The following is a 144,179-nucleotide window of genomic DNA, read 5'->3' on the forward strand; positions in this document are numbered from 1 at the left end:
ATGAAGTGTCTCATAGAGGGAAAAAATTGCAAATAAACAAGTCTGTACTATATTTGGACTCTTATAAGAGAGATAATTACCTGAAAATCATAAAATAATATCCAATGGATACTACTTTTTCTTGATTATGACAAAAGGTAAAGGCCAGGTAAAGGCCAAAAAATCTATGGTATAGTATAAACTGCAAATATTAATAAAATAAACCACAAAAATAGGACTGCTCCATGAGGATTTTCATATCTCTTAGTGTGTTCATTTGAACACAAAAATGGCTATTTGTATGTATAACATTTGCAGTCAGTACTGAACCAAAATTTCCAGACCTACAGTTTCATTGAAGTACTTGATTTACACTTTATGCATAGATGTAATACTGTATTTTTCTAAACTGGTAGCCAGTTAAACACTATTGAAAAAAAAAAAAAAGCTAGAACATCAAAAAAAGTTTCCACCTTCTAGGAAAAACAAGACTTGGGTCATTAGACTTTAATAGCTTTTAATGTCTTGGGACATTGAAACAATTACCAGTTGGAGAAGATGATTTAGCTAGCTGTGAAAGCTATTCAGGAGTGGCTAAATAGTTACAAATGTTTTTCAGATCTGGTCCGTGAGTTTAATGGCTGTCTCTGGACAGATGATCACCCTTGATATTGGAATTGCTCTGCATGGTATGAGGCTTGTCCCAGAAAAGCAAGCAGTATCTTTTGGTGCTCTTAACAAATGCAGAAATATTTAACATTGTGTCTTTGGATTTGGTCTGGGAGTTTAATGGCTGGCTGTCTCTGGACAGATGATCAGCCTTGATATTGGAATTGCTTTGCACAGTATGAGCCTTGTCAGAAAGGCAAGCAAGATCTGACACTCTCACCCAAATGCAGAAATGTTTAACAATGTGTCCGCCCATTTCCTCACATGGGCAGGTACTCAAAATATAGGGAAGCTCAGAAGCACAATTTCAATTACATTAATAAATGTGATTCTAAATCCTTGAAAGGCTAGTTTCAACTTGTGCCCTTGATGTATGACTATCTTGAAGTATATAATTACTCTGGTTCAGTAAAAATCTGACATCTGGTGTGTTTTTTGGAGGAAACATTCCTGAAAATTCTGAGCCTCTTTCCTGTTGTGGTTTCAACACACTACTTTGCCTCAAAGGTGAATGCAATAGCTTTCTATAAATTTCTCTTTGCCATAAAAGTCACGTATCTGTTACAAGTTATATATACTCTAACCCCTGCAACACTTTTTTAAAATTTATTTTCTGCATAACAGTATTCATTATTTTTGCACCACACCCAGTGCTCCACGCAATCCGTTCCCTCTCTAATACGCACCACCTGGTTCCCCAAACCTCCCACTCCCTGCCGCCACTTCAAAACCCTCAGATTGTTTTTCAGAGTCCATAGTCTCTCATGGTTCACCTCCCCTTCCAATTTACCCCAACTCCCTTCTCCTCTCTAACTCTCCATGTCCTCTATACTATTTGTTATGCTCCACAAATAAGTGAAACCATATGATAATTGACTCTCTCTGCTTGACTGATTTCACTCAGCATAATCTCTTCCAGTCCCGTCCATGTTGATACAAAAGTTGGGTATTTATCCTTTCTGATGGAGACATAATACTCCATAGTGTATATGGACCACATCTTCCATATCCATTCGTCCGTTGAAGGGCATCTTGGTTCTTTCCACAGTTTGGTGACCGTGGTCATTGCTGCTATAAACATTGGGGTACAGATGGCCCTTCTTTTCTTAAGGTAAATAAGAAGGTGCTAGAGATTAAAGGAGCCCTGGAAATCATCAAATATCCTACCCCATGGGGCCAGAAAAAGCTAATTCGTGGATCACGCCCCCAGGTGGCAGGCCACTGCAATGGCCCAGTCTACATTCCAAAGCTCAACATAAATCAGTTTGCACTTACAGGGAAACACCTGTTAATACTAAAGCACACTAGTCACCATCGACTAGTGCACCATTGACTAGTTTACTTCCCTCTAAGAAACAGTACCTTGCTAGCCTTATGGGGAAATTCCAACACCCTAGCCAGTGTTCTGTTTCTGCATTATCTCATCTAAACCTCCTATAGAATTTGCTCTTATCCAAAATCTTTCAAGAAGAGTGTGTTATTGCTGGTGAGACACTGGACTTTCCCCCCATCCCCACCTCCTACCCCCATCCCTGGGTTGTTTTCCCTTGGATAAAGGACCTCAAACTCATTAAGTTGTTTTGATTTTGTCATTTGATCGTTTTCTCAAGCAGAAAGGACCTGGAGACAGCTGGTGAAGATTTTGGAGCAGGCTTCTCCAGGCAGGGAATACACCCGGTAGCCCTGTTGGTTGGCTGCATATTGGGAGCCTCTCCTGTATCTCTGGTAAGCTTCTCTCTGATTTTGCGTTCTGAGTTCTTCTCATTTGTTTGTCCTTACCCTCCTGGGTGGGAAACCAGGGTGTGAGAGACCCTAGATTTCCACAGTGAGACCTAGGAGGCCACGCCACAGAGGAATTAAAACTATTAGGGTTTATTAGTACACCCATGTTGTGCCACATTGGAAAATTTAGTATGCGGAATAATAGACTTCTGGAGGTTACAAAATGTATTTATACATTTCCCCACGCACAGGATGCTGATATAAAAGAAATGGTTCGCAATTGCTTGCTTCTGAATTTTCAACCAGGAATTAATGCGGTCAAGCAGAGATTGAATGGCTCTCATGGATTTAATTAAGTTTTTTTTTTTTTAAAAGTTAACATCGGGGCGCCTGGGTGGCTCAGTGGTTTAAGCCGCTGCCTTCGGCTCAGGTGTCACCCATGATCTCAGGGTCCTGGGATCGAGTCCTGCATCCGGCTCTCTGCTTAGCAGGGAGCCTGCTTCCCTCTCTCTTTCTCTGCCTGCCTCTCTGTCTACTTGTAATCTCTCTCTGTCAAGTAAATAAATAAAATCTTTAAAAAAAAAAAGTTAACATCGAAAATACACTGGCATACAATGAGAATTTGATTTAGTTTATGTTAAAAGGACAATTTTTTCTTAGGTTGTTGATCTCCTCTTCATATGAAATTGCCAACAAATGTTTTTCTATAACTTTTTAGTACTGTGCCTGGACACCAGTAGCAAAATAAAGTACTGTGTTTTATGTTGGCTTTCTTGGGTCTTCAGTTACTTAGAAAAATCCAGACTTCTCAATATTAAAAGAGCGAAGTCCTGTTCCCAGCTACGTAACCTCCCGTATTTGTCTTTAAGGTCTCTTGTGACTTTGGTGACTTGAATCCCAAGAAAGTCAAAACAGTGTTTCATTAACTTGTACCCTCAGGCCCAACTTCCAGAAAATATACTAATTATATTCAAAGATGAAACTTAGGTTGTTGGGTCCATTATCAAAGGAACGAGACTGAGACAAAATTACGCAAAGCCTTATTCTATGCCAAGCATTAGAAGTCAGACTGACTGGCCAGGGCCGCCTCCGAAGGGAGCGACGCCCCTTCGTCTTACAGGCTAGTTTTTATAGGGCACAATCACAGACATCTACGTATGTGGCTTTGGCTGATTGGATGTCTCCTACCTGTGTGTTTTAGTAACGGTTACCTGGAACCGATACTAGTAAATGTTGAGGCATTTATTAAACAACAAAATGCCCTTGTTTTAGGTATGTGTTTTAGTAATAGTTACCTGGAACTGATATCAATAACTGTTGAGGCATTTATTAAACAACAAAATGTCTACCTAGGCAACATGGAGTCACTATGGCTAAGTAGGCCCAGGCAGGCCCTAGGGGTTTAACATGTTTTAATGTGGAATCAACCCCAACAAGGTCAAAGAAGAAAACAAAAAATATTTTGTTTTTGGAAAAGGTGTCTAAAGGTAAGAAAAAAAAAAAAATAACCAAGACCTGTCCCAGGCAGGTCTTGAGTCATTTGTGTGGGGCCTGGGGCAGCAGTAGTGTACCACCCTCTTCACATGAGGAGTAAGGATTTCTGGGGGCCATATTCAGACAGTGGAGGGACTGCCCCTCCCTTCAGTTTCTACACTGAGGATTAGTGTATTTAGTGTATTTAGGCTGATTCAGGGCACAGGGTAAACAGACCTGAAAGAAAACTAAGAGTACAAATACTCTTCCAGAGATAGCAGCACATTTGTGGAGTACCCCCATCTTCCTTGGGCCACACCTGACTTCTGGCCCCAGCAGAGAGTGTTGGGAGCAGAGGACTGGCCCCTTGGAGCTGCTGAGAAAGTGCTTCCCTCCCCCCTTTTGCTGCAAGTATTGCTGTAATGCCTAGATAGAAGCTTGAGGGTACAAGACTAAGTTTTCCCCCTTAAGGGCTAGTTGGTAGACCAACCAAAATTTTGAGGTATTTCTGTGATTCTTTATCAGGATTAAATCTTTTGGATTGAGTAAGCAGACCAGAGATACGTACTCTGAAACTGTTGAAAGTTGCAACAGGTTTGAGGAAATGGCTTTTTGGCACATAGAGATAGGGCTTTTGAAATTTAAACATGTAGATGTTATGTATATTTTTTCTTTTCTTTTTTTCTTTTTCTGTGTATTACAAGATAGTAAATGGCACATTCTAGTTCTGTCTTGTTAGGAAGTACAGATTAACCATTATCTCCAAATTTCCCATTCCAAAAGAAGTTATTAGTAATCTTGATAAAATAAAACACACAATAAGGTATTTTGGATTTGTTTGAGTGTGTTTGTGTGCCTTCTCTTGTAATGAGAAGTCTTTCTTCAAAATTCACTCCAAATCTCCACCTAATTCTCACTTAGCCCTGAAGTGGGAATATTTAAGAAGAGAACTTCAGCAAAAGTACTACGTGCATTGAGTTTGAAAAGAGAATGTAGTGTATTTTAGTGGTTCAGTTCTTGAATTTTAAGTTTTAATATTAAGATATGAACTGGGAGGGGCACGTGAGTGGCTCAGTGGGTTAAAGCCTCTGCCTTTGGCTCGGGTCGTGATTCCGGAGTCCTGGGATTGAGCCCCATTGGGGGCTCTCTGCTCAGTGGGGAGCCTGCTTTCCCCCCACACCCCTGCCTGCCTCTCTGCCTCTGTGTGATGTCTGTCAAGTAAGTAAATAAAATCCTTAAATAAACAAATAAAATATGAACTGGGAAATAAACAAGTTAAAAGTTCACCCCCCATCATTATGAATAGAAGTAAAATTTGGCAAAATATGATAGATGTATATTGTTATCACTGAATATTAAGTGTCACAAATGAGAAGGCAGGAGCATTCGGCCTGGTCTGAAGAAGTATTGACTGTTACCACTAGTGTAATATCTTTTTTTTAAGATTTTTTAATTTATTTGTTTGACAGATAGAGATCACAGGTAGGCAGAGAGAGAGAGAGAGAGAGAGAGGAGGAAGCAGGTTCCCTGCTGAGCAGACAGCCCGATGTGGGGCTCGATCCCAGGACCCTGGGACCATGACCTGAGCTGAAGGCAGAGGCTTTAACCCACTGAGCCACCCAGGCGCCCCCACTAGTGTGATTTCAAAGAGATCGGTCTTTTAGAAATGAAAGTCATTTGAACCCTAAATTGTTAAAAAACAACTTTTAAGTGTAGGAATCCTGGATGCCCATGTAGCATTCTATAATAACTTATTCACAAAAATCATACTTTACTAGAAACATATCAGATAATAAACAAGCTAATTAGCTCTTTGTTAGAGATACCTTTCATCATAAAGGAATTTGATGTCACCAATTTAAATCAGAGAAAACAAAGCACTTAAGTCATTAGAAGAATTAGATTTTTTTAAAAGATTTTATATATTTATTTGACAGGCAGAGATCACAAGTAGGCAGAGAGGCAGGCAGAGAGAGAGGGGGAAGCAGGCTCCCTGCTGAGCAGAGAGCCCAATGCGGGGCTTGATCCCAGGACCCTGAGATCATGACCTGAGCTAAAGGCAGAGGCCTCAACCCACTGAGCCACCCAGGCGCTCCAAGAAATAGAATCTTAATAGGAATTTGATTTTGATCTACAGTAGATAAGGGTAGCTTTAAAAGGGTGCTTTCAATGCCCACGAGAAGCCCCCGTGTCATCCACAGTACTTCCAAATGTGTAGTTTTCCAGCTTTGCACATTTAGAAATTGTCTCTGTATATTATTATCCCATTGTAATGTGTTTATAAGGCATCTTTCAAAGTTCTGTTTAAATATTTTCCATAAATACATTTTTTGGCTGAAGAAATAGATATTTATATTTTGGTTTCTTTCCCAGCAACTAAATGCCATTTTAAGACAAATTTACTTGAGACTCTGAAGCTCTCGTATCTTTTATTTCAATTTATCTGGCAGAACAGATTGCAGTCAGATTTCTTCCTTGGTAGCCTTATTTTAGCACTCAGATTCCTGGAAAATCTCAACTGTTACCTATGTTTTCAGTCAAAGACTTTATCCAAGGGAAGGTTTGACAAAAGGTGTCATCAGATGAGAAGATCCTTCTGTCCTTGAGATTGATTTCACCAAACATTCTAAGTATTGCCATCCTACCGTCTCATAAGGAGATTAAAATCAGTGTCTGCAAAGGAGACCTCATTATCTTTCCTCCAATGTAACAGCTACTTCCACCTTTACTCTTTATCCCTTATCCCAGTAAGAAATATCTTGAGGTCACCCAGGACTGTTTTTCTCCCTCACAGGTAACATCTCAGCAGCCCACATTTCTGTAGATTCTAATGTCTTCCCATGCATCATTCTTTTCCCCTTGAACACCGTAGGTGGATCATTATCTTTTGACCAGAATCCTGCTTTGTGTATGCCTGAAGCTAAGCATTGAGCATGAGTGGTGGAGAAACCACAAAAAAAGATCAGACTGGGTCCATAGTTAGTTCATGGTCATCAACTTTGGACCCCACAAGGTCTAGTAACCTCTGGCTACTGGTCAGTTGTGCTTCCGTGCATATATATCAACTATTTCCACCTCCAAATTTCAGATTGTCTTTGAGTGTTCAATTCACCACAGTGCCTGCCAACTCTTTATTTCTGACTTCATTACCTATTTAACAGAGAAAAGAGAGAGCATTTATTAATAGTTCTATCACTGTCATGGTACCAAACAAAAAAAAAACCCAGTATACATATTAATCTTTCCTAGAAAAACCTGTTCTTTTTCTCATCTATAACTAATATTTTTATTATCCCCCACCTTCTTGAAGCCCTTAAATGATCAATTTTCTGTTTCCTAAATACTGTTTTCCCATTACTTTTAAATTCACTTGAGGCTTTTCCAATTAAAAACAAACAAACAAAAAAACCCTCAATGTAAACTCTCATCCCTGTTCCACTAACCTCTTTGTTTCTTTTTTTTTTTCGTATTTTATTTATTTTTATTTAACTGACAGAGGTCACAAGTAGGCAGAGAGGCAGAGAGAGAGGAGGCAGGGTCCCTGCTGAGCAGAGAGCCCAAAGCAGGGCTCGATCCCAGGACCTTGGGACCATGATTTGAGACGAAGGCAGAGGCTTTAACCCACTGAGCCACCCAGGTGCCCCAACCTCTTTGTTTCTTTACAGAAGGATTATCCAAAATATATTTTGTATTTGCTATTTTCATTTCCTCATTTGATTCTTTCTTAATTGCCCTTAAATTTAGTGCTCTTGTTCTAGTCAGCAGTTTCGGAAACTGCTCTCGCCAGTGTTTATGATCTCCAGGATCCTCCCTGTTCCCCGCCTTTCAGCAGTATTTAACCCAATTCACTACTCCTTCACTTTTGCTTCACTTCCCAGAATTCTCTGGACTCCTGCCAGACTGAGTATCTCTCTGTCCCTCAAGCTCCTTGGGCCACCCTTACCTGGGTACAGTTTTGCTGAGCCTGGGAAAGAAAATCCACCTGTGGGGAAAACTGTCCAACAATCACAAGAGGGCTAACACCATGGTAAATTTATATGCTTGGTTTGGTGATAACAAAACTTAGAGTCTGTGATAAATCACACCCCAACTCCATAATCTACCAACTGGTTAATGTGTACACCATACATCAGATTATAACACTGGACGAGTCATACTCTACGCTTGTTAAGCTGTCACTGGCATTCACTCAACAAGTGTTTGTTCAACTTTGGGCCTAGGCGCATGTGCATTGGGTAGAATCTCTAGAAACAGACCCTGTGATTAAGAGGGAATCCTTCCAGGAAGGAAAGCTAGATACATATGAACCAATTTTGTGTCTGAGGGAATAACATGATGTCAGTTGTTCAAGACAATCTCAGGGGCAGTGTAAAACTACCAGTCATGGTATGAGCTGGAGTTTTCAGTCAAACTGCATCTTTTGAATTTATAGTCATCTGAACTTACAGTCTTCCTTACTTAGATCCCAGGATCTTGGAAGTTCTGTCTCATGTAGACACTGTCTAGAATAATAAAAGGGTCCAGACCCAGACTTTGAAATCAGACATCTGGATTTGAATCTTGACTCTTCCATGTGTTAACTTTGAGACCTTGACCAACTTTCGTCCTTGAGTTTTGATTCTTCCCCTGGGAAACTGACACATGTGGTGAGCTCACCTGAAGGCTTCAGAGGGGGTGTTTACTTGTGGTCATCTGGTTTTTTGAGGAAATCTGCTGACCTTCTCCAGCTCCTCTTAGTAGCTCCGTGTGTGTTCCACTGCCTGAAACAGCAGCAGCACACATATATTTTAATTATAGATGGATATATATTTACACTCACACTTAAATTATTTAGCAACCCTGAGTTTTCGGACATGGAAGTTTCCAAGACTGAGTAACTACTTAAAGATGCCACTAACCCTAATACAGTATAAATTATCAAATCTAAGCAGCTCATTTATGTAGTTGCAGAAGAGAATTTTTTGAAAAAAGAAATCAAGTTTTTATTCTGCTACAATTATAATTTCAAATTCTGCCCAAATTGCAAAAAAAAATCAACTTAATTACAGCCGTCCAAAACATGAGAAATAGTGAAGCAGACTCAATAAATTTCTGACTCTTTTATGAAATCTGTAACAATGTTATTAGGTTAAAATTTTACCAAAATTTTTCATTTACTGATATTTTTATAAGTGAGCAATTGAAAATAAAGCTCCTTGGGCTAATTCAATTCTTAAATTGGTTCAACTTTCTATAACAATAAAAGAATGAAAACACTTTACTTTAGAAAGTGAAAACAATGTAACTGACCTTTAGTTTTATGATTATTTAACCCAAGTAATGTGAAATTAAATCATCTTTGAAGAAAGCAGAAAATACATGTATTAAGAAGACACATTGTCATCTTTAATTTAAAATTAAGTATTCCTTTGACAACATCTCAGACAATAATTTCTATATAGAATTTTATAAATATGGCATTGGAACTACTGTCTTTTATATTCTTTGCTATGCTATGCTTCCCTAAAATTATGTTCTGAAAATTTTATTGACTACTAGAAGCATCTTTAATGAGATAAGCACAGTTTGAAAGAAAGTGTGCTTTCTTTTTCACATCTCATTATGTGATCGCCAACTAGAGCTCTGAAGGGCTGAGAACTTTAAGTCACACAAGGCCTAGCTCTGGGGGCAGAGAAAGAAAACTTTGTGTGCAAATAAGGATGCTGAGGGGAGCAAAATTACTTTACGTATTTTTTACAAAAACAAAAGTCCTTCCAGGACTTCTTTGCTCCAAAGGATGTGTAGTAGATTTCTGTTGTTACTGTAACTCCTATAAACTATAAACTACTATAAACACATAAAACTACTATAATCATAGTAGTTTACTACAAATGCAGTGGCTTAAAGCAACACATATTATTATTTACTGTTCTAGAAGTCAGGACTCCGAAAGAGGCTTCCTAGGGCTAAAACCAAGATATCATCTGAGTTCCTTATAATGCTCTAGAGGGAATCAGTTCTTTGGTCTTTCCCACTTTTCAGCTTTTAGAGGTCACCTGCACTTTTTAGCTATTAGCTACTTTTATTTTATTAATTAATTAATTAATCAATTTTCATTTATTTATTTATTTATTAAAAAGATTTTATTTATTTATTTGACAGAGAGAGATCACAGTAGACAGAGAGGCAGGCAGAGAGAGAGGGAAGCAGGCTCCCTGCTGAGCAGAGAGCCCCATGCGGGGCTCGATCCCAGGACCCCGAGATCATGACCTGAGCCAAAGGCAGCGGCTTAACCCACTGAGCCACCCAGGCGCCCCTATTTATTTATTTTTTAAAAGATTTTATTTATTTGTCAGAAAGAGAGAGAGAAAGCACAAAAGTAGGATTAGAGGAAGGCAGAGGTAGAGAGAGAGGCAGAGAGAGAGGCAGGCTCCCCGTCGAGCAAGGAGCCTGATGAGGGACTCGATCCCAGGGTCCCGGGATCATGACCTGAGCCAAAGGCAGTGGCTTAACCCACTGAGCCACCCAGGCATCCCGGCTACTTTTATTTTTTTTTAAATATTTTATTTATTTATTTGACAGATAAAGACACAGGGAGAGAGGGAACACAAGCAGGGAGACTGTGAGAGAGAGTCTGATGTGGGGCTCGATCTCAGGACCCTGGGATCATGACCTGAGCCTAAGGCAGATAATTCACGACTGAGCCACCTAGGTGTCCCTCGCTATTAGCTACTTTTACCATCTCATTTATAGCATCTTCCTGGAATAATCTAGGATAATTGTCCCATCTCAAGATCCTTATCATAATCACAGAGGAAAACTCCCATTTCCCTCTTAAATGAACGGGATGCAGTGATGAGGACATGGGCATCTTTGGTGGGCCATTACATCAGCCTACCACAGGTGCTAACTGAAATTTCAGTATCAGAAACACGTATGTGCAGATGTATGACAAAGACACGTTTGACGTCTAGAGTAACAGTAAGGAATGGTGGAAAATATGTGGGCTTTGATACCACTTATGGCAGGTTCAGACCCCAGAACTGTCATTTGCCAGCTGTAGAACCTGTGGCCAATGATTCATTGTCTCTCAAAGTCAGTTTTATCATTTCTGAATGGAGATATAAATAAAATGTAAATTGAATGGTTCTTATGAAAACCACACATATCATACCTAGGGTATTGTAAAGTACTCATTATTGATATTATTATACAGATTAATCACAGTCATTCATACTGTGAATTACAGTTCATTTATAAAATTTGACTTTAATTATAGTCTAAAATTACTGTTCGGCTACTGTCCTCCTCAGATCCATATTAGATACTGTTGTTGCTAGTTATTTAAGCACATCTGTACAACTTAAAATGAGAAAAGGTGTTTAGCATTTAAATATGGATATCAGGGGAAGGTCAGGGAAAATTATGACTTTTAGATATTTAGGCTAAACTTGACCTTATCAATAGGGCTTTAGTTTAGCATATAGCATGGGAAAAGCTGTTCCAAGGGGTGAGCAGAGTGAAAAATGGGCACAGACACATGAATGTACATGTGCATCATGTGCCCTTTCAGGTATATAGTCATAGATGAGAATGGTTTGGATTTTTGCTGATATTCAGAATATAAACTCAAGCAATTAGGAATTTCATTTTTTTAAAGGTTTTATTTATTTATTTGTCAGAGAGAGAGGGAGAGAGAGAGCACGAGCACAGGTAGAGAGAGGCAGAGGGAGAAGCAGGCTCCCTGCCGAGCAAGGAGACCGATGTGGGACTCGATCCCAGGACACTGGGATCATGACCTGAGCCGAAGGCAGCTGCTTAACCAACTGAGCCACCCAGGCGTCCCAGGAACTTCATTTTTGAATGAGAGCAGTGACTACAACATCCCATGCTATACCAGTTCACTTTTTACGTGAGCTCTAATTAAAATAGAGACATGTCAGAATGGCAAAAATTAACAAGTCAGGAAATGACCGATGCTGGTGAGGATGTGGAGAAAGGGGAAACCTCCTACACTGTTGGTGGGAATGCAAGCTGGTGCAACCACTCTGGAAAACAGCATGGAGCTTCCTCAAAATGTTGAAAATAGAACTACCCTATGACCCAGCAATTGCAGTACTGGGTATTTACCCTAAAGATACAAACACAGTGATCTGAAGGGGCACGTGCACCCGAATGTTTATAGCAGCAATGTTAACAATAGCCAAACTATGGAAAGAACCTAGATGTCCATCAACAGATGAATGGATAAAGAAGAGGTGGTATATATATATATTAATGGAATACTATGCAGCCATCAAAAGAAACAAAGTCTTGCCATTTGTGATGATGTGGATGGAACTAGAGGGTATTACGCTTAGCAAGATAAGTCAATCAGAGAAAGACAACTATCATATGATCTCCCTGATATGAGGAAGTGGAGATGCAGTGGAGATGGGGGGCTTTGGGGGTAGGAAAAGAATAAATGAAGCAAGATGGGATCGGGAGGGAGACAAACCATAAGTGACTCTTAATCTCACAAAACAAACTGAGGATTGCTGGGGGAGGGGGGTTGGGAGGAAGGGGATGGGGTTATGGACATTGGGGAGGGTATGTGCTATGGTGAGTGCTGCGAAGTGTGTAAACCTGGCAATTCACAGACTTGTATCCCTGGGGCTAATAATACGTTATATGTTTATAAAAAAATAAAAAAAAAATTTTAAATGGAGATGTGTTTTCAAGGAAGAGCCCAATTGCTTTGGGAATCTGTTTATTCCACTTTTGCTCAGAGCCCCATGTTTTTATTTCATAAATAGCCACTAAATGAGAAATTTAGTTGAACCATTTAGTGTGTTACCTGAAATAAAAACTACCCGCACTTCAAACGAGGAGAAAGAGAAGAAAAAAGAAGGAAGGGCAAAGGAGGCAGAGGAGGAGGCAGAGATGGAGAGGAAAAAGGAGTCGAGAAAACCAGGCGGCACGCTGGTATTCATTCATACTGTACTGGTCCAGCCACCTGTCCGCGGAGGGCTCTGCTCTGTCCCACAGTGTTCTCAGCATGGGAAGACTCAAATGAATGGGCTTAAGAGAGGGAAAACCAGTCTAGCTGGAGAAGGGGATTGCTGTTTGAAATGAAGAGAGAGCCGTGGGGACACAACAGAGACCGAGAGGCCTGCCACGCTGTTCAAGCTAGTCATTTAGCAGGATTGACGTTGAGGTGCCAGTTGGGGCCCTGGTGGGGCGGAAGGTGGGGTACACACATCAAAACAGCATAGGCCCTCAAACCTGTGCATAGACTTGGTCCTTTGAGAGCTCTGTCGTCCCCATCTCTCATTAGCTCCTTCCTAAAGACTTTCCTTTTTTGCCTCTCCAACCTCGTCCCACTGCTTTCATAACCCTCCTTCTTAGCCATTCGGCTTCCAGGGCCCCCGCCTTTACCTTCCCAGCTGTGCATCGGTCCAACCATTAGTCTTACACCCCCTGTGTCTGGGCTGCCCAGTACTGCCCGGGAAGGCTGCATGTTCCTGTGGACTTGTGCCGCTGTCTGAGAATCTCTGGTCTCCAGTGACAGCGAGTCCTAAAAAGGACGTCTGCTTTACACGTCACATCAGGCCATTCTCCAATCCCTTAGTCTGTAGCCCTTGCACAGGTTTTGCATGTGCTTTATTGCATATTAAGATCGCCTGCATTTTTAGCACACGTATACCTGCCGATAGCTCAGTTACACCACCACGGAGCAGCTGTTTGTTCCTGAACTCCGTGTAAATAAATAGTATCGTGTGTACTTTGAGTCTGACTTCTCTTGCATTTACTTAAGAATGGTAATGTTTTTTCATCCATGAATGTTTGGAAGAATTCATTAGTCCGGCATGCACCAGACTACTTGTGCCTGAAGCTTTCTTTCTGGGAAGGTTTTAAATTATGAATTCAATATCTGTAGTAGATGCAGGACTTTTTCGATTTCTTTTTCCGCTGTAAAATTGTTTTCCTCAACGAATGTATCCGTTTCATTTCTGTGTCCAAATCGGCAAAAGATTTGAGGTGGATTGCAGTTTTCCCAACACAGGTCAGTGTTGGTGTCTGGATACTCTTTTATTTAATTTCTTAAACAAGATGGTTATTTTGAAGACTTTGAGGGCTACCTTTAAAGTGTGTGTTCTGGATGGGTCTGTTTATATTTATTATCTTAACCTCTTGAGTGTTAGTCACTTTTTTCTTCCTTCCATGTCTAGATGATATTATTATTAGTATTACGATTACTATTATTACTACTACTATTATTATTATTATTATTTATTGAGTGCCTGTCATTTCAGAGAATATGTTAGAGAGGCTGTAGATCATGTGACCTTTACCTAAAGTTGGTTAAAAATTTTTTTCTGGTAGATAATTGACTTGCCATTGGTACATCTGATTTCCAAGACTGTTTTGAATGAGTCTATTTCTGTTTTATGGTCTTGCTAAAGACGGTCTCTTGCTTCTAGGGCATTATATTTCTTTTTCTCTTGATTGACTGTCTGGGGTATTTCCCAGAGTTTCTCCATTTTGATGAGGCTTGAACCCAGTGTCTCTTCTATTGTGTTTTGTTTGGATTTTTGGCATCAGTATCATACCACCGTAACTACTATAGTTCTATAACAACCCTTGTATATGATAGTGAAAGGATATATTTATTCTTTGTTTTCACTATTATCTGGGCTATTCTTGGCCTTTTAATTTTCTTCTACATTTTAGAATTCTACATTTAGAATAAACTTCCCCATACCCCCCCCAAAAAAACAAACTTCTGCTGGAATTTGTATTGTCACTACAGTGGATTGGCAGCCTAATTTGGAGAGAATTGTCTTCTTGAAAATCTTCCACTACATGGAAATGGTCTCTCTCTTTGTTTCTTTAGGTCTTTTCAAGTTTTTCTACATAAGTTTTACAGTTTTTCTGTAGTAATAGTAGGTAGATTCTATAAAGTTTATGCCTAGGTTTTTTTCTTTTGTTGTGTTTTAATGACTATACAGTACATCATCAGTTTTGGATGTAGTGTTCCATGAGTCATTGTCTGTGTGTAACACCCAGTGCTCCATGCAATCCATGCCCTCCTCACTGCCCGTCACCAGGCTCACCCATCCCCTCACGATCCTCTCCCCTCTAAAACCGTCAGTTTGTTCCCAGAGCTTATGCTTAATTTTTGATGGTTTTTAATGATAATGAATGAAAATTTTTTTTCAAAGTAACATTTTACAACTTCATGTGACTGATACCTAGAAATAAAATTGATATTTATATATTGATTATGGACTCAGCAGCTCCAAAATTGTGAATTCTAACAGTTTCTCTGTAGTACCCTTTTCTGTATTTTAATATATACATTTGTCCAGCTATGCATATTAGATTTTTCCCTTTTATTTTTGTTAAGCATAATTTTGACTTATTAATCTTATAGCCCTGGATAGATTCTCCAGTGCAGTGTTGAAAGTAAGACACCTTTTTCTCATTCTCAAGTCAGGAAAAAGCTTACAATATTTTCTCATTAATTAAGTTTATATCATATAGTTTTAGGGTTGTTTGTTTTTTTTGTCAAGATAACTACATGAGTGTAAGGAATTTCACTTCTATTCCTCATATGCTAATTTTTGTTTCATTTTTTCCTTATATATATTGAATTCTTTTAGAGGCTTTTTATTATTTATTGGTATGATTACATTATTTTTACTATTTAGCTTCTTAATATAGTGAATTACATTAATTATGGAAATACTAAACTTAGATACTTGAAACAAGCTTGGTCATGCTGTGTTAGATTTGTTTTGATAATACTTAATTTAAGATTTTGTATCTCTGTGAGAGATTGATATAAGATTATCCCATTAATGCACTTGTCATGCTTCAGTATCATGGTTACAGTAACTTAGTAAAAAAAAAAAAAAGGTGAAAAACTTCCCATCTCTGTATCTCTCTAAGATTAAAAGATTGTGCATAATACTGACATTGTGTTTCTGAAGTATAAGAGAAAAATATACAAAGGAAGTCATCCAGTTTTGGGGTTAAACCTGTTGGAGAGCAATTAATCAGAGATTCTGTTTATTTATTAGACAGAGAAATGTTTTGATTTCAGATTTTGTGTAATTTTTCATAACTTGTGTTACTCAAGGCATTCAACTCTTGAAGCTACATTTTCAAATTTATTGGCCTACAGTTGTTCATAATGTAGTCTATCTCTTCTGTATTGGAAAGATCTGTCCTGATGTTCCTTTTTCATTCCTCATAGTGTTTGTCTTTACCTTTTGACTTTTTATTTTGATCATTCTTGGTAGGGAATTACCAATTTTAGTAGCTTTTCAAAGAAGTAACATTGATTTTGTGGGGGTTTTTCTATATTACAAATTTTTACTTTTTTTAAAAAATATTTTTTAAATATTTATTTATTTACAGAGAGAGAGAGATCACAAGTAGGCAGAGAGGCAGGCAGAGAGAGAGAGAAGGAAACAGGCTCCCCGCTGAGCAGAGAGCCTGATGTGGGGCTCAATCCCAGGACCCTGGGATCATGACCTGAGCTGAAGGCAGAGGCTTTAACCCACTGAGCCACACAGGCACCCACAAATTTTTACTTTTATCTTTATTCTTTCTATGTTTTAACCATCACTGAGTATAGTTTTGTTTTCTACCTCCTTGAACTCTGTCCACCAATATGAACTACTGATACTCTTCTTTTCTAAAACATATATTTAGTACTATAAATTTTCCCATAAACATTGCTTTTAATATCTCCCACATATTTTGAATACTGTATTTTAATGAAATTGAACAAATGAATTTCCATTTTTAATGATTATTCAAATATATTTAGAAGTGCATTGCCTGATTTACAAATATAGGAATATTTTCTATTTATTTCTTAAACATTTTTAGCTGAAATATAGTATGATCAAAGATAGCTCTGTGTATTTTCAATTCTTTGAAGTATGTTAAAACTTACTTCATGGCCTACAATGTGTATTTTGCTGTTCTATGGTGAGTGTTCTACATATGTATCAAATACATCTTTATGAATTGGTATTTTACCTATGGTGTGTCTGGCTGGCTGAGTTGGTAGAGCATGTAGATTTTGATCTTGAGGTCATGAGTTCAAGCCCCACAGGGGGAGTAGAAATAAATTAAAAAAAAAATGTGATATTTTACCTGAATAGCCTATTGGTTACTATGACAAGTATATGAAAATCTGCTTCTATAAATATGGATTTGTTTATTTCTCTCTTCTTTAATGCCAATTTTACCTCTATGTATTTTGATGCTGCTGTTTGGTGACTGGAAATTAATAATTTTTATATCTTCCTGAGGACCTGGTATTTTTTAAATCATAAAAATATTTTTCCTTAAAATCTAACTGTGGTATTTTCTCTAGCACTTTTTGGTATTTATTTTCCCAACTACTAACATTACAATTTCTATTCACATTTAAGTGAGTCTCTCTCAAGAGATCTGTAGTTGTATTCTTAAATCCAATCCATTGATTTTTGAATTTTAATTGGCATATTATTCCCTTTACATGTAGCACAACTACTGATGTATATATGATTTGAATATATATATTTATTTGAATATGTATTTATTTTCAGGTCAAATTTATCCCATATTCTGTTCAAATTCACCTTCTTTCCTTCCTTCCTTCCTTAGTCACCACAGTGTAGTTGACATTGTGATGCAAGAAGGTAGTGCTCAGTGAAGAACTTCTTTGTTGTAAGGATCCTGGGACAGCTTTTGGCTGTTACTTCTTGGGATACGGTCTCAGCTGCAGAAACCTACCTCCCCCAGTTTCTTACCCGTCCACTGGAAGCCACACACAGTTACTGATGCTGTAGGACAACGGCTTGGCCGTCTCAGCTTCACTGGGACACGTCTGAAAGCCCATTCTAGCTCCAGAGTTCTCTGTATTTCAGAGTGTCCTTGAGCCTTAACTGAAGCTCAGGTCCTCTCTGTCCGCTCCTTCTGCCTCCCCCTTCATCCCACAGCTGCTGACCACAAGGGCACTTCTCAATGAATACTCTGCACACTAATGTGTATTTTATTATGTTCTCATGAGGTTGTGACAATACGAGTAGCTTTCACCTTTCAAATCACTCCATTTTTATTAACTTACCTAGACAATAGGAGAGCTTTTTTGAATATATGGTTAAATATAAATTGTAAATCAAAGATAGACATGGAGGTAAGCTCCCTGTATAGAAAGCCCTCTCAAAGATAAGCAAACAAACCATGAGTGTCTATGAATGTGGTGTGTGTGTGTGTGTGTGTGTTTGCATGCCATTACCATAGAGTAAATTGTGAGGTGAAGGATGGGAAAAGATTAGACAAGTATGTTTACAGTGCAAGAGACCTAGCTTAAACTGCATAGAGGAAACCAAGGGAAGCATTTGACAGGACCATTGTATGATAAGCATTGCATTTTTTTTCAATATTTTATTCATTTATTAGAGAGAGAGAGACAGACTGCATGCGAGAAGACAAGCTGAGAGGAGGGGCAGAGGGAGAAGGAGAAGCAGACCCCCACTGAGCAGGGAGCTTGATGCAGGGCTTGATCCTAGGATGCTGTGACCAACTGAGCCACTGACGCCCCCCAAGTGTTGTATTCTATTTTATGGAATGGATTGTGCTATCAGTTTGCAGGTTGGGGATATTGGAATAATCAAGGTGAGAAATGAAAAGACTATGGAACGTACCCATATATTTGAACACTATTTGCAACAAATTGCTATTAAGGTGGAGACTGTGCCCTGAAATGCTTGCCTTTTTAAAGGTAATGTGGAGGGGAAAGAGAAATTGAGTGTTCAATTCTTACCAAAGGAAAAAATACAAATTAGCCTTGGCTATCTCAGATTCTAGTTGGTTTGCTCTTAGGTTGACAGACTGAAAAAAAAAAAAAATTCTGTAAACAAGAAAGGTCTGGGTCAGAGAAAACTTATTTGAAATGTGGTAGTTTGTGTGTTGGCTCCCAGGAGACGCATAGGCAAAAAAATGAATGCAGGACTTGCCTGGCATAAATTATGCCTTTCCCCTGGGAAGTAGACAGTTGCTTATCTACAAACTCCATTTTCATAGAGAGCAGTTCATTTCTTGGCTCTCCTTAATATCTATTGTACTATGAAAGGCTTAGCACTGGACTTTAAACCCAAGAAGGTGACGTTTGATTTTGGGTTTACAGTGATTTCTTTTGTAAGCTACTTCAATACACTTTACTATTTCAGTGCCTTATATATTTAGGAGAGAATCCAGACACAAAACACCAAGGAATACACAAAGATTTTAAAGGGGCCCATTTCTGGCTCTTCAAAAGTACCATTAAATAACGAAGTCATTACTACTAAATAAAAGACAAATACGACATCTACTGATACGAATTGATTTCTTCAGTAAAATATCTAATGCACTGAAATATTCTGTTACTGTAATATTTTATTAGGTAAAACAAGACAACACAAGTAAAGTTGGAAGTTGAGAGAAGGGGGAGAAAGGAAAGACATAAGGAATCGTTGAATATAACAATAATGTAAATTGATAGAAATTTGAAATTATATTTTCTACCTTAGAACAGGGAGGAGAGGGGCTTATATTTTTTAAAATGAAATGAAAGTACATATGTCAAAAATTTTTTAAAGGTTTATTTGAATATTGTTTATACTTCACTCTCTTTTCCTTAACTTAGGACAGTGACCACTGACAGCTGAATAGGAAATTCAAGGTTTGAGATAACTCTGTGGAATATAAACTAGAAATAAGGTCTGTATACTTACAAATGTATTTGTAATATTCTTATGGCTCTTAGTTTAAATGTTGTAATTTTCCATACAACTCCACAGACCATACTAAATATCATTCTTTGATTCCTTAAAACCTTTACGTAGATGCCTCGTTAGCACAATCATTAGTGTGCCAGTCTCATAAACTTCATCAGTTTTCTGTTGTGGTAATTTTGTCCAGTGTGTGTTTGGATTTTTATCCGTGTCAAGTTTTTCTTACTCTGGAATGTTTCCAGATAGATATAATACAGAATTTATTAGCAAAGCTTCCTTGATATTTAATAAATTAATTTATTTATTTATGATGATTTATTTATTTATTTTAGAGAGCGAGAGAGAGATGATCAGGAGGGCTAGAGGGAGAGGGAGAGAAATTCTCAAGCAGACTCCTTGCTGAACATGGTGTGGGACATGGGGCTCTATTTCAGGACTCTGAGATCAGGACCTGAGCCAAAACCAAGAGTTAGACCCTTAACCAACTACACTACTCAGGCATCCCAAGTCTGCTTGCTTTTAATATACGTCCTCGACTATGCTTTGCTTTGTTAGCCTTCTATTTGAATGTGTAATTTATCTCATTCCTGTATCATTGAAACCTCCTGTAAAAGTATTTTAGTGGTGTCCTTGAAGGTTAAATCTTTGACCTGGGCTTGATTAAAACACAAAACATGCTGATCTAATTTTAGAAAATGCATGATAAATTATGATGGGAGACAGAATCCTAATTTAAACATAATTCCTCAAGCAAAAATGATGATTAACAACTAAAAGGTATAATTTAAGATGAGTAAGTATGAAGTCCCACATTCAGATTTTAAAAATAAAATTCAGGAGTTGGAATAAATCTGATAAATGTGAAAAACAAGACTTAGAAATTTTAGTTAACTGCAAGCTGGAAGTGTCCTCTGAATTCCTGTAGGGATTTGAGGGCTATTTCCATCTATTTCATCTGTATATCAACCACAATTCATTTAATGCCTTGCACAAGACAGGAACGGGTAAATGTAAGCACTTAGAAGAGAGAGAAGAAATCTGCATTCTTAACCTCTGGTGCTTGTGGTTTCACATTTTATTTTTTAGGATGTCAGTGTCTTCCTCTCTCAAGGGAAGAGCGGGTCTAAGTGATGGTTAACATTTCTTTTAGCTTTAATTTCCAATGTTGAATATGAACTTATATAACACACCTGTGCATAAGATGGTTGTGTACCAAAAGGAGATGGCATCATGCTGGGATTTTGCCTCTCATAAGGCATTGAAAACTTTTTGTATAGTAAAGGGATAAGATAGATCTCAGGAGCCAAAACATGAATTAGTGGAAAAATTTTAAAAATTGTGTTTTATTAACGCAAGTGTCATCTATAGCATTCATACAGTCTGACCATGTACCAGGGAAATTTTAGACTACAGGTTATGGTTTTGATGTCCTTTAAGATATTGACTTAGTTTTATGACTAACCTAGCAATTTTGTCTTATCTTTGTAATACAAAACTTATTTTTAGTGCTTTTGAAAACAACTTTATTCTTTTGTGTGCCTCATTAATGTGCTAAATAACACAGTGGTTTATGTTCATTTTATATTTTTATGAAACTCATGTAAAGTTTTGTAAAATTTATATGATGATGTTGACAGTTCAGCAAATACTTTAGTTTCATTTTCTAAGACTCTTATAAGGTCTTTTCAAAGCATTTTATTTTCTTTGATATGAATGCTTTACTTTTCCCAATCACATTTCAGAGGTTTATGTAAATTAAAATTCAATTACAATTACAGTAATAACTTAAACTGCATAATCAAGGTTGAGGTACGTATTTGACTACAGGAATAGAAATGCACTGGATAATAAGAGAATGCACAAATAGTATAGAAAAGTCTGTAGGTTGTGGCCATAGTTATTTTTCATAATAAGAATGATAGTGAAATCTTACAGTATTTGCTTTCTCTGACTAGGTCATTGTATACCTGAAAGTAAGATAACACTCTATGTTAACTACCCTGAAGTTAAATATTCCTATCATCTTTTTGTTTTCGTTTTTGTTTTTGTTTTAATTCAGTGAACTGACTGGTCATTGGTGTTTTGTTAGAAAGAGTAATGTTTTCCACCATAGTACTCATATAAGTAATAAGGTCTCCACATGCCTGATTTTCAGTCTTGAAGGAAAATGTTACATTAATTCATTTGCTCAAATAGGTTTATTTTAATGTGTCAAATTTTCCCACTGCTCCTGTTCTCTGTAGTTGCGTGTCCTATGAAGTTTATGCTTATATTTGTGTCTAGAGGGGTTGTTTATCTTCTACTGGGAGGGATGAAAAGCAAGTGGTGCAAAGTCCATTTAGCAACCTTTATGAGGATTGCTTATCACCCAGGAGCAGAAAGCATTCCTGGAGAAAAAGGGGTAAGGGAGCCAATTGTGTTTCAAAGGCAAAGCACTAGCAGGGGATAGTCAAGACCGGTTTTCCAGCAAAAGAAGGAAGAGCTTTTTGGTTTTTGTTGTTGTTGCTTGCTTGTTTGTTTTTAGAAAGAGCCTTTTGGATTTAAGATGAAGGTGGGAAGTGGCTTGAAACTAGAAAACAATACAGATAGCCCAGGTTGCACATGTTTGCTGCCAATATGTCTGGCGAATCTAGTCTTGGGAGGTTGCTACAGGTGCCAGCGGATGCAGTGTTCAACAGCGGTACTGTACCACAGCAGGAGAAACAGCAATGACAGCAGGATGATGAAGGATAGGAATGAGCTCCTCTTGGGAGGGAGAGTAATGGATGTGGACTTTGGAGTCCAGTTCCTAACGGTGTGGAGACGCTTTGATCATCAGTGGGACGTAGTGGCAGCAGGGGGAGGACCAATATGCTGGACTCCCTGCTAGTCTGGCCTAGGGAGTGCTTGAGCTCCTTTTAACTTACTTTAGGCAAATGAGGAATGTGACTGTATTTACATCCTGAATATGGTGTAGCTTTTCATATCCTAACATGTCATCCTAGGACAAAGCTCAAGCTAAAGAAATCAACAAAATTGATAAAAATTCAGGCATCTTTGAGCAAGGTATTGGACCTGATTTAATGGAGAAGAGACAATTATTAAGTGGTAGACCCAGTTCCTCTACAGGCAAATTATAGCACTGTTTTAACTGTGACAGAGCATCTCTAAAACTAGGTATGCTTAGGGCATAACATATAGCAAATAATCAGCCTATCGTGGGGGTTAGTGGCCAAGGAGAAATAAGATTAATTGAAATTCTTCTGTCTCAGTATATTTAAGAAATGAGGAAATGGCCGCTTAAATTCTTGACATATTCCATATTATATTTCTTTGCAAGGTTTTGCAAAACCCAGATGAGAAAATCGGTTTTCCAACTGTACTGATTTATGGCCCCCAGAAAGAGTGAGACGTGAATCATTTCCCTTTTTTTCACATTGGTTTAGGAATTTTAAACAATGCAACTGATTATAATAAAGGCATAACCTATATAATGCAGTGATTCTGTGTGTTCCAACTTCTAAATGCAAAATCTTGAAATATGGAGTCCTCACTTAGGATATCACCTTTGTATGGAAATGAATGCACTTAAGGGCTAAACAAACAGACCCTTTCTGTTTGTTTTTTTCCTTCCCATGCACTGCAGAAAGGAAATGAATACCAGCACAGTTAACATATTCTTTTCTTTTCTTTTTTTTTTTTTTTTAGATCTTATTTATTTATCTGACAGAGAGAGATCATATGTTGTCTTGTTCATCAGTTTTGCTGTATTTCCTAACGTATATCAAATGGCAAATAATTTGGGACACATTCTTAGGTACAATCTAAATATTCTTCTCATTAATAAAATTGGAAAGCCATCTGTACATAATGTGCGAGGCAAATTGAATCAACAGAGTAATTTTATTAGTGATTTAATTTACCTAGCACCAGTCTTTCTAGAAGCCTCTGGGTTTTTGTTTTTTTTTTTTTCCACCCTCTATTTCCAGGCTCTAACTCATTCCCTTTCACAATGTCACTCTATTAAAAGTTGTTGAAATAAACTATATTATATATTTTCTAACTGCACATTATCCAGCTAGGAAAATAAGTCTTTTTAATAGATAATGCCACCTTATTCATGTTTGTTGAAGTTTAATGGCAAAAGCAGCAGACCTTGAATGAATGCTGGTGTTCAGGGCATTTCCTTAAATTGGAGTCTTAAACTGACTGTAAGCTGGTCAGGGGAAGCACTGATACACAGAGTACCTAATAAGTATGTTGATAATCCATGCATTCTGTGGGAAGCGTTTTTTGTTTTGTTTTGTATTTTATATTTTGTCTTGTTTTTTAAAAGGAGAGATCTCTTTCATTGACCATGTAATATTGGTTATCCATCTTTCTCAGTTAAATATTATATATAGGGAATCTAGAAAAATGGTGGTAGAAAACATTGTCATGACTCAGTGAAATCCTTATATCATACTGTATCAAAAAATAATACATGATACTTTACAATAGCAAGAATATGACTCAAAGTAAGAACTTGGGACTTGATATTTTATCATCACTGGACAATCAACTAAACCTCAGTTGTACTATTACTATGTAATTCTGAAGCTCGTACCTTTAGTTTCCATGCATTTGGATTATCACTTCTTAATTCTGGGTCTCTTTTCACTGAGTATTCCCAGAAGCAAGCAAAATCTGGATAATTGCCCAAGTTCACAATATTTAAGAGATGAAATGAGGAGTTCAGTAAGCTAAATGATGACTCATTGTACATGAGCTCAAAGGGATATCCATACTCCTCCCAACTAATACAAATTAGGTTCAATGAATATTGCCATGTTGGAGACAAAAAAAAGTGAGGCCCAGAAATGTCATTTGAGTAATACAAGACCCCAGCACCACAGACGATTAGAGCTGGGATCCGACCATTCAGCTTGGCCACAGGACTCATGCTTTCACTATGGCAGCGAGCTTCCCAGAACAGAGAAAGGAGTTTCTAAACCATTCTTGAGGTAAATGGCAGAACTTACATATTTTCAGATATATAAAGACAGGCAGTTCATCCTCCATGCATTTTTCTCAAATAGTCATTTGGCCTTGTATTGTAACAAGATGACAAAGAGATGCAAACAGAAATTATGGGGAAAAAATTGTAGTCAGTTCCTCAAAATGCATTGAGTTAAATGCAAATAATTATTGATTCTACCAAAAAAATGTGTTTTCAAAGAAAATGATGCAGGAGAAAGTTGAAATCAGACATAATAATTGCAACCTAAGAACTTAAAATGTGTAAGTAACTGGAAAAAATTATTGATTTCAGAAAACACATAAACAAGGAATAGTGACATGGATCATCCACCCCCCCCCTTTTTTTTTAATAAACCCTTCCAGAATTGGGAAGGTAGAAGGTATGGATGGTGATAAGTCTACATGTAGCCATCCAAGGCTTTTTGTATCAGACAACACCAATACACTCTCTCTCTATAGTCAAAGTTTAAATTTCTTTTTTTTTAATTTTAAAGATTTTATTTATTTATTTGACAAACAGAGATCACAAGTAGGTAGAGAGGCAGGCAGAGAGAGAGGGGGAAGCAGGCTTCCTGCTGAGCAGAGAGCCCGATGCGGGGCTCGATCCCAGGACCCTGGGCTCATGACCTGAGCCAAAGGAAGAGGCTTTAACCCACTGAGCCACCCAGGCACCCCCAAAGTTTAAATTTCAAAGAAATGGTATATTGTTCTCTATTACCCAGGCTATTTTAGAGCAAAGCAAAAGGGAAGAGACATTTTTAATCATTTTATTAGGCCATTTTTTAAATTATACTAAAACTAGACAGACAAATGAAGAATAAATTTACGCACATCTCAATTATGAAAATACAATGCAAAAATACTAAGTGAACATATATCTATTAAAATGTTGCCTCCTATGCTAGGGGTATGTTATATCTGGTCTGAAGACTAAAGGCAAAGAAGCTCGATGTATTATAGCACCATGGCAAATGCTGGGTGCAGTATTAGTTACGTTTGTACGCGATTCTCAGTGATAAAGGCAATATACCTTTTTTAAAAAAGATTTTATTTATTTGAGAGAGAGAGAGAGAGAGAGAGAGAGAGAGGGAAAGCATGGAGAGCGGGTGAATGGGAGAAGAAGGCTTCCCACTGAACAGAGAGTCTGACATGGGCTTGATCCTAGGACACTTAGATCAAGACCTGAGCCAAAGGTAGACACAACTGGCTGAGCCACTCCTGTGCCCCGAGGTAATATACTTTTAAAAAATCAATTTTCAAGAACTATAACAAAGTCATAACTTTTACCTAGTAATTTCAAAAAAGACAAAGCAGAAATTGATAACATTTTAAGGGAATTGAATTCCATCATTCACCATCATAATTGTATTACACAATGCCTCTTAATACTAAATATATAAAGCAGACATAAATATTTGGTATTTGTATTGCCACTTTGAACTACACAATTGATATTTTTGATTACTGCACCCAACAGCTAGATAATATATATTTTAAAAATTGAGCAATCATCCACAAAATCAATTAAATACAAGTACCAGAATAACAGTAAATTTCACAGATCAAGTATCACTTTTGGTACCATCTTCAAACGAAATGTACTTAAGTCACTGTACAATAGGGAAGAGCCTTGGAAAACCAAAAACACATGATTCTATGATCTATGAATCAAATAAGAATAATGGAAATAATTAAGTGAAACTAAATAAACATTAAAGATATAATATCAAAAATTTTCTGAAATTGTCAGAACATAGAGAGAAATTTATGACCTTAATTGCTCATAATAACATAAAATAGAGGGTGAAAACTTGTGAGCTAAGCAGACAGGTTAAGAGATTAGAAAATGGGGTCGCCTGGGTGGCTCAGTGGGTTAAAGCCTCTGCCTTCAGCTCAGGTCATGATCCCAGGGTCCTGGGATCCAGCCCCACAACAGGCTCTCTGCTCAGCAGGGAGTCTGCTTCCCCCTCTCTCTCTGCCTGCCTCTCTGCCTACTTGTGATCTCTGTCAAATAAATAAATAAAATCTTTAAAAAAAAAAGGAAATTAGAAGGGAGGAGTCAAGATGGCGGAGAAGTAGCAGGCTGAGACTACTTCAGCTAGCAGATCAGCTAGAGAGCTTATCTAAAGATTATAAACACCTGCAAATCCATCAGCAGATCGAAGAGAAGAAGAACAGCAATTCTAGAAACAGAAAAACAACCACTTTCTGAAAGGTAGGACTGGCGAAGAAGTGAATCCAAAGCAATGGGAAGATAGACCCCGGGGGGAGGGGCCGGCTCCCGGCAAGTGGCAGAGCAATGGAGCACAAAATCAGGACTTTTAAAAGTCTGTTCTGCTGAGGGACATCGCTCCAAGGCTAAACTGGGGCAAAGCCCACGTGGGGTCAGCATGGCCTCAGGTCCCGCAGGGTCACAGAAGGTTCGGGGGTGTCTGAGTGTCGCAGAGCTTGCGGGTATTGGAACGGGAAAGCCGGCTACAGAGACAGAGCCGACAGTAAGCTCACAGCTCAGGGTTACCTTGAACCGGTCGCAGGCTCGGTGAGCTCCGAGCGCAGCAGGGGGTCAGGCCGACGGGAGTTACTGGCGCTATTCTCTGAGGGTGCACTGAGGAGTGGGGCCCTGGGCTCTCGGCTCCTCCGGGCCGGAGACCAGGGGGCCACCATTTGTATTCCCGTCCTCCAGAACTCTAAGGAAAGCGCTCAGGGAACAAAAGCTCCTGAAAGCAAAGCCTAGTGGATTACTCAGCCCGGCCCCTGGTAAGGGCAGTGCAATTCTGCCTGGGGCAAAGACACTTAGAATCACTACACCAGGCCCCTCCCCCAGAAGATCAACAAGAAATCCAGCCAAGACCAAGTTCACCTACCAAGGAGTGCAGTTTCAATACCAAGGAGAGAGCAGCAGAATTCCAGAGGAGTTGAAAACAAATCACGGAACTCATGGCTTTCTCCCTGTGATTTTTAGTCTTGCAGTTAATTTAATTTTTTTTCTTTTTCATTTTTTTTCTATTCTTCTGCTAAAATTTTTTTTAACTTTTACGCTTTTTCCTTTTTAATGTTTTTTAACTAGTTTATCTAATATATATATTTTTTCTTTTTTATACTTTTCTTTATTCGTTTTCTTTTTTTAATTATTATTATTTTTTCCTTTCTTTCCTTTTGAACCTCTTTTTATCCTCTTTCTCCCCCCTCACGAATTGGGATCTCTTCTGATTTGGTTAAAGCATATTTTCCTGGGTTTGTTGCCACCCTTTTAGTATTTTACTTGCTCCTTCATATACTTTTATCTGGACAAAATGACAAGGTGGAAAAATTCACCACAAAAAAAAGAACAAGAGGCAGTACCAAAGGCTAGGGACCTAATCAATACGGACATTGGTAATATGTCAGATCTAGAGTTCAGAATGACAATTCTCAAGGTTCTAGCCGGGCTCGAAAAAGGCATTGAAGATACTAGAGAAACCCTCTCCAGAGATATAAAAGCCCTTTCTGGAGAAATAAAAGAACTAAAATCTAACCAAGTTGAAATAAAAAAAGCTATTAATGAGGTGCAATAAAAAATGGAGGCTCTCACTGCTAGGATAAATGAGGCAGAAGAAGAATTAGTGATATAGAAGACCAAATGACAGAGAATAAAGAAGCTGACCAAAAGAGGGACAAACAGCTACTGGACCACGAGGGGAGAATTTGAGAAATAAGTGACACCATAAGATGAAACAACATTAGAATAATTGGGATTCCAGAAGAAGAAAAAAGAGAGAGGGGAACAGAAGGTATACTGGAGAGAATCATTGGGGAGAATTTCCCCAATATGGCAAAGGGAACGAGCATCAAAATTCAGGAGGTTCAGAGAACGCCCCTCAAAATCAATAAGAAAAGGTCCACACCACGTCACCTAATGGTAAAATATACAAGTCTTAGTGACAAAGAGAAAATCCTGAAAGCAGCCCGGGATAAGAAGTCTGTAACATACAATGGTAAAAATATTAGATTGGCAGCTGACTTATCCACAGAGACCTGGCAGGCCAGAAAGAGCTGGCATGATATTTTCAGAGCACTAAAAGAGAAAAACGTGCAGCCAAGAATACTATATCCAGCTAGGTTATCATTGAAAATAGAAGGAGAGATTAAAAGCTTCCAAGACAAACAAAAGCTGAAAGAATTTGCAAACACCAAACCAGCTCTACAGGAAATACTGAAAGGGGTCCTCTAAGCAAAGAAAGAGCCTACAAGTGGTAGATCAGAAAGGAACAGAGACAATAGACAGTAACAGTCACCTTACAGGCAATACAATGGCACTAAATTCATATCTCTTAATAGTTACCCTGAATGTTAATGGGCTAAATGCACCAATCAAAAGACACAGTCTATCAGAATGGATAAAAAAACAAAACCCATCTATATGTTGCCTCCAAGAAACTCATTTTAAGCCCGAAGACACCTCCAGATTTAAAGTGAGGGGGTGGAAAAGAATTTACCATACTAATGGACATCAGAAGAAAGCAGGAGTGGCAATCCTTATATCAGATCAATTAGATTTTAAGCCAAAGACTATAATAAGAGATGAGGAAGGACACTATACCATACTCAAAGGGTCTGTCCAACAAGAAGATCTAACAATTTTAAATATCTATGCCCCCAACGTGGGAGCAGCCAACTATATAAACCAATTAATAACAAAATCAAAGAAACACATCAACCATAATACAATAATAGTAGGGGACTTTAACACTCCCCTCACTGAAATGGACAGATCATCCAAGCAAAAGATCAACAAGGAAATAAAGGCCTTAAACGACACACTGGACCAGATGGACATCACAGATATATTCAGAACATTTCATCCCAAAGCAACAGAATACACATTCTTCTCTAGTGCACATGGAACATTCTCCAGAATAGATCACATCCTCGGTCCTAAATCAGGACTCAACTGGTATCAAAAGATTGGGATCATTCCCTGCATATTTTCAGACCACAATGCTGTGAAGCTAGAACTCAACCACAAGAGGAAGTTTGGAAAGAACCCAAATACATGGAGACTAAACAGCATCCTTCTAAAGAATGAATGGGTCAACCGGGAAATTAAAGAAGAATTGAAAAAAATCATGGAAACAAATGATAATGAAAACACAACGGTTCAAAAACTGTGGGACATAACAAAGGCAGTCCTGAGAGGAAAATATATAGAGGTACAAGCCTTTCTCAAGAAACAAGAAAGGTCTCAGGTACACAACCTAACCCTACACCTAAAGGAGCTGGAGAAAGAACAAGAAAGAAACCCTAAGCCCAGCAGGAGAAGAGAAATCATAAAGATCAGAGCAGAAATCAATGAAATAGAAACCAAAAAAACAATAGAACAAATCAATGAAACTAGGAGCTGGTTCTTTGAAAGAATTAATAAAATTGATAAACCCCTGGCCAGACTTATCAAAAAGAAAGAGAAGGGACCCAAATAAATAAAATCATGAATGAAAGAGGAGAGATCACAACTAACACCAACAAAATATAAACTATTATAAGAACATACTATGAGCAACTCTACACCAACAAATTTGACAATTTGGAAGAAATGGATGCATTCCTAGAAACGTATAAACTACCACAACTGTACCAGGAAGAAATAGAAAGCCTGAACAGACCCATAACCAGTAAGGAGATTGAAACAGTCATTAAAAATCTCCAAACAAACAAAAGCCCAGGGCCAGATGGCTTCCCGGGGAAATTCTACCAAACATTTAAAGAAGAATTAATTTCTATTCTCCTGAAACTGTTCCAAAAATAGAAATGGAAGGAAAACTTCCAAACTCATTTTATGAGGCCAGCATCACCTTGATCCCCAAACCAGACAAGGATCCCATCAAAAGAGAGAGCTATAGACCAATATCCTTGATGAAAACAGATGCGAAAATTCTCACCAAAATACTAGCCAATAGGATTCAACAGTACATTAAAAGGATTATTCACCACGACCAAGTGGGATTTATTCCAGGGCTGCAAGGTTGGTTCAACATCCGCAAATCAGTCAATGTGATACAACACATCAATAAAAGAAAGAACAAGAATCATATGATAATCTCAATAGATGCTGAAAAAGCATTTGACAAAGTACAGCATCCCTTCCTGATCAAAACTCTTCAAAGTGAAGGGATACAGGGCACATACCTCAATATTATCAAAGTCATTTAAGAAAAACCCACCGCAAATATCATTCCTGAAAGCTTTTCCACTAAGGTCAGGAACATGGCAGAGATGTCCATTATCACCACTGCTATTCAACATAGTATTAGAAGTCCTAGCCTCAGCAATCAAACAACAAAAGAAAATCAAAGGCATCCAAATTGGCAAAGAAGAAGTCAAACTATTACTCTTCACAGATGATATAATACTATATGTGGAAAACCCAAAAGACTCCACTCCCAAACTGCTAGAACTTGTACAGGAATTCAGTAAAGTGTCAGGATATAAAATCAATGCACAGAAATCAGTTGCTTTCTCTACACCAACCACAAGACAGAAGAAAGAGAAATTAAGGAGTCAATCCCATTTACAATTGCATCCCAAACCATAAGATACCTAGGAATAAACCTAACCAAAGAGGCACAGAATCTATACTCAGAAAACTATAAAGTACTCATGAAAGAAATTGAGGAAGACACAAAGAAATGGAAAAATGTTCCATGCTCCTGGATTGGAAGAATAAATATTGTGAAAATGTCTATTCTACCTAAAGCAATCTACACATTTAATGCAATCCCTAACAAAATCCCCTCCATTTTTTTTCGAAGTAATGGAACAAATAATCCTAAAATTTATATGGAACCAGAAAAGACCTCGAATAGCCAAAGGAATATTGAAAAAGAAAGCCAAAGTTGGTGGCAGAACAATTCCGGACTTCAAGATCTATTACAAAGCTGTCATCATCAAGACAGCATGGTACTGGCACAAAAACAGACACATAGATCAATGGAACAGAATAGAGAGCCCAGAAATAGACCCTCAATTCTATGGTCAACTAATCTTCGACAAAGCAGGAAAGAATATCCAATGGAAAAAAGAAAACCTCTTCAATAAATGGTGCTGGGAAAATTGGACAGTCACATGAAGAAAAATGAAATTGGACCATTTCCTTACACCACACACAAAAATAGACTCAAAATGGATGAAGGACCTCAATGTGAGAAAGGAATCCATCAAAATCCTTGAGGAGAACACAGGCAGCAACCTCTTCGACCTCAGCCGCAGCAACATCTTCCTAGGAACATCGCCAAAGGCAAGGGAAGCAAGGGCAAAAATGAACGATTGGGATTTCATCAAGATCAAAAGCTTTTGCACAGCAAAGGAAACAGTGAACAAAATCAAAAGACAACTGACAGAATGGGAGAAGATATTTGCAAACAACATATCAGATAAAGGACTAGTGTCCAAAATCTATAAAGAACTTAGCAAACTCAACACCCAAAAAACAAATAATCCAATCAAGAAATGGGCAGAGGACATGAACAGATGTTTCTGCAAAGAAGACATCCAGATGGCCAAAAGACACATGAAAAAGTGCTCCATATCACTCGGCATCAGGGAAATACAAATCAAAACCACAATGAGATATCACCTCACACCAGTCAGAATGGCTAAAATCAACAAGTCAGGAAATGACAGATGCTGGTGAGGATGTGGACAAAGGGGAACCCTCCTACACTGTTGGTGGGAATGCAAGCTGGTGCAACCACTCTGGAAAACAGCATGGAGGTTCCTCAAAATGTTGAAAATAGAACCGCCCTATGACCCAGCAATTGAACTACTGGGTATTTACCCTAAAGATACAAACATAGTGATCCAAAGGGGCACGTGCACCCGAATGTTTATAGCAGCAATGTCCACAATAGCCAAACTATGGAAAGAACCTAGATGTCCATCAACAGATGAATGGATAAAGAAGAGGTGGTATATATACACAATGGAACACTATGCAGCCAGCAAAAGAAATGAAATCTTGCCATTTGGGACAACATGGATGGAACTAGAGTGTATCATGCTTAGCGAAATAAGTCAAGCGGAGAAAGACAACTATCATATGATCTCCCTGATATGAGGAAGTGATGATGCAACATGGGGGCTTAAGTGGGTAGGAGAAGATTAAATGAAACAAGATGGGATTGGGAGGGAGACAAACCATAAGTGACTCTTAATCTCACAAAACAAACTGAGGGATTCTGGGGGAGAGGGTTTGGGAGAAGGGGGGTGGGGTTTTGGACATTGGGTAGGGTATGTGCTTTGGTGAGTGCTGTGAAGTTTGTAAACCTGGTGATTCACAGACCTGTACCCCTGGGGATAAAAATATATGTTTATAAAAAATAAAAAAATTAATAAAAAAAAAGGAAATTAGAAAATGAAGAATCCAATAAAGCCAAAGGCAGAGGAACAATAATCGATGAAAAATAAATCAAAGAAACATTACAGAGCCATAATAGTGCCAAAGCTTTAGTTCCTTTGAAAAGATTAATGAAAATTGCTAATTAATTTCAGGAATGATTATGAGCGACAGAGAGAGGAAGAAAGGAAGGAGGGAAAGAAAGAAGGAGGAAGGAAAAAGGGAAAGAAGGAAATAGATGGGAAAGAAAATGAGAAAGCAAATGTGGATGGCCCCAAGGGTAACAAAGTTCAAGTGTCTGACTCTTGTTGGTTTGGCTCAGGTCATGATCAAGGAGTCATGGGATCCCCCACCCCCGCCTTGAGCTCCACACTAAGCAGGGAGTCTGCTTCCCTCTCTCTCTTCCTCTCTGCCTCTCCCCATTGTGGTCTCTGTCTTTCTCTCTCTCTAAAAGGAAATAAGTAAATATAAAACAAAACAAAACAAATGTGGTAATGTGATAAAATGTTGCCATTTCAGGCATCAGGGTAAGGGATCCATGGGAATTTTTTTTTTGTAATGTGTTTACAGTTTTCTGTAAGTTGAGAATCATTTCAAAATAAAAAGTTACAATGTTATAAATTATTGCAAAGGATTACATTTTGTGATTTTTAACTTTCTTCTGCGTTTCTGTGCTTCAGAAGAATTTGTCAGTTGGAATTATCATACTGTATAAAAAATAATCTAAAGACAGGGATTTAAAATTAAATCACAAAATTTAAAGATCTGGCATCGAGAAAGGGCATTGGACCTGCAGCCTTATTCAGGAGCACACTAAGAAAATTTAAAATGCGAAGCACTGTTCAATGGCATTTTGTCAAATATTTTCAGTCATAAGATTTGTGTAATAATACATGAGTGGAAAGTGATTTATTTGCCTTACATGTATTTTAACATAAGCTGCACTGTTTAAGATCATCATGAAAGAAATTTTCTGACAATGTCAAGAATAATTAGGTCATATTGGACGGGTAACTCAAAGTCCTTTGTACTTTGCCAAATGTTGGCCGCCATCTACCTGACACCTCTCTGGGGAGAAAAAAAAAAAAATCCAGGAAATCATTAAGAACTTGATCATGGATGGTGGAAGTTTCAGTGTGATTCGAGCCATTGACTTATACTTTTTAGGACTAAGCTTTCTAGATTGATAGAATCTCTGTGAGTGTGTCAGAAGAATGAATCGATCAGTTGGAAGCTAAACTGTGCTAATAACCGGAAAGGTAACCCGTGTAGAACAATCAGGAAGGAAATAAGAATTCTTTCTGATGTGAGACTGAAGACATCCACAAAGGGGAACGCATGTCGTGAACACATGAGATGTGTACCTTGGTTACCTTGGGTCTCAGAGACTAAGGAATTTGAGGATAAAAAGACCTTCTTTTAAACTTGCACGCACTGAAAAATACAGTGGCATAGTTACTGCCTAACCCAAAATGAAGGATTTTTGCTTGATGATTGTGATTGTCGATATTTCTTAAAATGAGACCAGAAGAATATTACTGTTACTCTTTCTTTTACTATAATGCTCACTTTTAAATCAGCACTATGTTTTAATTTTTTATTTTATTTTTTAACAATATTCTTGGCAAATGGATTTAACCTGCATACATTGGATGTATTTGACTCAAATGAATAATCTGAAGGTCCCAAAGGATCCACTCACAGTAAATTTTCCTTTGTTTGAACACCTGCTTGCCCACATATTCACTCTTTTCTAATAAGTGAAGGCCTTCTTGGGGCACCTGGGTCAGTTAGGTGTGTGCCTTCGGCTCAGGTCATGATCTCAGTGTCCTGAGATCCATCCCCCCATCAGGCTCCCTGCGCAGTGGGGAACCTGCATCTCCCTCTCCCTCTGCCCCTCCTCCCCCTACTTATACTCCCTCTCTGTCAAATAAGTAAATAAAATCTTAAAAAGATAATAAAGTTGCTTTCACATAGTTAAAAATAAAAGTGAATGGCCTTCTTCAAGATACATTTATGTTGAGAAGAAGTCAGCTAAGCCATTTCAGCCTTTAACCTCTCTGTTCTGTTTCCAATGATGGATCAATAAAACAGTAAGCATATCAATTTGAAGAATGTTCTGCAAAAGACATGCAGCTCGATTGCTTAGGGAAAACCCTGCCTGAAGAGAGCTGCCAGAAGGGCTTATTTAGGCGGGTCATGCTCTGGGGACCCTGCGCGTGTAGACCCCAGCCGTGGGATCCAGGCAATATTCAGGCCACTAGGCACAAGCTGCTAGGATGAGAGCTGAGGCGCTGTCCTCCCTTGGCTGGTTTTTATGGTTCTAACCCGCCTGTGCGTCTTAGTGACTCCCAGCAGCACACATGTATTCCGATCCACAGCACGTGTCAGTCGAGGGCTGGGTTGGCTCTGCCCGGTGCATTTTTGGCTTCTGGGAGGCAAACTTCAGGAGCAGCACACGTGTGACTCGGGCCCCTGAGAGAGTTCTGGTCACAGGCACTGAGACAGGAGTGACCCGGTGAAGAGTAGCAGAAGCACGGAGCACATTTTACATATTTACAGTGCAGAACAAACCATGGGCTTGCTAGGTTGTAGCTCTCCCTTCAGAGTGAGGATTCAGTCATCTTCAACATTATGTTCTCACCATGGGCGTTGCTGAACTTGATCTGAGCCCTGAGGTCCTGGGAAGCAGCTACAATTCTGAAATCTCCTCCAACCCTGCGTTTTCCCTGCTAAGCCTCTTCCCCTCCTTTCTCACGACTCCGGTCAGACTCCTGGAGGACTGTCTTGTTGACCGGCCTCTGTGAAACCCAGGCTCCCTTCCTTTTCTTTCAAACCTTCTTCATTAATGAATGTTCCCTCTACTGCATTAGCCTGAGTGAAATCCCATCTGCCCTTTTTGTCTCTTAACACCACGAATGTTGATAAATGGCAGGACAGGCAGAAAATATTCCACATGGATTCTCCTTTGATCATCTTTCTCTAGGAGAGTATTTGTTTGGCTGAAACCAGTCTTCATAAATTTAGGTAAATGGAAATTAGAGACCTATCTAATGGCAGAGTTCCTCATTTTTCTGCTGTTTCCTGGAATTCATTGTTTCTGTGACCCTTGTGGATTTCTGCCGCCTCATTCTGACCCATCTCTCTGGCCTCATGTCTCATCAGGGCAAGAGACTCCGTGTTGCCTGATCACTGCTCACGTAAGCCTTTTTGAATGGCCCTGCTCTAGATTCGTTGTAATATTTGTATTTTCCCCAATCATAGAATGCATCAAATCTTTGCCTTCCTGAAAAGCAAAATCCCTATTGGTGTAAAAATGTAATACATATATATTAAGATTTTTATTATGGTTTGAATATAAGAGCTAACTCACACTTTCTACCTATTCCTGATCCTTTTGTGCTTGTGTCTTAATATTTCTTTTAAGTACCCTTCATGACAGTGTTGCTAATGGTAACCTCCTTTGTGTGAGAGCAAGATTTGTTCAGTCCTTAAGGACAACAGTTCTGACACAGTATTAAGTCTGACATGGTATCTGTGGGGGGAAAAAAGGTTTCTTAGCTTGTACGGCTTTTCTCGAACTCATAATTAATTGTTAGCTCACATTTCTTGTTACAAGCTTCCTCCCACGATCTGTACTCAGGCTATCACTAATTGCCTGGGGCACCTAACCAGAGCAGTGAGATATGGAGCAAAGGGGGTGTTCAAATGTCACTCAGAATGAAGGCTTTTGTCGGCATTTCTAGCCTCTCGCTGCCCTGCAGTACAACTTTCAAAATTATCTTCCAGATGATGAAAGTTGTTTGAGAGTTAGAACTGGGATTTTTCAGTGACACCAGATATGGATTAAGAAGGGAAACTGAGAGCCTGACTGACCTGCTCACGTGGCTGCCGGCAGAGGGAGGCCGGCTGGGTAGCAGAGCAGGCCAGTGGCTGGGCCTCTAGGTGGTTGAACTGCTGAAATGAGAATTACTTTGCTGTCACTGGCAGGTAAGCACTTTAGGTAAACAGACAAGGGTGATGATTAGGAATGTGGACTTAAAAGCCCTTGAAACCAGTGGTGAGGAGATGGAGTATCCTTCTGATGGCCACCAGGGCCAAAGGCAAAAATTAAGCCATGGGAAAGGATTGTGGATCTATGGCCACCTCGACAGAATGAACATAGGAGGTGACTGTCCTCATTATTTATGGGATAAAGATGATTCTGCAAATACCACTCATATGTTTTCTTTTCTTTTTTTTTTTAAATTAACTTATTTATTAGAGAGAGAGAGAGTGAATGAGTAGTGGGGAGGGATGGAGGGAGAGGGAGAAGCAGACTCCCTACTGAGCAGGGGGCCCAACATGGAACTCGATCCCAGGACCCTGAGATCATGACCTGATCTGAAGGCAGATACTTAACCCACTGAGCCACCCAGGCACCTCTTAGTCACGTGTTTTCCCAGGATTTCTACCTTCAGCATAAACAACAGCAATGATTTAGCCATCTTAGAGATAATTCTTAAGCTTTAAAAAATAATGCATTCATAATTACATATAAGAGTGTGTATATGATATTTAGGTGTGATTTAATGAATAATATAATGCTGGCCTCTGTACTTGCTAGCCAGCTTAAGAATTAAAAGTTAGAAGCATGTGTTCATCATCAGTCACATCCCCTTCTCTCCACCAGGAATTACATTTTTAAAAAAATTATGTTAGTATATTTTTTGGTTTTGGTTATGGTTTATCACATATGTATGTGCCCAAATAATACTCATTTTTCTGTCTTTATTGACATAGGATCAGGCTGTTACCTGACTTGTCTCTTCTTCCCCCCCCTTTTTTAAAAGATTTTATTTATTTATTTGATAGAGAGAGACACAGCGAGAGAGGGAACACAAGCAGGGTAAGCGGGAGAGGGAGAAGAAGACTTCCTACCTAGCAGGGAGCCTGATGTGGGGCTCGATCCCAGGACCCTGGGATCATGACCTGAGCCAAAGGCAGACGCTTAACGACTGAGCCACCCAGGTGTCCACTTCTTTACATATTATGTTTTGCAGTTGGGTCATGTTGATGTATCCAAGTGTGACTCCTTATCTTTCAGTCCTTTATGAAAACTCTTGATCTGTTACACTCAGGGAGAACTGTGTTGCTTTTAGCTTCGGGTTGTAACATGTCACTAATCTGAGCATTCTGGTAGGAGTCTCCAGATTCCCATTTAGAGGAGTTTTTCTAGACATTGGATTGCTGAGTCATAGTGTATGTGTGTCTTCAACTTTATGAGGCAATGCCAAATCGATTTCTAAAGTGTTGTAGCAGTATATAGTCACACCAGCGGAATGGAAGAGATGCCATGGCAACATTGTATTTAGATAGTAGCTGATAATCTAAAATCCCATTCTGTAGCTGCAAGTTTGGTGAGTGATATAGTAGAATCCCCTTATTTTATAAGTCATGAAATGTTGGCTTCATCCAGTCACACAGACAGTGTCTATCCCATATGGGAGTAGAAACTGTGAAATGGCCTTTCAATAAAAGCATTTGGATTACTACCTTTTTAATGCAGAAGCTGAGGTACCAAGGAACAGAGAGAATCAATCAAGAATAATTGAGTTTTTAATTGTACCTTTTGAGGAAGTCCTTATTTCTCCCAAGTATTATGAATAAAGGTGAGATTTCTTTATTGCATTAAAACTTACAGAAATACCTAAACAAAACAAGATTCTGTGTTAGGTCTTGAGAAAGTGAACTCTGATGCTTCAAAGAAGTCACAAAGTCAAGCTGAACAGTGCAAGTACTGACCAAAACTACAGGAACAGGTGAATCTGATTACATAGAGAACCTCTCTTATTAAACTTTCTACCCTCCAAATATTAGATCTGAGAAGTTAGTTTCCTAATATTTAGAATGCTGTGAGAAATTAAGAGTCCATATAAGCACATTGGCTCCCATGTTCCAATAAAGCAGCTTTTTTTTTTTACCATAGATTATCAATTATTCCTTAAATTGATATTCCTATGCCACATTGATCATTATTTATACTAGATATGCTTATATTGTATATATGTGTATATATATATATTTTTTTCTATACCATGTAATTTTTTTCTCCAGTCTCAGAATATAATTCCATAATGGGTTTCAGTTGTGATTGAAGTTTGTACAGAATTTGGTTTAAATTCACCTTAAATGATCCTAAGTCTTCTTGTGTCTAATTTATTCCAATCAAAGTTTAAGTTATTAGAAAAAAGAGAGGATTTGGACTTCTGAGAGATCAAAAAACATCACAAATGTTGGAGCACTTGCATTTGGTATCAAGAATATGTAGTAAAGGGGATGGGAGGAGTGTTTACATTGCGCTTACTATATTCCAGATTTTCTGTCAGCCACTTTTTTTTAAGGTTTTATTTATCTGTTTGACAGAGAGAGAGAGATCACAAGTAGGCAGAGAGAGAGGAGGAAGCAGGATCCTTGCTGAGCAGAGAGCCCGATGCAGGGCTTGATCCCTGGACCCCGAGATCATGACCTGAGCTGAAGGCAGAGGCTTAACCCACTGAGCCACCCAGGCACCCTTGTCAGCCACTGTTCATAAATTGTCTTACTGTGATAGTATTTTGGAGGGAATAATATTCTCATATTACATTATCCTGAAAGAGGTCAAATGATTTTATTGGCATTACAGATTTATCCCCAGTAGATGACCGAAGCTGCTCACTGGACAAGGCAGCTCTTTCTAGAAGCCAAACAAAGATCACCTGTCATTTTTGAAAATGCCCTGTGGTGTAAAATCAGAATTACTGGGTGTCTTTGTTTAGATTTATTGTTGCTGCTGTTGCTCTTGATTTTTTATTTATTTATTTATTTTTTTTTTTAGAAAGGGACTGGGCAAGGGATAGCAGAGAGAGAATCTTAACCAGGCTCCATGTCAGTGTGGGAGCTGACGTGGGGCTTGAGCTCAGGACCCTGACATCATGACCCGAGCTGAAATCAAGAGTCGGAGCTTAAAAGACTGAGCCACCCAGGTGCCCCGGTTGTTGCTGTTTTCTGTCTTTTGGATTTGGTGGTAAGCCATAGGGGAACATCGTTATCCCCCAATTATCTTATTCTATTCAGATTTGAAATATCTTTTCTTGTAGTATTTTTATAATTTCTATGTACATTATTGTTCTGTGGTTCAAGCTAACATGTTCAATATGGTTTGATTTTTATCATCATCATTTTTCCCATTTTGTAGAAAGTTTCAACAACCGAGTGTCTCTGCATCTATTTAATTGCAATTCAAACATCTTTTGGGTGTGATGTCAGGTATCGACCTCTGTCCTAAAGCAGAAGCTCAGTAGATGTATGGGTCCTGCCACTGCTCCAAAGTCATGAGGTGCCTCAGTCATCCAAACCTTCAAATTGGCTTCTGGTTTTCTCCTACCCCACAGCTCCTAAGATGTGTGTAATTCCCAACTCATGTCTCATGAAGTCCTTCCCTTCCCTCTTGTCCAAGTCTCCAACCTCTCCCCAGCAAGGGGGCTGGTAGGCTCTTCCATTTGTAGTAAGTTAAATGTAATCCTCTGCTTCCTACCATCCCTTCCCCAGACACTTGTACACACTGTGTGCAGAATCTCATTTTTATTTTTTTTTAAGATTTTATTTATTTATTGGTCAGAGAGAGAGAGAGAGATCACAAGTAGGCAGAGAGGCAGGCAGAGAGAGGGGGAAGCAGGATCCCCACTGAGCAGAGAACCCAATGCTGGGCTCAATCCCAGGATCCCGAGATCATGACCTGAGCCAAAGGCAGAGGCTCAACTTACTGAGCCACCCAGGCACCCTGGAATCTCATTTTTACAAGTTTCTCCAGAAGGTATATTTCAGTTTTCTTCTGCCTTGAAGGAAAGGCAGCAATTGTAGCCTGGAGGCATAGAGCGGAGACCATTGTTGTGGCTACATGGGTTCAAATTCCTGTTCTGTCTCTCATTATCTGGGATTTTGGGGAGAGTTTGTTTGCCTCCTCATGTTCCCTCATCCAGAGATAAAATTAGTACCTACCTCATTTTGCTTTGAGGATTAAATCAGTTCACTCATGGGACAATCTAGAGCAAATGAATATCAGTGAATTTTACTCTTCAATGGTAGATGTGCTGATATTCTAGACAGGGGAAGAAGGGTCATCTCTGTGCTGAGATGTTCTGACCATCCTTCTCTGACTCACCCTCTTCCTAATCTCTGAACACTGTTCAGTGTTCAAAGCCACCATTCCTCCACTTTTCCTCCATGTCAAAATCCTCTATAAAATCTTGAATCACCAATTTCTCCTGCACACTAACACCATAACAGCCCTCCAAGAGCTATGTACCTTGTCAAAATAGGCTTTGAATATTGTTTTTCACTAGTGATCTCTCTGTTTTCTTGATTTTTCTGGTTTTATATATATATATATATTTTTTTTTTTTTTTCAGGAAGTTTAGAGAGATCCTAGTAGGGCTAGGAAAAAAAGCATGTATGTTCATTCTAACATAATTAATGCTGGAAGGCCAAGCATTTACTCTTGTTAGTTTTAAGTTTTTACAAGTATATATTAAGTTGTAGTACATTGTTTTAATTTGCACTTCTAAGATTAGTAGGAGGTTGAATATTTCATATAATGCATATTAATGTATACATTTATATGAAGGAGAATATATGTTAGTATATTCTCGTATGAGTTATTTGTGCAGATGCATTGTCAGATTACCTTTTAGGGTTCTGACACTGTCATAAACCTGAATATATGAACAATCATATTATTTTAATTTTGTTCCCAATGCCTTGTTCCTGAATATGTGATTCACATTTGCAGAGCTGAGAATGGCCAGCTAAAAAAATATAATCTGCTATGCCTACATGAATAATGCAAATGAGTACAATTTCTAGTTTGCCCCCCTTTTTTTTTCTGATCTTCCACCTGAATTACTAAAATTTCAGTGTTCATGGATCGTGCCAGAAGTTCCTCTTGTTCTTAGTGCTGTTTTATATATTTTTCCACTCTATTTATCTATCCATTAATAAAATATCAATACTGCATTAATTCAGAATGGTTGTAATAGTTCTTACACAGATTAATTTACAGTAATGTGTTCATTATGGCAATGTATATATTTTTATTTGAACAAAGACATTAAAACTTTAAACTGAAGGAATGAATAATGCTGGATAGCTAAATAGGATCTCATGATGTTGGTGTAATATTTGTATGTGTGGTTGGACGACAGTATGTATGTCTTCTCTCTGGCTAAAACTACAGATCCTGGACTCAGATGATCTCACACATTCAATAATTGTTTCACACTGGGTGAAGTATATTTCTCCTCTGTGCTTCAGCTTTTTTATCTCTAAAATAGAGGAAACAGTAGTACCAACTGCATAGAATATTTATTGATATTATAATGAGCTAATGTTTCTAAAGCCTTCTGAAGAGGTCTTAGCAGAAAGTAAACACTATACAAGTAATACCTGTTCTTAATATCACTATTGCCTACTGATTTTTTAAAACTTTAAAGCCATTGAATTTTGCCCTTTAAACTGCAATTTTTCTACTTTTTTTTCTTTTCTTCTCTTCTCTCTCTCTCTCTCTTTTTTGGGCGGGGGCAGTAATAAAATGTTACTTATTGCTATTATTCTACGATTATTTTTTCCATTTTATTTTATTTTAATTTTTCAGTGTTCCAGAATTCATTGTTTATGGACCAAACCTAGTGCTCCATGTAATACATGCTCTCCTAAATACCCACCACCAAGCTAACACATCCCTTCTCCCCGCTCTTCTCGGAAACCCTCAGTTTGTTTCTCAGAGTCCACAGTCTCTCCTGGGTTGTCTCCCCCTCCAATTGTCCCCATCTCACTTCTCCTCTCCATTTCCCAGTGTCCTCTGTGTTATTCCTTATGTTCCACAAGTAAGTGAAACCATATGATGATTGACTCTCCCTGCTTGACTTATTTCACTCAGCAGAATCTCCTCCAGTCCCGTCCATGTTGATACAAAAGTTGGGTATTCATCCTTTCTGATGGAGGCACAATATTCCATTATATATATGGACCACATCTTCTTTATCCATTCATCCGTTGAAGGGCATCTTGGTTCTTTCCACAGTTTGGCGACTGTGGCCCTTGCTACTAGGAACATTGGGGTACAGATGGCCTTTCTTTTCACTACATCAGTATCTTTGGGGTAAATACACAGTAGTGCAATTGCAGGGTCATAGGGAAGCTCTATTTTTAATTTCTTACTGTTTTCCAAAGTGGCTGCACCAACTTGCACTCCCACCCACAGTGTAAGAGGGTTCCCCTTTCTCCACATCCTCTCCAGCACATGTTGTTTACTGTCTTGTTAATTTTGGCCATTCTAACTGGTGTAAGGTGGTATCTCAATGTGGTTTTGATTTGAATCTCCCCAGTGGCTAATGATGATGAACATCTTTTCATGTGTCTGTTAGCCATTTGTATGTCTTCTTTGGAGAAGTGTCTGTTCATGTCTTCTGCCCACTTTTTGACATGATTATCTGTTTTGTGTGTGTTGAGTTTTGTATGGAACCAGAAGAGACCCCAAATTGCTAAGGAAATGTTGAAAAAGAAACACAAAACTGGGGGCATCACATTGCCAGATTTCAAGCTTTACTACAAAGCTGTGATCACCAAGACAGCATGGTACTGGCACAAAAACAGACAGAGAGACCAGTGGAACAGAGTAGAGAGCCCAGATATGGACCCACAACTCTATGGTCAACTAATCTTTGACAAAGCAGGAAAAAATATACATTGGAAAAAAATCTCTTCAATAAATGGTGCTGGGAAAATTGGACAGCTATGTGTAGAAGAATGAAATTCGACCATTCTCTTACACCATACACAAAGATAAACTGGAAATGGATAAAAGACCTCAGTGTGAGGCAGGAATCCATCACAATCCTAGAGGAGAACATAGACAGTAACCTCTTGACATCAGCCACAGCAACTTCTTTCAAGACACATCTCTAAAGGCAAAGGAAACAAAAGTGAAAATGAACTTCATCAAGATCAAAAGCTTCTGCACAGCAAAGGAAACAGCCAAAAAAACAAAGAGGCAACCCACAGAATGGGAGAAGTTATTTGCAAATGGCAATTTTTCTATTTTCTAACTGCAGTTAGAATTCCAGGTATCAATATTTGAACACGTAGATGCTAAATAACTTCCAGTGGAGTTTGTCTTCAGCTTTCCCTCTTCCAAGTGATACTGAGACGATGATTAGAGATGTTTAAATGTGTATTAAGCATTGGAAACCAGAGAAAAGAGTGAAAACATACCAAGCATTTGAAGTGCTGGTTGTATTTGTTTTCCCTGTTAAAAGGGCTTTTTCAGTAAATATGAGATCTCAGTAACTGTGCCATCAGCAATGATTTATGGCAAATGAATTTTAGCTGAACCACCAAAGCCAGGGTTTGTATTTCCAAGAAGACAGATAAAAGGAGTGATGAAATTACATTCTAACAACATCTCTTCTCCTCTACAATAGCACAGCCCATGGAATGAAGCAACGAGTTCTTACTCATCCTCACGGACAAGAGAGAATGGGTTATTTTTATGTTCATTTGGCATTGAGGGAATAGTGTGTATAAGAAAGCAAGTTCTCTTTCTCTCTTGCAGTTTACTTTTCAGAAAACAAGAATACAATAACCATACACATGAATTTCAAAATACAGACAGGAAAAAAAAACTTTAAAAATTTAAAAAAAATGTGATAATGACTGGACAGTTTCTTTATACTGAAAGGTCAGAAACTCTCCTAAAAGATGTCCATTTAAACCAATGCCTGAAATATACTAGAGTCACATTTTACATTTGAAAATATGTTCTCCATGAAGTCAATTAGGAATAGTTTGGAGACTGCCTTTGTGAATCCCTGTGTTCTTTTCTTAGGGACAATAAATAAATAGATTTAGTTAAAAATCATTTGCTTTCAACTGTATTCATTGTGAGTCTGATCTATGTAAATAAGATAGATTTTTTTTTTTTCTCTCAAAGAGTAAATTCACACAATATACCAACCAAGGGGGGGGGAGGGGAGAAAGACCTGGAGCTCAATATTTTCTTGCCCCTTGTTTTGTCTTGGATTTTTTTCACCTAACCCTTTCTTTTATTCCTTATCCACTCATGTTAAGGGACCTAGGAGTACAGCAAGATACATTCTAAAGAGATTTTTTATCTAAAGAGATTTTTTTTTTAAAGATTTTATTTATTTTGACAGACAGAAATCACAGGTAGGCAGAGAGGCAGAGAGAGAGGAAAGGAAGCAGGCTCCCTGCTGAGCAGAGAGCCCGATGCGGGGCTCGATCCCCGGACCCCGGGATCATGACCTGAGCCATAGGCAGAGGCTTAACCCACTGAGCCACCCAGGTGCCCCTCTAAAGAGATTTTTAAATCAAAGCGGGAGTGAGATTAAAAGATAGACCTGTATGGTGATGGCTGCCAAACCTGACTGTGTATTCAAGTCACCTTGGACATTTTTATGAATTGTTGATGCCCATGCTGCAATTTGGCTGATTAAGTTAAAGTTTGGGGAGGGGTTAGGTTCCAGGCTCCAGGTTTCAGTGGTTTCTTAGGTGATTCTAGTATGCAACTAGCATCAACAGTCATTTTCTAGTCTAGAAGGTTCCATGCAAAAGTTTTAGTTTATATATTCTTAGTTTATATATTTAGTTTTAGTTTATATATTCTTAATTCCATTCCCTTTCTGTGTAGAACATCATAGTAGACTCTTATCAATACCACTGACAAGTGTATCTTGGGTATCTAGAAGATGCTTTTAAAAGACAAGCATATGGACACAATCCAAATGTCCATTAACTGTTAAATGGACAAACAAAGTATGTTATATCTATATAATGGAATGTTGTTTGACAATCAACAGAGTGATATGCTGATGTATGCTATACATACATGAACTTAGAACACATTGTGTTAAGAAGCCAATAGCCAAAAGTTACATATTGTATAAATTATATTTATACTAAATTTCCAGAAAAGGCAAATGTATAGAACAGATAGTAGATTGTGGTTGCCTGGGGCTGGATATGGGAAAGGGGGATGACTAGCAACAAGCATGAACAGTTGCTTTGGGTTAATGGACATGTTCTAAAAATGGATTTTATGATACTTGCACAACTCTATAAATTCACTAATGGTCATTGAATTGCACATCTCATTTAGCATACCTAAACTACACCTTGATAAAGCAGTTACAAAAAGAATCTCAATGGTTTTCTTTCATTTCCAGAGATCTTTACTTTATTACATTAATATGATTTTAAATAATATTTTTGGGGAAGTAAAGGGTGACTTTTTAATAAAAAGATAAATATTTTAGATAACAGAGATTTTTTATATTTTTAAAAAATATTTATTTATTTGACATACAGAGATCACAAGTAAGCAGAGAGGCAGGCAGAGAGAGAGGAGGAAGCAGGCTCCCTGCTGAGCAGAGAGCCTGATGCTGGGCTTGATCCCAGGACCCTGAGATCATGACCTGAGCCAAACGCAGAGGCCTAACCCACTGAGCCACTCAGGTGCCCCGTCTGTTTGAAATCAGTTTTTCTAACATTTTTATTTGTATTTGCTCATTTAAAAAATCTAAATGTAGAAGAATAAAAGTTGGAAAACAGGGATAACATTATCAGCAAGCAAGTTTGAAATTCTGTAATCATTATAAAATGCTATTGTCAACTGTGATGAAGAGGAGATAAGAATAAGGCATCTACTTTTTCAATTGTAATAATATGACTAAAATCCCATAATAAAGTACTATTTTTTCCATATATGTTAATTTTCCAATTTGGGGTTGTAAGTTGGGTATTCTAATTTTTCTAAAAAAATTATTTATTTATTTGACAGAGAGAGAGACCACAAGTAGACAGAGAGGCAGGCATAGAAAGGGGGATGCAGGCTCCCCGTTGAGCAGAGAGCCTGATGGGGGGCTCAATCCCAGGATCTCGAGATCATGACCCGAGCCGAAGGCAGAGACTTAACCCTCTGAGCCACCCAGGTGCCCTGGGTGTTCTAAATTTATATTAACATTATGGGATATGGATTCATGGGCTCAATATATTACTAATTATTCAAACACCAAAGAACAAAACTAGCTCTGGAAGACAGTAAGACAGTGTCTATGGAGTAGATGATTTTGTTGGTTTGTCATCCATTTAATCTGCCCTAGTTCCAGATATGTCGGCAAGACCTATCCAAGTTTTCCAGGTTACAGTTAGAGCTAATCTAGTTAACAATGAAAGCGAGCAAATAATATGCTTTCAAAGGGCAGAAATATAAGAGAATCTGTTGTAAAAATGTGATGTAACTATTGTGGTAAAATTAAAATAAAAATAGTTGCCCTGGTGTAAATCACTGTCCTGTAGGGTAATCTAGACAAGCTTCACCCTGAAAACCAGGGCTGTCTTGAATCCTTGGCTGAATTGAATTCAGAGCCGAGTAAGAAGCGGTAGACTTTGGCTAAAGAATAAAATGTGAGTTCTTTAACTTAGGGGATGATCAGAGATAAAGAAGCTAATCTTTGAGAGGGAAATTGTCAAATGTTACATGAAAGAAATTGCTACTGGCATGTCCTGGGGTTAACTTTTCTGGATCATATACATTTAAATGTCACTTAGAGCAAATATTTAACGATTAGGAAGTTGACAAAGACGTTTGTATGAGAGTTTGCACTCTGATCATTTCAGAGAGGACTGTTTACTTGGAAACTTAGGGCAATAATGAGTTTAAACAGTGCATTTAATATGCTGCTAGAGTAGGATTTTTGAGAAAAGCTATGATTTGTCTAATTATGGACCTCAAATACAGCATGATATAGTCCTTGTGTGAATGTTCTTCTTCTTCTTTGTATTTGAATTATCTAATTTAAGAATAGCTGTTAATAAAAAACTGTTTCTGCAAAGGTTTGTAATTCTTCTACTTCAGTAGTTAATTCGGGCTCTATTAACACTATTTTTACACATTATCCTGGCAGAAATCCCAGAAAAAAACTGTTGTTAATGCACATTTCATTTGGGTTATGTAGCTTAACGCTGTTCAATACTTCACTGAAAGAAAATCAGTGCTTGGCTTGTAGAGATACTCTGTACATAGCCTGCGTGCATCTCTGTGTGTTTGAGGGAAAGAATCTGTGTTTATATAAGTGTGTGTATGTGGGGGGAAGAAGGGGTTCAGTGTACGTTAGTGGCTAATCACATAGATACAAAGCCTGGGACTCTGACATCAGCATAAGTTAGTCAATGTCTTTCACCGAGTTTCCTCATCTGTAAAATGGGGACAAAATAGTACCTGTATTATGGGATTATTTTAAGTACTAAGGGAGGTAATATAAATAGATCACTCAGCATCGAACATGGTACATACAACCTCTTATTACCCATTTTAAAAAAAAGTTTACTTGCTTACAGATTTTATTTGAGAGAGAGAATGTGAGTGGAGCGAGGGGCAGAAGGAGAAGCAGACTCTCTACTAAGCAGGAAGCCCATTAGGGGGTTTGATCCCTGGACCCCAGAATCATGACCTGAGCTGAAGGCAGATGCTTAACCGACTGAGCCACCCAGGTGCCTCTATTATTACTATATCATATTAATATGTGTAAAGCAAAAAAAAACTCAACTAATTTTTAAATTTCTATTGTTTTTATTCACAAAGTAGTTTTAAACAGTCATTTATAAACAGATTTCAACAATGCACTATTTATTAATAAATATAATGTTAGTAAATATATGTCTGTATAAACATGTGCATATATATATCTACCCACATGCATAAAAATATATTATGCAAATAATAAAGCACACCTTGGTCTAAGAAAGAGAACATTACAAATACTATTGAAGCTGGTTCTGGGCTATCCAAGGAAACCACTATTTAGCTCCTTGTTGATGACTTCCTTGCTTTTCATTACATTTTTCTCCACTACATTGAGCCCTAATCAATATATTATCCAGGTGTGTATATTTTAGACATTCTATAAATGGGATGGTATTATAGATATGCATCTTTCTTTTTATGAAAAACTAACTTCTTGAGATTTAGTCATTTTGGTAGGTGTAGCCAGTTTGCATATTTTCCCTAGTGGGTGAAACAACACACCCAACCACAATAACCAATTAAAGGAAGTAAATCACACATACTATAGCAAAAACTTGTACTCATTTATTTTTACAATGAGCAATGCAAGAAAATGTCTTTAATGCACTAAGTGGTCTCTGTGAAAGCTTACACTATGCTTTTCTGACATAGTAAAAGTATTTCCTTGAGAAAAGGGAAATAAAAGAGTACCCACTAGGAGCACTTTTGTTCAGAATTATTCTGAAGAGGATAACCGGGGCAGTCAGACAAGGAAAAAAACAAAATGTATAAAACAGGAGATAAATGAAGCCATCAACACTGTTACTATTTGCATCCAGAACCACCTCTTTCAACTCTCTATAGCCTGTTTTCTGGTCTTCATTTTGTTTATCTTTTTTTTTTAATTATTTTTATTAACATATTATGTATTATTTGTCCTAGGGGTACAGAACTGTGAATCGTCAGGCTTACACACTTCACAGCACTCACCATAGCACATAACCCCTCCCCAGTGTCCATAAAACAACCACCATCTCCCTACCACCTGACCCTCCAGCGACCCTCAATTTGTTTGTGAGATTAAGAGTCTCTTATGGCTTTTCTCTCTCCCGATCCCATCTTGTTTCAATTTTTCCTTCCCTCCTCCCAAACCCCCTGCCCTGCCTCTCAAATTCCTCATATCAGAGAGATCATATGATAATTGTCCTTCTATGATTGACTTATTTCGCTCAGCAGAATACCTTCTAGTTCCATCCACATCATTGCAAATAGCAAGATTTCATTTCTTTTGATGGCTGCATAGTATTCCATTTTCAGTACTTCTTTATCCATTCATCTGTCAATAGAAAATTTGGGCTCTTTCCATAGTTAGGCTATTGTGGACATTGGTGCTATAAACATTCAGGTGCATGTGCCCCTTCAGATCACTACATTTGTATCTTTAGAGTAAATACCCAGTAGTGTGATTTCTGGGTGGTAGGGTTGTTCTATTTTCAACTTTCTGAGGAAGCTCCATGCTGTTTTCCAGAGTGGTTGCACCAGCTTGCATTCCCACCAACAGTGTAGGAGGGTTCCCCTTTCTTCGCATCCTTCCCAGCATCTGTCATTTCCTGACATGTCAATTTTAGCCATTCTGACTAGTGTGAGGTGGTATCTCATTGTGGATTTGATCTGTATTTCCCTGATGCTGAATGAGGTGGAGCACTTTTTCATGTGTCTGTTGGCCATCTGGAGGTCTTTTTTGCAGAAATGTCTGTTTATATGTCTGTTCATATGTCAAATGTCTGCCCATTTCTTGATTGGATAATTTGTTCTTTGGGTGTTGAGTTTAATAAGCTCTTTACAGATTTGGGGATACTAGCCCTTTATCTGATATGTCATTTGCAAATATCTTCTCCCATTCTGTCAGTTGTCTTTTGGTTTTGATGACTTTCCTTTGCTGTGCAGAAGCTTTTGATCTTGATGAAGTCTCAATAATTCATTTTTGCCCTTGCTGCCCTTGCCTTTGGTGATGTTTCTAGGAAGAAGTTGCTGTGGCTGAAGTTGAAGAGGTTGCTGTGCACAGTCTCCTCAAAGATTTTGATGGATTCCTATCTCACATTGAGGTCTTTCATCCATTTTGAGTCTATTTTTATGTGTGATGTAAGGAAATTGTCCACTTTCATTCTTACACCTGTGGCTGTCCAGTTTTCCCAACACCATTTATTGAAGAGACTGTCTTTTTTCCAATGGACATTCTTTCCTGCTTTGTTGAAGATTAGTTGAGCAGAGAGTTGAAAGTCCATTTATGGTCTCTCTATTCTATTCCATTGATCTGTGTGTCTGTTTTTCTGCCAGTGCCTTATTGTCTTGGTGATAACAGCGTTGTAATGGAGCTCAAAGTCAAGAATTGTGATGCCACCAACTTTGGCTTTCTTTTTCAACATTCCACTGGCTATTCAGGGTCATTTCTGGTTCCACATAAATTTTAGGATTATTTGTTCCATTACTTTGAAAATAATTGATGGTATATTTATAAGGATTGCATTAAATATGTAGATTGCTTTAGGCAGGAGAGACATTTTCAAAATATTTTTTTCAATCCATGAGCATGGAGAATGTTTTTCCATTTCTTTGTGTCTTCCTCAATTTCCTTCATGAGCACTTTATAGTTTTCTGTATACAGATTTTTTGCATCTTGGTTAGGTTTAGTCCTAGGTATCTTGTTGTTTTGGGTGCAATTGTAAATGGGTTTGTCTCCTTAATTTCTCTTTTGTCTTGCTGTTGGTGTATAGAAATGCAACTGATTTCTGTCCTTGATTTTATATCCTGACACTTTACTGAATTTCTGTATGAGTTCTAGCAGATCTGGAGTGGAGTCTTTTGGGTTTTCCACATAAAGTATCATATCATCTGCAAAGAGTGAGAGTTAGACTTCTTTGCTGATTTGGATGCCTTTAATTTCTTTATGTTGTCTGATTGCTAAGGCTAGGACTTCTAGTACTATTTGAATAGCAGTGGTGATAGAGGACATTCCTGCTGTGTTCCTGACCTTAAGGGAAAAGCTTTCAGTTTTTTCCCATTGAGAATAATATTCACTTTTGATTTTTTCATAGGTAGTTTTGATGATATTGAGGTGTATAACCTCAATACCTACACTTTGAATAGTTTTGATCAAGAAAGGATGCTGTACTTTGTCAAATGCTTTTTCAGCATCTATTGAGAGTATCATATGGTTCTTATTCTTTCTTATTAAATTATTGTATCACATTTTTTGCAAATGTTGAACCGGCCTTGCAGCCCAGGAATAAATCCCACTTGGTTGTGGTGAATAATCCTTTTAATGTACTGTTGGATCCTATTGGCTAGTATTTTGGTGAAAATTTTCACATCTGTGTTCATCAGGGATATTGGTCTATAATTCTCCTTTTTGATGGGGTCTTTGTCTGGTTTTGGGATCAAGGTAATGTTAGCCTCATAAAATGAGTCTGGAAGTTTTTCTTCCATTTCTGTTTTTTGGAACAGTTTCAAAATAGATATTAATTCTTCTTTAAATGTTTGGTAGAATTCCCCTGGGAAGCCTTCTGGCCCTGGGCTCTTGTTTGTTGGGAGGTTTTTGATGACTGCTTCAATCTCTTTACTGGTTATGCATCTGTTAAGGTTTTCTATTTCTTTCTGGTTCAGTTTTGGTAGTTTATATGCCTCTAGGAATGCATCCATTTCTTCCAGATTGTCAAATTTGCTGGTGTATAGTTGCTCATAATATGTTCTTATAATTGTTTGTATTTCTTTGGTGTTGGTTGTGAGCTCTCCTCTTTCGTTCATGATTTTACTTGTTTGGGTCCTTTCTCTTTTCTCTTTGATAAGTCTGGCCAGGCGTTTATCAATCTTATTAATTCTTTCAAAGAACCAGCTCCTAGTTTTGTTGATTTGTTCTATTGCTTTTTTGGTTTCTATTTCATTGATTTCTGCTCTGATCTTTATGATTTCTCTTCTCCTGCTGTGTTTAGACTTTCTTTGCTTTTTTTTCTCCAGCTCCTTTAGGTGTAGGGTTAGGTTGTGTACTTGAGTCCTTTCTTGTTTCCTGAGAAAGGCTTGTATCACATATACTTTCCTCTCAGAACTTCATTTGCTCTGTCCTACAGATTTTGAAGTTGTGTTTTCATTTTCATTTGTTTCCATGATTTTTTTCAACTCTTCTTTAATTTCCTGGTTGGCCCACTCATTCTTTAGTAGGATGCTCTTTAGTCTCCACGTATTTAAGTTCTTTCCAATTCTCCTCTTGTGTTTGAGTTCTCGCTTCAGAGCTTTGTGGTCTGAAAATACTCAGGGAATGATCCCAGTGTTTTGGTATTGGTTCAGACCTGAATTGTGACCCAGGATGTGAAATGTTCCATATGAATGTTCCATGTGCACTAGAGAAGAATGTGTATTCTGTTGCTTTGGGATGGAATGTTCTGAATATATCTATGATGTCTGTCTGGTCCAGCATATCATTTAAAGCCTTTATTTCCTTGTTGATCTTTTGCTAGGATGATATGTCCATTTCAGTGAGGGGGGGTGTTAAAGTCCCCTACTATTACTTTATTATTGTCAATGTGTCTTTGATTTTGTTATTAATTGGTTTATGTAATTGGCTGCTCCTATGTTAGGGGCATAGATATTTAAAATTGTTAGCTCTTCTTGTTGGACAGACCCTTTCTGTATGATATAGTATCCTTTCTCATCTCTTATTATACTCTTTGGCTTAAAATCTAATTTATCTGATATAAGGATTGCAACCCCAGCTTTCTTTTGATGTCCAATTTACCATTAGCATGGTAAATTGTTTTCCACACCTTCACTTTAAATCTGGAGGTGTCTTTGGGCTTAAAATGAGTTTCTTGTGGAGAGCATATTAATATTTTTTCAATAGTTTATTTATTTGCCACACAGAAAGAGATCACAAATAGGCAGAGAGAGAGGGAGAAGCAGGCTCCTTGCAGAGCGGAGAGGCCGATGCAGGGCTCGATCCCAGGATCCTGAAAAGAAAAATAATCTAATCAGGCTGGAGACTAGAAACAAGCCCTGTGCTAGAGTTAGGGTGTATTTTGATCTATTAGAAGAAACTGTATCCCAAAATTTTAGAGAAAAAAGAATCTATATGTATACAAAAAATAAGGTTAAATACAATGAAGGGATAAAATAGGACTATAACAATGAAAATTCAAAAAGTTTTTTAAAGATATTTTTAAGATAATAGTTTTTAAAAAGTTAAAAGAGGAAGAGGAAATGTTAAAAAAAAGAATAAGGAAAAAATAAAATTTAAAAAATTTAACTTTTCAAGACTAAAAGATCATGGGAAAAAAGCCATGAATTCTATGTGTTGCTTTCCCTTAGCTCTGAAGTTCCAGAGTTCTCGTTAATGGGTAAACTTGGTCTTTCTGGATGTTCTTGCTGATCTTCTGTAGGAGGGGCCTGTTGCCAGTGATTCTCAAATATTTTTGCCCGAAGTAGAATTGCATTGCCCTTGCCAGGAGCCAGGCTAAGTAATCTGTTTTCGCTCTAGGGAGCTTTTCTTCCCTAGATGCTTTCTGTAGAGCTTTAGAGGACGGGGATGAAGATGGTGGCCTCCCGATCTCTGGCCTGGAAGAGCGAGAGCTTGGGGCCCACACTTCTCCGTGTGCCCTCAGAGAAAAGCAGTCACTGCCGCCTGTCTCCCTGGTTTCTGGCCACACTCCGAGCTCACCCAGCTTGTCACCGAGCATTTCTGTCTCTGGTGCATGGCCCCATCTGGAGTCTCCAAACCCAGCAGATTCCTGCCATTTTCTCCCGTGCCAAGAAGGAGGGGTCTCCACAGATCTTCCACTTGTGGGAACACTTCTTGAAGAGCAGTGGCCTGACCGTGCCTGGGATCAGTAAGCCTGAGCTGAGAATCAACTCCTCAGTTCCATCTCTGGAGCCAGCTTCCCTGCTCCAATACCTGGGAGCTCTGGCACACTCAGACACCTCTGGTCTCTTTGTGACCCTGTGGGTCCTGAAACCACACTGTTCCCATGAGGGCAACCCGCCCCTCCACAGTGAGCCTCTGGAGTGATGTCCCTCAGTGGAGCAGACTTCTAAAAGTTTCGATTTTGTACTCCTCTGTTTCACCACTTGCCGGGAGCTGCCCCCCCCCCCGCCATGGTCTATCTTCCTTCACTTCGGATTCACTTCTCCGCACATCCTACCTCCCTGAAAGTGGTCGATTTTCTGTTCCTAGAATTGCTGCTGAGTTGAGTTTGTAGGTGTTTGGAATGGTTTGATAACTATCCAGCTGAAGTCCTGTGATCTGATGTCATTTCAGTCTGCTACTCCTCTGCCATTTGCTTCCTCTCTCCTCTTTTTGCTTTTCTTATTGTGAGGTTGGGCTTACTTCAGATTTATTTTTCTCATTCTCCTTTCCTTTTATATTGGTTATGAAGTCATGCATTCTGTACTTATCAATTTAGTTGTTACCTTCAAATTTAAACATACATTTTAACTTAGAATTTAGATACTTAACTACTTCTAAGTTGGTCAACATTTTTATCCCCTTCCCCCAATAATTCAGGATTTACAAAAGCTTTAACTCTGATTACCCACTTAAATTTTTTCTTACTGTATTTGAGTTATGTTTAATACTGTTCGTGTCTTCTATTTTATTTCTATTTTGCATTTTTTATATTTTATACTATCAGAGTTTTCTTGGATGTAGTTTTCTATTTCATATTTCTTTCTTTTATCTTTGCAACTTCTGTGTCAGGTGATTTTTTTCTTCTTGAAGTACAAACTTGGAAGTTGTTTTAGCTAAGATCTGCTGGTAGTAAACTCGCCCAGCTTTAGTTTACCTGAAAAAAGAGTTCCTTAACAATCATTTCTGAAATACAGCTTCTCTAGGAACTTACTCCTCTACTGAATGCTGGGTTCAGGATGAATGTCCCGTGCATTCAGGCTTTCTATATTATTTTAGAAAATCTTTTATTGGCCTCATTGTCATTTTGTGAGCTATTTGTCTTGTCTGAGAGCATTTAATGATTTCTCTTTACATTTAGTGTTGGTAGATTTGCTTCAAATTGTCTAGGCTTTTATTTCTTTTTATTTTCTCATTAGAAATTTACCAGACTTAGCAAATCTAAGGCCAGGTTTCCTTCAGTAATTGAGAGCCAGTTTCAGGCATTATGATTCTAAATACTGCCTCTTTTAAATCTCTTCTATTTTCTCTTTTGAAAATCTGAATGGGCTTATGTTAAAGTGTCTCTCTGTCCCTCAGATCTATTACTTTTTCTTACTGGGTTTGATCTGTCTTTGTACCTCTATCTAGATGGTTTCTTCAGATTTGTCAAGCAGTTCATAACTATTCTAAACTGCTTATCTCATCCTACTGTCTAGCTCACTGCATTTCTAATTTAATGATTACTATTAAAAAGAAAACTGCAGGAGCACCTGGGCGCCTCATCTGGGTAAGCATGAGACACTTGCTTTTAGCTCAGGTCCTGATTTCAGGGTGTGAGATCCAACCCTGGGCTCACAGGGACGTCTGCTTGAGATTCTCATTCTTGCTCTCCCTCTGCCCTTCCCTGCCTTGCACATGTGCATCCCCCTCCCCAAATAAATCTTTAAAAAAGAGAGAGAGAGAACTGCAGACCCAAAATGGCATCACTTAGATTAGACCCCAGGTCAGTAAAGAAAGACTTAATGCCTAAAGTTTCAGGTATCATTTCAACCCCCCAGAAATGCAACCTTTGACTAGTCAGCATGGGAGTTTCCTAGCACTAGGAGATTTACTGATGGACTGTTTTTGTTCCCCTTGGAAGGGTAACCTTGCCTAAAACAATAGAATCTTTGAAAATAATTTCTTTCCCCACACCCTCTCTCCCTTTAAAAATCTTCCCTTTTCTATAGTCCTTGTAGTTCCACTCTATTTGCTAGATGAATGCTGCATGATTTTATGAATCAGTTAATAAAGCTGATTAGATCTTTAAGATTTATTTGTTTGGGCTTTTGTTGCATAAACTTAATGTTACTTAATGTTACTTAAATAATTTAATGTTAACTGTTTAATGGTATTTACTGTTTAATGCTTGCTTAAATAATTTTTAGTGTTACTTAAATATTTTTTTCCAAGTTCTGGAATCTTTCTCAGACTGGATTTCTTGTTTTGGTTGCTTGTTCATTCATGAAGCATTCTGAGCCTTCTTTTATTTCCTTTGAGCATGTTTAAAAGCCTTTAAAAATAGCTTATATCTGATCATTTCAATACATGAAGTTTGCTAGGTGAAAATCTGATGTTTTGGGTTTTTTAAAATCTTTTTAAGATTTTATTTATTTATTTGACAGAGAGAGACACAGCGAGAGAGGGAACACAAGCAGAGGGAGTGGGAGAGGGAGAAGCAGGCCTCTCTCTGAGCAAGGAGCCTGATGTGGGGATTGATCCCAGGACCCTGGGATCATGACCTGAGCTGAAGGAAGATGCTTAACTACTAAGCCACCCAGGTGCCCCTGATATTTGTTTTTTAATATATTGTCAGTGAGCTGTGTTTCTTCATGGGCTCATTAATTTTTGAGAGTTTCTGAGCTTGTGATCAGAACTTATCTGTTGTGGAACTTTATCTGTGGGAATTATTTCAGGATTGAGGGTTCATCTCTGCAAATATGATTTGCATCTCTGCCAACTACCAAGGGACTCGACCAACATAGACCAATTGAAATTGTTCCATCCTTTCTGTTTTTGCTTTTGTTATTCTCTTTTGGCTTGTTTGTTTGTTTTTAACCCATCTGTAGTTAATTCTAGTTCCCTATCAGCATGACAATAAATTTGTGGTTATGTTCTCTCAGCCAAGGTGTGTGTGTGTTTGTTCTTTTGTTTTTCCCCTAGTTGTGCTCTCGTAGACCTAGGCCTGAAGCAAGTAAGTTCATGAAGATGAGGAAGCTTCTCCTCATTTGGCTTAGTGAGATAGTCACCACTGTAGACCTGGGAATTCCTTGTTCTGCCAAACTCTCTTGTGTAGACCACAGTTTATGTCCTGGCTTCTGATGGTTTAAGTTCCCTGGAATGAATGCTAGCTCCACCACTTTCTAAGAATTTCTGTTTTCTCGTGGTTTCTGTTCTCCAGTATCTCTCTTTGTTGCCCGCAGCTCCATCATACGTTGTAAGAAAAATGGTTTTGATATTTTATTCAAGCTTGTAGTTATTTTATTTTGAGGATATTTCTCAAAAATATGAGGAAGGTTAAAAAGTATTACTTCCAAAAGCTTACTTATATTCAGGACTGTTATAAATTATACAACATAGAGGAAATCAATTGCTAAGAATTTTCTTGTATTTAGATTTTAGCACTTGAACTAAGGACCAAGGAAATCTTCATAATTTCTTGATGTGTCTTTATATACATACACAAACACACACACACACATATATATATACATATACACAGAGACACACATCCCAGGTGAATAGTAAATTGTATTTTGGAACTTTCTTTTGAATTTTCTTTCTTTCTCTTTTTTTTTTAAATAGGATTTTATTTATTTATTTGACAGAGAGAAAGAGAAATCACAAGTAAGCAGAGTAACAAGCAGAGAGAGAGAGGGGTAAGTAAGCTCTCTGCTGAGTAGAGAGCTCAATGTGGGGCTCCATCCCAGACCCTGAGATGATGACCTGAGCTGAAGGCATAGGCTTAACCCACTGAGCCACCCAGGTGCCCCTGGAAATTTTATTTATTTATTTATTTTAACTTTAGAGAGAGAGGTAGTGCATGTGTGCTTAAGCACAAGTTGGGGGGGAGCAGAGGAGAGGAAGAAGCAGACTTTCTGAGGAGAGGGGAGGACAAGTCCTGCTGGATCCCAGGACTCTGAGATTAGGGCTAGAGCCAAAGTCAGACACTTAACTGGCTAAAACACCTGGGCACCCTCTATTTTTGGAACTTTTTCTGAGAAAATATAAGTGAATGTAAAAATGTACTTACATATGTATTTATTTTCAGCATTGCTTAATAACATTTAAACTGAAAGCATTTCAAATATTCAACAAAGAATGTTACCATGATGCATCTACATGAACCTACTATAGCTCTGCTTAATAATTACAATCTAGAAATACTTCTTTGTGACAACCTATTGTTGATGAAAATATAAGGTAGATGTAAAATAGACCCAGTTTTATTAAGAGTGCATATTTCTGCAGAGAAAAACAATAATATTATACCAAAAGAATTCATGTTATTCAGATTCTTTAAGAAGTTTTTAGCACATTTGTCTTCTTCCCTCTGATTATTCATATTTTAAAGATTTTTTGTGGGTTTTTGTTGTTGTTGGTTTTTTTTTTGAAAAATTTATTTATTTATTTGACAGAGAGATAGGAGAGCATAAGTAGGCAGAGTAGCAGTCAGAGGGAGACGGAGAAGCAGGTTCCCTGCTGAGCAGAGAGCCCAATTCAGAGCTCAATCCCAGGACCCTGAGATCATGACCTGAGCCAAAGGCAGATGCTCAACTGACTGAGGCCCAGCCACCAGAATATTCTATACATTCTGTAAAACAAACATGCATAGTTCATGCTAAATAAATATAAGATTTAAAAAACATACACATAGTGAGCTAGTATGGGCAGATCACAGTAAGGGGCGACAGGAAAGTAAGGAATAACACTGATCAGGCCCCTGCCATTTGCAGTCAGGATACAGTGCCATTAACACTGCATTCTCTCCAGCCCTTGAGGACAGAAGTTTCTTACCAGTTCTATATATGACAGCATGAACTTCAAGGAGATTGAAAACATGTAAGATTTTTTGACATGTAAGAGTCCAGGCACATGAACTCTCACCAGTGTAAACTGACTTTCATTATAGTAAATACAGAATTTCATTGTTATGCCAATGGTCTTTACAAGGAAGTGGTATCTTCTAACTGGAGTTGTTGAAGGTATTACATTTTACCCTTATTCTCTGTGACAAGTGAGTTAAAATCAAGTTTTTAAAAAAGTGTTGCCGATTTAAGCTGAGTTTGTGGGTAGATTAGCTGACTTTGGCCAAAGATGAGGTCAGGAGGTGATGATAGGACGATGTGAAATGAATTGCTTACCAACATATGCCTTTTGTAAAAATAACTTCTGGTTCTTATTTATTCAAGGAAAAAAGGGAGTCTTTAATAACCAAGAATAAAAGCCTGAGCATCTGAGGGTTTCAGCTGTGAGCACTGACATGGTGTCTGGAGTTAGGTCAGGGAATTGGCTTCTACAAAGTGATTCACTGCTTTGAAATGGGTCCCCTGACTGGAGAGCATTTGAAAATATAATTTACAACACATGGGCATATTTTGTTAAGTATAAGGAATCTCTGAAATAAGAATCTTGAGATTTTTTTCATGACGTGAGACCATCAGTATTGAGACTTTCTCTTCAACACAAAAGGCAATTTTTAAAAATTTTTAATTTTTTTTATAAACATATAATGTATTATTAACCTCAGGGGTACAGGCCTGTGAATTGCCAGGTTTACACACTTCACAGCACTCACCATAGCACATACCCTCCGCAATGTCCATAACCTCACCTTCCTCTCCCTCCCACCCCCAGCAACCCTCAGTTTGTTTTGAGAGATTAAGAGTCACTTAGGGTGGAGGAGTCAAGATGGCGGAGAAGTAGCAGGCTGAGACTACTTCAGCTAGCAACCACTTTCTGAAAGGTAGGACTGGCGGAGAAGTGAACCCAAAGCCACGGGAAGATAGACCCCAGGGGGAGGGGCCGGCTCCAGGCAAGCAGCGGAGCAACAGAGCACAAAATCAGGACTTTTAAAAGTCTGTTCTGCTGAGGGACATTGCTCCAGAGGCTAAACCGGGGCGAAACCCACGTGGGGTCAGCGTGGCCTCAGGTCCTGCAGGGTCACAGAAGGTTCAGGGGTGTCTGAGTGTCGCAGAGCTTGCGGGTATTGGAATGGGAAAGCCGGCTACAGAGACAGAGCCGACAGTAAGCTCGCAGCTTGGGGTTACCTTGAACCGGTCGTAGGCTTGGTGAGCTCGGAGCGCGGCCGGATGTCAGGAGGACCGGAGTTACTGGGCGCTGTTCTCTGAAGGCACACTGAGGAGTGGGGCCCCGGGCTCTTGGCTCCTCCGGATCAGAGACCAGGAGGCCGCCATTTGTATTCCCGTCCTCCAGAACTCTACCGAAAGCGCTCAGGGAAAAGCTCCTGAAAGCAAAGCCTAGGGATTACTCAGCCCGGCCCCTGGTAAGAGCGGTTCAATTCCGCCTGGGGCAAAGACACTTGAGAATCACTACAATAGGCCCCTCCCCCAGAAGATCAACAAGAAATCCAGCCAAGACCAAGTTCACCTACCAAGGAGTGTGGTTTGAATACACAAGGAGAGCAGCAGAATTCCAGAGGAGGAGAAAGCAAAGCACGGAACTCTTGGCTTTCTCCCTGTGATTTTTTAGTCTTGCAGTTAAAGTAATTTTTTTCTTTTTCATTTTTTTCTCTACTTTTGCTAAATTTTTTAATTTTTAAAAAAATTTTTTAAATTTTTTTAACTTTTACTCTTTTCATTTTTAACATTTTTTTAACTAGTTTAACTAATATATATATTTTTTCTTTTTCAGACTTTTCTTTCTTCGTTTTCTTTTTTTAATTCCTTTTTTTTTTCCTTTCTTTTTTTTGAACCTCTTTTTATCCCCTTTCTCTCCCCTCACGATTTGGGATCTCTTCTAATTTGCTTAAAGCATATTTTCCAGCGGTTGTTGCCACCCTTTTAGTATTTTGCTTGCTCCTTCATATACTCTTATCTGGACAAAATGACAAGGCGGAAAAATTCACCACAAAAAAAAAGAACAAAAGGCAGTACAAAAGGCTAGGGAACTAATCAATACAGACATTGGTAGTATGTCAGATCTAGAATTCAGAATGACAATTCGCAAGGTTCTAGCCAGGCTCGAAAAAGGCATGGAAGATATTAGAGAAACCCTCTCGGGAGATATAAAAGCCCTTTCTGGAGAAATAAAAGAACTAAAATCTAACCAAGTTGAAATCAAAAAAGCTATTAATGAGGTGCAATAAAAAATGGAGGCTCTCACTGCTAGGATAAATGAGGCAGAAGAAAGAATTAGCGATATAGAAGACCAAATGACAGAGAATAAAGAAGCTGAGTAAAAGATGGACAAACAGCTACTGGACCACGAGGGGAGAATTCGAGAGATAAGTGACACCATAAGATGAAACAACATTAGAGTAATTGGGATTCCAGAAGAAGAAGAAAGAGAGAGGGGAGCAGAAGGTATACTGGAGAGAATTATTGGGGAGAATTTCCCCAATATGGCAAAGGGAACGAGCATCAAAATTCAGGAGTTCAGAGAATACCCCTCAACATCAATAAGAATAAGCCCACACCACGTCACCTAATAGTAAAATTTACAAGTTTTAGTGACAAAGAGAAAATCCTGAAAGCAGCCAGGGATAAGAAGTCTGTAACATACAATGGTAAAAATATTAAATTGGCAGCTGACTTATCAACAGAGACCTGGCAGGCCAGAAAGAGCTGGCATGATATTTTCAGAGCACTAAACAAGAAAAACATGCAGCCAAGAATACTATATCCAGCTAGGCTATCATTGAAAACAGAAGGAGAGATTAAAAGCTTCCAAGACAAACAAAAGCTGAAAGAATTTGCAAACACCAAACCAGCTCTACAGGAAATATTGAAAGGGTTCCTCTAAGCAAAGAGAGAGCCTACAAGTGGTAGATCAGAAAGGAACAGAGACAAGACAGTAACAGTCACCTTACAGACAATACAATGGCACTAAATTCATATCTCTCAATAGTTACCCTGAATGTTAATGGGCTAAATGCACCAATCAAAAGACACAGTCTATCAGAATGGATAAAAAAACAAAACCCATCTATATGTTGCCTCCAAGAAACTCATTTTAAGCCCAAAGACAACTCCAGATTTAAAGTGAGGGGGTGGAAAAGAATTGACCATGCTAATGGACATCAGAAGAAAGCAGGAGTGGCAATCCTTTTATCAGATCAATTAGATTTTAAGCCAAAGACTATAATAAGAGATGAGAAAGGACACTATATCATACTCAAAGGGTCTGTCCAACAAGAAGATCTAACAATTTTAAATATCTATGCCCCCAATGTGGGAGCAGCCAACTATATAAACCAATTAATAACAAAATCAAAGAAACACATCAACAATAATACAATAATAGTAGGGGACTTTAACACTCCCCTCACTGAAATGGACAGATCATCCAAGCAAAAGATCAGCAAGGAAATAAGGGCCTTAAACAACACACTGGACCAGATGGACATCACAGATATATTCAGAAAATTTCATCCCAAAGCAACAGAATATACATTCTTCTCTAGTGCACATGGAACATTCACCAGAATAGATCAATAGTCCTAAATCAGGACTCAAACAGTATCTAAAGATTGGGATCATTCCCTGCATATTTTCAGACCACAGTGCTCTGAAGCTAGAACTCAACTACAAGAGGAAGTTTGGAAAGAACCCAAATACATGGAGACTAAACAGCATCCTTCTAAAGAATGAATGGGTCAACCAGGAAATTAAAGAAGAATTGAAAAAAAATCATGGAAACAAATGATAATGAAAACACGACGGTTCAAAATCTGTGGGACACAACAAAGGCAGTCCTGAGAGGAAAATATATAGTGGTACAAGCCTTTCTCAAGAAACAAGAAAGGTCTCAGGTACACAACCTAACCCTACACCTAAAGGAGCTGGAGAAAGAACAAGAAAGAAACCCTAAGCCCAGCAGGAGAAGAGAAATCATAAAGATCAGAGCAGAAATCAATGAAATAGAAACCAAAAAAACAATAGAACAAATCAATGAAACTAGGAGCTGGTTCTTTGAAAGAATTAATAAAATTGATAAACCCCTGGCAGACTTATCAAAAAGAAAAGAGAAGGGACCCAAATAAATAAAATCATGAATGAAAGAGGAGAGATCACAACTAACACCAACAAAATATAAACTATTATAAGAACATACTATGAGCAACTCTACACCAACATATTTGACAATTTGGAAGAAATGGATGCATTCCTAGAAACATATAAACTACCAAAATTGAAGGAGGAAGAAATAGAAAGCCTGAACAGACCCATAACCAGTAAGGAGATTGAAACAGTTATTAAAAGTCTCCAAACAAACAAAAGCCCAGGGCCAGACAGCTTCCCGGGGAAATTCTACCAAACATTTAAAGAAGAACTAATTCCTATTCTCCTGAAACTGTTCCAAAAAATAGAAATGGAAGGGAAACTTCCAAACTCATTTTATGAGGCCAGCATCACCTTGATCCCAAAACCAGACCAGGATCCCATCAAAAAAGAGAGCTATAGACCAATACCCTTGATGAACACAGATACGAAAATTCTCACCAAAATACTAGCCAATAGGATTCAACAGTACATTAAAAGGATTATTCACGACGACCAAGTGGGATTTATTCTAGGGCTGCAAGGTTGGTTCAACATCCACAAATCAGTCAATGTGATACAACACATCAATATAAGAAAGAACAAGAACCATATGATACTCTCAATAGATGCTGACAAAGCATTTGACAAAGTACAGCATCCCTTCCTGATCAAAACCCTTCAAAGTGTAGGGATAGAGGGCACATACCTCAATATTATCAAAGCCATCTATTAAAAACCCACTGCAAATATCATTCTCAATGGAGAAATACTGAAAGCTTTTCCACTAAGGTCAGGAACACGGCAAGGATGTCCATTATCACCACTGCTATTCAACATAGTACTAGAAGTCCTAGCCTCAGCAATCAGACAACAAAAGGAAATTAAAGGCATCCAAATTGGCAAAGAAGTAGTCAAACTATCACTCTTCATAGATGATATAATACTATATGTGGAAAACCCAAAAGACTCCACTCCAAAACTGCTAAAACTTGTACAGGAATTCAGTAAAGTGTCAGGATATAAAATCAATGCACAGAAATCAGTTGCATTTCTCTACACCAACCACAAGACAGAAGAAAGAGAAATTAAGGAGTCAATCCCATTTACAATTGCATCCCAAACCATAAGATACCTAGGAATAAACCTAACCAAAGAGGCACAGAATCTATACTCAGAAAACTAAAAAGTACTCATGAAAAAAATTGAGGAAGACACAAAGAAATGAAAAATGTTCCATGCTCCTGGATTGGAAGAATAAATATTGTGAAAATGTCTATGCTACCTAAAGCAATCTACACATTTAATGCAATTCCTATCAAAGTACCATCCATCTTTTTCAAAGAAATGGAACAAATAATCCTAACATTTATATGGAACCAGAAAAGACCTCGAATAGCCAAAGGAATATTGAAAAAGAAAGCCAAAGCTGGTGGCATCACAATTCCGGACTTCAAGCTCTATTACAAAGCTGTCATTATTAAAGCAGCATGGTACTGGCACAAAAACAGACACATAGATCAATGGAACAGAATAGAGAGCCCAGATATAGACCCTCAACTCTATGGTCAGCTAATCTTCGACAAAGCAGGAAAGAATGTCCAATGGAAAAAAGACAGCCTCTTCAATAAATGGTTTTGGGAAAATTGGACAGCCACATGCAGAAAAATGAAATTGGACCATTTCCTTACACCACACACAAAAATAGACTCAAAATGGATGAAGAATCTCAATGTGAGAAAGGAATCCATCAAAATCCTTGAGGAGAACACAGGCAGCAACCTCTTTGACCTCAGCCGCAGCAACATCTTCCTAGGAACATCGCCAAAGGCAAGGGAAGTAAGGGCAAGAATGAACTATTGGGATGTCATCAAGATCAAAAGCTTTTGCACAGCAAAGGAAACAGTGAACAAAATGAAAAGACAACTGACAGAATGGGAGAAGATATTTGCAAACGACATATCAGATAAAGGGCTAGCGTCCAAAATCTATAAAGAACTTAGCAAACTCAACACCCAAAGAACAAATAATCCAATCAAGAAATGGGCAGAGGACATGACCAGACGTTTCTGCAAAGAAGACATCCAGATGGCCAACAGACACATGAAAAAGTGCTCCATATCACTCGGCATCAGGGAAATACAAATCAAAACCATCTCACACCAGCCAGAATGGCTAAAATCAAGAAGTCAGAAAATGACAGATGCTGGCGAGGTTGCGGAGAAAGGGGAATCCTCCTACACTGTTGGTGGGAACGGAAGCTGGTGCAACCACTCTGTAAAACAGCATGGAATTTCCTCAAAATATTGAAAATAGAACTGCCCTATGACCCAGCAATTGCACTACTGGGTATTTACCCTGAAGATACAAGCGTAGTGATCCAAAGGGGCACATGCACCCGAATGTTTATAGCAGCAAAGTTCACAATAGCCAAACTATGGAAAGAACCTAGATGTCCATCAACAGATGAATGGATAAAGAAGATGTGGTATCTATACACAGTGGAATACTATGCAGCCATCAAAAGAAATGAAATCTTGCCATTTGCGACAACATGGATGGAACTAGAGTGTATCATGCTCAGCGAAATAAGTCAAGCGGAGAAAGACAACTATCATATGATCTCCCTGATATGAGGAAGTGGTGATGCAACATGGGGGCTTAAGTGGGTAGGAGAAGAATAAATGAAACAAGATGGGATTGGGAGGGAGACAAACCATAAGTGACTCTTAATCTCACAAAACAGAGGGTTACTGGGGGGAGGGGGGTTGAAAGAAGGGGGGTGGGGTTATGGACATTGGGTAGGGTATGTGCTTTGGTGAGTGCTGTGAAGTGTGTAAACCTGGCGATTCAGAGACCTGTACCCTTGGGGATAAAAATATATGTTTATAAAAAATAAAAAAATTCATAAAAAAATAAAGAAAGAAATTAAGAAAAGAAAAAAAAAAAGAGTCACTTAGGACTTAGGGTTTATCTCCCTCCCCATCCCATCTGGGTTCATTTATTCCTTTCCTACCCCTCAAACCCCACACGTTGCCTCTCCACTTCCTCATATCAGGAAGATCATATGATAGTTGTCTTTCTCTGATTGACTTATTTCATTCAGTGTAATACCCTCTAGTTCCATCCACGTCGTTGCAAATGGCAAGATTTCATTTCTTTTGATGGCTGCATAGTATTCCATTACATATTTACACCACCTCTTCTTTATCCATTCATCTGTTGATGGACATCTAAGTTCTTTCCGTAGTTTGGCTATTGTGGACATTGCTGCTATAAACATTTGGGTGCATGTGCCCCTTCAGATCACTACGTTTGTATCTTTAGGGTAAATACCCAGTAGTGCAATTGCTGGGTCATAAGGTAGCTCTATTTGCCACTTTTTGAGGAAACTCCATGCTATTTTCCAGAGTGGTTGCACCAGCTTGCATTACCACCAACAGTGTAGGAGGGTTCCCCCAAAAGGCAAAGTTTAAATACACCGTGCGCAATGTTTACTACAGTATGACTAATGAGAAATGTAGTAACTAAACTGTACTATGATCCAGGGTAGATAACTTGATAACCATATCATTATATTTGATAACCATATCATTATATTAACAAATATATATATATTTATATATATGTATATTTATTTATATATTTATATAGATTTGAAATTACCCTAATTCTGCCTTTCCAATGAAAATGCTAGCTTGCAGAAGTCCTTAATACTTTTCCAAAGATACTTTTCAGGTGTCCAGGGTCTTTTATTGACAAAGTAAACTGGGGAGTCCTGTCACTGTAAACCAGCCCTCTGAAGCCTTTTTAAGTACAGGTACTAGAGAGTTTCTTTGGCCTTAGGTAAGTAATAGAGGCTCATGTCTGACAGATGAAGTGGGAGGCTCTCAGTCATTTAATTCTGCTCTTTCTGGGAGTGGCAGGGAGTTACACCTTGGCTTCTATGGCCTCCAACCCCCCTTTTTGGACCAAGAGGGCTTAGCATTTTTGCTCAATGGCCAGGCAAGTAAGCCTATTCTCTTCCTGCTCACTGAGGATCCTTATCCATTCTCCTTCCTCACCTGTTGTGGTGTCAGTCCTTCCTCCTAGCTCCCCAGCTAGGGGAGTGGACCTGAACAGAAGGACATTCTCCTCAAATGCTCAGAAGTATCTTCTGGGCTTTCTTTTGGACAGCAAGATCGTTTCACCTGGGAATCATTCAGGAAGAGGCATAGCCCAGTGTAGGGAAGCCATGATGATTTTCTTCATCTTTACTTCTTCATGGTAAAGTCCATTCCTAAAAAATTGATGGCAACCCCTTGTAGTCATTTTATAAAAGAAATTGCTTCCTGTTTCACAATTTCAGATGAAAGAAAATAAAAAAAAATTATAACTCATCTAATTAGATTTTTGGTTAAATTGCATTATAAATCATTCTAGATAATGTGACAATGTTCTCTAAATCAGAATACTTGTAAGGCTAATTTTATATTACAAAATTGTTTTGAGCTTTATGGATGCTATAGTACAATAAGCTCATAAATTCAGATCAATGGAATGAATAGATAATCTAATTTTTAAAAGGATTTTATTTATTTATTTGATACAGAGAGAAAGGTCACAAGTAGGCAGAGAGGCAGGCAGAGAGAGTGGGGGAAGCAGGCTCCCCACTGAGTAGAGAGCCCAATGTGGAGCTCAATCCAGGACCCTGAGATCATGACCTGAGCAGAAGGCATAGATAGGCTTACCCCACTGAGTCACCCAGGCGCTCAGATAATCTTTATATTAATATTTTGAAAGTTATGCAAAGAAGACATGCTAACTGAAAGAATACTAACACAGGGGTTCCTGGGTGGCTTAGTCAGTTGAGCATCTGACTCTTGATTTCAGCTCAGATCGTGATCTCAGTGTCCTAGAATCCAGCCCTGTATCAGGCTCTGGGCTCAGTGGGGAGTCTCCCCCTTTGCGCATGCACACACACACACACACACACACACACATCCTTTCAAATAAATAAATATTTAAAAAATACTAACAGACCCAATTTAGTATCATTTTATGCATTTCAAAACTCAATATGCTATAGTATGTCATATATTTACTTGAATACTGGTACAAAATTGTTTTAAAGTGTTTGAGGGGATTTTATTCTATCATAAAGATGAACAAGGTGCTATATCACTCATGGCAAATTTGTTAGGAATACTATAGCCTGATGTCACTCTATTACTCCATTGTTCTTTAGGTTTTCCTAAAGTAAGGGTCAGAAGTCATTGCCTCAGTCTACCACATGGCATGCATGTTTCATTTCCCCATAGTGCTTTGAGACCTAAAAACAAGGCCTAATACTATATACTTAATACTACCTTGACATCTAGTGAAACCAGGAAGGCTTGAAATGGCTCAACTACATGTTTACCTCTCCGTTATGTTCCCACCGATAAAACCCAACATCAAACAATCTTATTAAAGAGATCAGACACAATTTCTACTTATTTCCAAGTAGTGGGGTTCAGTGTTCCATCAACCCAAAGAATGATTCAAACAGAAAAATCATGTCCTCCCCCATCCAAGGCTGCCTCTCACATCCCTGCCTGTTTCTCTGTTCCCAACTGTAATCCCTGTGTGGCCTTCCATGGTATTCTCTGTCCTTCTTTCTTGGCTGTGAGTATATATGATTAATAATCTGCGTGCATATCATGTGTTCAGTATTGCTTGTTGTGAGTTGGTTCATTCCATAACCCAAGTGTAAGTATCTTTTATTAACAGCATGAGTAGGTGGTGACTAATGAACTCCTTGTCCATGCATCCTTTATGCTCAGTGATCGTTCTTCCTCTTAAAAAAAATCTTCACACAGTGTAAGATACAATCATCTGTCTACTCAGATACCAAATTAAGTTCCATGCCCCTATTTTGAACCCTTGTCATGTACTACCTTGTCTCATTATAGGACCAATATGACAGACATTGTGTCTCCGTATTGTGTTGAGCTTGTAACATCTTGGAGACTCATCATTGGGTCTGCTGTTTCTTTGTTCTGCATGTTTCTTTAAATTGAATATTTAGTCAGCTGTTATAGAACCAAATCTATTTGGGGATAATAAAGCCAGATGGTTTATCTATTACCTTGGACCTTGCCTTCACTTCTAATCTGGACCATCATTATATAAATCTTGCTTCTGCATCATGAGTGAGAATAAGTATACATTCTCCATGCTACCAGAAAATAAGTTTTTTTTAATTTTTAAAAATTTTTTTATTTTTATTTTTTATTTTTCATAAACATATAATGTATTTTTATCCCCAGGGGTACAGGTCTGTGAATCGCCAGGTTTACACACTTCACAGCACCTCACCATAGCACATACCCTCCCCAATGTCCATCACCCCACCACCCTCTCCTGACCCCCCTCCCCCCAGCAACCCTCAGTTTGTTTTGTGAGATTAAGAGTCACATAGGGTTTGTCTCCCTCCCCATCCCATCTTGTTTCATTTATTCTTCTCCTACCACTCAAACCCCACACGTTGCATCTCCACTTCCTCATATCAGGAAGATCATATGATAGTTGTCTTTATCTGATTGACTTATTTCATTCAGCATAATACCCTCTAGTTCCATCCATGTCGTCGCAAATGGCAAGATTTCATTTCTTTTGATGGCTGCATAGTATTCCATTATATATATATACACCACCTCTTCTTGATCCATTCATCTGTTGATGGACATCTAGGTTCTTTCCATAGTTTGACTATTGTGGACATTGTTGCTATAAACATTTGGGTGCACATGCCCCTTCAGATCAATATGTTTGTAGTATCTTTAGGGTAAATACCCAGTAGTTGCAATTGCTGGGTCATAGGGTAGTTCTATTTTCAACATTTTGAGGAACCTCCAAGCTGTTTTCCAGAGTGGTTGTACCAACTTGCATTCCCACCGACAGTGTAGGAGGGTTCCCCTTTCTCCACATCCTTGCCAGCATTTGTCATTGAAAATAAGTTTTTTAAATGCCTTAAGGTCTATGTTCCATTGATAATACATCAGTTGCTTTATTTTTATTATTAGGGACATAATAGTTTAGTATCATAAATGAATATTTGAGTCATTATTATTCTTTTATTTTAGCTTTTTCTCTAGACTGTTTTTCTCTTGCTGGCCCCAGATTACATTTCTTAATTATGTGCACATAACAAGTTGAGTCCCTGAGTTAGAGCTGTTTTTTCCATGCTTTCCCTAGGTGAATGCTTCTTGAATTTAATCTCCCCACTTCCTTTATAGCGAGGAGCTCCAAGCTTTTATCTGAAATGGTAATTTTGTATCCACATTGTGTATAGGGGTATGCAAGGATACAACACAGTTAAAATCTTCCTTCTAGGGGCACTTGGGTGGCTTAGTCTGCTAAGCATCCAACTCTGGATTTCAGCTCAGGTCAAGATATCAGGGTCCTGAGATCGAATCTTGCTTCAGACTCTGCAGTGGGTGTGGAGCCTATCTGTGATTCTTTCTCTATCTCTGCCCCTTCTCCTCCACCCTCCCCACCCAAAAGTCTTCCTTCAGAATTTAACTCTTATTTTCTTTTACATACCTTGTCGCTCATTTTCCATATTTTCAACCAGAACATAACCACTCTACTAGTTACTTGGCCTAAAACCTTGAAATCATCTCCAACTCTTGATATCCTTTTTGTTTTTATTTAATTACATGAACAGTGATGCTTATTGGAGCAAAAAGGAAGAGTGACTGGAAAATAAGGTTTCTTTGGGGAGGAAATGTCTCTCTTCTGTTTCTCATGTAGTTGTTATCAGAACAAAGAATGTAATTGACCCTCAGACAACATGGGGTATAGAGGCACAGACCCTTACAGTCAAAATCTACTTGTACATTCTGACTCCTCAAAAATTAGCTATGAATAACCTATTGTTGTACAGAAGCCTTAAAGATATGCTATAACATAGTCAACTAACATATATTTTGTATGCTGCATGTATTCTATATTCTATTTTTACAATGAAGAAAATTAGAGAAATGTTATTAAATCATAAAAAAGACAAAGTACCTGTACAGTGATGTACTACATTTATTGAAAAATTCCATATATTTATGGACCAGTGAAGTTCAAACCTGTATTGTTCAAGGGCCAACTGTATATATTTTATGTATTTATATACAGTGTTTTCATTCACACACATTTGGACATCTGGGAACAAGGAAAAAAGGGAAAGTTAATATTTTTGTGTTACTTTTATTTTTCCTCTAAAGTAAGCTTCCTTGACTTGATGTGATTTACGGAGCAATTTTAGTCAAATGTGAAAACTATTTAAGTTTTATAAGCTCCTATCTCCCTAAAATTAATTATGATTTTTCAGAGAAGCAATTTTATACTTAAGCTAGATGTATTAATAAAACCAATAATAAGCATAAAAAGAAGAATGATAGCAGATAAGGTTTGTTTTCTTTTTTTTTTTAAGATTTTATTTATTTATTTAACACAGAGAGAGAAATCACAAGTAGGCAGAGAGGCAGGCAGAGAGAGGGGGAGGAAGAAGGCTCCCTGGGCAGAGAGCCCAATGTGGGTCTCCATCCCAAGACCCTGAGATCATGACCTGAGCCGAAGGCAGAGGCTTAACCCACTGAGCCACCCAGGTGTCCCATGTTTTTGTCTTTTTTATTGGCAACTAGGGAACTAGTTGTCAACTAGAAAGCATAGATATAATATGGACAAATCTGAAATGAAACAATGTTGTTACCTATGAAATGCAATTTAAAGCATGAAATTATTTCACCAGCTTGTTCTCTCAGAAGCAAGCACAAAAGTTCATACACAAATATGGTAATGGTATGATTCTCTTGCAAATCTCCTAAGGAATTCACACATATATCTCAAAAGCAAGTTAATGATTTTAACATAATTTTATTGGAATGTATCCCAACAGTGTTTCTGTGGATCAAGTGTGAATGGCATTCTCTGTTTTAATATTGAAAGTGTCTGCAACATATAAAGTATGTAATAAACTTCATTTTTCTCAGGGGTTAAACATAAAGTTGTGAATGCCCAAAGTTAATTTAATAAATAATTTAATAAATTTTAAAGAAACATGTAAGGCAAATTTTTCTACAAATAGGGAATCCTTAAAGACCCCTATTTCCTGTGATTACTTAGAAATAATTAGTAATTAAAATAAGGTATTACTTGTTTAGCATTTGCTTTATTCACTTTAACCCACTGAGCCACCCAGGTGCCCCCCTTTTTTAAAAGATTTTATTTATTTATTTAACAGACAGAGATCACAAGTAGGGAGAGAAGCAGACAGAGAGAGGAGGAAGCAGGCTCCCTGCTGAGCAGAGAGCCTGATGCGGGGCTTGATCCCAGCACCCTGGGATCATGACCTGAGCCTAAGGCAGAGGCTAGCTTTATTCACTTTATAATTGAATCATAGACTTTAATAATATATCTTCAAGGAAAAAAGGAAAGATTATTTAGAGAAAATGTCTGAAGAAAAATTTTAGAAATATTTAGAATAACAAAGATAATCAAAGAATCATTGAGTCAAAGTCAGTTCTTTCCTCTTTCTTTCTTTCACTATGGATTACTGATAAAATTAAAAACAAAATGAAGACTGACTTGAGAACTTCCTAAACACACAAAAGTGAAATTAAATCTATCCTATTCCATGAATATAAGCAAAAATTAGGTTATTTCTGGCAAAAATCTCCAACACTCATAAAGGAAACTTAAATGGTCTTCCTGAAAAATGGTGTGAGAGATTCCATTTTGACTGATCTCCTGACATATGGAAACCCCCACTATAATAACTGATCATTCTGAAGGGTAGACAGCTTTCTCATTTTCACTTTTTAAAAAAAGATTTATTTGAGGGAGAGTGTGTGTGCACACATGCACACACGCATGGGGAAAGGCAGGGGGCTGGGGAGAGTTAACACCCTGAAGCAGACTCACTACTGAGCAGAAGCCTATTCTGGGGCTCCATCCCAGGATCCTGAGATCATGATCTGAGCCAAAATCAAGAGCTGGCCACTTAACTGACTGAGCTATGCAAGAGCCCTCTCATTTTTTTTTTTTTTTTCTGTATAAGCCATCTTGTCACTTCATGCCCCTAGGTTTGATAATATTCTTTGAATGTGAAGGCTCCCAGTCTGTAAAGTGTTCTTTCATGTGCAGTAAACTCTTATTAAATGTTATTTTTTGAACTACATATTTCAGGGGTAGGTCTCTCTTGGATTGGAACCCTTCTCTCTTTGTATTTGGAGCTCCCTGATTTATGGAGCAAACCTGTATGTTCTTTATTGAAGAGTGTTGGTAAATTATCTTATTCTGTTCAAATGGAAGGGAAACACAGGATTCCCTGTGTTTTGGAACAGCTGTTGAGAAAAGCCCCCCACCCCCATAATGATAGTGTCTTAGGGAACCTAAAGAAGAAGATGGTCTAAAAGTGCTCCTCCATTTCCCTCAAAAACTCTTCCTGTTTCCCATACTTATGCCTATCTATGTGCCTTTTTGGGAAACATATGACCTTTTGGTCAATTTTTGGAATTGTCATAATTACTTTTAAAAATCTTTACCTTAAGGCAAGACAATCTACCTTAAGAGAAACCCTTGAAAAGAGAGCATCTCAAACCTCTATGAGACAATGGAATATTCTTTGATTGGGTTGCAAAGCTTCTAAGACAGAATGACTCCAAAAATAGCTTCTCTAAAAGAAACCTGACCATGTGCAGGTGACCTTAAGTTAGTCTGTCTGCCAGAAAAACAATCTGGATTCAGCTCTTATTGAGTTTTATATTCTCACACCTGAGACATGATTAAAATTTTAAAACAAAAGCTATATGATCTCTGTGTCTGTCTATATGTTTATGTATATGATTGTATGCATATTATGCATGTGTGATATTTTTGAGTTCTATTTAATTGGACTAAAGAAAAAATAGGCACTTACATAAATATTCCTAAAACTCTCAGAAATATAAAAAAACTAATCAAATGTTTTTCAAGTTCATATGATCTGGGTTAATTTTTTTTTTTATTTTACTTTTTTTAAGGGTTGTATTTATTTAATTGACAGAGATCACAAGTAGGTGGAGAGGCAGGCAGGCAGAGAGAGAGAGAAGCAGGCTGTCTGCTGAGCAGAGACCCCGATGCGGGGTTTGATCACAGGACCCTGGGATCATGACCTGAGCCGAAGGCAGAAGCTTTAACCCACTGAGCCACCCAGGGGCCCCTGGGTTAATTTTTGATAAAGAAAAACTAATTTCATTTTCTTAGCTTAATAAAAACAGGTATGTTTTCAGAATTGTCAGTATTTATTATAATGCAAGCACACAAGTATCTGTTTTTACCCCTGTGTCAATTCATCTATCAATATCTCCACTTTGTCTGTATATCTGTCTCTTTACCTATATATTCATTCTGAGCTTTAATTTTGAAACTATCACCACAAATTGTGTGTAATACAATACTTAAGTGTATGAGCTCTGTGAATGTAGGAGCGAGTAGTTGGAGGAAGGAGAGATATTTGGGGGAGTCACTATATTTTGCTGGACTCTCAAATTTTTACAATAGGATCACATTATCTTTATAATAATAAGCATTTAAACAACTTAATACAATCAAGTCATTTAACTGAAGAATTGTTAAAAAAAATAAAGCAAATGAAGAAAATAACAAAAGTAAAATCCAAATAATGCATCATAAAAGCAGTGAAAATGAAAAGTTAATCCAAGCTTTTTGTTTGAAAACACCAGTAAATGGATGAGAAATATACATATATATATTTAAAAAGTTGAACATGATGCTCTTATGACAGAAAAAATATTAAAATAAATGAACAAATACTGTTTTGTAGTAGCTAACACACTGTACTCATCTTATAAATTTGTGTTTATTTAAAAGGATCATGGAATGATCTTTTTTATTGAAAATATTCCTAAGAAATAGAGCCCACATGTAAAATAATGAAAAAGTCCATAATGCAGGAAATCACTCCTTTTAGAAGTTGAAATTTCAAGGGCGCCTGGGTGGCTCAGTGGGTTAAGTCTCTGCTTTTGGCTTGGGTCGTGACCTCAGGGTACTGGGATCAAGCCCCACATCAGGCTTTGCTTGACGAGGAGCCTGCTTCCGCCCCCTGCCCCACCCCACAGGTCTGCATCTCTGCCTACTTGTGATCTCTCTCTGTCAATTAGATAAATAAAATCTTTAAAAAAGGAAAAAAAAAGTTGAAATTTTAGAGCCACATAATTAGCACCTGATAATGGTTTTAATTGTGAGGCACAGGAAAACCGTACGCATTTTAATTCATGACAATTCAGATAATCCTGACAATTGACACCACACAAATCTCAACAAATTCTGAATCATATGCAAGTACACTGTGCGGGAGAAGAAAATTTTGCTGGACAGTTTCTCTCCTTTTGATCCATTTGTAACGAATGCCGTTATTCAATCCACACACACTTCTCTCAGTCCTTGTGTTGTGGGATGGTTGACTGAGGAAGCTTGGATGCCAAGGGTTGGTCTGAAGCCGAACACCATCTTCATGTCACCCAGATGGTCAGATCGCAGACAAACAGCTTGATTCCAGCACTGAGGACACTAACAACTAGATCCATCTGGGCTTAGCTCAGCTGTTGGCCGGGGTACAACAACTGGAATTTCATTTCCCAGGTTGTCCATTGACCAGCACAGGCTGAGCAAAGTAAAGCACAAGGGAAATAATTTGTGGTAGCTCCATGGCTCTGTTGGAATTACCTATGTGGCTGAGTTTTATTGTGTTTTGTTTTCATGATGAACTGTAAAGTACTGTTATACCCAATTAACTTAGATTGCCAATTCTTTTTATTTATTTATTTTATTTTAATTGCTGAGATAAGATCCTCGGGTCTCGGAGTGATTTCTTTATTCTTGGCGTACCTCTGAAGGTCTTAAGCAGCTTATTCTGTCAGTACTCTAAGACAGAAGAATGCTTCTGGTAAGGGGCTGAGCAAGATTTATCCTGAGATGAGAGCATTAACAGAACCAGTTCAGAGTCCTGATATGAGTGTGACCATGTTTGTTCCGCATCACTCTGGGCCAGCTGCCCGCACAAGGTATGGGAGACTCAGGGCTGCTCAGGGTCATGACAGTATTCACAGATGAAACATCTGAAGCTATTTCTAGGGCAGGTGTCATAGGCTTTAGTTATCAAAGTCTTACATGGGGAAAAATACAATGAAGGATTATTCAAGCAAGTCTGTCAACAAGATAAAAGCTTTGCTATTCTGTAGACCATCAGTGTGGTCATCATTTGGGAACTTACTGCAAATGTGGGATCCTGGGTCCAATCCCAGACCTACTCAATCAGAATCTGAAATATTAAAACTTGCCCAGGGGATGTCCAGCATATCAAAGTATGAGAAGTGTAGTCTTCTTGGTTTGATATGCATCAAATATTTGGCCCCTACCACAAAAGCCATTTTGGAGCTTTTGCTGTTCATTCTTCATTCATTTGTCAACAAATAACTAAATCTCTAAGACCAAGTCAGGTTTCAGAGATGGCATCTGTTGACGGTAAGCACAGACTCCATCACCGAGAGCCTATTTTATTTTTTTCCAAAACCTATAGTTAGGGTCTTCAGGCGAATCAGTTGCTTTCCTTCTCCCATTTCAACTGGTGATGATACTGGGTTTGGAGATGCATGCACTTTGATTTGTAGCAGTCTTCTTTTTTTCTTCCTGGTGTTCAGAAAATGGAGTGCTTTACCAGCTTATTGCTTCGTTTGGAAAATCATCTGCAGTTGCGTGTGTCTATCTAGTATCCTCATCACTATTACCAGAGTGCTTTTTGAAGAAAGTCTGGTTTAGCCTGATTTGGCAAGCATCAAGAGATTTTAACACATGTTTCTTGGTCAGGACTCCCCTTACCCCCCCCAACAGTGGGTCAGTTTATACAGAGGACATTATTGTGTGGGCTCTTCAGGGAAAATGACCTTGACCTATAAATTGACTGAAGGCAATGCATACAACATGACAGTCTACAGTTGTGTTATTGTTGGTGCCTGTACTTGCAAGGTGGCCAAGGTGTTGGGGCAAGGTAGACAATTTCTTCAGTTCATGATCATTTCCTAAGTCTCTCTATTTTGTGTGGTTCCCACACTTTTCGGGGGCAAAAGTTCTTTTTCAGAAGATTTTAAATTAATTTTTAACTCATCACTTTCATCTTTAAGATCTTATTGTTGTTCTCATTTTCCCCTAAAATTTGATAGTGTAGGAATTTGTGATATAATGTTTTTCTCACTTTATTTACTCCCTGACCCATGAGTAAGCTGCCACTGTTGGAAATAGAAGTGGGTCATTTAAATAAGAATGAAATCAATCAGTTTTTTGTTTGGGTTATTGATAACTGTGATTTAATAAAGTCCTCTGTAAGAGTAACCTTTAATAAACTCATACAATATACAGAGTTTTGAAGTACAATGTTTGTATCAGTTTACCTTGGGATATTATATGAAATCTGTTTGTCAACTTAGAGAAGGCACCAAAGAGTGGGACTTGTCATTAATAATGGCCTAAGTTGTGTGCTAGAAAATCAGCTGTCAGGGAAAAAGGAAGGAAGGAAGGAAAGAAGGATGAAAGGAAGGGACAGACAGATGGAGGGAGGGAGGGACAGAGGGAGGAAGGAAGGAGGGAGAAAAGAGGGAGGAAGGAAGGAAGGAGGAACAAAGGAGGGAGGGAGGAAGGAAGGAAGGGCCCTAACTTGTAGTTTGTAGCATTTAGTGCTGTATATGGTATAAATATTTCACCATACTGATTTCAAACTACTGACAGTTTAACAACCGTCTTGCAAAATTCCTGAAAATTGAACAGTGGCACTTTGAAAGCCAGTAGAAACCTGGTCTCACACACAATTGGCTTTTTAGGAACTCCTCACCTACATTCAGAACCTAACAGAGAGCTATGCAGGAGAAAAGTCCAGAGAAATTTGCATACATTTTTGTACCATGAAGTTGTTTTTAATGCTCATTTCTCAATACTTCTTTTTTATTTTAAAACAAGGAGCCAGAATCTCTCAAAATGGCTTCTAGCAAACTTGTGCAAAGATAGCATGTTTGTTAGACGGGACGGAGAGCAAACATGTAACCTGATATAGATGCAAACGCTATTTCTATCTTCCGAGGCTGTTCATGGTCTAACATTCTTGAACATAAAGGTCAGACAGACGCTGCGAGTGCTACTGATTTCAGAATGTGCAGTAATTTGAGAGACACGGGGAGAATCACTTCCCAATTCATAAATGCCAGCAGCTGAAGTGTTCCCTAGAACTGCCGTCTATCTTAGTTATGTTCATGGGTAAAAGTGCTATTTACCACTTAAGATAAGTAGCTTTAGAGTTGAATTCCAATTTTAACGGCATTTAAATAATTACAGTAATTATCTCAGCACTGTTTTACCCCAAAATTCGAAAGCAGATTAAAGATGTCAATGGATGTAACAACATTCAGAAAAAGGAGTTTTAGGCTTTTGAAAATCATCCACCATATAGAAGATTTTTAACGCATCCTTATTTTTATAATGATTTGGATTAGTGTTGGCAAACATGGCCAATAGGCCAAATCTGGCCCACCAGTGGTTTTTGTAAACAAAATTTTATTGAAATAAAACCACATACATTTGTTGTATATTATCTATGCCTACTTTTCTTTTTTAAAGATTTTGTCAGAGAGAGAGAGATCACAAGTAGGCAGAGAGGCAGGCAGAGAGAGGAGGAAGCAGGCTCCCTGCTGAGCAGAGAGCCCAACTCAGGGCTCAATCCCAGGACCCTGAGACCAGGGCTGGAGCCAAAGGCAGAGGCTTAACCCACTGAGCCATCCAGATGCCCCATTATCTCTGGCTACTTTTGCACTAGAATGGCACAGTTGAGTAGTGGTGACAGAGAATGAATGGCCTGTATAGCCTAAGACCTTTACTCTGTAGCTGTTTACAGAAAGCTTAGATGACTCCTGATGTAGAAGCCATAGAACCAAATAACAGACATTAGAATATTTTAATTTATTTATTTTATGGCTGAGTTGTGATTTCCGTCTTATTTCCATTGTTATAAATGGGTCATTGGTAGTCCATTTAAAGCCTTACAAGGTATTGGGGGGTATTTTTCCTCTACAGAAATTTCAGTTTTTATATAACACCTGTCTAAAAAAGTATAGCTATTTTCAATACAATTATCCAGTTTTTTATGGATTGTGTCCTACTAACAGAAAGCCATTTTTTCTCTAAGTTACTTGGTCTGTTCATTGTAGTAAGGTGTGTCTGAGAGGAATCTGGTCTTACCAACATTGAAACATTACCAACATTGAAACACAGTGGTTCTTTTCTAGGAATTTATTTTAAAACTCTTAAATAATAATAATAATAATTATTTTTTATTTACCAGCTTATTGCTTCGTTTGGAAAATAATAATAATTATTATTATTATTTAGGAGGCAGTATTGGGGAATGAGATTCTATCATCATTTTCAAGAATTTAATATAAATTCTCTTTTTGGGCTAGTAGAGGATGCCAGTGTACCTATCCGTTTAGCACCTGTATTCCAAAAGAGAGGTTTTTTTTCCTGGTTTCTTGTCACCATTGCCCATTTCTCAGTCATTTTTAAAGATTTTTTTTTTTTTTTAATTTGGCACAGAGAGAGAGAGGTCACAAATAGGCAGAGAGGCAGGCAGAAAGAGAGGAAGAAGCAGGCTCCTGCTGAGCAGAGAGCCCAATGCGGGGATCAATTCCAGGACCCTGAGATCATGACCCAAGCTGAAGGCAGAGGCTTAATCCACTGAGCCATGCAGGTGCTCCATCTTAGTCATGTTTAGAAAGGACCTTTGAACTTCACATTTAGAAGACTGGGAAATTTTGGCCTTACCTTTTCTCTGGGCATATCTGGAAGAACCTGTAGAACTCTTTATTTCAGCCATTTTTTTTTCTACCTAAGGTCATTCTCTTCAAATCCTCTTCAAACCAAACCCCCACCTGGGCCAGTTTCTCTGAATTCGGTCTCCCCGCCACCTTATGTCTAAATTGGAAGCCATATGGTAAATGCTATTGGAGAAACCTAAAGTCTCTATGACCGCCCCCCTAGTTCTCTCCACAAAAGGTTCATAGTGTCATTGGTGATTTTAGGGGATGCAAGATAACTAACAAGAGAGTTTAACAAATGATACATGGTCAAAGAGAAATATTGGTCAATAACTACTGTGGGCAGAAGGAACAATTTATAGCAGCTTCATAGACAAGATGAGACCTGAGTATTAAAAGCCGGTTGCTTTGACTTCAACATTCCTTGGCTAGAGCTAGTAATAATGATGGAATTTAGTATTGCCCCCTTTCCTCTTTAGAAGTCTCGAGTTGAATAATCTTCTATGCATTTATTTATTATCGTGTTCTGCTTTGGTCATATCCTATGCTGCCTAGATTTGTCATGAGTATTCCCCCATAATGTCCTTGAGGATAAAAACCTTATTTGTGAAACTTATTTTCACATGACACTGCAAACAAATATCCACCTGATTAACTCATGTGTGAAATGGCAAAATGGCCTAGAAAGGTTGATATTTGGCATTATTAGTTTTGAAGAAGCTATTAGCCCTATTGCGTTATTAGCATAAGCTAAACCATAGCAATACATAGACACAAACTATTTATTTCTCATTTTCAAAGACAGCCCAGCATGAGTTACTCATTGACTATTAGTTGCTCTCCACCTGTCTTTCAAGATGGCTCCTGCCATCTTGTGGATTCCTCATCCCCAATGTGATCGTCCTTTTCTACATCTAGTAAGAAGAATGGGGAAAGACCAAGGAGGGCTCTGACCTGCTTCTTCTAAGTCTTGCCCAGAAATGGTACTCATCACTTCTGCTCACATTCTGTTGGTCAGGAATCTGCCACACAACCAAATTTATGTACGTACAAGGCACGCTTGAAGACGCCTTTCAGCTGATGCCCGGGAAGAAGACAAAGTGACCTTGTGGTAAATAGGCAGGACTTTCTTCCTCAGTCAATATCAAGTCAGCTCATTTTTTAAGTCTAAATCTCTGCAGTTATGATGTCATTTTCTCTGACGAATGCCTCCACTCTCTGTACTTCTGAAACAGACAAAGCTTGAGTTGACAGCCACCTAATAGCTTTCAAAGCCTCTGCTGAAAGGAATACTATTTCTGGAGGATTCTGTGAAAACATTCCTCTAGCGTGGTGCTTTTTAATCAGGGCTGATTTGGCCTTCCCCACAGAGGACATGTGGCAATGTTCAGGTGCATTTTAGGTTGTCATGGTGGAAGAATGGGGTTACTGACATCTAGTGGGTGGAGGCCAGAGATGCTGATAAATATCCACAAGTGCACAGGGCAGCTCCCCACAACAAATAAAGAGCAGGCTCAAAATACTAACAGGAAGTTGAAAAACTCATTGGATTTTATTATGTCATATTGATAATATTGGGTACAGTGTATTATATTGATTACTCAGTGGTTTATATTCTGATGTGATACCTTTAGACTATATTGATGGATTTATTTAGACTATATTGATGCACAAAAAAACTGTGCAGTTCATTCCCACATTTATTATAAAAATTATTATATTACTATTATTTATTATTACATGGTGTTAATGCTTTGAGGCATTGTAGCAAAGATTTCTCTCTTATGAGTGTCAAAAGTAAAATCAGGAACACTGATTTCTTCTTACTTTATAGATACTTCTATGATAAATCATATTCCATCATTTTTCTAGGCTATAGACAATTGAGAGTCAAATATGTGACCAACCTTTGAATAGGGAAAGGAGTTATGGCATGTGAGTATATAAGTTTAATCACTTGCTCTTTTTCCAACCCCCTCAATCTCTCTCTTTCTCTGTCTCTCTCCATGTACTTACTACATACCTGGGTTTATCTTACCTTCTAAATGTTTTTGTCACTTTAAATCAATTTTCTTACTCATTAAAAAAAAAGGAATATTTATTTATCATTGAGAGAGAGTGTGCAGGTTGAAGGGAAGGAGCAGAGGGAGAGGGAGAGAGGGAATCCTAAGTAGACTCTGCACTGTGTGGAGCCCAACATGGGGCTCAATGTCATGACCCTAACATCATGACCTGAGCAAAACCAAGAGTTGGATTCTTAATAGAGGGCACCCTCCAGGTGCCCCAATTTTCTTACTAATTTTAAGTGTATTTTATCAGGCCATATTTTTTATATGCTTTTTAATGTTTTTTTTTTTAATTAATGTATACTGTATTATTTGTTTCAGGGATACAGGTCTGTGATTCATCAGTCTTAGATAATTTACAGCACTTGAGATCATTCCTTTTTTTAAAATTTCCCTTTTTATTTTTTTTTTTAAATATTTTACTTATTTATTTGATAGAGAGAGACATCAAAAGAGGGAACACAAACAAGGGGAATGGGAAGGGAGAAGCAGGTTTCCTGCCAACCAGGAATCCCCGCTGTGGGGCTTGATCCTAGGACATTGGGATCACGACCTGAGCCAAAGGCTTAACGACTGAGCCACCCAGGCCCCCTGAGAATCATTTTTTTTTTTTAGATTTTATTTATTTATTTATTTATTTATTTATATATTTTTCAATTTATTTATTTTCAGAAAAACAGTATTCATTATTTTTTCACCACACCCAGTGCTCCATGCAAGCCGTGCCCTCTATAATACCCACCACCTGGTACCCCACCCACCCACCCCCCCGCCACTTCAAACCCCTCAGATTGTTTTTCAGAGTCCATAGTCTCTCATGGTTCACCTCCCCTTCCAATTTACCCAAATTCCCTACTCCTCTCTAACGCCCCTTTTCCTCCATGCTATTTGTTATGCTCCACAAATAAGTGAAACCATATGATAATTGACTCTCTCTGCTTGACTGATTTCACTCAGCATAATCTCTTCCAGTCCCGTCCATGTTGCTACAAAAGTTGGGTATTCATCCTTTCTGATGGAGGCATAATACTCCATAGTGTATATGGACCACATCTTCCTTATCCATTCATCCGTTGAAGGGCATCTTGGTTCTTTCCATAGTTTGGCGACTGTGGCCATTGCTGCTATAAACATTGGGGTACAGATGGCCCTTCTTTTCACGACATCTGTATCCTTGGGGTAAATACCCAGGAGTGCAATTGCAGGGTCATAGGGAAGCTCTATTTTTAATTTCTTGAGGAATCTCCACACTATTCTCCAAAGAGGCTGCACCAACTTGCATTCCCACCAATAGTGTAAGAGGGTTCCCCTTTCTCCACATCCTCTCCAACACATGTTGTTTCCTGTTTTGTTAATTTTGGCCATTCTAACTGGTGTAAGGTGATATCTCAATGTGGTTTTAATTTGAATCTCCCTGAGGGCTAATGATGATGAGCATTTTTTCATGTGTCTGATAGCCATTTGTATGTCTTGATTGGAGAAGTGTCTGTTCATATCTTCTGCCCATTTTTTGATGTGTTTGCCTGTTTCGTGTTATTTATTTATTTGACAGAGATCACAAGTAGGCAGAGAGGCAAGCAGAGAGAAAGAGGGGAAAGCAGGCGCCCTGCTGAGCAGAGAGCCAGATGCGGGGCTCAATCCCAAGACTCTGGGATCATGACCTGACCTAAAGGCAGAGGTTTTAACCCACCGAGCCACCCAGGCCCCCCACTGAGAATCATTCTTAAAGCATATTTAAAAAATAGATGAATTAACTAAAAAATAAGAACAAAGGATCCCCACTCTTACAGCATTTGCATTTCTCAGTGAATAATAGATAATGTACGTTGACTTGTCTAATATCCCCTGGTATACAGTAGAATCAGGAAATGGGAAAAATTGGATATAATCAACATATGATTTGGATTTGGACAGAGTCAAAGTAGTAAAGTGGGATCCAGAAAAATATCTGCTTGGTTGGGGATACATTTCCTAATCATGTAGAATTTAGTAACATATACCCCCAAGTGACTCCACAAACAATGCCCCCTGCCCCCAATCAATTATTTCACTGCTTTTACTGAGTAAAATATCTAAGTTTCAATCAGGGTCAATATTTACTTTGTCATCTGAGATTCATCACCTGCTCCTTAGAATGCACCTAATTAAGTTAAATGACTTGATTTTAACATATACTCTGTTCTTTTTTTTTTTTTTAAACATATACTCTTACATCGTCTTAATTACCAGATGCTTTTCAAACTTCTCTGCTGTAGTTGATGTTTTAGTCTCCTCTCTAAGATTCCATGGACTTGAATAACCTGATGAATTATGGAATGTGTGTACAGCTCTACAAATACAAATATTTTAAGCTCTTTATGATTTGCTGTTTAATTTAAATCCAGGGGCTATTTCCAAAATGTTCAAGGTTTTTATTTAAAAAACACAAGCTGTCTTTTGAGGTATTTATATACATTTTAAAGTAAAATTCACAAACTGGCAGGCTGTTTTTCTTTGGCCTGCAGAGCACTTTGATTTTTTAAAATTATTTGCTATCTTTTAAAAATTGACATATTTCTGGCAGGATAATCAGATATGTGAGGGCTCCTATTTCCAGATGGCATCAATCATCCTAAAATTAATCATACCTGCCCTCTTTCCATTTAACCACAGGCAAATCCTGCCAAGTTCACTTATTTCATTGCCTTGCTGGCCCCTGAAGATATCTCTTCTTGTGACTCACTCCCCACCCCCACAATCTGCAATTTTAAAATGGCAGATCCATTTTGATTACGGAATCCTGGGTCATGATTTCTCCAGGCCTGTGTGTGTGAGTCTTGGGGAGTGCTGGCAGCCCAGCCGTGGGGAGCTGTGATTCTATTTCTGATTTTTTTTTTTTTTTTCTGCAGTACACATCATTATCAGCCTGGGCACAGTGTGCTGAGTTCCCTAAGATGTCTCAAAAATATCTTTCTGACTATAAACGATACATTCTCCTTCTCTCCCCAAGGTTCTCTCTGAGAATTAAGATCTAGTAAATGAGCTCCAGAGTTGATAGGTGGCCTCTGCTCATGAATCTTCTTACCTTTTGGTATTAATTTCCTAAAGCATCCTGGACAATCTCTCTAGATGCCTCAGAAAAGAAGGCCCAGCTCTTGAAGAAGATGAGGATAGGGAGTTTAGATTGATGAGAACTTTGTGGTCAAATCTTTTGGCAGATGGTAAATAAGATCACTTGATTTTATTCATGTCCTATCTACATATTCAGGGAAACTTCACTTTAAAAGAATATATAACATGGAACATTGCAAAACCCAATAATCTAAAAAAACTGATGTCTGAGTTGAAGTCCCGAGCAATGGTTCAAAGTCATGCCGTCATGACCCATATGCTTTGATGAGTGTGCCACAAATTAGGCTCCCACGTTCTCACAGGCAGTCAAACAAGGGGAAAGCGGTTTCGGGATATAATCCAGAATGTCTTAAAGATAGAAGTACAGTGATCACTCAAAAAAGTTCTTAGGTGGTGTTCTAATAATGGGGAGAGTTTATCCTATTGTTCTACATAAACAAAATATGTTGATATCAAAATAAGGGTATGAAATGAATGACCCAGAGGGTGGGGTCTTGTGTAATAAGCACTGAGACAGGAGCGATGGCCGCCAGCAACAGAAGGGTGTGCACTATCCCAGGCCTCCAGCTGGGCACCCACACCTAGAGGCCAGCTGTCATTGGGTTCCACAGGAGGCAGCAGGCAATGCCACCCCACTCATCCCAGCCAGTGCCACCTCCTCTAGGGTGGGTTATCAGTCTGCCTGCCCCACCCACTCTTCCTGTCCCCAGGGCAGAAGGCAGAGCATAGAGTTTTCTCACATTCTGCCTCCTCTTCTCTAGGACACTCACAGGCTTGGAGTTCTTCTGTAGGTTTATAGAGGGAAGACACAGGGAGGGCACCTTGACAGTAAAGAGATTAGGATCCCCACCCTGGACCCCCACCAAACAAACAAAAAAAGCCCTGCAGCATATTTAGGTAATAATTCAATTGGATCATTTTTTTATCTTGACCTTTAGCAGGAAGTAGTGACATAACCTCAATGTGGCTGAGAGAATGCCAGCTTTGCCCTGGGCTGATCTGAGGAATTCTGAGGGAAACCACTTCAAGCCGTCCACTTCAGTGTGGTTTCTCTCAACTGAGCCCTGTGAACAATGGAGGAGAGCAGCTCTTCCGATGAATGAACCCCAATGCCCCTCCATAGTCTATAGACTAAGGTTGAGAAGAATGATCCCTTGTGAAAACTGAAGGTCAGTGAGGGCTCATGCTAAATTAAGACCATGTCAGCTCGACACAGAAGTGGAAAGAATAGGGTTTGCATCCCCCTTAAGCAATTGTTTAGAGTTTGCCTAAATCCACAGATGAATTTATGATAACAGTTGTGAATTCTATGTCATAGAACATGACTGGGAGTATTTGAATTCAGGAGAAAAATATTAAAGTAGTTATAGATGTACATCTGTTTCTCTTGGGCTCCCGTAGGATGCCCGTCAAACCAGCTGATCTTCGTTGGACCAGCAGATAAACAATATGCAAGGTACACATCATGGTTAAAATACCAACAACAAAATTAATGTTAAAATTACTATTTACTATCCGGAAGCATCTATTGGAACTAGATTTTATGTCCTTTATGAAGTAATTACCTGGTAGAGGTGTCAGTCTCAGTCATTTCTCATCGAAGGAAAGCATACCATATCATCTGCTAATAAATGAATGTTTTTGTTCTTTTCATCTGATAATGGGGCCAGCAGATACCCAGATTATCTCAAACAGTCTATTGAGTTATGGAGAGAATGAAATGAAAAGTATAGAGAAACATTAATGAGATTGGCTATTGAAGGCTGTTCAAGATCCTTTTTAAAACTTTTCTAATGTTGGGGTGCCTGGGTGGCTCAGTGGGTTAAGCCTCTGCCTTCGATTCAGGTCATGATCTCAGGGTCCTGGGATCAAGCCCCGCATCGGGCTCTCTGCTCAGCAGGGAGCCTGCTTCCTCTCGCTCTCTCTCTGTCTGCCTCTCTGCCTACTTGTGATCTCTGTCAAATAAATAAAATCTTTAAAAAAAATACAAAAATAAAACTTTGCTAATGTGAATTCTCTAAGAGGATGAGTGAAAGTATTGTACTATGAGAAAGGGCTGATTAGACATCCAGGATGTAGTATCTTCACTTTGTGGTTATTTTGAAAGGCATACAGATCTTACTGGAATTGATTTTTTTTTACTTGAAATGCTGTTTAGCTTGTTGGCTCACTTCACGGTTCATCGTCCCAGTGATCAGGAATGCTTGATGTCTCAGTCCTGCCAATCTTTATGAAGTTTCCAGATTCAAGGCACCATTATCAGGTGCTAAATAAGACGAGTCAGTTATTCTCTTAAATGACTCTTCTTTCTCAGCAATCAGAGGAAGTCTCGACAGCATGGTGGCTCTGAGCATAAGCCCTGTTGTCAGACCACCCAGTTTCACATCTGACCTCTTCCACTGAGCTGTTTGACTTTGGCAAGTTAGTTTATGTCTCTTTAGTTTCAACATTCTTATCGAACAATGAGAAGAGGGGCACCTGGGTGGCTCAGTGGGTTGGGCTGCTGCCTTTGGCTCAGGTCATGATCTCCGGGTCCTGGGATCGAGTCCCGCATCGGGCTCTCTGCTCAGCAGGGAGCCTGCTTCCCTCTCTCTCTCTGCCTGCCTCTCCGTCTACTTGTGATTTCTCTCTGTCAAATAAATAAATAAAATCTTTAAAAAAAACAAAACAAAACAAACAAACAAAAAAACAATGAGAAGAGTACTACTCGTGTCCTAAGAGTGACGTGATAATGAAATGAGGTAATCCTTGCAAAGCCCTTAGTCAGTGTTCCACTATGGATTATTATTGCTTTGATTGTTATTAATGACATTTTGCAGACAGCCTTCCATACTGGTGGGTGGTGTTCATCTCACAAAATGATCATGCCATGTAGAATTTCAAAAGTAAACAATGAACAACCAAGCATTCAATTAATGGGGGTACTTGGTTCACCTGGGGGAGAACATCAGATCACCCCCATGAAACCTACACTGTGATATCACTTTGGTAAAGGCGCCATTATTCTGGTTCTGGCTCAAAACCCACGTATGTCTGAGAGCACATTTCCCCTGAGGTCCGGTCACATTAACCTCAAGAATCATGAAGAAAAATGCATGACAACTTCAGCATATACAATGGAAAATGTAACTCTCAAACAGGTTTGAATACCAGTCTTGCCAGACCAGCAGATCCCATCTGAGGGAGTCAGGTGGAATTAAGTTCCATGCTCAGTAAAAACCATATTTCAAAATATGCAAATTTTAAGACTACAAATTTAAATAGCTCCTAGTTTAAGAGAGTCATCATTTTACCAATGACTTAAGAAATATTCAGTATCCGTTGTTTGAAGTTTACTTTCTTCTAGATTGAGACTGAATGGGCACTGCCTTTATTCGCTCCAATCACTCTGCTCTTTCTAGTCCTGCTTAGCTAAACGTGTTTCTTCCTACTTCCCATCCTGAAGAACACAGCCCTTTTTACACTCATGAGTGCACAGTTGGGATATAAATAGAAGCTCTCCATCAGTCCTGTGCCTGTCGTATGTCTTGGGATTTATCACTTAATTTATTTGGTGTGACTTTTAAGGCTTAATAATATTTCCGAGCGAGTCCTACTCTGAAACAACTTTCATCATAGATGGAAAGTACATAAGAGGCAAAAACCAGTAAGGACTTCCATTTAGTTTGCCTTTCTAATTTGGAGATAAAGAAAGTGTTTTTACAATATATAAGAAAAAGTCAAATGACTTCCTGAAATGACTAGCAATGCAGCCCAGATTTTCATTATTTTCTAGCATGGTTGTTTTCCCTACTGCCTTCAGAGAAAATAAGAAAATATTCCTGAAAAAGCAATTTCAGGGAAAGCTCTATTAAAATGTAAACATTATGAACTTCCATAATGTTGTACCTAGGAAAATAAATATATATTAAAATGGAGTAAAGTGAATGAGTAAGCTTTCACATATTTGCTTTCACATGTTAGATGAAAAGTTTGTTTTCTCTTTAACTATATATGAAAATAGGTGTATGTGTCACAAAACAAATACACAACCCCCATACACTCACAGGTGTGAAAGTATACAAAATACACAAAGAGATTTTGGGGGTTCCTTTCATGCTTTCAATTAAAAATTGTTTATTTTATAAACCTGTTGATCATAATGAAGAGGATTTCTGTGGCTTTGAGACTGGTCAAATTTTACCCTATCAGGAAAGAAGGCTCATGTCAGAATCTTCAATTGCTTATTGGCTACATATTATGGCTGGTTTTCCTTGCAGATGGAGAAAAGCCACCTGCCCCCTGGGATACACTCTAACATAGACCCAAATAGAGACCCTGTTGCTCCTGCCTAGTCACCCATATTTCTTTAAACATTCATCTTCCTACTTAGATTAATAGAAGTACTCTTTTTTTTTTTTTAAAGATTTTATTTATTTATTTGACAGAGAGAGATCACAAGCAGGCAGAGAGGCAGGCAGAGAGAGAGGAGGAAGCAGGCTCCCTGCCAAGCAGAGAGCCCGATGCGGGACTCGATCCCAGGACCCTGAGATCATGACCTGAGCCGAAGGCAGCGGCTTAACCCACTGAGCCACCCAGGCGCCCAATAGAAGTACTCTTTTGTTCTTGCTCTCTCAAATAAATAAATACAATCTTAAATAATAGAAGTACTCTTTTATTTAAGATTGTATTTATTTATTTGAGAGAGCAAGAACACAAGCAGGGGAAGAAGAGGGACAAGCAGACTCCACAGCCCACAGCATGGAGCCTGATGCGGGCTTGATCCCAGGACCGAGAGATCATGACCTAGGCCAAAATCAGGAGTCTGACGGTCAACTGACTGTGCCACGCAGGTGCCCCAATAGGAAAGGACTCTACACTGAAACCTCTGGCAGGTGAAATACATCAAGCCATTAGCAGCTACAATATTAATTGAATTAATTTATTGAAATGTCTTCAGGTTTTATTGCAGTGTGATGGCTTAGATTGTATTTCTGGTATATTTTAATAAGAGAAGACAGATAAATATCCTTCATATTTATCTTGGTGTGAGAAACAAGAAGGCAGAAAAGGGCCCTGGACGTCTTCCAAATGCCTAGAGGTGATACCTCGTCATTGTCATAATTATTATTATAATAGTGGTTTGCTTCTATTAGCACATCCTATATATGCTGAGTAGTCTTCCCAGCATTTCTGTGCATACTCACTTGTTTCATTTTCCCAGGAATGCCATGATGTACATTCCAGTTCTTATTAACATGGGAGGAATCCGAGGCATGGGGAGTTTCTGCAGTTTTGCCCAGGGGCTACTAAGCTACAAAGTGACAATACTGATTATGCATCCAGGAAGTTGGGCTTGTGAAATCAGGTTCTTAATCCATAGCTTATAATATTTGTTTATGCAGTAGAAGGTAGAGGGAAGAAAACAAGAAAAAGGAATTGTTTTGGAGGTTTACCCTGGGCCAACACCTGGGCCAGGCATGGAACTGTATTTACATGGAATACTGATCCCAAGGCCAGGCACACCTGGGTGGCTTGGTCAGTTGAGTGTCTGACTTGATTTCAGCACAGGTCATCGTCTCAGGGTCGTGAGTTCAAGTCCCACATTGGCTTTGCGCTCAACAAGATCCTCTCTCCCTCTCCCCTTTTCCCCATCGCTCACTCTCTAAATAAACAAATAAATAAATAAAGTCTGTTTAAAACAAAACAAAACAAAAAAACTGATCCCAACACCTGAAACTCTTTCATTTTTACCTGTAGTCTCCTAGGGAAATTCTGAATTACATTGCCTTCAGCGTTCTCTGTTAGTTCAGGAGTATTTCTGAGAATCCTTCCGGTTCTCATCTTCTGTTTCTCTGCCTCATGATCAAATGAAACAGTGTTTCCTTTTTCTGGGACTCCTTGAGTCTGACTCCTCATTGTTTTTGTAAGCCTCTGTAAGTGACCACCTTTGTAATCCGGTTTTGTTTCTACACCTGCGCACCATCCCCTCCACCTCACTTTCGTGCCACTGAAAATAAAGTCGTTGGCAGAAGTACTGTGTTGTGTAGAAGATCAAAATAGCTCACCCATGGCATTTGTCCTCTACAATTTGGTTTTGAAATTTAAGGGTCACTATGCATTTGGATCCAACAAGGTGTCATTGTTTTTTAATCTCACAACATGAAACAGAGCAAGCCTCTTAGAGAGTATCATGCTTTTCCTGCTTCACAGTAAATTCTTAATGGTTGCGAGGTCAAACTATAATCCCAGGACTTAGTGACCTCTTTCCAGGTGCCATGGATTTTGATCCCCATATTCCAGTGGAGATTTAATACCCAGGCTGCTTTATACCACAGACATAATTGGGGGAAACAACTTTCACCAGAAACAACATCTCTCTGTAAGACTTATCTCCTACCCAACTTCTTCAGAGGAAAGCATTTCCACAATTCTTAAAGTAACCGAGAGAGAAAGCACTCTCTAACCTTTATTTTCATCAGTCAGAGAGCTAGGAGTTTGTGCCCCAATGTGTTCCTTCCAAAGGACGCTCTTGATTTTTCTAGACTTGTAGTCACTTGATTCAAGATCACTAACAAAGTGGCAGTGATTGAGTTCTGGTAAAGCATGGGCCAGAACTTGTGGGCAAATGGGACTTATGTTATGGAAATAATCAGTGCCTTCTAGGATATCAAATTAAAAAAATTTTTTTTTAGATTTTATTTATTTGTCAAAGAAGCAGAGAGAGAGAGAGAGAGAGAGAGCACAAGCAAGAGGAGCTACAGGCAGGGGGAGAAGCAGGCTCCCCACTGAAGAGGAAGCCCAATGCAGGACTCCATCCCAGGACCCTGGGATCATGATCTGAGCCCAAGGCAGATGCTTCACCAGCTGAGCCACCCATGCCTCGCTATCAAAATTAATTTAGAAAAAAAAGTGACAAAGGAAAAAGTTACAAAGTGTTCCAAAGGACAAAGGACTTTTGAGAATAATGTGTGATATCCTAAAGCAATGGAGCAAATAAAAACTGTTTTATAATGGACAAGGCATTTAAATCGATATGGAAGAATCTGAAGGATATAAATAGGGGCAGTCAGTTTGATGGATAGAGAAGAAGAAGTTGCTTTCTGTTCCTGTTCATTCATAAAGTTAAGAATCTTTGTAATCAGGAAACCAGAAAGGTGGTTGATACTTTGTGGACTCCTCACTCTTTACTTGTCAGTTTCTGACCCGCCAACACGCATCATTCACTTTTCTCTCCCTTCACTGAGCAAGCTTCTCCCAGAGTTTCTCAAGGAGCCCAGAGGCACAGGCGCACATACAAACCACCACAGCATTGTGACAAGTGGCAACAGACGTAGGTACAGCGTGACCTTCAAGCACGGATGAAGAATGTAAGAAAGATAACAAGATCCCAGAAGGGGATCCCAAGATTCCTTCACAGAGGAAGTTGTGTCTGCCTTATCTTTTGTGATGAAAATGAGCTTGTCAGGTGGGCAGTGGGGAATGGGATCTGCTTTCATCGCACCTTCCTCCTTCTACCCTGCCACAACGATAATGAAACACATCGAAGTAATTAATTAAAGGTTTGTTTTGAACTGTTCCAGCCACTTAGAGAATCTTGGTGCACAAACCAAGGTACGAATCAAATTGTGACCTCCCGTTGTTAATACTGGATCTCAGGGAAACTCGGTGGGTCTACTTTGTTTCTGGTGTTCACATAGATGTGGCCTCTTTATTGTCCTCGAAAAGTTGTTTTGAATTCTACAGATGAGTTTTAAACAAGTAAGTAAATGCTAAGCTTTAGATTCCTGTGCCTGAGTGAACGTACCTATGCCACTATTTTCTGAAATGGTTAATTCTCTCAGAAAGTGTTAATTTTGGACCTGATGTGTCTTCTTTATTTAAAAAAATTTACAATGAAATAGATGTGACACATTATAAAAGTCTATTTGTTTTAATTGCCAGTATTCATTCTTCATGAGCAATGGAGATATTTGGGGTATCGTTACTCAAGTTATTTAAAAAAAAATACTCACTTTGGAACATAGTTGGACAGTTTCTTTCTTTCTTTTTTTTTCTGCAAGGAAAGGCCATAATTTTTTAAAAATTAACATATAATGTATTTTTATCCCCAGGGATACAGGTCTGTGAATCGCCAGGTTTACACACTTCACAGCACTCACCATAGCACATACCCTCTCCAATGTCCATAACCCAAAGTTTCTTAAAAAAAACTCAGCCAACGCTTACCTTAGAATCATACTCTGTGGCATTTACTCAAAGGATTTGAAAATTTATGTCCAGCAAAAACCTGCATACGGATGTTTACAGTAGCCTTTTTCATAAATGCCCAAGTGGTGACGCAACTACGATGCTCTTCAGTCAATGAATGGACAAATAAACTGGTATATCCAGACCACGGGATATTATTCAATGCTAAGGAGAAATGAACTATCAAGCCATGAAAAGACATGGACGAAATTTAAATGCATTTTTCTGTGTGAAGGAAGGCGATCTGAAAAGGCTACATTGTATTTAATCCCAACTATGTGACATTCTGGAAAAGGCAAAATCATGGAGACCATAAAATGATCAGTGGTCACAAGGGGTGGGTGAGGAGGAAGGGATGAACAGGCAGAGCAGAGAGGATTTTAATGACATCCAAACCAGTCCATACGGTACTATCATGGTGATCACATGTCATCATGCATTTGTCTGCATCCATAGAGCCTACACCACCAAGAATGAACTCTAAGGTCATCTCTGCCCTTAGGTGACAATGCCACGTTGACATGGAACCATCAGTGTACTGCTCTGATGGGGAGTGTTGATGATGGTGGAGACCATGCATGTGTGGGGGCTGGTGGTATGTGAGGATCTTTGTATCTTCTTTCTAATTTTGCTGTTAGCCTAAAACTACTCTAAAAGGTAAAAATCTATTAATTTTTTTTAAGAGCTCTGATTTGCATCATCTACCATCTGGTTGTATAATCCATCATTATGAATGGCTGCCTGTAGCCAGAAGTTTTATTGCATAAGATTATTAGTTCAAATATGCGTATCATGGCATTTCCTTTTGTCCATTACCATGTAAAATTAATATGTCCAATGTTCAACATGTCATTTTAATCTGTGTTATGTATCGTATTCGAGTCTTATATGTTACGTATCCTATGGTCTTATCTTTCTAAAGTCTGCTTACCTTTCATACATGTTCCTTTTTCTCTTTGTTTGCATTACACACTTCTTCTCCATAAATTCCTATCATTCAACATTGAGTCATAGAACTGGTTGTCAAGTTGAATTACATACAGTAAACCTCAGGGGTTCCCTTTTCAAAGATGAGACAAAAATAGTAACATGAAGACTGCTGTTTCTATGAAGGTATTATCTGATTTCTGGTCATTTTATTATAGGTGGACTTTCCTATCTTATTTAACTTGATGAATTTATTTATTTGATATTTTTGATAATGCTTTATTTATTGGACATTATTTCTTTTTTTTTCCAATTTATTTATTTTCAGAAAAACAGTATTCATTATTTCTTTTAATTAATTTTCCTTCCTTATGAAATGCTTCTCCCAAACCTTACTTGAGAACTCATTCCTTACACTTCCAATACTAGGTTGACATTTTGTAATTAACACTCACCCACTCTTCGAAACTTTGTTGAGATTCCTTTCTACTAGTGATTCTGGCCTATTTTACTTCAGACTTGGCTCTGGCTTTTCCTCGGGTAGCTAATGTCTATTCAGTAAGGTTCTCACACCTGTTTGCAAGAAACATAGTCTGTTTTTTGTTTATTTTGAAGGTCATGATTTACATTTTTATTAAAATTCCTGCCTGCCACTGTAATTTTTGTATGTGTGGGTGCATATCTCAATCCAGGTGGCTGGCAGGGAAATCACCTTTTTCTACCAAATGCCTTGGTTCCCCCAAACATCCAGGTTTTAGGTTTGAAATAGATGTCTTAAGAAAAATCCTGTTTACGGGGTATTTTGTTATTTCCAAGTTCCTCTTCTCTCAATGTGTTATTCATTTATTATTTAGCACTGGCCTCTTTCCAGTGTGCTTTCAATTTTCACCTCAGCCCTGCTGTTCTGTGTACTACATTTCTTCATATCACCTGAACTCTTTTATTCTTTGCCTTTTGCCTCCCATTTGTCTTTTCCTTACAAAGCTTCTTTGCTTAAATAATAGATGTAGAGTTTATGATCTTAGAATGTATTTTATGAACAAGTATGTAAGCTCTTCTGATGTAGTTTATGGTTATAGTGTTGTGTCTTTCCCCAAGATATCTGAGATTTCCTTAATAAATTAATTTCTGTTGTCATCCCTATATATAACCTGAGAAAAACCTTTGGGTCACCTCACATTACTAACCGTATGTGTAAGATAGATATCTTAATTTAAGACATCTGTTGCTATGTTTCATTAAGGGGAACACAGGACTTAGATGGGGTGAGATGGTCATACTATATAGTTTTTGGACACCAGAGGTTTTTTTAAGCCCTTGAGAAAAAATAAATGAGACAAAGGGACTGTAATTACCTGAGATATATGGTTTCCATTCCCATTAATTATCATATTATTGTCATGAAATTGGTGATGGTCTTTAATTTATCATTTTGGGCTCTTCCTTCCAATGGTCACAGCCGAGGGCTCTGTGCTACCCTTTTACCAACATTTTCTAGCCCACTTTCTTCCTCTGGAGTGTGTATGGGACCATTCACTGCTGTATTATTCCATTTAATTATCTCTACCTAAAGCCCTGTTTCTTCCCGACATTTAAAGATTTTTATTTATTTATTTCTTGGACAGAAATATCACAAGCAGGCAGAGAGGCAGGCAGAGAGAGAGGAGGAAGCAGACTCCCTGCTGAGCAGAGAGTCCTCTGTGGGGCTTGATCCCAGGACCCTGAAATCATGACCTGAGCTGAAGACAGAGGTTTAACCCACTGAGCCACCCAGGTGCCCCTCTTCTCGACATTTAGAAAAAGGGTTGCCTATAAGCAGAGGGGCCAAGCTGGGAACTCTCAGGGCAATGTGACAGTTACTGAGTTTGAGTAACAGAGAATGCATCCTGAAAGGGAATGTAAACAATAAGCAGGTTAATGAAAGGGAACACTAGTTAACAGAGAATCTGAAGAAAGAAATGATTCTCTGGGCTGCTCTTCAGGAGTAACAGCCTATTAACATTCTCAAACATTTGTGAGCATCGTGCTTTCATAGTGTATAAAGATACACCCCAACTCCAGAAACATAACTTTTAGGAAACTAGGAAGCATTGTATTTTGTTCCTTCACCAGAATGTCTATCCGTGGCTTTGTTGTTGTTGTTGCTTAAGATTTTCTCTATTTTAGAAAGAGAACAGGAGTGAGCATAGGGGAGGAGCAAAAGGAGAAGGAGAGGGAGAAAGAATCCCGGCAGACTACATGCTAAGCAGGGAGCCCCACATGGGGCTGGATCTCGCATCTGTGCATGACCTACCTGAAACCAAGAGTCGGATGCCCAACCGACTAAGCCACCCAGGTGCCCTGACTATTCATGACTTTTTTTTTTTAATTTTTTAAAGATTTTATTTATTTATTTGACACACAGAGAGAGATCACAACTAGGCAGAGAGAGGGGGAAGCAGGCTCCCCACTGAGCAGAGAGTCTGACGTGGAGCTCGATCCCAGGAATCTAAGACCATGATCTGAGCTGAAGGCAGAGGCTTAACCCACTGAGCCACCCAGGCACCTTGTTCATGACTTTCAAAATCCATCTATTATATGTAAGAAAATATATGGCACCATATAACCTATGATAATAAGTATTCATTTAAGTATTCCTTGCATAAAGCTCTACAGTATCAAGAACTCACCAGGAATTATGGATCATTCTTGAAATGGAAAGGAAGGGGAACTTTTAAGGAAAGTTCACTGAAGAAGAAAAGCATGTGAACAGGTTATCATAATATGGCCTATTGGGTGCCCTGATAATATTTTGCATAATGTTTTGTATTCCCTTTTCTTATAGTACATTATGCCCTCTGTTCAGTTTCCACATATTTGTGCTTGACTCACCTGAATAGTGGAAGGGTGTCTGGATGGATCTATAATGTCGGTTGGAGATCTTCTGACAAGAAGAAACCATTACTGGAGAGACTAGAACCTGTCCCATTGGATGGAACCTTTTGTGAGCCAATGGAGACCACTGATCATGCTCGAAATGCTGCCTCAGTGTTTCTACCAGGAAGTAAAAATAAAATTAGAGTGTATAGAAATGGACATGTAAGACAGGTAAAGCACAGCACAATCAGAATGCTTTCTGAAGTCCTACCATGTTAATATTCACCTTTAAAGAAAAACAGAGAAGATGGATAAAGCTGGATTTTGCCTCTCTTATCAGTTGATCCAATCACTTTCTGTGTGAAGCCATGTGTGGGTATGTTTCATATTCCTCCATCTATGATGGTGAAACTGGGGGCATCACGTTACCTGATTTCAAGCTTTACTACAAAGCTGTGATCACCAAGACAGCATGGTACTGGCATAAAAACAGACACATAGACCAGTGGAACAGAGTAGAGAGCCCAGATATGGACCCTCAACTCTATGGCCAAATAATCTTCAACAAAACAGGAAAAAATATACAGTGGAAAAAAGATAGTCTCTTCAATAAATGGTGCTGGGAAAACTGGGCAGCTATAATTCTTTAGAATTCCCTTACGAGTATAGAATTGGGTTAATCATAAAAGTTGGTTTGCTCTTGTTGTTAGTCCAATATACTGTGCTTTTATTTACTGTGTATATGTAGTTAGGAAAATTCGTGAATGTAGTAAAAACAAGCCAGTTCACCAGATAATTTAACCCACGTCTAAACCTATGTTCTCATTCATGTCTTCATCCTGCTTTCTTTACATGATGTTGTCTTATCTGTCTAAAGTCTGCTTACCTTTCACACATGTTCCTCTTGATAGAGTTTTGTGCACCTAAATATCCCCCAAGAAGTATCTTTTCAACTTAGTTCTCTGTTCACTTTATCAAAAGGTCTCAGGGCTCCTGGATGGCTCAGTCAGTCAAGCATCTGACTTGATTTCGGCTCAGGTCATGATCTCAAGGTTGTGAGATTGAGCCCCACAACAGGCTCTGCACACACGGCGTTTGCTTGTTCTTCTCCCTCTGATCCTCCCCCTCCTTTCTCCCTCTCTCTCTCATAAATAAAAATAAAATCTTTTAAAAATAAAAAAAGTAAAAGGGCTCATACTTTACATAGTCTTGGAGATAAGTTTTTTTTTTCATGTAATATTATACCACTGACATTGACCCCTGCTGTGTCTATTACCATAGTTTCTTCATTCTGACCACATTATGATAATCCATTGTTAAATACACTATAGCTTGTTTGTGTTCTCATCACGGACATTTGGACTCTTTCCATTTGATCATTTGTTTTCTTTTAGGAACTGTATTCCTATGGAAATTGTTGCACATGTCTTCTGTCATACCCAGAAAATAGATTGTTCTGTGTATACTTTTAGAAGTACATACTTTGTAAGATATGCGATGTTTAGGCATAGGAGATATGCATAACCATTTTCTTTCTTTCTTTTTTTTTTTTAAGAGCATGGCTTTGTCAGTAGTCCCTCATTGTTTTTTTTTTTAAATTTTATTTATTTATTTGACAGAGAGAGATCACAAGTAGACAGAGAGGCAGGCAGAGAGAGAGAGAGGAGGAAGCAGGCTCCCTGCTGAGCAGAGAGCCTGATGCGGGGCTCGATCCCAGAACCCCAGGATCATGACCTGAGCTGAAGGCAGAAGCTTTAACCCACTGAGCCACCCAGGCACCCCTCCCTCATTCTTTCAATCATCTAGTGCCACATATGTTACATAAAGACATGGTTCTACTACACTGAAAAATTGGTTATTCCATGCTAATACCACACTGTCTGAATTTCTATTTCTTCATAAGTCCTCGTATTCAGTTAATCTTGTAGATTCTGACTCGTGAATCTTCCACTTAAATGTAGAAACTAAAACATTTCATTTAAATCTCTGTTGAGACTTTAATTGGGATTGTATTGACTATGTAGATTAGTTTGGGGGTAATTGATGTATTTGTGATAATATGTGTTTTTATCTGTGAATATAGCGTATCACTTTAATAGGTCTCCTCTAAGATGTAATCAGGATTTAGATTTTACCTGTAAAAGTTGTTGTACTTTGATTCATTCTTAGATACTTTTATTTTCTTCTGTTAGCATTTTTGCTTTAATTTCTTTACTCTTCTGTTTATTGTTGTAAAAATTGTAAAAAAAAAGTTGTAAAATTCAACTGATATTTTTATCATTAAGCTTATAACTAACTACCTTGTTAAAGGCTCGTAAAAACAAATTTATAGATTTCTTTGGTCATTTAAGTTCTCTGATGGAGGACTTTTCTTTGCTTTTCAACATTGAAAAGATCACCTTGCAGAGTGGAAACAAGTATAGAACTTACTGTATTTGTCTTATGAGCAAATAGTCCACATAGAATACATTTGGTATTGAGAGAACTTGATCTGCTGGAGGCTTCATTAAATTCTATCTATGGAGAGGGCTCCATGCATGCCTCAAAAGAAGGCAATACCACATACCCATTTGGAGTTTCTTTTAATGGATACATAGGAAATTATAGTAATAAAAAAATATAAGTTATATTGGTAATCTGTGGTCTCACTATGTGCAATTTCAGGATTGTAAGGGCTAGATAGGTGATTTTTTTGGCCGCCCAGAGCAGTGGTGGTTCAGTGCCCTCACCACACCTACTTGAAGAAATTCTGTATTTTCCCATTGTTCATAGGAAGGACGCCAAATATTGGGTATCAGTTTATCCTTTTTTTCTTTCTTTTTTCTTTTTTTTTTTGATGTGCATAGACTTGTTGAAATGATCTCTTTTATTTTAAGATAAAGAAAATGATGTGATATTTGACATGTTCGAAAGACTCATACATATCCCTTCAAATCAGATGAAGAGAGAAAATTAGTTAATTTTTTGCAGAGAGAATTTTCTTTTGGAATTTTGGGTCTCCATTCTAAATGACAAATTTTGATTCTGTAGCAAATAACAAGGCTAAGAGGCAGAAAGGAAGACCATGAATAATTGTACTGTCGATTTGGGAGATGAGTCTTGTAACCTCCTTTCTGGCAACCACTGTTTTTTTTTTTTCTTTGTATTTACGAGTCTATTTCTGTTTTTATTTGATTGTTAATTTTTTATTTTTTTAGACTCCACATATAAGTGAAGTCATTTACTATTTGTCCTTGTCTGACTTATTTCGCTTAGCATAATCCATTTTGAGTTCATCCATGTCGTCACAAGTGACAAGATCTCATCTTCTTTATCCACCTGTGGACGGACACCTGGGTTGTTTCCATATACTCTCTTTGGAAAATGTGTTGGCAATAAGTATTTAAGCTTGATAAATAAATATAAAAATTCAACTTCAAGATATATGTTCAAGTAAAGTGTGTATATGTATTCACCTGAATACATGCCCGGTAATGCATATAGCAACACTATTTATAACAGCTCCAAAGCAGAAGCAATACAAATGTCCATTGAAGAAAGATGAATAAATACAATGGCACTAATCATAATACTTTATACTATATGGCAAGGAAAATGAACCAACTATTGTTATAGACAATAGTATGGATAAGTCACTCAAATACAGTGTTTCTTAAACTAGGTGCCAAATAATGTATCTGTGAGATTCTACTTACACAGAATTCAAAAATAGGCAACATTAAGCTAGAGTCTTAGAGATTTGGGTAGGGTTGTCTCTGGACAGGAAAGGGAGAAGCCAATTCCTCCTGAGCAGGGAGCCTGACACAGGGCTCCATCCAGGACCCTGAGCACATGACCTGACCCAAAGGCAGACACATCACCAGCTGAGCCACCCAGGTGCCCCAATCCCTATTTCACAGAAATGTAAGTTGAGGGAAACATATTCAAACATACTCACCACCTCCCCATCACATGGAACAAAGTCAGTTTGGAAGTGAGATCTGAGCTCAGAGGGGAAACTCTCTCCCTTCTACCATGCTGTCACTGAATTTGCAATTCCTCAGTCCTCACATTCTAGCTTGAATTATAGTTTTCAGATTAAATGTCGGTCTCTTCCTAAACTCTAACCTCCTTTACTTTAAAGATTTTATTAATTTATTTGACAGACAGAGATCACAAGTAGTCAGAGAAGCAGGCAGAGAGAAGGGGGAAGCAGGCTCCCTGACTAGCAGAAAGCCTGATGTGGGACTCAATCCCAGGACCCTGGGATCATGACCTGAGCTGAAGGCAGAGGCTTTATTTATTTATTTATTAAAAAAAGTTTTTAAAAGATTTTATTTATGTATTTGACAGACAGAGACCACAAGTAGGCAGATAGGCAGGCAGAGAGAGAGGAAGAAGCAGGCTCTGCTGAGCAGAGACCCCAATGCGGGGCTCGATCCCAGGGGGACCTTGGGATCATGACCTGAGCTGAAGGCAGAGGCTTTAACCCACTGAACCACCCAGGTGCTCCAGGCTTCTTTACTTTTAGAAAGCATATCGCAAAAATTACACAAAAAGTAGTTACAGATATATGTTGAATTAATATAGTAAATTAAGCCTCCACACATATACAGAGACCACTATTCTTCCCCTATTGCATTTTTTAAAAAAATTTTAAAGATTTTATTTATTTATTAGACAGAGATCACAAGTAGGCAGAGAGGAAGGCGGGGGTGGGGGTAGGGGAGCGATGCAGGCTCCCTGCTGAACAGAGAGCCCAATGTGGGGCTCTCTCCCAGGATCCTGAGACCCCAGGACCCTGAGAGCATGACCTGAACTGAAGGCAGAGACTTTAACCCACTGAGCCACCCAGGCCCCCCCTCTCATTGCATTTAATCACAGAAGTCTTCTAAAGCTTCAACACCAATCTACACTTGTCATGATCTATAGACAGAGCTGTCATCATAGTTTTATAACTTATTTTTAAAATTATTTTAATTTAAAAAAATCTTTTAAATTTTTAGTGTATTATTACTAAATTAATTTTCAACTCAGCATTTTTCTAGTTTAGAGACTTTTTAAAAAATGGACGTATAATTGATATGCAATGTTATGTTAGTTTCAGGTGTACAACGGAGTGATTTGACTGTTCTGTACATGACACGTGCTCACCGTGACACATGTCGCCATGCATTATTTCAATATTATTGTATTCTTTCTGCTGTACCTTTGTTTCTCTCTCTTTTTTAAAAAAATTTTATTTATTTATTTATTTGCTTACTTATTTGAGAAAGAGAGAGAGAGAGCGCATGATTGGGACGAAGCAGGCTCCCACTAAGCAAGGAGCCCAATGTGGGACTCGATTCCAGGACACCTGGGATTATGACCTGAGCCAAAGGCAGATGCTTAACTAACAGCCACCCAGGCTCCTCTCTGCTGTACATTTCATCTCTATGACTTAACTATTTTATAACTGGAAGTGTGTACCTCTTAATCCCATTCATCTATTTAACCCTTCTCCCTACCACCTTCACTCAGGCACCCACCAGAGGTGGTTCTTCATACTGTTATGAAGCAAATTAATTTGTTCTCTGTATTTGTCTTTTTTTCCCTTTTTATTTTTTTAATAGTGTTATTTTATTTTTCAGTGTTCCAAGATTCATTGTTTATGCACCACACCCAGTGCTCCATGTAATACATGCCCTCCTTAATACCGACCACCAGGGATTCCTTAACAAATTAAAAATAGAGCTTCCCTATGACCCTGCAATTGCACAACTGGTTATTTACTGCAAAGATACAGATGTAAGTCTCTTTGTTTTGTTTGCTTATCTGTTTTGTTTTTTTATATCTCATTTGCTTTATAATAATATTGAATAAGTATTTGATTGTGTAATGATAGCAAATGCTAAGTCTAGTGCACAGTATGATAAATAACATTGAAACCAAAACACAGTAAATGAGAAGATGGGCATTTTTTAGGTATACTTTTGCTGTTATTCTTAATATGTTGTTGCATTTTTCAAACAGCCATATCTCTTTAAATAAAGGGCTTTATTTTCAGATCAAAATGTAGAATCAAAACACATTCCCAAATGAAGTATGAATGTTGGTGGGGGTTCAGTATTCCTCATTTTAAAATAAATTAGAGGAATCAAGTGGAATGAGCCATTTCCTTTAACTAATGAAATGGGATCAGGTTCTGTATTTTCTGGCTCTCTGTTCTTATAAGGTTGGAGCTACAGTAGAATGAATTGAGCAGCTTGACTCTAAATAGGAAATAGAACAGTGACACTTCTAACGTCATATGTTGAATTGTTGACCTGTATCCATTGGCAAGTGGAGAGTACTCTAGTGATTCACTTACCTAGTTCTGGATGTTGGTTTAAAAAAAATTCCTTCTGTGTAAGGAAAAAAATGAAGTCCCATATTTCCCTTCTTCAAATTCAATCTCTGCCTACACCTCGGTCTGCTTTTGAAAATGAATTTTACCTGGTATTTTTCTCCTGAGTACAGTCTTCATGCAGAAAAATACACATTGTTTTTAGAGTCTTGTTTTTTTCCAGAAATTTAAATGGTTACCCAAAGGAAAGCAAGTTATAGATGTACTATCTACATATACCATGAGGGTTTCTTTTAAAGAGAAAGTAAGTCTGAAAAGTTTGCCAGGTAATATGAATGCATATTTATTTAATGTTTTATTATATTTCTGGCCTTGGTTCTGGATATATCACCCTCCCCCAAAGAAAAGGAACACCTTTTCCTCTAGACAGTTTAACTATTTTGAGATGTCTGTCTCCAGTGATAGCTCAGAAAAGGGGGGGAGACATTATCAAGAAATTTTTCAAAATCACTTGGTAGAGATTTTAAAAAGTAGAGTAAATGATGGAATGCCTATCTTGCACATAATAGAAAAGCAAACAGGGAAAAACCATACTGCCCATTCCAGACCAAGACCAACACATGTCCCAGGTAGGACCCTATTCCCTTGTCTTTAAAATTCAGATTTTATCTTCTATTCAATCTATAGGTGCACGTCTCTCCTACCTTTTGGAATTCCTCTTACCCTATAATTATATGTTGAGTAACAACAGATTTTTGCGTAGCTCATCCTTGACCTCTCCCCCAGGGGAGGGAAGGAAGGAAGGAAAGATGGATGGATGTAAGGAAGGGAGGGGAATGAAAAGAAAGGAAAGGAACAAAAAGGAAAGGAAAGGAAAGAAGACAGAGTGTAAAAAAAGGAAGAAAAAAAGGAAGAGAGAAAGGAAGAAAGAGAAAGAACGAAAGGAGGAAAAGTCTAAAGGAAGAAAGGGAGGGAGGAAAGAGGAAAAGAGAAAACCTTCTTCACTTTTAATGATGCCCTTACTCTTGTAGAGAAGTAATGAGTAACAAATTAGATAGGAAAATGTTAGAAAATTTCTAGTTGTTTTTGAGAGTCCTCATTGTAATTTTTTTCTCAGTGGATACATTTATTTTATAAATTTCTTACTAGCAGTACTCTCCCTATATCTCTTGGTTCCTACTCCTCCTGAAAACCTGGAATGAGCTTTAAGACATTTAACAATCTAATATCTGCTTTTTCACGGGCATCAGTCCATCTGAACAACTACCACCTGCAAACCACCGAATGTCCGCCCTGGTATGTTCATCCCAGAGGGGATTAAACAGGCATTACTTGCTCCTGCCCAGAGTTGGGCAGTCTCCACCTCAGTGTGCTTCCTTCTTCTATAAGGAAAAGATCCTTCTCAATCTTTTCATGCTTAAGGTAGGTTTGACTCCCATTATGCTAGTTGTTAATGCATTTATAGTAATGTACCACCTACTTGTATTGTGTTCTCAGCCTGTACCATCTCTTTTTCATATTCTCTTCCTAACCGCCCACCTGAACCCAGGAGTCAGCCCTTACCTGGAGGTCAAGACTGTTAGGACAGGAGAAGTGGTAAGAGCTACAGGTAGAACTTTACGCAGCACCAAGTTTTACGTCTAAGGCCAATAAGGATTACAATGAGACACTTCTTTGTAATCTGGTATGAAAAATAAGACATAAGGTCCATTGCTAACCCGTGCTTTGGAGCAAAACCATTTACAGAGAGCTGGAAAAGGCAGTGACTTTGGCTTGATGCATTTTTTTGCCTTAGAAAAATAGCTTACAGTCTCATAAAAATACGTATAATATCTCAGAAAGACTCCAGTGCTTTGTGAAATGATCTAAACCTTCCATGTTTGCAAGGTCCATTTTCTGAACTTTTCAGAGATTAAAGCAGACCGCAAACAGTGTGACCTCTGAGATTACCAGCCCAGTCTCACAGTAATAGTAGTCTGTCTTTAGATGAAAGTGGTAAAAATCACAATTTAAGTCACCTGAAGGAAAAACAAAAACAAAAGAGTAATGTTTCTTAGTGGCTGAGCAGCTTACAAAACCAAAGGAGAAACACTTCACATCAAGGCTTTAGACATGATATTGGGATTTGATGCTAGCAGGACTCTCTTACCTCTGCTAGTCTTTACTGGATTTTATTTTTTACATGAAGTGTCTCTGCATTGTGAGAAACATCTAATGAGAGCCCTGTAATCTTACACTTAAGATCTGAGAATATAAGATCCCTCCCTTCCATTTTTTAAAAGATTTTATCTAAAAGATTTTATCTATTTATTTGAGAGAGAGAGAGAGAGAGAGAGAGAACATGCAGAAGAGTGGGGAAGGGCAGAGCAGGAAGCAGACTTCCCACTCAGCAGGGAGCTCAATGCAGGACTGGATCCTGGGACTCCAGGATTATGACCTGAGCTGAAGTTGTCCACCCACCTGAGCCACCCAGGCATCCCTCCCTTCCATTTTCAATACAGAAATTATGGGAAGGACTCCACGTGAGATGGCCTGGGTGTCGTGTGTGCCACTGCAGCAGGGGTTGGGGAGGCGGCGCTGATGTTCCAGGAATACCAATAAAAGGGGGAGGTTTTCCAACGGATGTGCAGTGTTCTCACAAGAAGGCAGGATGTTAAGAAACTATCCCGAGCCTTGCAAGTACGAGCATCAGACTGCCGACACACACACACACACTACCATGATTTAATTCCCTCCTGGATCTCTGAAAGGTGTACATGTGGCATCGTTCAATACCAGGCTGAAGAAGGGTGATCAGGAAAGGCAACCATGTGGCAACAGTCTCTGAAATATATTCTTTTGTTCTTTGCAGAATGGTAGCACCCATAACCATTCCAAACTCTTAGCAAGGCAGAGACTGTTTCTTAGTCAGAATTATCAGAAATATGCAAGAGTGGATTTTACATCATGGTATTTAATACCAGGTTGCATACCAGGAATGGATGCTTGAGTCCACGAGGGCATATGTTTTTGTACTGGAATCCTTCACTCAGTTAGCTGTGTTTGAGGCACTGTGTGTATTACCTGGGTGGGGAGATAAAGCCTATGAAAACACAATCCTGTTGTTTCCCTAAAAAGGCAGACCTTTCATTCTAATTAATTCCACACATACATAGGAATACTTGGGCGCATGGTATTGTAGGGGTAGAAGAAGTGGAGAAATGTTGATCTAGAGGAATCCATAGTCTCATGTGGCATCCCTCCCACCTTCAACTGCAAACTCCTACAAATAAAAAATAATCCAGATAGACTCAGAGTTTAGGCGGGAGTAATGCAATGTTAACCAAATACTGCATACGTATGTCTGTGTGTGTGGGTACTAGGAGAACTTTTTAAAAGAAAAAAAAAAAAAAACATATTCTGAGGAATTTCGCTGTTTCTGAATCCTTTCGCCCCTTTGTCCTGTCTGGGGAACTTCTACCTAACAGAATTTGAGGAGGAGATTGGAGATAAAACCGGTAAGGAGGAGAGTCCAAAGTCAGGGAAAGCAGAGTCCAGAGTTGAGTAAAAAATTGAGCTATGACAGGTCAGCAAGACCCTGAAAAGATTTGCCCCCAGGGAAGGCAACAGAAGCAACTACCAAAGCCTGAAGCAGAGTGTCAGGAATCTGGATTGAGGGAATTCAGCGGACAGATGTGTGTGGGTTTGCGCAGGCGCGGAAGGCTGTAAGGAGAGGCGCTGCGCCCTCACTGCATTGACTCTCAGAGCACAGCGCAGCCGCCAAGGTCAAAGCGTGGCAGGTGCAGTGGGCATGAAATGCACGCCTCCACACTATAATGCCCGCTCTTCCTTCACATAGGTGAGGGAAATTGGGCTTCCCATTTATTACCATGATTTGTCATGTGATAACTTCCAGTGCTAAGTATGAAAGCAAAAGCTGCAATAGATTTTTAAAAAAGGACTTAATAAATAGCTGAGATTGATAATGTACCATGGGAGATAGACTTAATTTAGATAAATTTACCATAAAACTCTTACAGCAGCAGATTCATATTTTATGAAAATGGTAGATAGAAAAGGTCTGCCAACATTCAAAAGCTAGATGGGAGGGCAGATGGGCGACAGAATGAGGGAATGGTTAAACAAAAAACAAAACAAAACAAAAATCGTGTTTAGATAATGGGATTACATGGTTTTCAGGAGTTTGTAATGCAAGATAAGAGCCCCGTGTGTAACAAACAGTATCTGCAAAAACTGATAGAGAATAAAAAATGTTTCAACAAATCAAGGTTTGCTGGAGATCCAGGGCTGAAAGGTAAGATCCCACTTTCAGTCTCTAGAACAAATATATCCATTTGATTCTTTTCATTGATACAGTCTCCCCTTAGCTATTAAACAGACAAAACCATAACCCAACATTATCCTTATATCAGAGTCTTTTTCTTTAAGCACTAGTTTCCCATAAACACTTGGCATTCTGCATGTGACTAATGAAGCCTGTGTTGATTCCCATTAGGTTAATTTGCTTTATTTCTTGCCCTCAATTAAGGAACTTGGGTCTACCTTTCATTCCTATGTACCAGTGTCAAGCTGGGAGAAATTGTTCGAGGATCCTGCAGTTTTCCATTTGTCCTAGCTACTAAGATACATTGCAACTTGGAACATCTTAGTGGTGCCTTACGTCATTTTTAAAAAAGATTTTATTTATTTATTTAACAGAGATCACAAGTAGGCAGAGAGATGGGCAGGGTGGGGGGGGAGCAGGCTCCCCGCCAAGCAGGGAGCCCGATACAGGGCTTGATCCCAGGACCCTGAGACCATGACCCGAGCTGAAGGCAGAAGCTTTAACCCACTGAGCCACCCAGGGACCCCGACAAATGTCTTTTGATATACACCCAGTACCTGGCGTCATTTTGAATGGGAAAAATAGTCTGAAGTGATTCAATACGATGTATGTTTTGAAAAGAAATGCCTAAGTAACCCAGTGATTCCCAGGGTACATATGTCATGCAATTATGTTATGTTATGTTATGTCATGTTATGTTATGTTATGTTATTTTTGTGGAGCTTTGTGGAACATCTCTGGGGCCACACATCATTTCCAAGCCATGGATGGGTATTACTGGACTGGTCCGTACTGCCTGTAGTGAACCACGTGTGGGATAGATGCCGGAGGAGATGTTGCAGGTTTCCTTACATCCTTTCTACTGCAAGAGGGCTTGGGGGGTGGGTTGGGGGTGTGTGTAGAGAGATGGTAGAAGAAAGGTACTGGTGAAAATAACAGCTCAGGGAATGAGGGAGAAGTTGTAAGTGGCCCAATACTTAGTGTATTTGTTGTGTGAGGGAACTACAGGGGAGAAGCTATGGTGGTGAGACTACAGTCCTGGTCAAAAAAGACCCCTCCTCGCCCCTTTCCTCTCTTATCTTCACTTCTTATCCCAAAATATAAGTCACAAATACAATAGAAATATAAAGCCATACACGCATATCTAAAACAAATGTGGGTATATATGTCTAAGGGGGGGCAGGAAGGAAGAAGGGAGGGAGATGTCCTTTTAACTAGCTTCTTTCTTTCTTTCTTTTAAGGTTTCATTTATTTGAGAAGAGAGCAAGCATGAGTGGGGGGGGAGGCAGAGGCAGAGAGAGAAGCAGACTCCCCACGGGGCGGGGACTCCCACATGGGGCTCCATCCCAGGACCCTGGGATTATGACCTGAGCTGAAGGCAGACGCTTAACCAACACTCAACCAACTTAGGTGCCCCTAACTAGCTTCTTTCTAAAACGCCAAGGAGACTCAATAACATTCTGTTTCCTCTTCAAAACATACTGCCTAATGGCCACAAACACATTGATAACTCCTAGCTTCTAGCCTGCTGTCCAGCCTCTGTGGGCAGTTCCAGTACCACGGATGAGCTGTGTGCCACTCATATTCCATTATCATTTATCCCCCTGAACACTTCTGTGCCTGTAGGACTTGTAATTAAATTATTATTTAATTAAACACATAAAACCCACTTGAATTTTTATATTCCCAATACTAGTATATTCACAGTCAAGTGCAGAACAGAATATGAGAACCATGTAGAATATCCTTCTTGCATTCTCTTTAGGATTCCGAGTAGTATTTGTGTATAACTTTTGTGTTTGTTTTGGATTGAAGTAGTACTCATTTTTAGAAGTTAAATCTTTGCTTCTTCACCAAAATGTTTCTTGTGGCTTGGCTTGCTGTAATTTGGCTGCTGTGTCCTGCTTTTTCAGGTGTTTTTATGATACATGCATCTTTGGTTGAAGTAAAGGATATCAAAGTATGGTAATTGTTAATATATATAGTATAAATATCCCCAAGTTGCCCATGGTGTTTTCCGACCTTCTCCTTGGTAGTTCCCTGAGATCTACAACACATCTGATGGCCATAACTCCAGCATGTTTCTCTTTGTTTAATAAGCTCTATTCTAGCTGTAATGACTATGTACCTAGGATTTTTTGTTTCCATTTTCTGGTCCCTTCATGTACTAGAAATTTCCAGAACGTAGTACAATACAGTTCTTTTTGTCTCTGTACCTAAACCCTCTACTTTGGGACCTGGGCCAGCAGTATAAATTAATTTCTATTGGTGTTCTTCAGTTTTGAAGGATTAATTTACTACTGTGTTTATTTAAAAATGTTAAGGGAAATAGAGTAGAAACACATTTTTATTTTATTTTGTTTCATTGTTTAAAACTGCAGGCGGTTGGGAGAAGCCGATTCATATTCTGTTAGCCAGATGTTCAGTTTTCACCAAAAGACTTTCTGGTGTTTGGAGGTTGTTTTACATAACGCAGTGAATGACACAATACATAATAGTTGCATATTTTGTGTCTCCTCATAGTATAGATTCTGTAGCTTTTTTTTTTTTTTTTTTTTGCAATCAAAAATCTCTGTAATTCTTATGAAATCAAAAGTTATTTTTGCACTTCTGGAAACTTCTTTAATAACGGCTGTCTGTCTTGACCGCACTTCTTATTTATGCTCCATATTACATTTTATATTTTTTGTGACAGTTAAAAATAAATCATATTATCAATAATTACAAATAGGTGTTTCGTTGATCAACAAACATGATTATGGCTTAAGATATGTTATGACAGGGGCGCCTGGGTGGCTCAGTGGCTTAAAGCCTCTGTCTTCGGCTCAGGTCATGGTCTTGGGGTCCTGGGATCCATTGAGCCTTGCATTGGGCTCTCTGCTCAGTGGGGAGGCTGCTTCCCCTCCCCCCCGCTCTCTGCCTGCCTCTCTGCCTACTTGTGATCTCTGTCTGTCAAATAAATAAATAAAATCTCAAAAAAATGATACATTATGACATACCTTTACTCTCTTCTAAGGGGAAAAAAAAGTCTTTAACTGTGATATTTAAGGACGGGCCATGCTATCCACTTAGCATTGCTGCACTAACTGGTACTAATTCCTTATTCACCTCTTAGTATTATCCTGAACATTGGTGGAGGACGTAGGCTGATCCTCCCCAACAGAGAAAGATAAGCAGTGAGTCAGCTTTTCCCTAAAGGAAATAATGAGGTCATTGTTCTGTGAGTTGCTCAGTGCTTTAGAATAGAACTCCAGTCTGTCTGATCCGAAGTAAAATGATGACAGTCATTTGTTTTACAGCAATCTTGAGATTAATTACTGCTGTTCTTGAAAAGGGTATGTGCTTTTTGCCAATTATTATAAGTACCCAGAAGAATAAATGCATCATTACTGAAGAACACTAAAGGGTCTAATGATACCTAAGACCCAGCCTGGCACCTTCACTGTGCTATGCACAATAACCAGGGTGCCCTAGTTCATATTAGTTTCCATTTTTTATTCTCACTGATAGCACAACTCTCCACATTATCTGCAGTGCTCTGGCATTGATTTGCACAATTCTTCACCTAAGCAAGGAAATATAAATGCAGGCCCTAATACACAAAGCAGGTAACTTTTGTGCAATTGAAAATTGCTGTATCTGGGAAGCATGTTCCTTATATTCCAACAGTTTGAAGTGAAAATAACCTGGACTTGTACTTGCAGAACAAAAAAGGTGTAAATTATTCAAAAACCCCAGATTCGCTTGTTGGTATTCTATAGCACAGGATTCTAGAAATGTTGTTTGTAAACATTGGAAGTTCTGGATGCTTGAAAAATTACTTTCTGATTCTCAAACCAGGGTGTGATGAAACTTCAGGCTCAAGTTCAGACGAATATTCATGATTTCTGCAGAGTCTGGAAAGAGAACCATGGGATTAGCCACAGGGAAAAACAGGAGGGGAGAAATAATCACTTTGAAATATAATTAATCTCCTTTTCCTTCCAAGCTGTTGATGGGGATGCCTAGGGGTTGGGGAGGAGAATGAGGGCTCTGGAGAAGAAATGTCTGACGGTTTCGCAGGGCATGTCCTCAGCTACTTATATTTCTGGTAGAGTGGATTTCTTTTCCAGTTCATTGAAGGCAATGGGTATGTTTCTGTGATTGTGTGTCTTAAGGTGTTCCTGGGACCCTTTGTAACTACTTCTAAGGAAGACTATAGAAGATCCAAACCATGTCGGTATTACATTAATGCATCTGCGCATAACAATATGAACTACTAAAGAAAATATTCTTTGTTGCTAGCTCAACGGAGAGTACACTTGGCGGTTTTTAAACTGAGACTGCTTTAAAGAGAAGAACTGAGAACATCTGGTTAGAAAATTAAAACCTAAAAGACCCCAACTGTTCCGTGCATACTTAAAAAGAATATATGTTCTGATGTTGAGTCTAATGTTTTGTAAATGGCAAATGGCTCTAGTGGGTTGACGTTAATACATAAATTATCACCTTCTTATCCTTTGTGCTATCGTGGTCATATGATTCATTTCTACATACCCCTTAAACCTAGTATTATGTAGTTGTTAGGTTAATTTTAATTTATTTTATTTTTTTTCTGATTCCAAGGTTTTGTTTTGTTTTATTTTTATTTATTTATTTTTTGATTAACATATAACGTATTATTTGTTGAGGGATACAGGTCTGTGATTTTTCAGTCTTATACAATTCACAGCACTCTCCATAGCATATACCCTCCCCAGTGTCTATCACCCAGCCACCCCATCCCTCCCACGCCCTCTCCTCCAGCAACCTTCAGTTTGTTTCCTGAGACCAAGAGTCTCTTAAGGTTTGTCTCCCTCTCTGGTTTCATCTTGTTTCATTTTTCCCTCCCTTCCCCTGTGATCCCGTCTTGTTTCTCAAATTCCTCAACTTAGTGAAATTACATGATAATTGTCTTCCTCTGATCTACTTATTTCACTCAGCATAATACCCTCTGGTTCTATCCATATCATTGCAAATGGCAAGATCTCAGGGGTTTTTTGTGGCTGCATAATATTCCATTATATATATGTACCACATCTTCTTTGTCCATTTGTCCATTGAGGGACATCTAGGTTCTTTCCATGGTTTGGCTATCATGGATGTTGCTGCTATAAACATTTAGGTACATGTGCCCCTTCAGATCACTACATTTGTATCTTTAGGGTAAATACCCAGTAGTGCAATTGCTGGTTCGTGGGTAGCTCTATTTTCAACTTTTTGAGGAAACTCCATGCTGTTTTCCAGTGCTAGGTTTGTTTTAAAAAGTCAGTAGCATTTAAAGAGATTTTCTTTAAAGTCTTTCATAGTTATCAGTGTTTTATTCATTCTAGTGTTCTTCCTTTACTACCGTAAAACTTGATTTCAAACCGGTGTTCTTTTCCTCTGGAATAATGAAAAAGTCTTCACTCTTGTACCACAGGTTATTTTTCAGTTTTCACATGTCTTTATTTAATACATTTGTTTCCTTTCTAATGTGTTCATTTTCAATGACAGTTTTTGCCAGCCTTGCCTTCCTGATGGACAGGCATTTTGCTTCTTTCAGCACTTTGGAGGTTTAATTCTACCTTCTTTTTTCCCCAGACACAATGTTTACAATTGTTTCACTGTGTCTTATGTATTTTTTTTTCATTGAATCTGATATCTTTTTCTCTTTATGGCTATTCTCAAGGTGTTCACTTATTTTTGGAATTTGATTATACTGTGTAGGTAAAATTTTTTGTCTCTGTGTGTTTCTTTGTTTGTTTTTTGCATTTTTTCCTGCTTGGAAGGATTTGAGCTGCTTGCCTATGTGTGGATTAACATCTTGTATTAAGTTTTCATCTCTTCAGGTTCTCTCTTCTGCCATTTTTTTTTTGACACTTCATTACCCCCGTGTTAGACTGACACCTTGTAGAGCTTGGGCATTCTTTTTCAGTTTTTAGTACTTTTTTTCCCCCATTATGTTTCAGTTCAGATAATGTCTGTTGATATGTCCTTGAAGTTCATTTCTTTTCTCTTTTCTATCTAACAGAATTATATGCCCATTGAATGAATTCTTCATCACTGATGATAATTGCTTATCTAGGTTTTCTTTTTTTTTTTTTAATTTCTATTATGTCAATCCTGAGTAAACCTCCCAGCCACTCACATATGTCATCCAGTTTTTCCACTAGTTATTTGAAAGTTCTGATCTAATCGTTCTAAAAATGGGCCATCTCTGAATTTGCTTGTGTTGACAACGTATTCAACAGTAAACTACATGGTCTTGATTTTTTTCATGTTTGGGATTTTTTTTCTTGTGTGTTGGACATAATGTATAAAAAACCAAAAATAGTGTAGGGAAGGTAAATGATACTTATTCTCCAAATCTTCTTCTTATTCTTGTAGGCCACTAGAGTGGGTATTTGAGTTAATTTATGCTGTAATTTAGCTAAGTCTAGATACTGTTTTTGCTTCAGTTATATATAGTTAACACAATCAGTTTATTTTGGAAGGTGGGACCATAAGCTGCCTTTGTTCAGTCTCAATGCCAGCCCTTAGCCCACTGAGGAGAACCTGAGGGCTGGAAGTTCGGTCTCAAGGTTTCTGCCCTTTCTTCTTACTCTGATGGGTCCCCTAAGCCTATACCTTTGTCATGGCCACTGGTCCGATTCCCTTGGGAAACAGGAACACACAGGAAGATAGACACAGGCACACAGGAAGTTTATGGTAATCGCAGGATCAAAACACTTTGGGGAAGGAAGGAGGCAGGACGGGAGATGAGGAAGTGTGCTATGGTGAAATCACAGCAAAGACTCTTCAGAATATTAACACATTGAAATACGAGGGCAAAGACTGGACATCTCTGTATCAAGTCATTAGATGCGTGGTACCTCCAGGAAGAGGTCTGACCAAAGACAAGTTTGCGGTCTTCACCGAGGGCAGTGGCCATGGGAGAAGACAGGTCGACAATGCCAACTTTTCCAGGAGTTGGTGAAACGAATGCTGGTGGCCAGCACTTGGTAGAATCTAGTACATACAGAAATATGTATTGCATGGGGTGCCTGGGTGCCTCAGTGAATTAAAGCCTCTCCCTTCAGCTTAGGTCAGGATCCCAGGTCCTGGGATCCAGCCCCGTGTCAGGCTCTCTGCTCAGCGGGGAGCCTGCTTCCCCCTCTCTCTTTGCCTACTTGTGATCTCTCTCTCTGTCAAATAAGTGAATAAAATATTTTTAAAAATAGGTATTGCAAATATTTATTTTTACTCTGTGGTCTGTATTACCCTCTCTTCTTGGTATCTTTTGATAAGTAGGAATTCTTAATTTTAATGTGGCTGGTTTTATCAATCTTTGCCTTTGTGATAGCATGATCGTTAGGGATTTCACTTATAAAACCATGTACACTGTAACACTGTGAATAATTTTCCTGTGCTTCATTCCAGAAACTTTCCTATTCACTGTTCCATTTATATCTATAATTCATCTGGAATTGATTTTAGTGTGTGGTGTGAGCTAGAGGTCAAGATTCATTTTGTACATATGACTAGGTAGTTGACCCAGAATCACTTACTGAAAAAAATATTTCCATGTTTTCTACTTTGGTCATAAATGTTTGTATCAACTTTTTTTTTTTTTTTTTTTTGTACTTTTGTTTTGGACTATCAGTCTGTTTGTTTTTTTCTCTTGCCTATACTATAGTGACTAAAAATCTAGCTATCTTGGTATCTGGAGGGTCTAAGATGACACACTAGTCCAACTCAGTTTGTGAATATTATTTGAATTCTGGTTCACATAATGAAAGTTTAAGAGAAAATTTGGGGACACTTGTGGAGACTTGAATGTGTAATTAGATGATTGGAAAAGTTGTGTTAATGTATGATATAATTAAATAAGTTAGGCAAGATACTGTTCTTATTTTTTGTAGATTAATGCTAAAATCTTCGAAGTTAAGTGTCATAAGGCACACAAGTTATTTTCAAAATTTTCAGCAAAGGAAAGAATATATAACATGAATAAAGACCATAAAAAAAGCAACATGTTACCCAAACCAAATTCAGTGTTTATTTTCTATTTTGGTAGGTTTTTTTTAATCTTTATAAAATATTGTAATTTTAATTAAAATATAATCAAAATATATATATATATTCATAATTTTTTATTTTTTATAAACATATATTTTTATTCCCAGGGGTACAGGTCTATGAATCGCCAGGTTTACACACTTCACAGCACTCACCAAAGAATATACCCTCCCCAATGTCCATAACCCCATCACCCTTCCCACAACCCCCCTCCCCCCAGCAACCCTCAGTTCGTTTTGTGAGATTAAGAGTCACTTATGGTTTTGCTCCCTCCCAATCCCATCTTGTTTCATTTATTCTTCTCCTACCCACTTAAGGCAACATGTTGCATCACCACTTCCTCATATTAGGGAGATCATATGATAGTTGTCTTTCTCTGCTTGACTTATTTCGCTAAGCATGATATGCTCTAGTTCCATACACGTTGTCGCAAATGGCAAGATTTCATTTCTTTTGATGGCTGTATAGTATTCCATTGTGTATATATACCACCTCTTCTTTATCCATTCATCTGTTGATGGACATTTAGGTTCTTTCCATAGTTTGGCTATTGTGGACATTGCTGCTATAAACATTCGGGTGCACGTGCCCCCTCGGATCACTGCATTTGTATCTTTAGGGTAAATACCCAGTAGTGCAATTGCTGGGTCATAGGGTAGTTCTATTTTCAACATTTTGAGGAACCTCCATGCTGTTTTCCAGAGTGGTTGCACCAGCTTGCATTCCCACCAACAGTGTAGGAGGGTTCCCTTTTCTCTGCATCCTCGCCAGCATCTGTCATTTCCTGACTTGTTAATTTTAGCCATTCTGACTAGTGTGACGTGATATCTCATTGTGGTTTTGATTTGTATTTCCAATGCCAAGTGATATGGAGCACTTTTTCATGTGTCTGTTGGCCATCTGGATGTCTTCTTTGCAGAAATGTCTGTTCATGTCCTCTGCCCATTTCTTGATTGGATTATTTGTTCTTTGGGTGTTGAGTTTGCTAAGTTCTTTATATATTTTTGGACACTAGTCCTTTATCTGATATGTCGTTTGCAAATATCTTCTCCCATTCTGTCAGTTGTCTTTTGGTTTTGTTAACTGTTTCCTTTGCTGTGCAAAAGCTTTTGATCTTGATGAAATCCCAATAGTTCATTTTTGCCCTTGCTTCCCTTGCCTTTGGCGATGTTCCTAGGAAGATGTCGCTGCGGCTGAGGTCGAAGAGGTTGCTGCCTGTGTTCTCCTCAAGGATTTTGATGGATTCCTTTCTCACATTGAGATCCTTCATCCATTTTGAGTCTATTTTCATGTGTGGTGTAAGGAAGTGGTCCAGTTTCATTTTTCTGCATGTGGCTGTCCAATATTCCCAACACCATTTATTGAAGAGGCTGTCTTTTTTCCATTGGACATTATTTCCTGCTTTGTCAAAGATTAGTTGACCATAGAGTTGAGGGTCTATTTCTGGGCTCTCTATTCTGTTCCATCTATGTGTCTGTTTTTGTTCCAGTACCATGCTGTCTTGATAATGACAGCTTTGTAATAGATCTTGAAGTCCGGAATTGTTCTGCCACCAACTTTGGCTTTCTTTTTCAATATTCCTTTGGCTATTCGAGGTCTTTTCTGGTTCCATATAAATGTTAGGATTATTTGTTCCATTTCTTTGAAAAAGATGGATGGTACTTTGATAGGAATTGCATTAAATGTGTAGATTGCTTTAGGTAGCATAGATATTTTCACAATATTTATTCTTCCAATCTAGGAGCATGGAACATTTTTCCATTTCTTTGTGTCTTCCTCAATTTCTTTCTTGAGTACTTTCTAGTTTTCTGAATATAGATTCTGTGCCTCTTTGGTTAGGTTTATTCCTATGTATCTTATGGTTTTGGGTGCAATTGTAAATGGGATTGACTCCTTAATTTCTCTTTCTTCTGTCTCGTTGTTGGTGTAGAGAAATGCAACTGATTTCTGTGCATTGATTTTATATCCTGACACTTTACTGAATTCCTGTACAAGTTCTAGCAGTTTTGGGGTGGAGTCTTTTGGGTTTTCCACATATAATATCATCTGTGAAGAGTGATAGTTTGACTTCTTCTTTGCCAATTTGGATGCCTTTGATTTCCTTTTGTTGTCTGATTGCTGAGGCTAGGACTTCTAGTAGTATGTTGAATACAGTGGTGATAATGGACATCCCTGCCATGTTTCTGACCTTAGTGGAAAAGCTTTCAGGAATGATATTTGCGGTGGGTTTTTCATAAATGGCTTTTATAATATTGAGGTATGTGACCTCTATCCTTTCACTTTGAAGAGTTTTGATCAGGAAGGGATGCTGTACTTTGTCAAATGCTTTTTCAGCATCTATTGAGAGTATCATATGGTTCTTGTTCTTTCTTTTATTGATGTGTTGTATCACATTGACTGATTTGTGGATGTTGAACCAAACTTGCAGCCCTAGAATAAATCCCACTTGGTTGTGGTGAATAATCTTTTAATGTACTGTTGAATCCTATTGGCTAGTATTTTGGTGAGAATTTTCGCATCTGTGTTCATCAAGGATATTGGTCTATAGCTCTCTTTTTTGATGGGATCCTTGTCTGGTTTTGGGATCAAGGTGATGCTGGCCTCATAAAATGAGTTTGGAAGTTTTCCTTCCATTTCTATTTTTTGGAACAGTTTCAGGAGAATAGGAATTAGTTCTTCTTTAAATGTTTGGTAGAATTCCCCTGGAAAGCCATCTGGCCCTGGGCTTTTGTTTTTTGGAGATTTTTAATGACTGTTTCAATCTCCTTACTGGTTATGGGTCTGTTCAGGCTTTCTATTTCTTCCTGGTTCAGTTAGTTTACATGTTTCTAGGAATGCATCCATTTCTTCCAGATTCTCAAATTTGTTGGCGTACAGTTGCTCATAGTATGTTCTTATAATAGTTTGTATTTTGTTGGTGTTAGTTGTGATCTCTCCTCTTTCATTCATGATTTTATTTATTTGGGTCCTTTCTCATTTCTTTTTGATACGTCTGGCCAGGGGTTTATCAATTTTATTAATTCCTTCAAAGAACCAGCTTCTAGTTTCGTTGATTTGTTCTATTGTTGTTGTTGTTGTTTTGGTTTCTATTTCATTGATTTCTGCTCTGATCTTTATGATTTCTCTACTCCTGCTGGGCTTAGGGTTTCTTTCTTGTTCTTTCTCCAGTTCCTTTAGGTGTAGGGTTAGGTTGTGTACCTGAGACCTTCCTTGTTTCTTGAGAAAGGCTGTACCACTATATATTTTCCTCTCAGGACTGCCTTTGTTGTGGCCCACAGATTTTGAACCGTTGTACTTTCATTATCATTTGTTTCCATGATTTTTTTCAATTCTTCTTTAATTTCCCGGTTGACCCATTCATTCTTTAGAAGGATGCTGTTTAGTCTCCATGTATTTGGGTTCTTTCCAAACTTCCTCTTGTAGTTGAGTTCTAGCTTCAGAGCAATGTGGTCTGAAAATATGCAATGAATGATCCCAATCTTTTGATACTGGTTGAGTCCTGATTTAGGACCGAGGATGTGATCTATTCTGGAGAATGTTCCATGTGCACTAGAGAAGAATGTGTATTCTGTTGCTTTGGGATGAAATGTTCTGAATATATCTGTGATGTCCATCTGGTCCAGTGTGTTGTTTAAGGCCTTTATTTCCTCGTTGATCTTTTGCTTGGATGATCTGTCCATTTCAGTGAGGGGAGTGTTAAAGTCCCCTACTATTATTGTATTATTGTTGATGCGTTTCTTTGATTTTGTTATTAATTGGTTTACATAGTTGGCTGCTCCCACGTTGGGGGCATAGATATTTAAAATTGTTAGATCTTCTTGTTGGACAGACCCATTGAGTATGATATAGTGTCCTTCCTCATCTCTTATTATAGTCTTTGGCTTAAAATCTAATTGATCGGATATAAGGATTGCTACTTCTGCTTTCTTCTGATGTCCATTAGCATGGTAAATTCTTTTCCACCCCCTCACTTTAATTCTGGAGGTGTCTTCGGGCTTAAAATGAGTTTCTTGGAGGCAACATATAGATGGGTTTTGTTTTTTTATCCAATCTGATACCCTGTGTCTTTTGATTGGTGCATTTAGCCCATTAACATTCAGGGTAACTATTGAGAGATATGAATTTAGTGCCATTGTATTGTCTGTAAGGTGACTGTTACTGTCTTGTCTCTGTTCCTTTCTGATCTACCACTTGTAGGCTCTCTCTTTACTTAGAGAACCCCTTTGAATATTTCCTGTAGAGCTGGTTTGGGGTTTGCAAATTCTTTCAGTTTTTGTTTGTCCTGGAAGCTTTTAATCTCTCCTTCTATTTTCAATGATAGCCTAGCTGGATATAGTATTCTTGCTGCATGTTTTTCTCATTTAGTGCTCTGAATATATCATGCCAGCTCTTTCTGGCATGCCAGGTCTCTGTTGATAAGTCAGCTGCCAATTTAATATTTTTACCATTGTATGTTACAGACTTCTTTTCCTGGGCTGCTTTCAGGATTTTCTCTTTGTCACTAAGACTTGTAAATTTTACTATTAGGTGACGTGGTGTGGGCCTATTCTTATTGATTTTGAGGGGCGTTCTCTGAACCTCCTGAATTTTGATGCTTGTTCCCTTTGCCATATTGGGGAAATTCTCCCCAATAATTCTCTCCAGTATACCTTCTGCTCCCCTCTCTCTTTCTTCTTCTTCTGGAATCCCAATTACTCTAATGTTGTTTCATCTTATGGTGTCACTTATCTCTCGAATTATCCCCTCATGGTCCAGTAGCTGTTTGTCCCTCTTTTGCTCAGCTTCTTTATTCTCTGTCATTTGGTCTTCTATATCGCTAATTCTTTCTTCTGCCTCATTTATCCTAGCAGTGAGAGCCTCCATTTTTTATTGCACCTTATTAATAGCTTTTTTTATTTTCAACTTTGTTAGATTTTAGTTCTTTTATTTCTCCAGAAAGGGCTTTTATATCTCCCGAGAGGGTTTTTCTAATATCTTTCATGCCTTTTTCAAGCCCAGCTAGAACCTTGAGAATTGTCATTCTGAACTCTAGATCTGACATATTACCAATGTCTGTATTGATTAGGTCCCTAGCCTTCGGTATTGCCTCTTATTCTTTTTTTTGTGTGTGGTGAATTTTTCTGCCTTGTCATTTTGTCCAGATAAGAGTATATGAAGGACCAAGTAAAATACTCAAAGGGTGGCCAGAACCCCAGGAAAATATGCTTTAACCAAATCAGAAGAGATCCCAAATTTTGGGGGGGGGAGAAAGGGGATAAAAAGAGGTTCAGAAGGAAAGAAAGAAAAAGAAAAAAGAAAAAAAATAAGAAGAAAAGAATTAAAAATAGAAAACAAATAAAGAAAAGTATAAAAAAGAAAAAATAGAAATATTAGATAAACTAGTTAAAAAACGTTAAAAAAGAAAAGGGTAAAAGTTAAAAAATGTTTAGCAGAAGAAGAGAAAAAAATGAAAAAGAAAAAAAAATTAAATTAACTGCAAGACTAAAGAATCATAGTGAGAAAGCCATGAGTTCCGTGCTTTGCTTTCTCCTCCTCTGGAATTCTGCTCCTCTCCTTGGTATTGAAACTGCACTCCTTGGTAGGTGAACTTGGTCTTGGCTGGATTTCTTGTTGATCTTCTGGAGGAGGGGCCTGTTGTAGTGATTCTCAAGTGTCTTTGCCCCAGGCGGAATTGCACTGCCCTTACCAGGGCCCGGACTGAGTAACCCGCTCGGGTTTGCTTTCAGGAGCTTTTGTTCCCTGAGCGCTTTCCTTAGAGTTCCGGAGGACGGGAATACAAATGGCGGCCTCCTCGTCTCCGGCCCAGAGGAGCTCGGGGCCCCACTCCTCAGTGCACCCTCAGAGAACAGCGCCCAGTAACTCCGGTCCTCCTGACCTCCGGCCGCGCTCCGAGCTCACCGAGCCTACGACCGGTTCAAGGTAACCCCGATCAGTGAGCTCACTGTCGGCTCTGTCTCTGTAACCGGCTTTCCCGTTCCAATACCCACAAGCCCTGCAACACTCAGACACCCCCGATCCTCCTGTGACCCTGCGGGACCTGAGGCCACACTGACCCCGCGTGGGCTTCACCCCAGTTTAGCCTCTGGAGCAATGTCCCTCAGCGGAACAGACTTTTAAAGTCCTTATTTTGTGCTCTGTTACTCCGCTGCTTGCCCGGAGCCGGCCCCTCCCCCCGGGGTCTATCTTCCCGTCGCTTTGGATTCACTTCTCCGCCAGTCCTACCTTTCAGAAAGTGGTTGTTTTTCTGTTTCTAGAATTGCTGTTCTTCTCTTTGATCTACCGATGGATTTGCAGGTGTTTGCAATCTTTAGATAAGCTCTCTAGCTGATCTCCTGCTACCTGAAGTAGTCTCAGCCTGCTACTTCCTCGCCATCTTGACTCCTCCCCACCCTCGAAATATATTTTAAATTCACTTAGAGAAATTCTAGGTGATTTCTTGTATGGTTCTAGATGAACTCTTAACAATAAGAATTTTAGATGAACCCTTAAAATAGAATTATATATACTAGTAATCAAACCAGAGATACTTTGAAAAGATGCACTTTAAATTGACATGCTTTATTTTATTATGAATGTGTAATGTGTTCCGCACATGATTACTTTGATAGATTTTATATACTAATTGGGCATAATACATTAAGGGAAAATATAACAAGCTAAGTGAGTTAGGAATTAAACATCAAAGTATATAATGTGCCTACAGTTTTAAGGGGATCAAACAGTTATTTGAAAGAACAGAGATGTGATGATGACTGTGAAAAATACATTATTGATACAAAACAAATTTCAGACTTCAGAAATTTGTTGCCAACCTATTCAGTGTAGAAAATTGGCATATTACCAACTAGGCAATTTTTTACTATAAATATTATATTCAGCTTACCTATAATCTAAATCTAAATTTAAAAGCCATTTATATTTCTTACTTATCCAGTATAAGGAAGTCATGTTTAAAGTAAGAGTTACATACTGGAAGATTATCATGAAGTATTTTGTGTTGTGTATAATATATATAATAAATTACAAGATGCTTAGGCTACTGACTCTAAAAAAACTAAAATTCTAATTGAAAAATATGACACCTGAAAAGATGCTTAACATCACTGATCATCAAAGGAATGCAAATCAAAACCACAGTAAGACACCACATCACACCTGTCAAAATAGCTAAAATCAACAACACAATAAACAACAGATGTTGGTGATGCTGTGGAGAAAGGAGAATCCTCTTGCACTCTTGGTAGGATGCAAACTGGTGTAGCCACTCTGGAACAGAGTCTGGAGGTTCCTCATAAAGTTAAAAATAGAACTGCCCTATGATCCAGCACTTGCACTACTAGTGTAAATACTAATTCAGTGGGATACACCCTCCACCCCGATGTCTACAGCAGCATTATCTACTATAGCCACATTATGGAAACAGCTCAAGTATCCGTCGTCTGAAGAATGGATAAGGAAGTGGTATATATATATGACAGAATATTACCCAACCATAAAAAGGATGAAATCTTGCCATTTGAAGCAGTAAGATTGGATCCAGAGAGTGTAATGCTAAGCAAAGTAATTCTGTCAACGACAAACAAATACCAGATAATTTTACTCGTATGTGAATGTAAGGAACGAGACAAAGGAGCAAAGGGAAAAAGAAGAAAGAAGCAAACAAAGAAACAGACTCTTAACTCTAGAGAACACACAAGTGGTCACCAGAGGAGAAATGGGTAGGGGAATAGGTAAGTAAGTGATGGGGATAAAGGAGGGCATTTGAAATGAGCACTGGGCAATGTACCCAAGGGTTGAATCACTACATTGGACACCTGACACTCATACTGCACTGTATGTTAACTAACTAGAATTTAAATATAAACTTTTAAAAATAAGACAGTGAATGCTGTATTCAGTCATTGCTATTTAAGAAATTAAGGATTTAAGGTTTTATTCCTGAAATTCAATATGATTCTCAGTGATGTATTTTAATAAGTTTGCCACATGAATAGATGGTTACATTTGGGATTGATTCTCTGGCTTAAGGGATATATTTAATTCTGTCAAAATGGGTTGCAAGTAGAAAAAGTAGCTCCTCTAAATTAAAATGTACTCATAACTATTTGAGGAATACAATGTCACAGGAATTACTGCCCCATATGGGCATGTAGAAAATAAGTCAACAGAAAATATAATCCTATATCATATAAAGGTAACTCTACATTCCTAATTGTTGTGATTAAATTTTGATTTTTTACATTATTTTGTGTTCAATTTGATTAAATGAGATGCTCAGTTTGAGCCTATTTGAAATGTAGTCATGTGAAATTGGTTTTGGTATAAATCTGCAAAATGGTTCTGTCTGATGTAATTTCTACTTCTAAGAAATAAATGATAGCTCATTTTAAAAATATTACTTGAGGAAGCACAGCTCTTAAGAGAGAGTGTGCAATGGGGTTGACCATATAGGCTTCTCACAGTGGTGCCTAGATGATCTGACACACAGCATCAAGAATCCCGAGTAACAGTTCAGCACAACCTTAGCTAGTGGATTGGATGTTCTCCATGGAATCACTATTGGGAAAAGAAGAAGTCTTTTTTTTTTTTTTTAAGATTTTATTTATTTATTTGATGGAGAGAGAGATCACAAGCAGGCAGAGAGACAGGCAGAGAGAGAGAGGAAGCAGGCTCCCCGCCAAGCAGACAGCCCAATGTGGGACTCGATTCCAGGACCCTGAGATCACTACCCGAGCCAAAGGTAGAGGCTTAACTCACTGAGCCACCCAGGTGCCCCTAAATTCAAGTATATTTTAATCCAGTCTGAGATATATGCCGTTATGAACCCATATTCAAATGATTATAGGTCTACCTTGATATTGGAATAAAATCAATGCAAGTAAGTCACAAGGGAAAGAATGGCAATCCACTCACTGTAATACTGGAAAACTAGGGGAGCTCTCATTATTATATTGGAGACATGAATAGCAACCCAGTCTGAAGAAACTTCACCAAGGATTGTCTGATTGTCCTTGTGTATCATATCCAGGTGACAGAACTTTTCTGCCACCAAGCTGACAACTGGGAGGTAACGCTCTGTGTGCAATATTTACCCTGCCAACCTCAACACTTCTTTTATTACTTTAGAGCCTAATCTTGGAGATGGTAACGTTTAAAATCAGCTACTTACTTCCTTTCTTGTATTAAGAGAAAAAAAACATGAAAATGAGAAACAGCTGAAGCCTTCACTGCAGTATTGGCCAAAGGAACCATATTTTAATGGTTGGAGCTGACGGTAGCATAAGGAAGATGTTTGTAATTACTCATAGTCATTAATTATCCAAAATCATAATGAGAGTACAAATATGAACAGATTTTGAAGCATCAGAATACATGCTTGAGTTATGTCCAGTAAAAAACAAATCTGGAATTGGATACAAGATACTTTTTTTCAGAAAGACTACTGCAATATGGGGAAACTTTGATCTCAAGATGTGTAGCCCCTCCAAATAAAACAAAAGTCCTGTTTTCTTTTACAGGAATGGATAAGCAGAGTTAGCAGGCACTTTTAAGGGAAAATAGGGCAAGTAGGGCCCATGAGAAGACAGCGTGATTGGGGATTTAAAGGCAGTGTTTTTTTGCTGAGTTCACCTCATTCTTGGGGTGAGCTGTTTCAGGAAGGTATCCTTGCAGTTTAGTGCTTGCTCGGATGTAGTAAGAGGGGGTTCAAACTGAAGGTCAAGGGTGTGTGGGGAGAGAAGCCTCACTCGTGTGTAGTCAGGACAAAACAAGTTAGGTAATGGGAAATTGTGAACTCTTGGTTAAGAGAGCACAAGTTCTAATACTTATACATAAAGTGAAAAGACTATTTTGCTACTCCAGGTTAAGACCAGACTTTATACCCGGTACCATTTTTCTCTTTTTGAGCTGTACTCATCTCTCTCGTAATAGACACATTTTCATGTGTTAATATATATTTTTATTCATACATTAAAAAATATACATATGTACAGTATTACTAAACAGTAGGTTTAAAGACAGCATTATTTCACAAGTTGAAATTCCAGGTTTTAAAATATAGTAAAATATCATTACTTTTATCTTACCTACTACAAAATGACATTTACAGTTCATCAATCGAATTTGTCATCTAAATTTGAGGACTGTGGAGAAAAATGCATTTCTACATAAATAAGAATAGATGAATAGAAAATACATGGTACTGCCTATTGGTCATGTCATTTATTCATGGGTTTCCTTGAATTATCATTTATTTTGTTATCTTAAGCTATATGGATGATTAACAGATTATCATAGGGTTTCATTATTCTAAACACTAAAGTCTATTAGACATTTTTATTTTTTATTTGATTTGATTTGGTTATTTATTTTTAAAGATTTTATTTTTAAAGATTTGTCAGAGAGAGAGCGAGCAGAAAGCAGGGGGAGCAACAGTCAGAGAGGGAGAAGCAGACTCCCTGCTAAGCAGGGAGCCCGATGTGGGACTTGATCCCAAAACCCTTGGATCATGACCTGAGCCGAAGGCAGATGCCCAACTGACTGAGCCACACCGACATCCTTATTAGAAACTTTTAGAAAACATTTATTTTTTTTTTTTAATATTTTATTTATTATTTGACAGAGAGATAGAGAGCACAAGTAGGCAGAACAGCAGGCAGAGGGCGAGGGAGAAGCAGGCTCTCCACTGAGCGGGGAGCCTGATGCGGGGCTCAGTCCAGGACCCTGGCATCATGACCTGAGCTGAAGTCAGCTGCCTAACTGACTGAGCCACCCAATAGCCCCTAGAAAACATTTCTGACTTAACAGTAGGAGTCATAAATCATAATTCCTATTGGGAATTTATTTTTAAAATGTGACACCTATAATTTTATTTAGATAATGCTAGTAGACTCGAAATTATTTCGAGATCTCAGTATCTTTGGGTGAGATGAGCAGGGAACCACAAACATATTTATGTTGCTGGCAATTGTGACTGTGTAACTCCCAGAATTCATATCTAGCGGCCATCTGACCTACCATGAGTTCTTTTAATTACATGTAATATATTGCTAGTACCTAGAAACTGCATGATATCTCATAAAATTTCTCTTAATATTTAATATCCTCAAGTTGGATTTTAATCTCTAGATTAACAAATTCATATTAGGCCTTGTAGATCTCAGGAGTAAAGCAAAATAATATATTAAATAGAATTCCTATTTGCTCTCAAGTTTACCGTTGAATTATTTAAGCCTTCTATGCTTACAGATTGCTTAAATTATAAAAAATCATGCCGTAAAAATTTATCATTATCTCACTAAAATGATAATTATCATTGTGCTTTTTTAGAGGTAATGTAAAAAAGTCATTAAGTCATTACTGAGAACTTCTGCTACCACAGGTTACATAGATGCAAATAAAAGAAACATGAAAAATGTATCACTCCTGCACTTCTGCCCTTTTAAATTCCAAAAGCGATTTTGTAAACCCATTTTCATCTTTCTGGTCTTACCACATAGGAACCTTCTTGTTCTTCTCGTCTGATTAAATTCCGTCAGTACCCGCCTCGCCCGCCCTGCGACCTCTGTAACTGTGGAGTGGTTTTCTGGGAGGAGAGCGTCACCTTCTCTAATACAGACAAGCGTCTGATGCCAGACTAATCCTCTTAAAATGCTCCTTTCACCGCATTTATCTTTCTCATAAACCTGCAGGATCCCCTAATGGCTTGTCACATTGAATTCATGTTCTTAAGCCCTGTCTTATCGGATAATTTAAAAACCTATATTAACTTTTCCTTTTGTTCTTCTTCCTGTGAGGATTCTCAGACTGTTGTCTGAACTCATTTTGAAGCAGAACGAGGAATAGAGGACTAAGGGCTACAGAATAAGAGGGGGAAGGTGACGAGAGAGAGAGCATGTGGAAAAGGGGAAATTTTTAAAGAGAGAAAAGGAAAACAAAACAACCTTGGACCTTAGAATTCCACCCACAAAGCAGTCAGATTGGAAAAGGAGCTCTCTTTGGATGCTACGCATGGCACAAGTGTTTTGAGGCAGGGAGGAAGGTAATTATTCTAAAGAATTAATGGCAAAGGTGGGGAGATCATTAAGGAATTCCCATTTCCACTGTGCTTTGAATGTGGCCTTTGCCCCCTGCTGAAACCCTACGTGTCAGTTTTTATCATCTTGCTAAAATAGTCATTTTAACCTCATTTGCATGTGGAAAAAAATTGCAGAAAGAGTATCTATCAGATGGCCATGAATGCCTTAAGACTCAGCTCTGGTACAGAATCCCTCATAATTTCTAACCAAATTTCTTCCAGCCTAGGATTGTCCATTCAACTGTACTTTTATTCACATGATAATTAGACATTAAACTCTTGATATTACAAACTGGGCCTTGAATTTTAATCACTAATGCTCACCTGGCACACAGGGGGCACATCCAAAAATAATGAAGTCTACCATTCATATTTTAATGGAATATTGGCTTCCAACTATGTACTTGGTGTTCTAAGAAAGAAAGATAAAGCGGCAAATCAATAAACTAAAAACACTGGTTTCATAGAGTTTTCCTTCTAGTGGGTAGAGATAATAGTTGCATAAATGAAAATAAAAGATGGCTAGGGGCAATAATAAATACAAATGAAGCAGCCATGGAAAATTAATCACTCATATACTTAATATGTCCACATTTTAAAGACCAATTTGTAAATGCTATTTTTATGCTTCCATCTCAAAACCCAGAAACCTTGGAGTTCTTTGTCTCTCACTAAATTTTGACTAAAAGAATAAAAAAGTGTAAGGGAGTCAAGAATGATTCAGTAGGGCATTGGCTTCCACGCAGAGGAGTGGATCGAATCTTCTTCGATCCATGATGGACAGTCACCTGAGGAACTGTGGAAGCAAGCCGAGGGACCGCTGGGGACCAACACTGCAGGCAGAGTGAATAATGGCAACAGGCTCTGAGGCTAGAAGGTGAGTAATGTGTTTGAAGAATGAGACGTGCTCATGGGGTGAGAAAAATCAAAGCACGGAGAAACATGGTAGGAGATAAAGGGAAGGAAATATGGCTGGGAGCCAGATTCTTTAGGACCCTCCATGTCATAGTTGGGATTTTTACCTTTTCTGACTGAGATGCAAATTGCACTATTTTTGGTCTCAGCCCAGGCTGGGCAGGATCGTCACCTGAGTAGTTTCAAAAATAGCCATGGCCACGGTGAGCTCAGAGAGAGAGACCTGGAAAAAGTTACTTTTGCCCTTATAAGAAGAGATTTTGTAAAAACTTGGGAAAACTGGTAATAAATGACTTTTCTGTTACCCCTGAGAGAGTGGAGGGAAACAACTCAGCAGAAATATGGGCAGAGAAAAAAAAAAAGCCTTCAGGAGAAAATAAGACCCAAGCATTTGTGGAACTGGTGCAGAAGTTGCTGAATGGCTAGAGGCCGTGGAAAAGGTTCAGCAGAAAATCCTTAACACACTCCTGAAGGCTGCCTGTGGGCTAACATGAGAGTGTGAAGCCTGGGGCGCCACAGATACAAAGGGGTCTAAACTGTCTTGCAGACTTTTTCTCCACAGATCCTACCAGACACACAGGGAAGTTTGGGGGAATTGTGAAAGCCTGTGTGTGTGTGTGTGTGTGTGTGTGTGTGTGTGAGAGAGAGAGAGAGAGAGAGAGAGATTCTGTCTGGGAGGAGGAATAGCAGCCACTGTCAAAATTCCCTCCAAAAGGAACTTCCTTTTTTCCCTGAAGGAAACAAGAAAGGCTTATTCTCTGGGGGAAACACTAGAAAATGAGTGTTGTGGCCAGAGGAGAGGAACAAGAAAAAAAAAAAAATTCTCCTTCAGGAGAGGAGCTTACTAGACCTGTCATTGTAGCTGGCTTGGAGGCGGAGATGTATGTAAAAGCCAGACTCTTAAGACCCAGAGTCACACTGCCTGGATTGTGTGGGAGCTTCAGCGAATGTCCTTCGACGCAACCATACTTTGTAAGAACAACAGGAGTGCATACCGGAGAGACCCACAGGAATTGCATTTTCTCTGGTGTACAGTGCAGGGAGAAGATACAGGTGAAAGGGTGAAATAGATGCGAAGAGGAACTGTCGGAAAAACAAGGTATCACTAAGGAAATGTGATCTCTGTCACGTACTGTGTGTAATCCTCATGGCAAACTCCAATTCTCTGCCAGAGCCTGATTAGAAAAACACAAACACTTACAGTACAAGGAAAGATGTGGCCATTTATGATCATAAAAAAATATTTACCTCAGTATCCGCTAACCTATACAGTTTTTTCCAGCTTTCAATAAATTACTGGAGTCAGATAAGGTAAGAGAAAACACAGTCTGAAGGGGAAGCAATCATCAGACCCAAACTCAGGTGTGGCACAGGTGTTGCAGCCATCAGACAGGAAATTCAACCTGCGTGGGATTTCTGTGTTAAGTGTTCTGGTGAAAAAGGTGAACAACATAACAAAATCAGATACGTAATTTGAGTGGAAAGATGGAAAGTATAAGAAATAATCAAATGTGGCATAAATAAATATCACAGTTACAGAGGTAAAGGATGCCTTTAATGGCCTCCACAGTAGACCAGATGCAGACAAAGAAAAAAAAAAAATGAACTTGAAGAGGAGTCTGTAGAAATTAGCCCAGTAGAAATGCAAAGGATGCCAAGTACGAAGAATGAACAAGAAAGCAAACAGACAAACAAAGAAATGGGGCCTTCAAAAATTGTGGAACAGTATAGGATAGTTTCATGTAGGCTTAATAGGAATTCCAGAAAGAGAATGGAGAGGATGAAGCAATATTTGAAGATACTAGAGCTGCAGTGTCTATGAAATTAATTTCTGAAGTTAATGAAAATATATAAAAGGTAAAACAAATGAAAATGTAGGCATTTTGGGTCTTGGGTAAGCATCTGCCTTTGGCTCGGGTCATGATCTCAGGGTCTCTGGATGAAGCCCCGTGTCAGGGTGTCAAGCTCCATGCTCTGCCTGGGTCTGCTTCTCTCCCTCCCTCTTCTCTGCCCCCCTTTCTCTCATGAATGCTTCCAAGCACATGCTCTCTCTCTCTCTCTTTCTCTCTGTCAAATGAAATCTTTTAAAAAAAATGGTTGGTATATTTTATTCCCAATGTGGAAAACTGGAAATGCATCAAAGCAGCCTGAGAGGAAAAAGCATGTCACCTCCAGAGTAGCAGCATATGAATGATTACAAACGTCTCGTTAGGAATTATGCAAGTTTTAAGACAACAGAATGATACCACTGCTCAAGAAAAAAAGGGAAAAGGTCTCCCAATCCAGAATTTACACCCAGTGAAAATAACCTTCAAATATTAAGGAGAATAAGTATATTGAAACCCACTTTACTATCTTAGCAGCTCTTCTATAAATCAAAAATTGTTTCAAATAAAAATTAAGAATTAAATGTTTTCTCCATTAAATGAAGATTGAGGCAATGTATTGCCAGGACACCAGCTTTGCAAAAACATTAAAAGAAATTATCCTGGTAGAAAGAATGTCCCACAAGTCAGAAATGGGACTACTCAAAGAAAAGAAGAACACTGGAAATAGAATTGGAAAAGATAAATCATATTCCTCTCATTTGTAATTACTCTAAAAAATGACCTTTTAAACCAAAGTAGTTGCCATGTATTGTGTACATAAAACATGAATGTAAGTGTATGTAAATGTATATAATGTTAGTAGCACAAAGCATGAGACGGAGACACTTGGGAGTTTTTTGTAAGATTCTTACAAAACATGAAGCTGTGTCATTTTATTTGATGGCATAGTAAATTGTTTAAATGTTTCTTGTAAATACTGGGAACTCCTAAAAAGATTTTTCTTCAGGAGATATATAGAGTAGTTCATAATACATGAAGTGGGATATAAAACACACAAAAATTTAAGCCCATAAAAGATATAAAGAGTAGGAAAAAAATAAAAGAAAGAAATACACATCAAATGTAACTATCAGAAAAGAGCTAGAAGAAGGGGCATTTGCATGGCTCAGTTGCTTTAGCATCTATCTGCCTTTGGACAGATCACGATCTTGGGGTCCTGGGATCCAGGGCCATATGAGGCTCCCTGCTCAGTGGGGAGTCTGCTTCTCCCTGTTGCTCTACTCCTCCCTCTGTTCTTGCTTTTTCTGGCACGCAAGCTCTCTTTCTCTCAAATAAATAAATAAATAAATAAAATCTTATAAAAACTAAAAGAGAGCCAGAAGGAGAATATTAATTTAATCATATCAACTATCACTCTAAAGTATCACCAAAGAAAGCTGGGGTCACTGCCTTCATTGCAGGAAAGCAGATCCCAGAACAAGTAACATTATTAGGGATAAAGAGGAAAATGATGTATAAATAGAGGGGTAATTTTAAAAATTAATAGCGAGTGTGTATGCACCCAACAGAGTGTCAAAATTATGTGAGGAAAAATATATATAGAGAGAAGAAGGAATAGAAAAATTGACAGTGAGAGCTGTGTTCCTGAGCGCGCTTCTGCCAGTGGTTAATCACGTTGAGATGATAAGCATGAGTAAGAACGTAGATGACCTGTCAACCAGCTTTACCTAACTGACTTCTACGGAGCTATGCAAATGCACAACACCATGATTCAAAGCCGTTTTTATGGAGAAATGACAGCCTCTTCAAGTCATGGTATTGGAATACTTGGACATCCATATGCTGATACATTAACCTTGACAAAAACTTTATACCTTAGACATAAATTAGCTCAAAGTACACTAGATGCCTAAATGTAAAATGCAAGACTATAAAACATCTAGGACAGAAATTGATGTGACCTTGCATTTGATGATAATGTAAGTTGCGGTATAGGGAGTATTTAAGATAATGAAACTATTCTGTATGACACTTTGGTGGTGGCTACATGACTGCATTTATCAAAACCCATAGAGAGGTACCTCATGAAGATAAAATTTTAACATCTACCCACTTAAAGACGTAACTACAAAGACCTAGGTGATATCCAGGATACAGTGTAAAGTGTAGCAAATTAATCTAGCCATATTACAAGTGTGTGGCTGACTCTCACAGCAGGGGATAAGAAAAGTGAGTAGAGCTGAACAACTTGGGAAGCAGCATCTTGTCTAGATACTGGAAGGCTAAATGTAAAAGGAACTCTACATAAACATTGGGCTTCAGTTGGTAAATTTGTTTTTCACAGGGGTGTGGTTTAAAAATCTGGAAACAACTTACATGCATACTAGGAATGAACAAGTCAACAAATGAATTATAGATAATGGGGGGGCGCCTGGTTGGCTCAGTGGGTTAAAGCCTCTGCCTTCAGCTCAGGTCATGATCCCAGGGTCCTGGGATCCAGCCCCGCATGGAGCTCTCTGCTCAACAGGGAGCCTGCTTCCTTCCCTTCCTCTCCCTCTGCCTGCCTCTCTGCCTACTTGTGATCTCTGTCTGTCAAATAAATAAATAAAATCTTCTAAAAAAGATTATAGATAACGGAAGCCAGTTTTTCTTGTCAGAGAAAGAATTGCTGAATCATCAAGAGGAAGGCAATCATGGGAACTACAGTTTGGATTATAGTCGCAGATACAATTAGGAACTCATATTTGTTTTAATGTTCTTATAAATAGAGGTAGAAATAAATATAGCCATGTACATATACATACGTTAGTATACATACACGTATTTTCTGTGTCAGAGGCTAGAATCTCCCAGGAGCAAAGATGTCATCTAGATCTTGGTTTTTAAAGGAAACTGGGCCCTTGGAAAAATGTCTGATTCAAAGTCTGGGCAAAGGAAAGTGTGAAATAAAGTCTAGAGCACTATGGGCCACAAAGTAAAAAAGTGCAAAAACGAACAATAGATGAGGTATTTCAAAAAAGTACAGGGGGCAGTCTGAAAGGGCTCCTCATGGCCAAAGAGCAAACAATTCGGGGAAAAAAATAGGTTATAATTAAAGAGTAAAACAAATATTTAAGAATCCATACTAATATAAATAAATGCTTGAATAAATGAATGGGGAAAAGATTTCCAAATAAACCATAAAAAAGGAGTTAGGCAAATTAAAATTACTAGAAAACCACAGTAAACATTGCCAAAATTTGTTGCTGAAAATCAGTGCGTGAAACTTTAAGGAGAAAGACAATATTTGTGGTTTAAAAAAAAAAAGAAAAACTCCCCCAAGGTATTTATTAATATGGTATTTATTAATTAATATTAATATTAATTACATTTACAATTTCTTAGGTACTCTTTCCTTCTCAAGGGATTTTAGTTCCCTGTTCCCTAAAATGGATAGGACATAGCTAATCACTCCTAACACAGTAGGGAAAGGGAAAAAAAATAGTAACTGCATAGTAATTTTGCAGAGGAAAAATTCAGCCAATATCAACGCAACCAAGTAATCAAGGTTACATGACTAATAATAAGTCATGTTTATAACACATACCCTAAGACATGGTGCAATGAAAAGGGCATACCACTTCTGTGGTGTTCTTTCCAAAAATTTATAACCTCAATCTGATTAAAAGAAAACGGACAAACCCAAGTTGATGGATATTCTACAGATGGATGGATAGCCTAACTATTATACAGATGGATGGATAGCACTCTTCAGGAAATGTCGAAGGTAAAACAAAACAAACCAAACCAAACAAACAAACAAAAAACCCACGGGAAGATCTTTACAGATTATGAGAAGCTGAGAGCATGAGAATGAAATGCAGTATGATATCCTGGATTGAATTCTGGAGCCAGAAGGAGGACATTAGTGGAAAAACATGGAATTGAAATACTGTATCTAATTTAGTTAATGCTACTGAATCAGTGTTAGTGTCGATCTGTGTAGTACAGACATGAAAGATGCTCTCCAAGAACTCTCTGTAGTATCTTTGCCACTCTTCTGTAAATCTGAAATAATTTCAAAATAAAACCACCAACATTAAAAAAGAAAGACCCAATGACTTTCTTTACTACCAGATTTTAAATATAATTAGTGTAAGCTCCGGCCAACAAAGGAGGGTGTCCTTTTAATATTTACAGTGTCAGTTTTTTGAAAAGTGAAGGTGAAGCAAATTTTAATTAAATAGTGGAAATTATTATCCTAAAGAAACAAGTTGCATTAAGTATTTTTGAGGAGAAGAACCATTACTCCTTATTCACGATTTGGTATTAGATCTTGGGTGACTCTCTTGAGTATGCTGCTTTTTACAAACTATCTTCAGTCCTAGCTGCATGACAGTATATTAAAATTTCTTGGGTAATATACTATCACTGTCTCTTATTTTAACTTTTTCTTTCTGTTTTTATTGAAGTATGACTAACATAGAGTATTATATTGGTTTCAGGGGTACAATAAGATTCAACTATTATATACGTTTTTCAGTGCACATCACAGTAAGTGTGTCTTGATCCCTTTAGCTTTTATTTTTTTATTTTAACTTTTAATAATTAACTTTTAATAATCAACTTTATTGAGGTATAGATTACATAAAGTAAAATGCAGGCATTTTGAATGTGCTGTTGGTTTAATTTCAATGAGTGTATGCATCCGTGTAACCATCATGTCAATCCAGATAACAGAGGAGTTCCATCCCTGGTACCCCCTGGTATTAAATTCACAAGCCAGCATCTCCCAACCACCCCCATTTTGGGGGAGATGCTGATAAGCTTTCAGTCAGTATGGATTCGTTTGTCTATACTAGAGTTTTACATAGATGAACTAGATCTATATGAACATTTTTGTATCCAACTTCTTACTCAGTATAAGCATTTTTTTTTTTTGTATATCATTTGTTCACACCTTTTTACAGACTTTTTAATTGTGACCAGTTTGGGGCCAATATGACTAAAGCTACTATAAATATGTATTATGAATTTCTGTGGTCATATGTTTTTGTTATTCCTGGATAAATTAATAGGAGTTAAGTGATTGAGTTATATGATAAATTTATGTTAAACTTTTTTGTTTGTTTGTTTAACATTCTATTTATTGGGGTTCCTGTGTTTCTCAGTGGATTAAGCCTCTGCCTTCGGCACAGGTCATGATCTCAGGGTCCTCGGATCAAGTCCCTCATCAGGTTCTCTGCTCAGCAGGGAGCCTGCTTCCCCCTCTCTCTGTGCCTGTCTTTCTGCCTACTTGTGATCTCTTTCTCTGTCAAATAAATGGATAAATCTTGAAAAAAATATTTTATTATTTATTTTATAGAATAGAGGAGACTACAAGCAGGGGAAGCAGTAGGCAGAGCGAGAGAGGGAAGCAGGCTCCTTGCTGAGCAGGGAACCCGATGTGGAACTCAGTCCCAGGGCGCAGCGAGATCATGACCTGAGCTGAAGACAGATGCTTAACCAACTGAGCCACCCAGGAAACCTATGTTAAACTTTTTAAGAAACTGACAGGTTCTTTTTGAAAATAGCTATAAATGTTATTCTCTCATTAATAATTCATGGCAGTTTAGCTGCCCCACATTGTTGACAACACTTAATATTGTCAAACGTTTGTCATGTAATATTCCCAGGGAGTGTGTGGTAGTACTCATTGTACTTTACTCTGCATTTTTCATAAACTAATACATCGAGCTCTTTTTCACATGTTTATGTTTCACATAACTGTATTTGTAAAATCTCTCTTTAAATCCTTTCACGATTTTTAATGCATGATTTACATTATAATGATTGAATTATCAACATCTTTAATATTTTCTGGATCTAAATTGTTTTGTCACATGTGTCTTGGAAATATTTTCTCCCAGTCCGTGGCTTGTTTTTTTCTTTTTGTTAATATATTCTTTCAAAAAGCATGTGTTTTTAATTTTAATGAAACTCAATTTATCATTTATTGTTTTTATCATTTTTCCACTTAACCATTTTTTATCTTTCATGATTAATGCTATTAAGTTCTAAGAAATATTTAGCTAATCTTCAAAATATTTTTCCATAGTTTTTCCCATATACTTGAGTTGTTGTAGATACAGTATTTTGTGAGATTGAAATGATTTTTTCCTCTGAAATAACTACTAATTAGAAGCACTGCCTTGAAATCAATGAAATAGAAACCAAAAAAACAATAGGACAAATCAACAAAACTAGGAGCTGGTTCTTTGAAAGAATTAATAAAATTGATAAACCCCTGGCCAGACGTATCAAAAAGAAAAGAGAAAGGACCCAAATAAATAAAATCATGAATGAAAGAGGAGAGATCACAACTAACACCAACAAAATATAAACTATTATAAGAACATACTATGAGCAACTCTACACCAACAAATTTGACAATTTGGAAGAAATCGATGCATTCCTAGAAACGTATAAACTACCACAACTGAACCAGGAGGAAATAGAAAGCCTGAACAGACCCATAACCAGTAAGGAGATTGAAACAGTCATTAAAAGTCTCCAAACAAACAAAAGCCCAGGGCCAGACGGCTTTCCAGGGGAATTCTACCAAACATTTAAAGAAGAACTAATTCCTATTCTCCTGAAACTGTTCCAAAAAATAGAAATGGAAGGAAAACTTCCAAACTCATTTTATGAGGCCAGCATCACCTTGATCCCAAAACCAGACAAGGATCCCATCAAAAAAGAGAGCTATAGACCAATATCCTTGATGAACACAGATGCGAAAATTCTCACCAAAATACTAGCCAATAGGATTCAACAGTACATTAAAAGGATCATTCACCACGACCAAGTGGGTTTTATTCAAGGGCTGCAAGGTTGGTTCAACATCCGCAAATCAATCAATGTGATACAACACATCAATAAAAGAAAGAACAAGAACCATATGATACTCTCAATAGATGCTGAAAAAGCATTTGACAAAGTAAAGCATCCCTTCCTGATCAAAACTCTTCAAAAGTGTAGGGATAGAGGGCACATACCTCAATATTATCAAAGCCATTTATGAAAAACCCACTGCAAATACCATTTGCAATGGAGGAAAACTGAAAGCTTTTCCACTAAGGTCAGAAACATGGCAGGGATGTCCATTATCACCACTGCTATTCAACATAGTACTAGAAGTCCTAGCCTCAGCAATCAGACAACAAAAGGAAATTAAAGGCATCCAAATCAGCAAAGAAGTCAAACTATCACTCTTCACAGATGATATGATCTATATGTGGAAAACCCAAAAGACTCCACTCCAAAACTGCTAGAACTTGTACAGGAATTCAGTAAAGTGTCAGGATATAAAATCAATGCACAGAAATCAGTTGCATTTCTCTACACTAACCACAAGACAGAAGAAAGAGAAATTAAGGAGTCAATCCCATTTACAATTGCACCCAAAACCATAAGATACATAGGAATAAACCTAACCAAAGAGGCACAGAATCTATACTCAGAAAACTATAAAGTACTCATGAAAAAAATTGAGGAAGACACAAAGAAATGGAAAAATGTTCCATGCTCCTGGATTGGAAGAATAAATATTGTGAAAATGTCTATGCTACCTAAAGCAATCTACACATTTAATGCAATTCCTATCAAAGTACCATCCATCTTTTTCAAAGAAATGGAACAAATAATCCTAACATTTATATGGAACCAGAAAAGACCTCGAATAGCCAAAGGAATATTGAAAAAGAAAGCCAATATTGGTGGCATCACAATTCCGGACTTCAAGCTCTATTACAAAGCTGTCATCATCAAGACAGCATGGTACTGGCACAAAAACAGACACATAGATCAATGGAACAGAATAGAGAGCCCAGAAATAGACCCTCAACTCTATGGTCAACTAATCTTCGACAAAGCAGGAAAGAATGTCCAATGGAAAAAAGACAGCCTCTTCAATAAATGGTGTTGGGAAAATTGGACAGCCACATGCAGAAAAATGAAATTGGACCATTTCCTTACACCACACATGAAAACAGACTCAAAATGGATGAAGGACCTCAATGTGAGAAAGGAATCCATCAAAATCCTTGAGGAGAACACAGGCAGCAACCTCTTTGACCTCAGCCGCAGCAACATCTTCCTAGGAACATTGCCAAAGGCAAGGGAAGCAAGGGCAAAAATGAACTATTGGGATTTCATCAAGATCAAAAGCTTTTGCACAGCAAAGGAAACAGTTAACAAAACCAAAAGACAACTGACAGAATGGGAGAAGATATTTGCAAACAAAATATCAGATAAAGGGCTAGTGTCCAAAATCTATAAAGAACTTAGCAAATTCAACACCCAAAGAACAAATAATCCAATCAAGAAATGGGCAGAGGACATGAACAGACGTTTCTGCAAAGAAGACATCCAGATGGCCAACAGACACATGAAAAAGTGCTCCATATCACTTGGCATCAGGGAAATACAAATCAAAACCACGATGAGATACCACTTCACACCAGTCAGAATGGCTAAAATTAACAAGTCAGGAAATGACAGATGCTGGTGAGGATGCGGAGAAAGGGGAACCCTCCTACACTGTTGGTGGGAATGCAAGCTTGTGCAACCTCTCTGGAAAACAACATGGAGGTTCCTCAAAATGTTGAAAATAGAACTACCCTATGACCCAGCAATTGCACAACTGGGTATTTACCCTAAAGATACAAATGTAGTGATCTGAAGTGGCACGTGCACCCGAATGTTTATAGCAGCAAAGTCCACAATAGCCAAACTATGGAAAGAACCTAGATGTCCATCAACAGATGAATGGATGAAGAAAATGTGCTATATATACACAACGGAAATCTATGCAACCATCAAAAGAAATGAAATCTTGCCATTTGCGACGACGTGGATGGAACTAGAGGGTATCATGCTTAGCGAAATAAGTCAAGCGGAGAAAGACAACTATCATATGATCTCCCTAATATGAGGAAGTAGAGATGCAATGTGGGGGATTAAGGGGGTAGGAGAAGAATAAATGAAACAAGATGGGACTGGGAGGAGACAAACCATAAGTGACTCTTAATCTCACAAAACAAACTGAGGGTTGCTGGGGGAGGGGAGTTGGGAGAAGGGCGGTGGGGTATGGACATTGGGGAGGGTATGTGCTTTGTTGAGTGCTGTGAAGTGTGTAAACCTGGCGATTCACAGACCTGTACCCCTTGGGATAAAAATATATTACATGTTTATAAAAAATAAAAAAATTAAAAATTAAAAAAAAAAAGAAGCACTGCCTTATTTAAAATGCCATCCTTCTGGGATTAGATTAGTGTGAATTAAGACTTCCTTTATCCTTCTTTATCTTTCTCAGAAGTTGTGTAAATAAATTAATTAGGTCCTATAAGCTTTGCTGCAATGAATGACTCAAAATACATGTGTGGATCCCCAGAGGCTGGGCCCTTAATTTATTTATATATCAGACAACCATGCTGAAAAAAAACATGTGGTTCTTCATGTGTTCTTAAAGGATTGAAGTATAACCTTCAAAAAGGGCAGGTAACATAATTAAGTTTGTTTATAGCTCATAGTGCCCACATCTGATTAACATGCACCCGACTCAATCTTCTATTATTTCTGGACACTTTTCCTGTGTTAAGTTATAAGCTCTGAGGAACTTGGTGTCTATTGTCTATTTCAATCTTGGATGTTTCCTTCTGGGCAGTGTTAAGAAGGCGAGTAACTAATGACTGTAAGTTTGAGCTTCTGACCTCTGGATCCCACTGTTTGCCCTGGGGAGCTTGTTTGAACATTCCCCCACATCTGGGAGTCCTTAGGAAGCACAACTGACAGAATTGCAGAACATTTTCTGGGATAGTGTTTACTTGGCAAAGACTTGCTGCAGTCACTGTCTTTCCAACCACATGTCAAACTTATTTTCATGGGAAAATGTGGTGCCCAGAATAGGATTCTTGCGAGACCACAGTGTTGTTTCTGGGTGGAGTGAGGAGAAAAATCAACTTTGTGGATGTAATATCAGAATATAAATTATTTTCATTATCTAATATAAATCCAATTTAAAGGACCACCCAATAAATTAACTTCCGTTTTTATGTGAGGGCTACGGACTGAATGCTGCTTATTTTTTACGCCTTATGCTTTAATTTATATGCCTCTTCAAAATCATATATGTGTCCAGAGATAGAGAAAGAGGGAGAGAGAGAGGTATTTTTATTACAGTGTTGAATCTTGAAATGAAAAAAAAGACAGGTTTTCATGATAATTGATGCCTTTCTCTGTAGAATTACATATACTTTGTACATTATGATTCAGTATTTATGGAGCTGAAGATTATTTACTTGTTCCACTTTTGTATTAACTGTTTTCTCAAACAGGTTTTATTTATAGTTTAGTGTAGCACTAAAAAGTGGTCATGACCACTTGGCTCTCTTGCTTTAGCTACCTGTCCTGGTTCTCTGGCCAGCATCCCTCTCTGGATAAGAAAGAATGGTTTAGCTGGGATGCTGTATGTAAGAACCAACCTAAGAAGAAATATAAATTACTTGAAGTGAGTTAGAGTTCTCACAAAAGAATAGGGGAGAACCAGGTCAGAGAGAAGGACAAGAGGCAAGAGAGTTTAGGTTGAAAGAAGCATGGTCATTTCTCAAAATCAGTCTGGTCAAGAAAGTGCTTAGAACAATAGAGGTCACTGCTGTTGAATTCTTGAAAAATGTTAAACTTTTTGTGTATCTGTGCCTCTTTAGAGAGGCACAGATCCACAGAAGGAACATTCTCCTGTCTAACATTTATCAGTCCCTGCATTCTCCTGCTAGGAGGAGGTTGGACAGAAGGGGTATATGGCTTCTGTAGGTTCTATAATGAGAAGAGGAAATTTCCTCCTACCAAGACACAGCAGTGGTGATTGTACCAAAGAATTTTCTTTGGAGAGTGGATAAATATTATATTGCTACAGGCAATGGAGACCCTAGCATTTTCCATTCAAGTGCAAACCTCCCCACAGTGTAGTGGGCAGTATTTTGGATTCCCATGTGTGGATGTAAGGTGGTTGGGAAGAATGGGGTCCTGCTTGAACCTGGATAAAGCCCATGAACTTCAGAGAGGTGGGAGAAAAGAGGCTTCCTACCTGAGGTCTGGTGTTTGCTACAGGATGGAGAAGAAAGTGGAAGTGAGGTAGAATCTGAGTTTTCTTGAGATGGGACAGTCAAAAAGTCAACATATGCCCTTTTTAAAAATCTATTTTTACTTAAACCATGAAATGAATGCTATTTGTATATTTCCTTGAGGTCCTGAAAGTGCTTTTGCTTTGTTTTTGTCTTAACATAACTATATATAAATCTCATTTTGATATATTTTAATAATAAAATGTATGTGAAACTTCCTATTACTGAATTTAGTAGATAATAGAACTACATTTTCTAATCTACTATCAAAACCTAACAGTCTATTTTTAATAGTTAATGTTTTTAATCACTTGCCTCCTGGGTCCTGGGTCCTAACACCTAGAACAGTGCTAGGTCCAAGGCAGGCACTTTATAAAGCCTGCTCAATGAATGAATTTGTTTTTTTCATTCATTCTCTTCCTTCACTTTTCTTCCTCTTCTGTTTTCATTTCTTCCTTGTCTCTTCAAAAAATTGTGGACAGGCAACATATTTTGAAAGAAAAACAGATGCCAAATTACCATAGTGGAAAAAGAAGAGAATATTCTTATGGATCATATGTACTTGAGTATTTGTAACTTCTGAGAAAAAAATGGGTGTCTTCCATTCTGTAGATGAAAGAATGAAGATAGAGACTAAAAAGCACAAGGAACACCTGGTTTGTTGGTTTCAATATTGTCCTTTACTATAATCTTTTATCAGAGTTACTAGAATAGATAAAAAAAATTACTGATATTCTTTTCCACCCTCTCATTTTCCCCCATTAATATGTTGGCAAGATGGTGACTAAAGCTAAAGTGAGAGAGGCGCCTGGCTGGCTCCCTTGATTGAGTGTCTGCCTTTGGCTCAGGTCATGATCCCAAGGTCCCGAGATCAAGGCCTGCATTGGGCTTCCTGCTCAGTGGAGAGCCTGCTTTTCCCTCTCCCTTTGCTGCTCTCTCCCTGCTTGTGCTCTGTGTGTGTGTGTGCGTGTGTCTGTCAACCACATAAAAATAATAATAAAAATCTTTGAAGACTAATGTGACAAAAATCAGCCATAAAATTAATCTAAATGCTAGAATAACCAAAAATGACTATAATTTGTTTTTCTAGACCCAGTGTTAAATTTTGAAGAACATTTATTTTCTAAATTGAATAAAGTCAATGTAGTAAACGTTTTAATCTCATGAAGAGATATTGAATCATCTTATAAGAGAAATAATCAGAACCTCGGGTATTATTATTGTTTTAAGAAGATGCCAAATTTAAGTATGGGGACAAGTTTTAATGAAGAAAAAACTTCTGCATCATGTGAGTTTTGTGTGAAAATGTGTGTGTATTTGTGTATGTTGTGGTAAGGTGGTGTATTCCTGATTTTCTGGGAAGTAGGGTTAGACATTGGAGAGATGGAGTGAAAGATTGAGTCCCCTGGTATTTTTTCCTTTTGTCCTAGAATGATAATTATATCCATAGATAATTTCACATTTTGCCAGGTAATCTTTATTTTTCAACATGACTTGAAATCAGAACCAAATTTAATAATTGGGAGTGTTGGTGAAAAGAATTTCCAAATTATAAATACACTGATATTTCTATGGGTTATATATCCTTCCTTAATTTTAGTAGCATTACAAAAAATGTGCAGCAAGGGACCAGTGTTGCTAAGTTAAAAAAGAAGAAACAAGGGGCACCTGGGTGTCTTAATGCATTAAGCATCTACCTTCATCTCAGGTCATGGTCTCAGGGTCCTGAGATCAAGCCCTGCATAGAGCCCCACATCAGGATCCCTGCTCAGCAAGGAGTCTGCTTCTCCTTCTCTGTCTGCCCCCTCCCTCTCCACTTGTCCTCTCTCTCTCTCTCAAATAAATAAATAAAACCCTCAAAAACAAAACATAACAAAACAAAACAAAAAAATGTTACATTAGCTACTTTTCCGCAAGGTAGAGAAAAAAGTCTTGAGCTTTAAATCCTGTAAGTATGAGCAAGTTCCCCTTTTCAAGTTATATGTTCATGCAGGGATATTTCTAAGCTA

The sequence above is a fragment of the Neovison vison genome, chromosome 1 (genome assembly GCF_020171115.1).
Source record: "Neovison vison isolate M4711 chromosome 1, ASM_NN_V1, whole genome shotgun sequence".
NCBI lineage: Eukaryota > Metazoa > Chordata > Mammalia > Carnivora > Mustelidae > Neogale > Neogale vison.